The following is a 108,345-nucleotide window of genomic DNA, read 5'->3' as shown; positions in this document are numbered from 1 at the left end:
ACGTCTCAAATCGATAAATTATAATAAATACTCTCCGTCACAATTAGTATTTAGTCATAAGCCAAATGTAGTCCGTCTATGAATTTTTGGTTGTGCGGTATACCTGCCTGTAGCACCACCACAATGTATAAAGATGGACCCTCAACGAAGGTTGGGCATATATGTTGGGTTTGATTCACCCTCTATAATTTACTACCTTGAATCGTTGATAGGAGACTTATTTACTGCTCGAGTTGCATATTATCGGTTTGATGAAACAATTTTCCTGCAATTAGGAGGAGAGAAAAAGGAACCCAAAAGAGAAAGAAAAATTGTGTTAAAAGTTTCATTACTATCTCATTTTGATCCATGTACCTTCACATGTGAGTAGGAGGTCCAGAAGATCATCAACTTAGAGAAAATAGCAAATCAAATTCCAGATGCATTTATTGATTTGAAACGGATAACTAAGTCACATATTACTGCAGTGAATGTGTCTATCTGGATTGATGTCCCCAAAGGACCATCTAATAGTATCATAGCTTCTTAATCCCAAACACGTTTGAAGCATGGCAGACCATTGGGTTCAAAGGATAAAAATCTTAGAAAGAGAAGCACGAGAAATAATAAAGATGACACTATAAAATAACCTCCTGAAGAAGGTCAAGATTTAAGTAATCTGATATTCTTGGAGAAATCAGTGAACCCAAGACTCAAGTGAATGAAGAACTTTCAATAAGTTCTATCGGTGATGAGATAAAGTTAGATTGATCAAAAATTACGATTGATAATATTTTTACATATAATGTTGCACTTAACCTCATGCAAGATAGTGAAAGTCTTGAGCCTAAATTTGTCGAAGAATATCGACGTAGTTGTAATTGGCCAGAATGGCAAAAGGCAATTTAATCAGAATTAGGCTCACTTGCTAAATGTGAAATTTTTGGACCTGTAATCCAAACCCCCAAAGGTGTAAAACCAGTTGGATATAAATAAATTTTTTTGCGAAAACGAAATAAGAGAAATGAAATTGTAAGATATAAGGCACGCATTATTATTGCACAGGGATTTTCTCAAACACCCTGGGTCAACTATGAAGAAACATATTCACCTGTTATGGATGGAATAGCTTTTCGATATCTCATTAGTTTAGCTGTACATAAAAATCTTGAAATACATCTAATGGATATAGTTACAACTTACCTTTATGGTTCACTTGATAATGAAATTTACATGAAAATCCTAGAAGGATTAAAATTGCCTGAAGCATGTACTAAGTCTCGGGAGATGTACTCAATTAAATTGCAAAGATTATTATATGGTCTGAAAAAATCAGAGCATTTGTGGTATAATCGCCTTAGTGAGTACTTGATAAGTGAAGTTTATATAAATGATGTTATTTGTTCTTATGTTTTTATTAAGAAAATAGAATCAGAGTTTTGTTATAATCGCCGTTTATGTTGATGACATATATCTTATTGGGACCCCTAAAGAGGTCTAAAAGGTGATTGAATATCTAAAGAAAGAATTTGAGATGAAAAATCTTGGAAAGACAACTTTTTCTAGGTCTGCAAATTAAACATTTAGCAGACGTGGTCTTTGTCCACCAATCTGTCTACACTAAAAAAAAAATTAAAACGATTTTACATAGACAAAGCATATCCATTAAGTACTTCAATGATTGTTCGATCACTTGAAGTGGATAAAGATCCACTTCGACCTTCAGAAGAGAATGAAGAACTTCTTCGTCCTGAAGTACCATATCTCAATGTTATTGGTGCACTTATGTATCTTGCTAATGCAAACAGGCTTGATATAACATTTTCTGTTAATTTGTTTGCAAGGTATAGTTCATCCCCAATGCGAAGACATTGGAACGGTATCAAGCATATTTTGCGATACCTAAAGGATACCATTGATATGAGTTTGTTTTATACTAACAAAGGCTGTGTAGACCTTATTGGTTATGCAGATGCAGGTTATTTATCAGACTCACATAAAGCTCGATCTCAAATAGGCTATCTATTTACATATGGAAGAACTGTTATATCATGTCGATCTACAAAGTAGTCTATTGTTGCTACTTCTTCAAATCATGCTGAAATAATAGCAATTCATGAAGCAAGTAGAGAATGTATGTGGTTGAGATCAATGATACAGTTCATCAAAGAAAGATGCGAACAGAAAAATGATGTCAAAGTACCCACAGTTATACTCGAAGGCAATGCTGCGTGCATAGCTCAATTGAAAGGTGGCTTCATAAAAGAAGATAGAACGAAACATATTTCACCAAAATTATTCTTCACACATGATCTCCAGAAGAATGGTGATATTGATGTACAATAAGTTCGTTCGAATGATAATCTTGCAGATTTATTCACAAAGGCATTACCAACATCAACTTTTGAGAAACTAAGATATAAGATTGGAATGCGTCATCTCCAAAATATCAAATGAAGTTTTTATTAGGGGAAATAAAATAGGCGTTGTACTCTTTTTTTCTTAACCAAGGTTTTGTCCCACTGGATTTTTTTAGTAAGGTTTTTAATGAGGCAGCACCCAAGGCGTATTACCAAATGTGTGTACTCTTTTTCCGCTTTTTTCCACTGAGTTTTTCCTAGTAAGGTTTTAACGAGACACAACATCTATAGGTATTCAGGATAACTATGTATATTGTTTCTTGTAAAGTTTTTAATAAGGCACATTACACGTGGACATCCAATGGGGAGTGTTATGAAATAAATAATGGTGGATGCCCACCACTTGTAATTGTTCATTACCAAATTCTACCACTATTAATTGCCTCCTCTTATCATCCCTCAATTTGCCTATAAATAAGGCAATACAGAGAATGAAAGAGTGTGCAGAAAATATCAATGCAAATACAGTTCTAAATTCGTCTTCTTCCTCTCTTTTTATTATTAATTTGCTTTTTGCCTTTTGCTTGCTCTTTAAATTTAAATTACTTTATAACAATAGTTTTGTTTCATTTTAAATTGAATATAATTAAAGAGAGAGGGAAAAAATGTGTTCATCAATGTGTTCCTAAATTTTATCCCACTTAATAGATATCTTTAATAGTATTCTTATCACCCTTCCTTGAATTAAGCCTAAATATGGTGAAAAAAAATCACACTAATACGATAAGGAATATAAATTGAAGAGAGCGAAAAATATTGTACTAGTATTAATTATTAATCATCTCAAAAAAATAAAAATAAAAATACAACCCCTATTTTTTCTCATAAATAGGATAATTACCATGATAAGTAAATAAAATTAAATATAATATAATTCAAATTGAATAAATGACATATTAAAAATAGCAATTCATTAAATTTGAAAATAAAAAATAAATAAAAATTAAATTAAATTAATTAATTCGAATCTGTTATCACTCGTAATTAAGTTGTTAAACTAATAATTACTAATTAGTATCTTCATGTGATGTAATATAAAATCTTAAATACATATGTGAGGTAATTTTTCCATTACTAATCCGTAGCATAAGTGGTTTTCAAATAATCAAGAAGAATTAATTATTCCCCCCGCCCCCCCCCAAATTCCCTTATTTTAATACATGGAGTTTTACCTCCATTAAAAAGTTATTTTTCTTCAGCCATTTAATTAAGAATAAAATAGTAAAACACTTTCTTATTTTTAAAAGTGAGTAGTTTTTTCAAGGGATATGTCCAAACAAAAAAAAACATCACTTATTTTATAACCACCTATGAATGTGGGCGCTCCAACTAGCAAGTTATTTGCTACTCTCGGCCATTTTAGTTATCATATATATTAGAAGGGGAGCCTTGGAGTAACTGGTAAAGTTACTGCCATGTGATCAGGAGGTCACAGGTTTAAGTCTTGGAAACAGCCTCTGGCAGAAATGCAAGGCAAGGCTGCGTACAATAGACCCTTGTGGTCAGGCCCTTCCCCGGACCTCGCGCATAGCGGGAGCTTTAGTGCACCGGGCTGCCCTTTATATATTAAAAAATAGTTGTTCAAAAATAATTGTCAATTTAAGTAATTAAGAAAATTAATTTTTTTTTTATAATTTTGTTCTTGACATTAATTATTCTAAAATTAAGAAGCATATATATAAATAAAAATTAAATAATTAATAAAAAAATATATTAATTAACGAAGCCTTTGATTAATTTTTTCTTAAAAATTGTGTTAATTCTTATCACGACAACTAAAAAGAGACAGAGGAAGTATATGATCGGTTGGAGCAAAAAGACCTTCGAGTCTTGAATGAAGAGGAGGACATATTGATCAAATCGACAATTAAATAGCAATTAACTGATTTGATATTATATTATAATGATTAAAAACTTCAAATAAATATTAAAGTTGCTAAAATTTTAAATGACCTACTGTCCACTTTATAATACTTTAAATTTTCTTGTTTCTTCTTTTTCTTCTTCTTATTTGTTTTTTTTCCAAAATGAATTTAGTTGAGAACTATCATCAACGTACCATCCAAATCCCCCTCTCTATAAGCTCGTTTGTCACTTGTTTCAGGAAAAGCTAATCTCGTTTTATCCCTACATTTCGTCTTGATTATGAATCAAGAAAGACGAGATCCAAAGGCAAGCAATTCTTGATCTTTTTAAAATTCTGAAGGACTTCGATTTTTCGCTTTGTGCTAGAATATCTCTCTTTTCTTAGACTTCATAAGGAAAGAATAGTCCATTTTGATAGAAAAAGAAGTCTGATTTTATTTTATCTGGGCCAAAAACTGTCCACTTTGCTCTTCCTGAAAAAGTCACTTCCTTTTTTTCTGAGAACTTTTCCACAATTTCTTATCACTATTTCGCTATATATATCAATTTAGTTTAATTTTTTCATTTATCAAATTAATAAGAGTCGATTTTTTCGGGTAAAATTTCGGGTATGTACGTAATACTGGCAATAACCCGTAATCTGAAACATAACCTATTTAGGAAACACTGCGAATATAATACAAAAAGATAAACGCTCTTTATTACATATACATACCAGTAATCATACAAAACAAGTATAATAATCCCTGCGAAACAAGAGGAAAAAAAAGAAGAAAAAAATCTCACTCAAACATCAAAATACAAATGCATTTATCTACAATGTAAATCTACATAAATACCGGCGGTAACGCAGATCTACGAATAATCATCAAATCAACGAGGAATAAGGAGAGATGGATCTAGTTCCTGAGAAGAGCGGCAACGGACAAGATCAGCGATGAGCATACAATCGCGCCGGAAACCGGTAGGGAAAACGCGCCGCCTTGGTCCGGCGACGGTGCCGGAGCCAATGTCCCTTCCTGAGCGGAAGCAACCGCCGATAAAATCGCTACAATTGCAAAAAACACCGCCATAGCCTTCAATTCCATATCTCAGAAAATCAGAAAATGCAGTGAATCGGAGAGAGAATTCAACTGATTGATCGGGATCGGGATGAAGAGAGAAGAAGGTAGGGTAAAGGTTTATATAGGGAGATGAGAAACCGTGTGGGGCCCATGAGATAGCTGGAAGAAGATGCCACGTTTAGAAGACAGATAGAAAGTTGATTTGAAGAAGTAAACGAAGAGTCGCCGGAAAAGTTGAGAGATCGTCGCCGTCACGCTGTTAATGCATATGGGGCCACATGTCATTAAAACAGGTAAGTAATTTTCATTAGTACGATAATGTCAATGATTGATTAGTGTAATTAATTGTAAATGCTGTCATTATTATTGATATTTTTGTAGGATTGTGATTGGGTTTGTTATTTTCTCTCTCTTAAGGTGGAATTAAGAAAGAAAAAAAAAAGGTTAGGTGGGTAGGTAGTTAGGAATATAGGTTGGACTTGAAGAAATGACAAACGACGCTTTAAAATGAATTGTTTCTGAAAAATGAATGGTTGAAACTAATTGCTTCACTCAGGGTTAATCTTTTGAATTAGTAGAAGCTTAATATTATTTTGACCTCAACGGGTCGTTTAGTATTTGATTTGAGTTATGCAGATTTTAACAATGTAAGAATTGGTTATTCTTTTTGTTTTTATTTACTTGTCAAATTTTAACTTGATATATCTATTAAGATAATAATGATTAGTATAGTGAGTTAATTATTTTATTCTTATTAATTGATAGAGTTTTAAACATATTTACTCACTATATTTTTTAAAGATATTAACTCAATGTTAATAAATTGAGGGTATAATAAGAAAAAAAATTATCCTTTCTTGATTTGTTAAATTTGACAAGTAAAAAGAAAAATCAAATTAGAAAATATTTAACAAGTACTACTTCCGTCCCATATTAGATGGGCACTTCCAACTTTGCACAGTGATTAAGAAATCATTAATACATTGGAAGACTTTACCATTTTGTTTTTTGTTTATATCAATGCAATATATATTGAGTATAGAAATAGCTAGTATTGAGAATTATTTACATTCAAAAGGTCATATTAATTGTAGGGGTAAAATAGGAAAATTTTAATTAATTCTATCTTGATTTAGTAAGTAATCAAGTAATATGAGACAAACATTTTTAGTAAAATGCTTATTTAATATAGGACGGAGGTAGTAAATAGGAACGGAGGGAGTATTAAGTGAATTTATGTAATATTTTATGCAATTTTTAATTACTCCCTCTTCCCATTTTATATGACTCACTTTTCTTTTTAGTCAGTCTAAAAAAGAATGACATATTTCTATATTAAGTAACAATTTAGTTTTATAATGCTTATTTTATCGTTAATGAAATGATTTATAGTCACACAAATATCTATCACTACTTATTTTGGACCACACATTTCAAAAATCTTTCTTTCTCCCTTAAATTTCATGCTAAGTCAAACTAATTCATACAAAATGAAATGAAGGAAGTAAGTAGGAATTGATTATACATGTGTTAGTTATTCTACCAATCATCTTTTTTCTGATGAAAGACAAATTATCATAGGAGGACGTGATGCTTTTAACTACCAGTTTTATCCCAAAATTGCTTCAATCAATAATGTATTTAGTCTACTCTTCAACAAACTATGTTCCTTCAGAGGAAAATAAGTTATACCCGTTTGTTTTTCTTAATGTGGATGGAAATTTATTCATTTTCACCAATGATCAAGTTATTTTGCTCGATTACACGACATGTATAATAGTAAAAATGTATCCACAAATATTCATTGATGACTTGAGAAATTATCTAAGTACGGATTCTGTAATTCTTCCTCCCTTGAAGAACTTGTGGCTATTACAGCAACTGCTAGGTCTAGATTTTGGTCAAATATTTTGATGCTTTAATATATTATATGATAAAGAATATTATATGAAGATTCTTTTTAATACAAAATGTAATTAAGCTTAGGAATTGGTATTAAAATTCCTACCTCTAATTGTTATTGTAGCTAAAAATCCCCGTAGCCAATGAATTAAAAAAATATTCATTAAATATTGAATGATCATTTTACCCTTCACAAAATAGGCCTCGTATTAAATAAATAAATTCAGCAAGATTAATCTATTAATGAAGAAATTCTTTCATCTACCGATATTTGTTTTTAGGTTGTTAGAACCTGTTTGATTTTGCTTTTAACTTATGGTTATAAAATGATTTTTGACTTACAAAAAATACTTATAAACATTTTTTTAATTTTATTCAAACACTACATTAATCTGTTACAATGCAAAGCTTTTAAACTATTGTTTATAATGTTAGTCTTTAATTTCTCACCTTTTTGTTTTTTGAGCTTAAATCGGTAGTATAGCCTTTTCATATTCTTTTTTTAATTATTTTTTATAAAGCTACACAACAAAATGACACAAAACAATATCATTGTATTCTTTTCTTATTATTTTCTGTAAGAATTTTCATATTATATAAAAATCCATCGCTTGTCTTCTTGTTTGACATGTTTTGCTAAGGTAAATTTGTTCTTTTTCCTCCGGTAAGACAAGTTTAATTTTGCTTCTTGCTGGCTATTTAGGGGCTCATATTTATGGGATAAAGTACAAAAATATAGGAATTGTTTGATTCAAAATAAGATTATCTCAACATTATAATCTTAAAACTATAACCATGATAGATAATTCTATAATTTCGATATAAATTTTATCAATTTTAACTCATACCCAAAATCGAATATTGAACAAATTTAATTTTGAATTTTATACTGTGATAACTCCCCTCTCAAATTTATCATAAATTTTAGTCATTTGTTCAATATTGTTAATAATTTGTTTTCCTTTAATTGGACACTACATATTTTGATCTTTTAATTTACAGGCCCTCATAAATTTTCAATTACAAATCCTTTGTTATAAGTTCTTAAATAACACTAAAATTTATAAAATAATATGTTGAGTTTCTTGGGTCTCTGATCTTTTGCCTACAGCAAGAGAATGAAAGATTAGGGTACTTTGGTTTGTATACAAGTTATGATGGGATAAATTATGCTGATGTAATTTTTTATTAATTGTTTGGTTTGTTATATTCAAATAATATGCATGGTATATGATTTACAAAAATATCCTTCATTTCATTTAGTTTTTTACACTTTCTTTGCAAGCTTTAGTTATTCACTCTTAAAAATAAAATTTTCATCTTATTTTAACTTAATTAATTTTCTGTGTGCATTCTCATAATTATGCCGTGTGTTTTTTAAATATAAAACATCCATCTTATTTAGATTAAAAATAAATCTTTTATTTTAAGTTTGTTAAAGTAAACGAGATTTTATCGTTGATGTCACTTCATTTAAGCACATATCACTCATATATTGTAAAATATTATAATTATCTTCATTTTAATTGATATATAAGATACAAATTTTCAGGTAATTACAAGACTATTTAATTAAAAATATGTAATTTAATAGTGGAGTGAACATTTTAAGAGGAATCAAAATATAAATAAACATAAGGATCAGTTAAATAAATTATACGTATAATATATTAAAAAATATATTTATATAGTGTATTTTTTTAAGAAAAAAAATATAATCATAAAATAACGAGTAGTGAAGATTGTGAATGTTGTTATAAATGGTATTAAAAATTATTTTAATATAAATGTATGTAAAAGTGATGTATAAAAGAGGGTTTAAGGGGGTACTTTTGTTATTTTATATTTTTATCCCGAGATAAATTATCCCGAAATTAGCATTCCACCCACAAATAGGAATAACTTATTCCAGTTATAATTATAAATCTTGAGATAAGTTATCTTACACTTTATAATCAAACAAGTTATTGAGGCATGCTAAAAATTTATCCTTATTATCAACCAAGTAAAATGGTTGTCCACTTAAAATGGTGGATAGTCCATTTACTTTTTAAGTGGGTAAGTTAAAAAGTTATCTTACACTTTATAATCAAACAAGTTATTGAGGCATGCTAAAAATTTATCCTTATTATCAACCAAGTAAAATGGTTGTCCACTTAAAATGGTGGATAGTCCATTTACTTTTTAAGTGGGTAAATTGCCCACTAATATTTTCCTCCACTTGTAAATATGGCTATAAATATAGCCTTAAACTTCAATGTAAAAACACATACAAAATACATAAAAGAAGAGAATTACTATTACTCTCTCTATATTACTACTCTCTCTATTAATACTTTCTATATACATATTCTCTTGTTCTTCTTCCTTTATAAAATTGTCAAGTTAGTTAATTTATAACACGTTATCAGCACGAAACTCTAATTTTTCAGAAAATTAACTTCTATATCAGGTATATCTACTAAAGAAATTTAATTTTTAAGTTATCTTTGTTACTTTCAAATTAATTTTCATCATGTCAAACTTGTCAAAATTGGAATTTGTGGCACTTGATATTTCTGGTAAAAATTATTTGTCATGGGTACTTGATGCTGAAATTCACCTTACCGCTAAGGGTCTTGGTGATGCTATAATTGAAGGAAATACAGCATCAAGTCAGGATAAAGCAAAGGCTATGATTTTCCTTCGTCATCATCTAGATGAAAGCCTAAAAATGGAATACTTGACAGTGAAAGATCCACTTGAATTGTGGAAAGACTTAAAAGGGAGGTATGACCACCTCAGGGCAACGGTATTGCCAAGGGCTCGTTATGAGTGGATGCACTTATGGTTTCAAGATTTTAAAACCGTAATTGAGTATAATTCTGTTGTATTTAGAATAACTTCCCAATTAAAATTATGTGGGGAGAATATAAATGATGAGGACATGTTAGAAAAGACACTAACTACTTTTCATGCCTCTAATGTAATATTACAACAGCAATACCGTGAAAAGGGTTTTAAAAAATACTCTGAATTGATATCATGCCTTCTGGTGGCTGAACAACATAATACCCTTTTAATGAAAAATCATGAAGCCCGTCCCACTGGAACTGCTCCGTTATCGGAGGTAAATATGGTAAAGGCACATGGCCAGTCTGAAAGAAGACAAAATAAAAATTATGGCCACAATAATGTGCCTGGACGTGGCAATGACAGAAGACGATTTAATAATCGTCGAGGTGGTGGTCAACATAAAAGGGAGAACAATATCAGTTCTCAAAATGGCCCTTCAAAAAGTAACTGTCATCGTTGTGGCATGAAAGGCCACTGGAAAAATGAATGTCGGATGCCTGAGCATTTTGTAAGACTTTATCAAAATTCTTTTAAAAGAAAGGCAAATAGAGGTGGTGCCTCTTCTTCTAATGCTCGGATAGAGTCACACTTGGCCTTCGAAAATAATGTTGAGGCAAGGCCTTTGAATAATAATAATATTGAAGCAAATCTGGCTTTAAGGGATGATGATTTTAATGACCTCAATGATATTACTCATTTGGAGTTTGAAGATTTTTTTAAGGATCTTAATTGATGTTTAATTTCATGTTTTTCAATATGTTGTCATGTACTTCAAATTATTGTGTTTTTACGTTTATGTATTTGAAAAAAAATAATCAAGGCCACATTTTTATGATAATTGTATATTGTTTATTACATTATACTATTTTACAATGTTGTAATTAATTACTATTAGTGTGCTATTATTTAATCTTAATATCATATTGTTACTAAAAATAATGTTCACCTTATTTAATGTCATTATACTAATTGTTTATTCTTGTTGATGTTTTAGACATTAATAATATATAATGATTGTATTATTTTTGTCAATAAACAAATTATCTATACATGATGAATAATATTATATTAATGTTTTATAATATTTTATATTTGTTTTTAATACTTGTGTATAATATTTATTTAAAGTTAATAAGTATATAATTCCATAAACTAAATTATTGTAACATTCATCATAATTGAATCATATAATTTTTTAAATTCTAAATTACCATAATTTAACTTTAAAAAAAAAGGACTTATGTTTTTCTAGCAAAATTGTTACTTATTTTATTTCTTACAATGCATTTTTATTTTATGAAGATAAATAAATTTATCAGTCTTCAATTGGATTCAAGATGAATAATGGAGATATGTGCATTTTGGATAGTGCCACAACTCATACGATATTAAAAGAAAAGAAATATTTTTGTTATTTGATTATGAAAAAGGCCTATGTCAATACAATATCTGGTAGTACAAAATTAATTGAAGGCTCTGGAAAAGCAGCCTTATTACTACCTGGAGGAACGATATTGGTAATTGATAATGCATTATATTGTAGTAAATCTCAAAGAAACTTGTTAAGTTTCAAGGTTATTCGCCAAAATGGCTATCATATTGAGACTGCAAATGAAGGAAAGGTTGAATACATTTATATTACTACAATAAATATGGAGAAGAAAATTGTGCACGAAAAATTACCTGCACTTTCTTCTGGGTTGTACCATACAAATATTGGTACTGTTGAATCACATGCCATTGTAAACAAAAGGTTTACTGATTCTAATGATTTTATCATTTGACATGATCGGTTGGGCCATCCCGGTTATAATATGATGGGCAGAATTATTGAGAATTCACATGGACACACTTTGAAGAATCAGAAAATTCTTCAATCTAAGGAATTCTCTTGTGTTGCTTGTTCCCAAGGAAAACCGATTATCAAACCATCAGCAACTAAGGTTGGGATTGAATCTCCTGTGTTTCTTGAACGTATACGGGTGATATATGTGGGCCAATTCACCCTTCATGTGGACCATTTAAATATTATATGGTCTTGATAGATGCATCTACAAGATGGTCACATGTGTGCTTATTATCAACTCCCAACATGGCTTTTGCGAGATTGTTAGCTCAAATTATAAGGTTAAGAGCACAATTTCCAGATTATGCAATAAAGACAATTCGTCTTGATAATGCTGGTGAATTCACATCTCAATCATTTAATGATTATTGTATGTCGGTTGGAATAAAAGTTGAGCATCCGGTCGCTCATGTACATACTCAAAATGGTCTAGCAGAATCATTGATTAAACGCCTCCAATTGATAGCTAGACCATTGCTAATGAGGACAAAACTTCCTATTTCAGTATGGGGGCATGCTATTTTGCATGCAGCAGCACTTGTGCGCATAAGGCCAACAAATTATCATGAATTTTCCCCATTACAGTTGACGTTTGGAAGGGAGCCAAATATATCCCATCTTAGAATATTTGGGTGTGCGGTATATGTCCCAATTGCTCCACCGCACCGCACAAAGATGGGTCCCCAAAGAAGGTTGGGAATATATGTTGGGTATGAATCTCCTTCTATTATAAAATATCTGGAACCTATGACTGGAGATTTATTTACGGCAAGATTCGCTGATTGTCATTTTGATGAATCAGTATACCCAACATTAGGGGGAGAACATAAGCAGTTGAAAAATGAGATAGATTGGAATTCATTGTCACTATCTCATTTAGATCCTCGAACAAATCAATGTGAGCAAGAAGTTCAAAAGATGATTTATTTGCAGAATATTGCAAATCAACTGCCAGATGCATTTACTAACCTTCCACGGGTTACTAAATCGCATATCCCAGCTGCTAATGCTCAAGTTCGAGTTGATGTCCCGGTAGGACAACTTGTTCAGGCAAATGAGTCTAGACCACGCTTAAAACGTGGAAGACCATTTGGTTCCAAAGATAAAAATCCTCAAAAAAGGAAAGGAATAAATGATCAAGATTATCATAATTTGGAGGCGAGTGCTCAAGAAGAGCCCAGAGACACAACAAATGGTGATACCACCGAGGAGGTCCAAGTACCTGAAAATAATGAGAATGAAGAAATCTCAATAAGTTATGTCTCGACAGGAAAACGGTGGAACCGAAATGATATTGTGGTCGATAATATTTTTGCTTATAATGTTGCCATTGAAATAATGCAACAAGATAAGGATCTTGAACCAAAATCTGTCGATGAATGTAGACAGAGAAATGATTGGCCAAGATGGAAGGATGCAATTCAAGCAGAGTTAACTTCACTTGAAAAACGTGAAGTTTTCGGATCAATAGTTCGAACACCTGAAGGTGTCAAGCCAGTAGGGCACAAATGGGTTTTTGTGCGTAAACGAAATGAAAAGGGTGAAGTCGTAAGATATAAAGCACGACTTATAGCCCAAGGTTTTTCACAAAGACCTGGCATTGACTATATGAAAATATATTCCCCTGTGGTGGATGCAATTACTTTCAGGTATCTAATGAATTTGGCAGTTCATGAAAAGCTTGAAATGCACTTAATGGACGTGGTCACTGCCTATTTATATGGCTCATTGGACCACGATATTTTTATGAAAATTCCCGAAGGGTTCAAAGTGCCTGAAGCATACAAGGATTCTCGAGAAAATTGCTCAATAAAACTTCAAAAATCCTTGTACGGGTTGAAACAATCAGGGCGAATGTGGTACAATCGTCTTAGCGAATATTTGCTAAAAGAAGGATATAAAAATGATCCAATTTGCCCTTGTGTCTTTATGAGAAGGTCTGGATCTGAATTTGTCATAATAGCAGTATATGTTGATGATTTGAATATTATTGGAACTCCAGAAGAACTTTCAAAGGCAGTAAAATGTCTGAAAAAGGAGTTTGAAATGAAAGACCTTGGAAAGACAAAATTTTGTCTTGGTCTACAAATTGAACATTTTACAAATGGGATATTTGTCCATCAGTCAACATATACTGAAAATATTTTAAAGAGATTTTATATGGATAAAGCACACCCATTGAGTACTCCAATGGTTGTGAGATCTCTTGATATTAATACAGATCCGTTTCGGCCTTATGAAAATGATGAAGAACTTATTGGTGCTGAAATACCATACCTTAGTGCAATTGGTGCATTAATGTATCTTGCCAATAATTCTAGACCAGATATAGCTTTCTCAGTAAACTTGTTAGCAAGATTTAGTTCTTCACCAACACGCAGACACTGGAATGGAATTAAGCATATATTCAGATACCTTCGAGGTACCATTGATATGGGATTGTTTTACTCAAATGATTCCACGTCACAATTGATCGGTTATGCAGATGCGGGATATTTATCTGATCCCCATAAAGGTCGATCGCAAACATGCTATTTATTTACATGTGGTGGTACAGCTATATCATGGCGTTCAACAAAGCAAACTATGGTTGCCACTTCCTCAAATCATGCAGAGATAATAGCCATTCATGAAGCAAGTCGAGAATGTGTTTGGTTAAGATCAATAACTGAACACATTCAAGAAACATGTGGTCTTTCTTTGACAAAAGACGCTCCAACAATATTGTATGAAGACAATGCTGCATGTATAGCTCAACTGAAGGGAGGATACATCAAAGGAGACAGAACAAAACATATTTCACCAAAATTCTTTTTCACTCATGATCTTCAAAAGAAGGGTGAAATAGATGTCCAACAAATTCGTTCAAGTGACAATTTGGCGGATATGTTCACCAAAGCATTGCCAACTTCAACCTTTGAGAAAATGAGATACAAAATTGGAATGCGTCGTCTTCGAGATATTAAGTGATATTTTCATCAGGGGGAGCAAAATACGCGCTGTACTCTTTTTTCCTTAGTCAAGGTTTTGTCCCACTGGGTTTTCCTGATAAGGTTTTTAATGAGGCAGCACTCAAGGCGTATTATCAGATATGTGTACTCTTTTTCCTTCATTAGGCTTTTTCCCACTGGGTTTTTCCTAATAAGGTTTTAATGAGGCACATTTCTCGTGGACATCCAAGGGGGAGTATTATCAACCAAGTAAAATGGTTGTCCACTTAAAATGGTGGATAGTCCATTTACTTTTTAAGTGGGTAAATTGCCCACTAATATTTTCCTCCACTTGTAAATATGGCTATAAATATAGCCTTAAACTTCAATGTAAAAACACATACAAAATACATAAAAGAAGAGAATTACTATTACTCTCTCTATATTACTACTCTCTCTATTAATACTTTCTATATACATATTCTCTTGTTCTTCTTCCTTTATAAAATTGTCAAGTTAGTTAATTTATAACATGAATGATTTTTCCTTATCCACCACACCAAACAACCCCTAAAAGTGTCAAGTCACACAAACATAAATTTACTCAGTGAGATTGGAGCAGGAAATTACATCTAGAGTGGGTTTGTTATGAAAGGAAAATATTTTTGAGAAAGTGTTATTCAATTTTCTCATGTTTGGTTGTCTTAAATGTCTTGGAAAATGTTTTTTCAAATCAACTTATTTTCTTCAAATTTAAGAAAAATAATTTTCTTTCAAAAACTAAGAAAAATATTTTTCAAAACTCTCTTTCAACCTCAAATTACAATATTTTTTCTTACCCCACCCCTATCACGATCATCCTACTCCCAAAAAATTTAAAAAATTATTTTTTTGAAAAATATTTCAAAATTTTAAATTTTTCCCAGCCCCTCCCCCCTGCACCACAAAAAAATTAAAAATTTATTTTAAAAAAATATTTTAAATTTTAAAAGTTTATTTTTTTTACCCCACCCCTACTCTAACCCCCCAACCCCCCCCCCCCCTCCCCACAAAAAAATATTAATAATTTATTTTTCAAAATATTTTTAAATATTTCAAATTTTGAAAGTTTCATTTTTTTTATCCCGAATCCCTACCAACCCACCCTACTCCACTAGTCCCCTCACCCCACACACAAAAATAATTAAAAATTTATTTTTAAAAATATTTCAAATTTCAAATTTTTTTTAACCCCACCCTATCCCGACTCCCCCACCCCCAGCCCATCAGCCCCCTCCCCCCAAGACACACAAAAAAAAATGAAAAATTTATTTTTGAAATTTTCATTTTTTCACTTAACACCTAAGACCCCCTGCTAGCCCCTCCCAAATCCCCCCACCCCTGTCCTCGCCCGGGCCACTCTCAAAAAAAATTAAAAAATTACTTTTAAAAAAATCAAATTATTCAGTAACCAAACAATAGAAAATACTTTTCAGAAAATATTTGTCACTCACCAACCAAACATGAGAAAATAAGTTAAAAACAATTTGTTTTTCAAGAAATCATTTTCTAGGAAAACATTTTCCTTCATACCAAACACACACCTAGTCGGCACACTTTTTCTCTGGCGCATTATTTATTGGGTTGTGCAAAAATCGAATCGATCAATAAATTAAATCAAATTTTTTTATTAGTTTATTGCTAATAGGTTATTGGGTTAATGATTTCTTAATGGTTTTATAATAAAAATAGGGTTATCCGTTTGGTTTTGATTTTTAATATTGGGTAAACTAATAACCCATTAAGACGGTAGTAATTTACTATTTTACCTTTATCTGTTATTATCTTTGCCCTTTAGCCTTTAATTCACATTATAAATTTTTTCATGTTAGTTATTATTGTTTCTATTTTATGAGTATTATGTAAAATTATATTATTGTTCTGTCGCGCCAAATTATTAGAGAAATTATATATTTGTTTTGTGAGTATTTTTTTATTGATTAAACCGAAAATCGAACCTTTAAGGACGAATAACCAATAAACCGAAAACCGATAATAAATATATTATTGATTTGGTTATTGATTTAGTATATTTAAAAACCAAGAATCAATAAATTGAATTGATAATACATAGAACCGATCAAATCGACCGATGGACACCCCTACCTATTTATCTCATCTGACAAAATAACCCAGATTCCTAAAACAGCAAACCCACAATCCACCCTTCTTAAGCGACAATAGCATCATCAACAATTCAACATTCTTCACCCTCTTGTACTTAGATTCTTTTGTCTGCTGGACCTTCTATTCATCACTTTGTCAACTAAACCCAAACAACAATTAATTTACTCCGAAGCATGAAAGGAGAAGGTTGTGATTGCGAACCTAACATTGTAGTTTATAACACCTTAATTGACTGCTTATGCAATGATCGAATGGTAGAGGACTCCCACAAGCTTTTCTATGGAATGATTGAGAAAGGTATTGGATGGAGAAAAACTATCTTTCCCTTCTTTTCAATTGAACAATTGAAACATTATAAAATGAAAGCTTGTGCTGTTTTATGATTTATTATTACATAGTATTAGACATTTTTTCCTTTTTGAATGTTTACTACACTGGTTTCATCACAAGATGAGGAAATAATTGAAAATATTCTTTCGCTATTAACAATTAAAAGATGAGGATGTAGTTGAGATTGTCTGAAGATAAGCATCAGCCATCATGTGTCCTAGGAGGACTTGGGAAGCAGTAAGGTGTAAATTGTCTTTTTGCAACTGTAAGCCCTTGGCATCAACAGTTACTACATTAGCAAGGTCAGGATTTAACTGTGCTTCTCTTACTGTCTCTGTATAATGCTTTCCTCCTGAAGCTAGAGCCACCTACACAAGTTTGAACAAAAAAATCAAACAAATTGAAACGGTGGGAGTACCAAATGGAAGTTTACCTGGATAATCAAAAGCTTTGGTATCCCAACATCAGTTCTCAAGTCGGTGAAAAATTGCTGCATTTTTCCTTTATAAGCATTTGCATCACTCAGACTCATTGTATCAGTCTCCCCTTGATACCAAAGCATAGCTTTATTACCCCATATTCTTGCACTGTAGAAGCCTTGGCTCTCATCACCAGATGATTGTAAAGGAAAGTCCCCTTTTGCCATTCACTTATTTTGTTCCCTGCCATCGCGCATGGTACCAACCCTACTATCCCAAGACATGATGTTTTATTCAACAAATAATTTGCGAAGGGCATAACTGCACAGATCAATCTAGAATTTATAGTTAGTGTGTTCAAAGCGAATTTATTTATACACATACAAAACTTTCAAAATAAAATAGGGAGATTGAGAATTATGTAAATTTGGAGGAATTTGAGCTAAAAAATTTATGTCCAAGAAGATCATTTTTTGTACGGTACTCACGATATTTGCATAATAACACCATGTAATATTATCTTGAAGACATTTATGTTAACATTTTAAAATTAGAATTTAAATTAAAATATATATTTTCAGAAATATAGTGGGCTGACCGTAACCCACGTAGTGATAGGTTGAACTTGATGTTTTCTTGCGCAACAAAATAATGGGTCAGCCAAGCCTAATCGGTCAAATTCCACAACTCGTGTGGGCTAGGAAGAATGGATTGTGCCGGCACAACTCTACCTCTAGTACATATGATTTGACAAAAGCTTTGAGTTCAGTTGAATGTATCCGCCTCTACATACCAAGACCAATCCCACAAGTAACATTCACGTCGTCGATATCTGCATGTAAAGGTTCAGTTGCCTCCACCCATTGAAGATTGGCATCAAGTTTAAGGATGGCCTGATTAGGGCTACACTCCGGTAGAACGATACCATCCCATATGTTCTTCACGACACCTCCTAGGCCGTACATGTTGCTCTGTCCGGCTAGCAAGAAGATGTTCTTCACCTGTGAATTTGCTATAGCTGTTAAATAGGATAAAGCCATAATCATAACTCATAAGCAATGCCATGAACTTTGCCATTTCTTATATACAGAATGTTTTTCTACTCTATGAATTCCATTCAACTTCTTCAGATATATATATATATATATATATATATTGGCTGAAATTGGTTAGCTTTTGTTTATTTAGAATTAGGGTATAGGACTTTTGAAGTGCAAAGCAAGCTGGACCCTTTTTTATTTATTACGTAATATATTTTTTATTTTCCATGTGATTCGTGATACATAAAGAAGCATCATGTTCGCTCGAATATTCCTTAACGGGCACTTAATTGAATATCGATCAAAGTTAGTTGAAATTTGTTAGCTTTAGGCTATTCTATAGTATTATGCATGTAAAATACAGTCTGGAAATAATTATAAAAATGAATATTTTATCTGAGCAATTATTTAGGTGGATATATATTTTAAGGCATGTTACATTTCATTTAAATATATTATGTACCATGAATACTGCAATTTTGTATTGTCTTTAATTAACTTCACGAACCAGCTTTCATAAGGCTATTATTTAAGCCCTTTTTTTTTTACATTTGGTTTGCAGTACCCGCAACACTTGTTTTTTGGGATAAATTTATTTTGCTAAATGACACTTACTTCCAAAGCAAATATATTTACAACTTACTAGTGAATAATTTTGAATATGGTTTTGTATTAAGATATGGAAAACTGACTTGAATGTAGACATACTATGGTGGAAAAGAGTATAGACATATTGTCTTCTTTTTTTTTGGTAGTGAGTATAGACATATTGTCATCACATATTTGGTAATTTCTACTTGAAACTGATTTTCTTCATTTAATTTAAAGGAAAATGGAGGAGGGAAGGGACTGGTGAAAAAGAGCGGATATATAATATTACTAATAGTGACAAATAGATGAATTGGGATCGAATTCGGATGGATTTAAAATAAATTGAGCTAAAATCTATTAATGGATAGCAACGATCACCCATATGTGGATAAAAAATGGATTGGGTAAAATGGTTCTAGTTCACATTAATCAATCTAGGACTCGACTCCTAACCCAACCTCGACCCAGGACTTGGCCTCTACTCCGATTTAGGAGTCGATTCCGACCCAAGTCCTCATCTTGACCCCGACCCCAACTCCGATCTCAACCCAGGACTTAACCCCAATCTAATCAACCCCGACATAGGATTAATCTGACCCCAGCCAATCTCGACTTGGACCCTAACTCCGATCCAGACCTAGATCTCGACTTGGGACCCCCACCTGATACCCGATCCCGACTCCTTATTTGACCTTAACCTAGGATCTAACCCTGATTCCAATCCTGACTCAGGAACAGACCCCGGGTTATGGGGGTAGGTGGAGATAGTCAGATAGGGTGTGAGTTGATAGTGCGAGGGGTTGGGTTGGGCATAGGTGTGTTTATTGATCTGGTAAATGTATTCCCTCAAATTTTTTTTAAAAAAAAAACATATTCTCCTATTTACAAAAATGAATTTGTATTTGTATACTCATATTTTATTCATATCTTACTACATTTTTATGGGTTAAAAATAAACTGAAACTCATATTTTACGCAACTGAAATATAAGGAATACAACTCACTAAAATATGAATCAAGTAGGCTAATTTTATGCATATGGGCTGAAATTTTTAGTTCTAAATATCACAGACAACTAAAAAGAACTGTTAAAAAACCTAAAATCTTAAAAGAACAAGAAATAATAAGAATCCAACAGACTTTTCTAACATAAGCGTAAAAACTAGTCAAAATATTTTCATATTTGCAATTTCTTCTGACGTGAAAAAAAAAACACTATAAATAAACCAGGACCAAGAAGAAAATGATTAGTTTTAAAAGAAGATAAAGAAAAAAGAAAAAAAGAAAATTGAGAACCCTTAAAATCTAACAGATGATTCTCTAACAAACCCTAAAATCACTCTAGCCATAAACATTCAAATGTGGTTCAAATTATACCTAGACACACCTATATATATATATCCCTCTTATCAACCACATCCACATCACAAAAACAACAAAAATAATCAAACATAAATTTCAAAAACAAAAAAAATAAAATTATTTATATAGTTATTTATTTTAAAAAAATATGGAGATGAAGATTGTTTGTGTCACCCTCATTGCTGCAGCCTCAATTAGTTCAGCTATGGCTGAAATATTGCCCCCAAGCTCTGCCCCAGCCCCTGCCCCATCTAGTGACGCTGTCGCGTCATTGCCCCATGTGGCAACTTTGGCTGGAGCTACTTTATTGTCATTCTTCGCGTATTACTTGCGCTAAATTATATGGTCGGAATTCTCTATAATTACTATTTTCGATATCAATAATGATCAATTTTTGAACAAAAATTGAATGTTATGTTAATATCACCAACAAAATAAAATTATTATTTTGTGGTTTATTATTGTTGTTTCCTTTGAAATTTCTGGTTAATTAATTGTATTTTATCATTTTTGCATTTATTTGAGATTGGTCGCGAAATATCGACCAATCTCAATATTTGAATGAGATCAAGGTGAATTGTCGTGTCTGAAACAAAACAAAAGCCTTTTTGGAAAGAAATATGATCAGAAAAAAGTTTTTTCAAGAGATGTTTGGACTGAAATCGTCTTGTTGTAAAACTAACAAACACAAGTATATTACATTGTTTTTTATTTATTAAAGTAGTAAATCTTAAGTCTAATGTAATCTTTAAAAATAATTCATGAAGGAAACATTATTTAAGAACACACACAAAAAAAGATTTGACATTGATTGCACACTGGTGAATGAATATTTAGAACATGGACAGTATAACATAAAAATTCAATATAAAAAAAAAATTGAGATGAATTCTATTATCTGATATCATATTAGAAAAAGTAAACACTAAACACAATTCAATTTCGAAAATTACTTCCAAATTTTTTTTTAATTGTTCACTATTTTAAAAATAGATTTTTATTTTTATTTGTTATTTTTTTTCCATAGCATTATTTATTTATTCTCGAATCATTTTTTAAGATCTAATACTACATATCAATTAATAAAAATATTATAATCAAATAATCATATTAATTATCTTTTTAATGTGCATGTCGAATCCAAATATATAAAGAATAAAAATGAACAGGGAGAGTAATCTAAAAAAAAAGTATAGCCTAGTTAAATTCATGGAGTATCGAAAATTGAAAACGGAAAAAGAACAATTAAAAGCAAAAAAGGAAGCATAAATTCAATTTTGATCATTCAACAAAACGTGTCAAACTTTACCCTATAATAAAAGGACACCAATTTCTCCCAACAAGAATTCCCCTAGCCAAATGGCATACATGCAATAAATAGAATATGTACCTCTTTGATGTCACACAACAATAAGCTTCAAATTTTACAAACTTTGCTTCACTATAAATATCATGCCTTTCTCCAATCTTTCTGCTCAAAAGAAAAAATAAGAAAAACATTAAAGTCTATCTAAATATTTATCATTAAAAGATTTTTTGTAATATAACAATGGTTTGCCTTAGGTTTTTCTATATTTTTGTTCTACTAGTTTTGATAGTTTGTTTGAAGATGATGAATACGGTGGCTCAAGACTTGGAATCGGACAATATTGCACCTTCACCGGCAATGGCTACCGGCGATGGTTTTGCTCCGGCCACCTATGTTGGATTGTTATTTACTTTTTATGTTATCAATCTCCTTATTAATATGCATTGAGGTTTTGATGATGGTGCTTATACATTAGTACCAAACATGATCTATTTGTAATTTTATTTTTATGTTACCACTTGTTCTTATGGTTATGGAGTATTATGCATTGTCTTCTTAATATAAATGTTTATACTATTTTGCGTATAGTATTTTAATACTTGAATTTAATTTATATAATCGAGTAGTGGAGCAGCATTTGTTTGTACAGAAGATGAAATTCTGAATGTACTAACAAGAGATTGAACATTCTCAATGTTATGTTGTTCTATCCCCAAAACTTATTAAAGAAATGGGAGAATAAATTTATTGAGACGAAATGGTGTTTGGTAAAGTTTTTTTAAAAGAATAAAAATAAAAAACAGACTACAATCTTTGTAAAATTATGTTTTTGTGTGATTAATTAATTTGAAAAGTATTTTTGTTTATAATCACCTAAGATTATGGCTATAAGAAGATCATTACACATTTGGAAAAAAGCAAATTGCTGAGACAGAGATGAGAGGAGAAACTAGAAGCTGAGCAATAAATCCACTGAAAGTGATCAGGCAATCTATTTTCTGGAAACAATTACTAATACGATTTGAACTTAATGGTTAACTAACATGAAAAAAAAAACAGCAAAATACAATTCTACACACTAAATGAAAGCATTCTTGCAAGTTAAAACACTATAACCACCACAACATTTTCCAGGGTAGAGGAATAAATACAAGATTACTTCAAATAAACGAGTGATGTACACCTCCTCTATGGAAAAATTAAAGTTGTACAACAATATCGATTTACAGGATTAGGAATTAGGTCAAAAATTTCAAACCAACTAGTGCAGCATAAAAATACAAACAACTCTTAAGATGCTTGTTGTTTCCTTCGTTTTATTCTTTCTAGCGCGCCAAGAGGGCCATCATTATCTTTATTCTTGGCAGTAGAGTCGCCCTCTGCTTCATCACTTTCTTCCCTCTTACGGATTAGACCTCCAAACACTGCATCAGGGACTTCTTTCAGTGCAATTTCAATTTTCTCATCCTCTTCAGAATCACTTTCCTCTGGTAGCTCAATATCCTCATTGTTTGCTGTGACTTTCTGTCCATTTGATTCAACTACTCCTGCACTTACAAATCCAACTACCCGACTCTGTTCTTTGCTCTTTGTATCATTTTCAGGGGGCGCTAACTGCCTCTCAAGAACTGCCATCTCATCATCAGCAACACCAGCTTTTTTCAACACATCCTTTGCTTCCTCAAGGGTCTGCATCTGATCCTTTTGCATGAGATACTCCGGTAGGATAAAATGTGTCTGCAGGTATAAGAAGCATGTCAGTAAGCTCGATCAACAAAATTCAAAATGTAGAAATGTGAAAATATAATTACATCAAAAGAAATATAATACCATATCCATGCGTGTTGATATACAACACTATTTAAAAGGATATGTACGAAGGAAAGGTCAAAAAGGTGAGACCAACGGAAGGAGATAGAGTGGAGTTCCCTAAGGCCTAAACCATGGTTTTACACCACAGATCCGCCTTAAACCCATACTTATTTCCTTACTTTTGGATGAATTAACCGATAGCAGATCATTTGAGAACTCCATGGTGCATGCTATTTGCATATGATTTTGTGTCGTTGAAAAAACTAGCAATGATGTTAACCAAAAACTAGAACTATAGAGAAGCTAGCAATCTAGAGAGTGAGGGTCAGTTGAAGTAAGACAGAATAGAGGAACTTCAAGTTTAGCTTACAAAAGAACGAATATCAAATGAGATTGGATAAGTTTGTGGCAACACTACAAACAACTCAAATATTCTTTTTCATAGGTCCAATAATTCAAATATCTCAAATCTTCCAAATAAAATGCAATGATAGATGAAAGTTGAGCATAAAGAATTAAAAAGGATAATTCAAATGGAGCACCATAGAAGTTCTATAGAAAAGTTCTGCGACCAACAATGTTACAAAATGCGACAATGTTGCAACAAATGGTTGGCTCTCAACAGCCTAATATATTCTTATTGGTGTTTCACAAATACGAATGTTAAAACGAATGTGATCTTACCAGAAAATAACTTTAAATGATCAAATTAAACTAGGGCATAAGCAGGGATATAAGAGGATAAAATATAAGGTGGTCACCTAAGATGGTTCGGCATATTTTACGTAGATCTCCAAATTCACTGATCTGGTAGTGTGATATGTGACATTTTAAGGTGCTAAAAGAAAAGGACGTAGATCTAAAATCACAAAGAAGTTGTCTCAAGAGACCTAAAAATCTCTGATAAATGTACATTTAGGTCAAGAAAAAAAACACAATGAAAGCAAATGACCAGTATAGGTGATACCAACTTGTTGGGGTAAGGCTTGGTAATTGTTAGAAAACTAGAATTAGATATAATATTTGCCAGAAGTCTCTTAGTTTGGGTTGAAGACTTTTATATAACTGAAGGGATATTGTGAAATTTAGAGAACCCTAAATTCGCCTTAAACGACAAGTAATTTTTTTTTCAATATTGGACTGCATGGACCAGAATATAACGGAATGTATATAGAGAATTCTTATAACCTACTAGTTTGAGATTAAGTATAGCTGACTGATTTTATTGATATAATTTATCAAGTCCATGATAGATAGTTCATACACCAAGAAGTTAAAAACTGTAGTTACTTAAGCTAAGAACTACATTATGAGCCCTTCCTATTTTCAAGAAATTTCCTGGCATAAAACATAGAGCAAAAGGTTTCCCAGTGACCCAGTCTAAGCAGAAGCTAGGTTGTCATCTTCCAAAGTTAATTATATGCCATGTTGGATGATACGCAAAGTAATTATTTTACTCTGGTTAAGTTGGTACTAGCATTCTGATCAGATTAATCCTCTTCTTATACAAGGCTCCTTCCTAGTAGAAGCCATCGAGTACCAATACAAATTCCCACTTCCACCTTCTTTTATGCCACAGGTACTCTTTTTCTTTTTTGGATAAGTTATGCCACAGGTACTCTTCGGTCTTAATTCTTTGTGAGAAGACTATTGAGTGCCCTAATTTACTGAAGACATTACAGGTGGCTAACTTAATGATTAATTGAGCTTTTTTTTTACCTGGCTGTAGCTTGCAGATACACTCCTCTTCACACGGAGCATCTCGCGGAAGGTATCCTCATTACCATGCTGCACCTCAAACTCATGCCACTTGTTCCAGAAATCAGGGTCAGATCTAGGGTCTGCGAATTGTGATGAGTGCTTGTATAGTTCACGGGCACGATCAATCTCTCCTAGGCTCTTCTCAAGTTCAGCATACTTTAAGCACATAACTTTTACGTCCTTGTCTGGAAGCCCAGACTCAATTGCTTGTTCATAAATCTCCCGTGTTCGTGGAACACCAAATATCTCAGCTGCACGAGCTATGTAGATCTCGTACATGCTCAATTTCTCATTTGCTGGAACAGCTTTTGTAGCTTGATCATAAACCCTCATAGCCCGCTTTGCAAGACCATAGTCTTCCTCTAATTTAGCATATTGAAGATACAATGGCTTCACAGCGTCAGCAGGGGCCTGGCGGGAATGGAAACAGTACAAGGTGAGTATCCAAACATACTTTGGCAAACAGAATTTATGGAACGTGCATTAAGATGCAACTATGCAGACAAGAGGTAGTTAGACATTAAATAAGAGCCTCTGCTAACAGCATTAAACAAAATTTCTCCCATAATTTGGTAAGTACTACTATCACCCAAGAGATGGCAAATATAGGATTCTAGACTAAAACAACAGGTTTATATGATATCAGTAAATTACAGGCAACATAGGTGAAGCTGCATGCATATTTATTGTGCATCCAAAACAAATATTAGATGCACATAGGTAGACATGACAAGACCTCAAACTAAACTAAAGGAGAAAAAATCAGGATTCACAGAACAATGCATAAAATGATTCAATGAGCTGTCTTCCACTTTTGATGCCCTTATCCAGGTAGAATACTATCACACAAAAAGTAGAGGATGGTGGAAGACCAAAAGCATAATTTGGAAAGTAACTAAAGAATAAGATATACGGTGGCTGAATGAAGATGGATTTCCAGACCCCTTTCAAACAGAAACAGGTGCCTCCCACAACATCTAGGTAGCCAATGGTTTCTCCCATCAGTATAAACCTGCTGCTATCATAGATCCACCAATTCTCTTTTTTTACTTACAATATTAAGTTACACCAGAGGAAGTGTTGGGGTTAGTTGATTGATTGACACTAAATTGCACCCAAAAAAGGGGATGTTCCTGCTGAACAATGAGTACACAAGTCCAAGGAATTCTAAAGAATATCAGATCTGTACAGACGGTCAAAAAAGTGGCTGGTTGCCCTTACATACGTTCTACATGCATAAGGATGTGATATTGCTAATGAGAAGCAAATGTCCCAATATCAGAGTGATGGCAACATCTCCAAATATTCATCAAGGAAGTTGGAGAAAAACAAGGAAAAACTCATGAGATTTTGAAACATAGGTTGAGAACCTAACATGCCAATTAAAACAACAAATCATTGAATTCCAAAAATGACCATCGATGAACTTACCATATTGGAGCAAAGAAGAATTGAATTTGCAGTTGAGAATAATTTCATAGAAAACCAATATTATATTTGTTAACTGAACAAATAAAACGTACTGACATATGCATACCTCTTCTACAGCATGCTCAAATAACTCTCTAGCTCGTTCCAACTTTGACTTCCCATATCTCTTCACAAATTTGGAAAGATAGGTAACCCATATATCCTTTACATGTGGGTACTTGAAGATCTTCACACCCCTCTCGTAAACCTTGAATGCATCCTCAAAGTACTTGTGATCCTGGACAAAATGAATACCAGATATTACAGGTTAAATCCAATTGCACCAGAGAATCCAAAATTCTTTTCTAGAGTTCTTTGCTTTTTGACCTCGAATGCATGCATCGTTTTTTATAATCTTCACTTTATCCTCGTGGTTTTTTTAATCATTTACATCTTGATCTTTCAATTTCTTTGTGAAATCATAAAAGAGTCATTTTCTGATGGATAAAAATAGTAATTACATGATGAGCAAAACAGGCAGAGTGAGGGGAGAGACTATTCACAGATGGAAAATCAATGGAGAGGCTACACCCAGTAGCAATAGTGAAGCCATCCAGTAGATAGTCACTAACTATACAAAGGCTCCTTCTAAATGCTAACTCAACAACAGTAAAGATTTCCAAGCCGTAAAAGTAAGAGTGGAAGGATTTCATGTTGAAAGCAGACATTACGATAGCATCACACAGCATAAGGACATTGCCCCACCAATTAGATTTGTGCAAAAGATACTATTTGATAATTATTTACAACTTTCATTTGGAAGGAAATTAAAAAGAAATTTTGCCTAGTAAGAAACAAACCAAGCAGTTAGCAGTTCTTTAATAAACTCATATACTTTGTTATTTAGCAGCCTAAGTGAAGAGAAGTGATGAATGGGATACTCCACATTCTAATGGGGGAGAAGATCTACAATAGCTGTTTGATTGCAGAAGCTCCTTGTAACCTACACAATGAATGTTCTCAGCCAGTTATTCACAGATGTTCTATCAAGAATCCTTCTTAGTGACAAATTTGTATCCCAAGAATATTCTCAAACCAACAAATATGCTGATTGGAGATCTTTTTCAATCTGGAGATAACTATGCTTACTCATGTTGCCTTCCATCTTTCTCCCAATATTGGCCCCTTTCCCTTTTCTTGTCAAATTTTTCTTTCCAATCCCACTTTCGTTTTGGGAATTTATTTTTCTCCTCAGAATTAAATCTTCCAATGTTTTGCAAAATAACTTAGGTTAAATCGTGGAAAATAAGGGGGGAAGATGCAACCAGGAAATGGTTCATACATTAGATATGCAAAATGCAAAGAACTCCCCCATTCTTTTAAGAGCACGTAAAACAGTAGGACAATACATAAGTAATAATTAGAATGAAATTCATACCTCCAGAAGTACTGCATAGTTTATTATAATCTGTGGTGTAGCAATTCTCAGATCCAAAATTCGCTCATAGACCACACGAGTTGACTCTAAGCTTCCTAGACTCTCCTCCAAATCCACAAACAGTAACCAAAGCCTTAGAGATTTGTGTAGCTTAATTTGCACTGGTTCATTTCCATCAGCAGCAACTGCATGTTAAAATATGAAGAGAGCACCCAAGAGTTAGCCCAAATATCCATACAGCATCAATTGAGTGCAAATGAAATTAGATATCTAGATTCCTCGGTCAAGATATACTAAATGTTCTCTTAAAAGTTTTCAGCTGCATTTTTAAAGACTTAGATTGGTCATGGAGTACAAAGAAAATAATTAAAAGCATATTATTAGTTTTATAGACAAAAGGGTACAAAAATAGAGTCAAATTTTACTTTGCTAAGTTTCAGTTTCAAGAGTTTTTTTTTTATGACCATGTTTCAAGAGAAATTGCTCACTAAAAGTTTCATGCTTTACTTGGTTGCTAATCAGAAAGGCATGCCTTACACATGAGGCATTACAGAAAAGAGGTATGCAGATTTGCTTGAGGTGCTTCATTTGTGAGCAGGAAATTGAGGTAAACAACCATCTATTCATAAACTGTCAAACAGCTACAAATCTGTGGAAAATGTCCTTATGTATACTAAGGGTTAGCTGGGTGATTCCAAAGACTACTCTAGAACTCTTGAACAGTTGGCCAGGAATTGGAAACAGGGGCAGGAAGGAAGAATGGTGGAAGACTATCCCAACATTTATTTGGTGAACCATTTGGAAAGAAAGAAATGCTAAGTGTTTTGAAGGGCAAAACATCAACTTTCAGAAGATAAAAATGAGTTGTATTAGCCTTTTATTTTTTGGTGTAAACAAGATTTGAAGGGGAGGTGGTAGATTTAGTTGATTTCCTAGGAAACTTGTAATCTGACAACACTTACGGGTGTGTGCCCATCACTCTGTAGGATGTAAGTTTCCCATTCACCATTTCTTAGATGATGAATTTTTTGTGAATACAAAATTACCCTTATCTCAAAAAAAAAAAGGAATCCTCTATGAGCTGTCTGGATTTTTTCCAAATGCAAGCTTTTTCTCACTACTTGCTACTTCTGTAGAGTATTTTTTTGAATGAAGAATTACTTCTGTAGATTGCTTTACTTCAAAAGAAACATGAAATCCACACTCAAAATTATAGTTCCTGATGAATGGTAATACCAATATAGTACTTCTTTGTATTCCATGACTCAATTAGATCTAATGCTGAACTATTATTTAAGCTTGACGGGCTAAATACTTAACACTTAACAAGTGACATGAACAAAGAAACAGTCATGAAAAAAAGAGCACAGATACAAAAGGAAAGTCAGAATTACCTCTCCGTTTGACCTCAACAGTTGGTTCAGCAGTGGCACGTCTCATCAGTTCTAGAGCACCCTTGAAATTCCTGTGCCGTAGTTCCATCTCGGCCCATTCACACCAAACACTAGCCAGATGATCAACAGTTTTATAGTTCACCTGCACTGCCTTATCAAAGATGACTCTTGCATTTGCAATATCCTTATGGTTTTCATAAAGTTTTGCAAATGCAACCCACAAAGTATGTGGCTTCCCCACAGCCTTCATTGGGTCAATAGTTCGAACTGCCTCAGTGAACGTTAATATTTGCTTCGTCGGATTCCCTTCGAATAGTTTTACCCTTCTATGCCATTGTTCTACATTATGCGGATTTTGCCTTAAAAGGACACTATTCGCGAGCTCTGGCCTCCTATCCATAAGATGTTCTAGCCTTGCTAATCTCAAGTCAACATCCTTATCATCATTTAACCAAAACTCTCCAAGTTTCTTCTCTAATTTTGCCACATTCAACCTATCATCCTCCTCATCCACATCTTCCTCCGCCCCAACCTCACCATTATTCCCTTCATCCTCCACCTCACTATCACTCATCTCCTCCATTTTCAAGGCAAGCATACTCTCCTCAAACTGGGAGTATGCATCAAAGATAACACTAAAATCCCTAACAGTCACCACAGTTGTCATCCCTTCTTCGAAAATATCTCTTGCCTTCTCAACCAACTTCCTCCTAATGTAATAATCCGCCAAAGAAGTCCAAAGCCTCCCAACCTCATCGGTGAACTTCTTAATCCCTCCTCTAATTATCGCATCCACATTCAAGCCTGATATTTCAGTAGCATGCTGTGTTAACAAGTCACACAACTCCAACCAAAGTCTATGTTTAGTCTTCCCTTTAATAGAATAAAAACGATCATCATTTAATACACCAGCTAACCTCTCCGCCGCCTCCTGCCACAGCTCGGAATTCAACAAAAACTCAAGCAAATCCTCAATATGGGAAGGATCATACTTCAAGTACCTCCTATAAACCCTAAGTGACGTTTCAATAGGAATTCCTCTTTGACTAACAAACACTAAATAAGGTTCCCAAATCCTATCATGCTGAGTAACAGGTAATGCACACAATGCTCTATCGAAAGTGCGTCGTGTTCGTGTAACGAGCTTCTGCTGAGTTAAACTCACCAAGTACATGATCCAAATCCGTGGCATTTTGTGCATTGTAACAAGGGCTCTCTCGAAAGTGTTGTTTAGAGCTTGGTACAGGGAGTGATTGATTGGAAGATTCCGAACTAACTCCAGACGTTCGCGGAGATACGCGTGCCATATTTTGTAGCTTCCGGGAAGTGCTTGTAGAGCTCGTTCGTAAAGCACTCTTCGTTTTGTGAATGGCGAATCTGCTCGTGCCACTAGATAGCGCCACCACTGCTTGAGGCTGAACGGATTTCTAAGGATTTCTTCCTCGTAAGGGAGGTCTTCTTCGCTGGGGTAGAGCTCCCTCGGGATTGACATACAGAAGGCTGTGATTTGAATTGGGCTTTCGCTTAGAAATGCGATTGGTAATATAGAGAGAGAGTTCAGAAACAGAAGCCGCCGGCGCAAATCGCTGGGAAGTTGTGGGGAATCTGGGTTTTGGCAGGAAAAGAAAACCCTACTGAAACCAGAATGAGGAAGATGGAGAACAACCGGCTCCGATCTCCTTTTAATTTTTATTTTTTTCTCACTTAAAAATAAAATGAGATAAAATATCAAAATCGCATCTAAATTATTTAATTTTTTGAATTTCATACTTAAATTATTTTGAGTGTGAGTTATATACATAAACTATTACTTATTAGTTTGAAAAACACACTTTTTTTTTATTTCAGTTTCATTATGTTGTGTATATTACACTCTCTCTTTCATTTAAAAAAAATTATCACATCACACTCCACATAAATAAAAAATTCACTTTGATAAAAATTAAATAAATTATTAGAAGTCAAAATTAAAGATAAAAATATTATCATTCCCCTCCCAAAATAAATAAAATAGTTATAAAATAAAATATAAAATATATTTTTTATCCCACTCCACCATTTTTTCTCACCATACCCCTCTTTCGGTCCCCCCCCCCCCCCACACACACACACACAATTTTTTTAGTTTTATTTTTAATTTTTAATTTTCTTTTATAAAAGTTTTTTAAAAAAATTCTTACTCCATTCCCCTTCCTCAAATAATAATTTCAATATTATTTTAAATTTTTAAAAAGAAACTCTACCCCACTCCACCTAACCCTCCGCTTTCAATTTTTTTCTTATTTTGTGTTAAATATATGCATATGATATCAGAAAAGTATTTTTTATTTGTCGCAAGACTTTTCTTAAAATATAATATATATTTTTGTTATATTTGGTACACAAGTAGAAAAAAATAATTTTCTAAAAATATATGTACATATCTAACTCAAAATGAGAAAAATAGATAAAGAAAACAAAAATTAAGAGCAAAGGGGTAGATTGGGTGGATATAATTTTATTTTAAAAATTAAGAGCAAAGGAATACTAAAGTAATAAAGTGGAGGTGCAGGAAAAGAAAAGGGAAAGATATTCTCATGGAAAGCCGAAATAATTTTTCTGGTAGCTAGACTTAGTACCTTGTACCCCTTTGTTTGAGAAGGATAACCTATGAAGACTATGAAGACATGGGGATTAGTTTTAGGGTCAAACTTGATTCTTTGCACTTTAGGGATGGTAGGATAACATAGGCATTCAAAACTTTTCATATGGGAGTAGAATGGTGTTTGTTTGTGTAATATCTCAATAGGACACTTGTTGTTTAAGATGTGTGAGGGTAATCTGTTGATAATATAAGTGCCTATGAAAATGCACTCTCCCTAGTATTTTATTAGAAGTTTGGACTGAAAAAGAAATGCTCTAACTGTTTCAAGTAGATCTTTGTGCTTTCTTTCCACCACACCATTTTTTTGTGGTGTGCGTGGATAGATTTTCTGATGTATAATCCCTTTGGTTAGAAAGAAAAAGTTGGCTTGAGTGTTAGAAAATTCTAAGCCACTGTTTGATCTGATGGTCTTTATAGTGGTATGGAATTGGTTTTCAACCATGGATGTGAAGGTTTGGAGCACATGGAGAGCATTACTCTTGCTACTCAGCAGATGTATCCATGTGGCTCTACTGTGGTCATCAACTAATGTCACGATCCAAATTCGGGTGTGTTAACACTCATCTAATTCACCGAGATAAGTCAGTGTAAAACCCAATAAAAAATAAATGCGGAAGTAATTGAGATAAAACAAGGTTTAAATTAGTCAAAAATAAATAAATAATCTCAAAATCTCCTAAGACTGGTGGTCACGTGTACAAGCCACTAATACATTACCGAAGTACGAAAAAAAATATAGTCACAGTGTCTTTGTCTCTAGAATAGGACTAAAGCATAATAAAAGAGTAAGAGGTGTCTGCTAGATATATGTAACAACAGGTGTCTGCTAGATAGATGTAACTGCTACCTCAACACTCGAAATGATAGCCTCGGATATGGGAGAAAACAGTAGGAGATCAAGCAGGTCAGGGCTCACAACCTACACAAGTGTAGAAGCAACGGATGAGTACCAAACAACATCATACTCAACAAGTGGAGAACTAAAATTAAGCAAAGCTAAATAGATAGAAGTACTAATGTCCTCCCAACCGAACCTCCTTAACTACAACTTGCATAAAAACCAGCCTAACTTTATATTTTTGTACAGTAATAATACGCAGTTCACGAATACTCAGCAATAATATCAGTGATTGAATCATATCAAGTCAAATTCAGTAAACACGGATCAATGAGAGGTGAACACAATTCACAAATATCATAAAGGCGCGATGCAATGCAATGAAATGATGCATGTTTGTTCTATCAGTACACATCTGCTGATATCACAATTCGGAACCCATGGGGGACATTTCTGTCCATGTAATCTTTCACAGAGTGTGTGGCCCATCCCTTCAATATACATATCATTCCACGGAGCGTGTGGCCCAACCCCTTTATTTTATAATACCTGCCACGGAGCGTGTTGTTCGACCACTTTATTTCATATCATTTTCAGTCTCAGTATAATATATCAGAACTAATGCAATCAATTCATATAATTTATAATAATAACATGATATCAACAATAATTTTCACATTTTATATCAATATAGTCATTTCACATGTCCAAAATAAGTCAATAAACTCATCACATCGATCACACCAATACACGTTATTAGATTTCCATTTTTTTATGCCCTTCATCTCTATTCTTAAGGTCAATCATACAGTCAATAACCCAATCCAATTCTCATTACTCCCCAATGCACATAACAAGGAAATACTAGCATCTACCAACTTAAACTAAGGTTTAGAAGTTCACTTGCCTCAAATAATCAAGCAATCACTCCGGGACTTGAGCCTTCCCTTTTCGTTGGACTTTCAAATTAATGTAATCTAATCAAATAAATAATTATAATAAGATTTCAAAACTAACAACAACCACATTATTATATATCTAGCCTAGACCCAAAGATTCGCCCAAATTTATAATTGAATTTCCTAATGTTGATGCCAAATAATATGTCAACTCTCATATTTTCTAAATTTCAAACCTAGGGTTAAGTTTTAATTTAATAAAAATAATTCCTCAACTCCTAATTCCCTCAAAACGAGGTCTGCCCAAATCTCAATTTCATAAACATCATCAGGTTACACTTATGTTATCAAAGTTTTCAATAACAATCCAATCATTATACCATCTTTACATCCTCATTACCTCATTTTACTTAGCCACCAATTTCTTACATTACATTGTCCACTAAACTTGAAAAAGGAAAATAATAAAATAAATACGTAGCACTTTCTTAAGAAAGAATAACAAAGGTGGACAGAGGCATCTTTAATTTTTTTTCCTTAGTAGTAATATTTAATAACAATTACACATAATTTTATCAAAATTATCAATGATTGAATCATTATTATTTTATTGCTATTGCTGACATTATTAATGTATTTATCTCCCATTAATTCTAATAGCAGGAAATATGCCCCAATCCTCCCCTAATTATGACCAAAGAATTATGACTACTTCCTCTATATATAAATCTAATATAGGAACACAAAGTGTACCCATTCAATTGAATACCTGCACTATTGAAACAATTCCTTTTGAAGCTTCAATCTGGTCACATTCTGTGCCCAGCAGCCGCGGGTAACTTCTGTCTCTTCTTTTGTTTCTTTTCTACTTAATTAAGTATTAAAAATAAAAAATTTTACTAACCTATTTTAATATATAGGCTAAGTCATAATGATATTTAAATAAATTACAGTTTAGCCCATTAATTAAATTATTTATCTAAAATTGCTTGTCAACTAAACAACCGCAGTTACCAAATGATCCTAAATTTTTAATTTAAAATTTACGAAAATGATCTTTTATAAAAGAGAAATGATTCGTTCTCAAAATGGCCTACCGGGTCATTACAACTAAGATGAGAAATTATGTGAAATTATCATATGTTTAGATGTGATATGGACCCAATAAATCCACATGTAACAGGTCAAAACATGCATTAGAGGTAGTGATTTTAATTGGAAAGGGCAGTCTAGATTGTCTGGTCATTGGACAAATTAGGCAAAAAAAAGGTTGTTTAGCTGAGAACTTCACTGAAATAGAGGTTAATTCTCTCATTTTCGCAAAAAGGAATGACCAAGTCTATAATGCCATAACAGATCAGCAGTATTAACATGAGATATAGAGGAATTATGGAATAAAACACTATCTTTATTTGCAATAACTGAATCTTGTACATCAGAACTAGGGGAGCAGGAATGGAATGACATTGACAGTGTACTTTATCTACATTAAAAATATGAGAAGAAAGACAAGGAAACATGCTGCTTTTCTGAGGTATGCATTTGCCTTTCTGCATACATTTTGAGCAGAGGAAATATAGGCTATCATGTACTCTACCAATCTCCAGATGCCTCTTTAGTGAAGGAGCCTGCAGTAGACATAAAGAGTCAGTAAATGAAGCAATGCACTTAAGGTGTTTTGCTAAGGAACTGATGGAAATCAGATTGTACTTGAAAGTAGGAATAAAGACAACATTAGACAGTGTAATCTCAAGAGTCAGTGTTACCTCTCTAATTTGTGTGACCTTAACTTTATAACCATTAGGTAATCTAACAAGTATGGAGTAAGGTATTGTGATGAGTTTAGTTAGGTGAGTCTTTTCAAATGTTATGTGGTGTGTATCTTCTAAGTCTAGGATCCTAAATCAGCTTTAGCTTTGAAATATCCACACAAAAGTTTGACAAAATCAATAGAAGAATTACAAGCTATTATAACTGAAAAATTAACAAATTCAGTGGTAGGCAGTGGTTCAGTAGATAAATCTCCCACATTTCCAATTTAAAGTTGTTGCAGGATGTTAACTAGATGGTTGTACTGTTTCTTAGACAAGGTATTCATAGGACTATTTTGTGTGTTAATCTCACCCCTTTCATTTGGACAAGAGGATTCAATCTTCATGAATATTTGCTGCAATTCCCTTTTCTTTATGACCTCTATAGTTGGTGTTATTAAATTGATTCTTCTAAAGTTGATTGTTATAAGCTTGGTTGTTGATTTTATTTGGATAACCATAAAATTTGTAGCATTTGTCTTCAGTATGCCCTACCGCTTGCACTGATCATAGAATGGCCTTGTTCTTGTACCATTGTGCTGCGTGTAGTTAGTTTGAAATCCTCTTGTTCCTGAAGGACCTCCAGGGCCTCTTGAGTATCCACCTGAAGAGCTGACATTGAGGGAAGAAGGATCTATAAAATGTTGATGGCTAAGCTTGAATTCTCTTTGTTTTTCTTCCTGAATAAGGAAAGTAAAAGCTTATCATATAGAAGATAATAGATTCATCATGAGTATACTTCTTGTGATGATGGGGTAGACTTCACCCCTGAGGATTTGTGCAAACTAACTGATCTATTGTTAAGCTCCATGGATAACTTGCACCAAAATTTATTTATTTGCGGGATTTTTATTAGAATTGTAGGGTTTAGGTGCAATTTTATCCTTCGACGGCGTACCTTTTGCATGATGGGTCAGCGAGGAAATGGGAACAGCGGCTTAAGCCATTAGGTGTAGGCGCTTTCAGAGGTGGAATCTTCTAGTTCTTCCTATTTGACCCGATGATCGATCAACGGAGCGAAAGTCATAAAGGAAATCCAACTCCCAGTCTCATTTACTGCAGCAAATAGAAAAGAAGGGCAACCGGAAAGCGAACCCACATCTCGAATAAATTCAAGAACATATTCGAAGAAATTCTGACCCCCGGTCGGAATGGTTTGTGGGTTCCGAACAGCTAGAGTGGCTGAACCTAATAAGATAGCAATTACAATCCAAGAAGTAAGCATTTTTTCATGATGGGTTATATAGTTAAATTTGTGTCGTTGAAGGAATTTGCGTCTCTACGTCTCCTTGGTAGATTTTCAACCAATCTTTCTAGAAAATCCTCAATAAAAAGTTCCTCCTCTTCAATCTTCAATTGCGATTACGATCCAACCACCCGAAATTCTTCTTTAAAAAAAAATAAAATTATTCGAATAGTAGCACATATTTTCTAGCCCGAAAACTAGCTACGAGAACTTTCCCAATTACAACATATTTTCGAAAAAGTTAGATACTATTCATCATCAAAATCAGAATCAGGAGACGATAGTTGATAATCATGAGTCATGACAATGAATTTTTCAAATACTACTTATCATACAATGACAAAAAGGAATTTGTTCATCAATTCCCAAAGAATTTCATCGATATCACCCTCGAGGATTTCCGCAAGCAAACTGAAATACTATTAGAATCCATGAATGACATGCGCACAATGCCAAATGTTGTTGGATTTTTTAGTATACTTGTAGGGATTTCGTCCCATTATATTCCTCAGACTATGATACACTTTTTGATGATGGGTTGTATAGCTCGATACGACACATCTAAGCTCTGTAAGTCGATGGAGAAGCTCAAATTATATATTAATACACAACAACAACAAGGAAAGAACTTGTTAAGTTTTCAATTCTTGGTATATGCATGTTAAATATCTGTGATTTTCTGTATCTATTGGATTGTTGAATTTATCTTATTTTTTGTTTTGAAGCTTAATTATAGTGACTACTGATCAAAATAAAGAATTCATGTGTGTGAAGTTATAATTATATTATCACACATATGATGCGTTATATATGTTTTGATGGATAGGTTGAGCCAATTATTATGTATTTCCATTATTTGTTGAGTCTAGTTTTTTTCTTTTTTAATGATATTGGAAAAAATTGCAACATGAGGTGAGTGGTTTTACTTTTAGTACTAGTAGTAAAGTCTGCGTGAACTCTATCTTCCTAAATCCCACTTGTGGAATTCTACTGAGTATGTTGTTGTTCCGGATAATGTCCTAGTTCAACATGTGTGAAATTCAATATAGAAGGATTCAAAAAATAAAATGATGGAACGAAAACTTGACAATTTTCAGAATTTGGCCGTGTTAGCCATGTAGCAATACCAAAATGAACTTAAGTTGAAGCAGTTGAATGAAACAATAGGCTGCAATTTGTTACTCTTGCTTCAGCTCTAAAATTTGCCTTCTTTATCTTTTAATCTGAGTTTTAGTTGACAATTTAGAATTTAAGTATTGTATATTTATCTTCTTCCCTTTAACTCATATCACGCCTATTAATTAATATTCCTAATTAATTTTATTCCTCCGTCAACTTGTGAAGTAACACTTTTGCTTGCTCTGCTTAAGAATTTAGAGATTAATGTTTTTGCTTGCTGTTTGTTTGAACCATTTTGTAAATTGTTCCATTAATTAGGACTTAGAAGGTACACATCAAAAAGTGCCTAAAAGAACTTATCTCTATTTCCTTTGAGCTTACAGTATTCCTTATAGTTATTTTTTCTGTCGTGCATTAATCACGTTTGACTGCGAATATTCTCTTATACTCTCTCCGTCATTTTTACTCGTCACATTTCGTTTTTAAGAGTCAAATTGTATGAACTCTGAAAAAAATAATTTGGAAGTTGAAGTTTTGTTTTTTCTTTCCTTACGCCTTGAAATTCACTAGCTTATCCAAAAAGCTACTGAGTTGGAATACACGTGCGAAGGCGTGGAGGCGGGGATGTCTTCACCACCCGATATAGCATTAACAACTTCTATTGCATCAATGATGGAAATAAAGATTTACCAACCCTTTTCATCTTTTTTCTTAATTATGGAATTGAAGTTATATAAAAATGAACTGACAAAGCGTTTGTTCACGAAGATTGTTGCAGTTTTCATAGTTGCAAGAATTTTTCACGATTGAGTTGGCCCTCTCATGGTTGAACGTGAAAAGGAATTTATGCATTCTTTTCTCTACAATATGTTAGAGTGTGGTAGATTTGTAACCAATCCAATCAAGAATCTTAATTCGAGAGGTCAAACTAGTAAGGAGAATATCGTAAAGTTAGAGGGGAAAAGATACATCCCAATTAAAATATTGTTGAAATTTTATGAGAAAAAAAATTCATTTGAAAGCTGATTAAAACTAATATTTCAAATTAGAAAAACTCAATTAATTTCAAGTTGGAATGAAAAATTGGCTACCCTACCGAAGAATTTAATTTTTTTAAAAAAGAGTAAAATCTTCTTATGTCCAAATAGGGATGGCAATGGGGCGGGGCGGGGTGGGTACGAGACAGGTTTAGAGCTATGCAGGGCGGGGCACGTTGCGAATTTAAGGTACTAAACATTAAACTAAAGAAAATTAAATCTTTGTAATTACTAAAAATTAAAGATATAAACTTTTTATATTAAACTTTGATTTTAGTTTTAACTTTTTTACAAAAAATATTACACTAGATGTGTCCAGTGAATTGTTAGTTGTTGAAATGTTAATTTGAAATAGTTAATTAACGATTAAGAAATAATTAACTAGAAAAAATCAATTAGTTGTTGATGTTGGTTAGCGAAAAATGAAAAAAATATATGAATTTTATTTTTCATATTAAATTCAATTAAAAAGGAAAAAAACTTGAAAATTTATGCGGAGCGGGTTGAAAATGAAATAAATTGTAATGCGGGGCCGGACAGTTTAAAAATTTTACGGGTTGAGCTCTACCCCTCCCGCACCCGCCCCACCCCATTGCATCTCTATGTCCAAACGAGTCCTTAAAAACCATCAAAGAATGTGATGCACTGGATGGCGCTGCTCCTGTCTTAACCAAAGGGCTCGTGTTCGAGCCTGGATATAAAAAAATTCTTGGTAAAAAACGCTTCTCCAGAATGGGACTCTACACGACGTGAATGCGGATATGATCGGACTCCAATACAGATACCGAACATTGGATGGAAATAAAAAAAAATAAAAAAGAGTCCTTAGAAAGATAGCTAGAGAAGAAATGGGGAGGAAGAATTCTAACTAATGGATTTCACTTATTTATTTGACATCTAAAGTTTCAACTATTGTTTTGGTAACTACAATTACAAAATTACTTTTTATTTAAGGTTTGAGATGAAGGCCAAGATAAGCATAGGCCTAGAAAATTTTACAGCCTAGCTATAGCTTGGTTCACTTCTGTATTCTCATCAATAGTTATTTTTGAGCAAATATGAAATTAAGATTCAAATTTTATGTATTAGATTTTAACGGTTCTTAGTCTTGATCTATCATATTTTTAAAATTGTATTTCAACTTAACGTCTAATGAAATATTAGTGCATTTTAACATTATATCACTACATCATGTTAAAAATACGCTAGATTGACATGATCACACTAGCCAATATTACGTCTACCAATGATCTTGAGTCAACTCCAAACCTTAATGAATGTGTAAAAAAAAGCATAGAATCGAAATAACAATCAAAAAAACTTAACAAAAACTACATACAACACACTAGTTATGCACTAAATTAGTGTGCTATATAAGTTTCAATAACAGGTCAATTTTAACGAACGATATGGCCAAGAGACTTATATAGCGCACTAATTTAATGACTTCTATTTTCTCAAATTTTTCTCTGAAATGCTTGATGAACAAACAATTTTTTTATGAACAACAACATATCCAGTGAAATGCCACAAGTAGGGTTTGGGGAGGATAAAATGTACGTAGATCTTACCACTATCTCATGGAGATAGAGAGATTGTTTTTTAAAAACCCTCGTCTCAAAAGTCATGGTCCCAAATAAGTTTTTTACCATCTATGATAAACCAAAAATTAATATAAAAAAGTTTGTAGCACATCATAGTATTCTCTCTATTTTCCTTCTCTCTACTTGTACTCAAATTGTTTGTAGATTATATGTTTGTGAATCATAGCTCAAGTTTCTCATTTTTTTTTGTCATGTTAGTAAATTGTAAGCAGCTCAAGTGACACTTATTTTCTTAAGTAGAGCAAGCAAAAGTTTTACTTCAAATTGGCAGAGGAAAAAAATTAATTATGAATATCAATTAATGGCATGAAATGAATTAAAGCGACACTTATTTTGAGATGAATGAAATATTAGCTAACTGAAATAGTAACTTTTTGTTTTTTAATTAATAAGTTGTACACTACTAGCTCTATTTCAATTTGCGATGTAGTTTGACTTGATACGAAATTTAAGAAAGAAAGAAAATTTTTAGAAATTTGTAGTCGAAAATAAGTCATAAATGTTTGTGTGGCTATAAACCATTTAATTAAGGATACAATGGAGATTTTAAAGTTAAATAATAAATTGTTACTAAATATGGAAATAAGAGGGAGTAATTAATTTACATACTTACTAGTAAAAATAAATGTAATTTTTATTTTAATTGTTATATACTATATACGTTTAAAATTGCAACTTTTATTATATATTTAAGATGGACTAAAATTTGCATTCCATGGAAGAAAAGAAAAAAATCAAAAGGGTAGTAAAAATTCATCTTATTAAGTGAAAATATATGTGATAAGAGGCACAAGGAAAAAGGTTAATTATCTCGCAAGGTACCGTAGTCCTAAAACATATAGGAAAAGGAAAAAACTAATTTTCTAAATTTGTGGGCAGTCCTAATTATAAACAATATAGGAGAAGGGGAAAAAGTTTCTAAAAATTCTACAATTAAGGTGTATATAAGTGAGGGATGTGATCACCTTAAACTCTCAAGCGAATTGCTCTTTTCATAATTGTTTCTTCGTAAAGTAAGACGAGAATGGAGATCGAACGCATGTTCTTGAATTCTTTCTCCATAGAGAAAAAGCCTGCTGATATATGCGAGTTGATTGAAGCTGCTATATATGTTGGTGCATTAAAGCATCCTCTTGAGTTTCAGAAGCGAAAAAATAGGATAATCAAGATGCTAATGCACCCAGAAGACCACAATCTTGATGATGATGACGACGACATTAGTAATCTTGATGATGATGATGATGAAGAGGAGGTGACCAGCGTTGAAGAGCCTCAGAAAGAAGAAAAGGATGGGTTAGGAACACAACAAATTACTGCCGAAAGCAAGAAACCGTTGTTGAAGATTAAAGTGATCATCAATAAGACGGTACTACCGGAGTTGAAGAAAAGATCGGAGACTGACTTGCTTCAACAATTGGATGCTGCTGATACACCAGAGTCCCATACTACTATGGCATCAAGAAAGAGGATGTCGCTCATGAACGAATCCACCAAACTAGTACAAGTTGCTCCTCCTAGTGTAAGACTTATTTCTGATTTATCTTTCCAGAAGCAGCTTGACGGAGACAAGCAACTCCAGAAACAGAGCCACAAAGGTTTCAAGAAGATGGAGAGTGATCATGACATAGAAAAGAAGAAAGAAGGAGGAGCACAGCAGACCCCTACCCAACGCAGGAGAAAAGAGTGCACCACTGGTTTAACGAAGATGAATGTGGCCACCAAGCCTGTACAAGTTGCTCATCATCAAAGAGAACTACTTCCTGATGGTTCACCACAGAAACAGAGCAACTGCAGTTCAATTAGAAGACCAATGCAAAAAGAAACACAAAACTCTGCAGTTGCGAGACCGATGCAAAAAGAAACACAAAGCATCAGTGATATGAAGAAGAAGTTTGAATCAAGCAAGAGGAAATTTGAGGAAAGGTTAGCAGAGCAAAGGGAAGCCAAGAGAAGGATTGTAATGGTGGACTTTCATGATATGCCTAAACCTGCTAATGACTCTCGCGCTCCCAAAAGACACTGCTGGGGTAGGAAGAGGTTTTGATGTTCTCATGATTCAATCTATTGTAAATTTCACACCTGAATCCTTATATTTTATTTGGTCCTGGGATTCCTATATGTGAATTATCTTAATCATTGAAATAATACAGTTGCAATTTCCCAAATGGTGTTGTATGTCATGATTTAAACTTCTGTAATATATAACTCAGAATTTCAATATTGTCTTTTATCTTCTTAATCCAACTCTTGGTTTACTCATACTTCCCTTACACTAATGTATGCAATCAGGATGATATCTAGATCCTGAATAGGCGCCACAATGTTACTCTGTTTGCTAATCGTTTTAGGCATAACCAGCTATTCAGAAGATATCACTTGCAATTTCAGGTCAATTGAAAGCCTGTAAGATTTTTAAGTAACAAGTATGATTGTAGCACTGTTTTATCCTGATAGGCAACTAGGAAGATATGGAACTTCATACCCAAAATCACAAGGTAAAACAAGAAAGATTTACTTCAAATCAGAAATAAAGATATCCAAATTCCTCTTCCAAATAGAGTAGTTTTATGTGTGTGTACCCAAGCCTCATCACAAAATAGTGTTTCAGTGGGAAATATATCACACAAATATGTAAAGTCAAGATCTTCGATTTTGAACAAAAAACTAGTGGTTGCACTAATTAGATCTCAAATGCAAACAAACCAGCGGTTTATGCATACTTCCATTGAAATGAATCATCAGAATTACACTAGCAACGCTAACACTAATTTAAGTGTTCCTGAGCATTTCCTCCACAGATCAATTTGAATTGGCATTCTTATCAATCAGATCACAGTGCCTAACTGGCAAACTTCTGTTCACACACTAATTCAGGCCAGTAAACTTCTGATATATGCGAGTTGATCGAAGCTGCTATATACGTTGGTGCATTAAAGCATCCTGCTGAGTTTGAATATTGATCCTATAACCAAGCTTTATTTACTAGAAATTCCATCTTGTACATTCAACAAAGTTGTAAACTGTAATTGCTAAGCAGTAGGTAAAGGTATCAACACCAAAAGTAACTCAATCTCCAGCCCCATTTCACTAAAAAGGGTAAAAAAGATAATTAATAGATCCAACTACACATGCACAACTCAAGTTAGCAAAGCCTGCAACTTACCTAAAAGTTGAAGGAGATGGGATGCCTCACAGCAAACCAATCTCAGTTTAAATACAACAGCAGCTGCACCAAAACTCATTTTTGCCAGAAGCCATAGTCAAACAGAAAACTCATTAAATGGCTACCATGTCAACTATAGCCAAGTACAACCTATGATGACAAACATGGAAAAATGCATGAATCACCTCTTGCATTGGTAATAAACACACTAGAATTTTGATAACAAACCCAAATCAACTCAGTTTCAAACAAGGATAAAGGAAATTGCAATGATTGAATAATGCATACACCAAAGAGAAGATTGTTAAATCAATGCCAAACTACTAATATCAAATGACTAAGAATTCAGGAACAACTAATATTGGGGTTCCACTTGCAGCATATAGAAAATACTAAGCAGAACAGGAAGTGCCAAAAAGGTAGTAAGGACAAGATCTTTGAACAAAAAGTACATTTTTTCATTAATCAGTTCCAGAAACTAGTAAACCAACAGTTTACACATACAACTGAAATCAGCTATTAGGATTTACACCATTAACCCTTAAATTCCAACAACAGATCTAAGGAGAAACATTGAACGGTTAAACCCTAATTGATTTTAACCATATAAACCTTCTTCCTAAGCTCTTTCTCCACGAATCCTCCGAGCAAGCTGAATATCCTTAGGCATGATGGTAACCCTCTTTGCGTGGATTGCACAGAGATTGGTATCTTCGAATAGCCCAACGAGGTAAGCCTCAGCAGCCTCTTGTAGAGCAGCCACAGCACTGCTCTGGAACCTCAGATCTGTCTTGAAATCCTGAGCTATTTCCCTCACCAGCCTCTGAAATGGCAGCTTCCTGATCAACAACTCGGTAGACTTCTGGTACTTCCTGATTTCCCTCAGAGCCACAGTTCCTGGCCTGAAACGGTGAGGCTTCTTCACTCCTCCAGTCGCCGGAGCTGACTTTCTTGCAGCCTTGGTGGCTAGCTGCTTCCTTGGAGCCTTTCCACCAGTGGATTTGCGAGCTGTTTGCTTAGTACGGGCCATTTTGATTGTATACTGAAGAAAACTCGAGTTGTGCTGCAATCGTGAATTTCGAGAAATGGGTAATGGATGATTTAAAAAGAGAAATGGAGAGCGGGAAGTTTGAAATTTTTTGGCATTGTGGTGAGTGAGAGTGAATGCAGGCCGTTGATTGAAGCTTTGTGTTAACGATGGAGATTGGAGGAGATTTGATTACCCGGATAGCAATCTGAGTGACACCAAAGTAACAAATGAGTAGTCACCACGTGGATATCAGAGCTAATTAGCCCGTAATTGTTTTCTTTTTTCTTTTCATCAATTCTTTCAAAATTATTTTCGCTCCCAACTTTGTTTTTAAAATCAAACTTCACCCTCAACTTTGAACAATAATTAAAAAAATTTATTTATCCTAATTAAATTTTTAAAATGCCTATTATACCCTTTTATTATCAATTTTTTTTACTTCTTTAGAAATCATGATATTTTATTTTTTTTATTTAATGTAATAAATTTTTCATAAAAGCAAAAATATTATTTTTTGGACAAAAAGTGGAAAAAATACTAATTAAGTATATAAGTTAATGATGTTCTATAATGAAGTAAATTAGCATTATGAGAAAATTAATTTTATTAATAATAATCAAAACTTCTAGTATTTATTTATACAAGAGAAAATAGGAGAGAATAATAACTATACAAATATATTTCAATGTAGGAAATACAAATAATTAATTTAATTAAGGACAAATTTTTAAAGATTGTATTATTTAGATTTTAAAATATTTTAGATTATAATTTATGTAACACTCCATCAATGTCAATCAAAACTTGTTTATTTATATAGAAGAGAATATTCAGCGCCATTTATATTACTTGACTCTCATTCTAAAAATAGTTGTTTAAATTTACTTGCCCAATTTATGAAATTTAAGAAATTTTTAATGCCTTTATATTTCTACCTCATAGTATTACACTTTGTTTGGATTGTTGCTATATATTATTTCATAATGTATCGTATTGTGTTGTATTGTATTATTTCAATGAATACAGTGTTTGAATAGATTGTATCGTTCTTCGTCGTTACATAATGTTACACATCCATGAATCGAATGATAAACCTTACAAGAAAAGTAAGGCACGGGGTAGAGCTATTATGAAAAGTTAGGGTAAAAGATGAAATATAATTATTAAATGATAAATAAAGACAAAATGAGAAAAAAATATTAAAATAACGACGTGAACACACCAAATTGACCGTTAAATAAAATGGGTCTTTTTGTGTTAGATTTAAACGATACGATACAATAGAATTTAAGTAACAATCAAAACAAACATTGTATTTAAACTACCAATACAATACAATACAACGGGTAATAACCATCCAAACAAGGTGTTAAATAACTGCATAAAATAGTAAGTCATATTTAAGGTTTCAAAATATTATTAATAATGTTAGTTTAGTAAAATACACTTCTAATTAATTTTTAGGGTGTCATATATATCAAGAAGAGTCAAGTAATATGAATTGCATGGAGTAAAAATTAGTGGAGAAAAGAAAACAATATACGTATACATACATATACACACACTTAATGCATATTATATTGAAACAACGGTCATAAGAATAATATTAAATTTTGTGATAAATTCTTTAAAATATTATTTTACTCATAATATTAAAGAACTTAAAGAAAAAAATTATAAATATCTATGTTAAAAAGTAAATTATATATAATATAAAGAGATATTAAATAGATGTAATATAACGAGGGTAAAATGGACAATGCATGGGCTAAAGGGGGAAGTTTGATTATTGTTCAAATAATTATTGTTCAAAGTTGAAGAAGGAGTTTGATTTTAAAAGCAAAATTGGGATGAAAATGATTTTCACTCATTATTTTTGTACCACAAAAGTTTTGGTGGGTTATTTTACTTGAAAAATGGTGTTACTTTGAATAATTTCCAAAAATAGTTAAATAATGTTTTTTTTTACTGTAATGGATTTCTTAATTTTCATATATTTCACTAAAAACTTCACCATTTTAAAAATTAATTTCTTGAATCTATGACTAAAGTTTTGCATATTGAACCTTTCCTTATTTGAAATATATTAAAAGTAATAACCTTTAAAACTATCAAATCAATATTTTTGTCTTATATATATAAATCTTATTTAAATAATGGTAAATAAAATAAATAAATAAAATATCAAAAATATCAAAAAAAGAGGTTCACATTTTTTAAAATAACTTTTAAATCTTCCTATATGAAATTCTTCTTATTTATTAGATAGAGATATCATTTATTTTAATGTCAAATATTTTTTAAAAATAATTTTTATACATAATTTTATTGATTGACGTCAGACACACGTGCAAAACGAAGTAGTATTATATATAAGTAAAAGATTATTTATTGGCCTAAGCTCAGTAAATTTACGTTATTTCGTAAATGGGGAGTAGGATTGAAGGTGATTAAATTTGTGATTGATGGTATATTAACACGTTTAATATATTTTAATTTTTGGATTTTATTATGCCTAGCTAGGTTGAACTCCAAGGGATCGTTTGGGATAAACTAAGATATCTCATGAGATTATTTCATTTCATTTTTTTATATGCAGTAACTTACCCACCATTTATATTAAATTCTAATCTTAAGACTAAATAATACTCATTGTCAATTACAAGATAACATAATCTCATAAAATATCTCGAAATTATAGTGAAATTGACTTATTGGGGGGGGGGGGGGATGACATAGCCACTCTTTCGATCGCTAATTGACATTCAGCCACTACTTAAGAAATTTCAAAATTTTAACCATTTTAATAGGAAAAAATATGTGGACAATTATTTTCATTGAATTTCAAGTAAGAAAAATATAGTGAATCTATTTTAATTGTTAAAGCGTTGAACAATGCATAATTTGGACCTAACCTACATACTACCAGCAGATTTTGAACCTATTCAAATGATATGGGGTACGTTGAATGTTGGACAAAATTATTTTATCATATGTTTAATTAGGGGTATTAATTAGTTTCGTAATTATTTATTTCACCAGTCATTTGTATTAGATGGGATAAGTTATATGGCATAACTAATCCCATAGAAGATCTTAATTCATGGAATAACTTTGTTTATCTCATCCTTCATACCAAACAACGCTTAAAACGGTGGAATCAGTTATCTCGTATACAAAGTGTTATATATATTATATCCCTCGCTAACATTTATTTAATAAACGGTTCGAATGAGGAAGGTGAGTCATGAGAATTGAATTTTAACTACTTATCTACTAGCTAGCATAAAAATCATGATGTATATAGTAGGAAGAGTTAGTTAGCTCATCAATTAAATTTGGCCAAGTACCATAAGCACACTAACTCACTATATATACAATTCAAGTGTCACTCCATTTTCCACACACTTGTTCGAATATCAGGAAAAAAAATAATCCTACGTCTTATAAATTGTGTGGTATTCCAAAATTAAAAAAAGATGACTAGTCGTACTTTAGTAATGCTTGTTTTAGCAATAACTTGCGGTGTTTTGATGAAAGAAAGCAATGGTCATCCTTGTAGCAGCACTTTCTTTTCAGCATTGATTCAGCTGATACCTTGTAGGGCATCGGTGGTTCCGTTCAGTTCGGTTCCACCGAGCGAAGCGTGCTGCGCTTCGATCAAGGCTTTAGGGCAGCCGTGTCTTTGTGTTCTTGTCAATGGCCCTCCAATTTCTGGTGTCGATAGAAACATGGCCTTACAGCTTCCTGATAAGTGCACTGCCAACTTTGAACAATGTAAATTGAACTCGATCTCATTTTCCCCCTCTTTCAAACGTGTTTTGACAAAATGTTTTTCAGAAAAATGGTCTTTGGTAGTTGGTTGGCAAGTGAATTTTTCGAGAAAAAACAACTAGTAGAAAGATTTGTAAAAACAATTTAACAAATAAGATAGTGTAAATTTGATCAATGAAATTTTTGAATATTTAGTTTTGATGATTAATGAATGGCTAAAGTGTTATTTTGAAAAAGTGGTATGAAATTAAAAGGTAAAAAGTTTGTAAAAAAAAATGACTTGTGTTCGTGAGGGAAGTCATTGTCCACTTTTTGGTAAAAACATATTTTTGTGCAAAACATTTTTTTGTGACCAAATACAAGAAAAATGTAGAAATCATTTTTAATTTGCCATGACTTCTGTCGTACCATATACTGTAATATTTAACTCAAAGATAGCATGTCTTAAGGAACTATATATACTCCTTATCTTTTTTCCTGAAAACAATATCCTAATTAATAAATTTTTTGTTTTGGAAAATCTTAGTAGCTGATCAGTCAATTAATTATATAAACTTTCACCTTATTGGTAAGAGTTCAATTTTCCGTCTTATAATCTTCTCTCCCATTTTGTTCCTTCCCTACGACCATTTTATTTCTTTTAAAAGTTTCTGTTCTAAAATTTTTGTCGTCTTTCTCTTTTGCAGGTGAATTTGGAAAGTAGGAATACTAGATTGATTCTAGCAGGTGTGGTGAAGGAAGAAGTATAGAATAAAAATGTGCAGGGGAATTAAGAACAATTGAAATATGTACTAAATCAAATTAAGTGTTTATTTAGCTTGTCGTAACATCCTTATTATAGTAATAATGTTCAATATGAGTACTATGTAATGCAAAATGGTCACTTTGGATCTCAGAGCAAGAATCTGCCTTAGCCACTTTTATATATTTTGACATATATATGTTTGTTTGCTTGTGTTTAAAAGTGGCTAAACATTGAATAATTTTGAGAAGTGAATATTTATCCTTTTGGTGTCAATACATCAATTCAAATTTATTCACTTCTCATACATTACAACAAATATACAAAAATAAGTATATCATTATATCTATGATATTGGCTAATAGTGGTGTCGTGACTGGTAGCTAGCCATAATGGTAGTTGCTATTCAGTGGTTGATGGTGGTAGCTGATAGCAGTGACTGATAGTTGTGATGGATGATAGTGATAGCTAATAATGATGATAATTGATGATGGTGGTTGGCGATATATAATGGTGATTTTCTGTTATGATTGATGGTTATTGTGACAACAATAATTGAACTCAAAGTGCTTAGATATCATATGAACATGCGAAAGAAGAATGGCTAAATTTCATGATTTAGATATCATTTTTATTTATATTAATTTTGATTTTATGAGGTACAAACATGCCATAAAGTTATATATCATTATGAACTACAATGTTGTTGATGTAAGTTCTTGTTTGATAAATATAGAATGTATATACCACGTGTGTCAAATTTTATAAATATTACGTTACGTCTAAAAGTAAGAGAAAAAACATTAATTTGCTCAAAATTTTAAGAAGAGACATGGACAATATTCAAAATTTTACGAAGAGAATTTAAAGAAAAGGGGAGACTCTAATTAGTGTGTTCGTGATAAGCTTCTTAATTAATTGGTGGGAATACAAATAAAAACAATCAATAAACATAAATGAGTAAGTAATTTATTTTTGCTATAACTTTACTATTCTTGATTGGTCATTTTTATTTGTTCAATATTTTAAAAATAAATTTTAATTTTTATTTGTTACTTTTAATATATTAAGAAGAGATAAATATCTTCAAAATTTATTACTCATTCTTCGAATCATTTTCCGAGATCCAAGACGGATCCGGCTCCTCTTCATTTCCCTTCTGTTCGTTTTTCTCAAATTATTGCTTGGATTGTTCGACATATGGCATAGGTTAAATTTAATGACTATGATTTAATTGGCCAAATTAAATCATTAATCATGATTTATATAATAAATACATTATATATTTGGTGCTAAAAAATTATTTGTAATCTCATAATCTTAACAACATATTATCTTGTCCAAAAATATAGGGAAAAATCTCTTTTTCTACTTTATTGTTTCCTACGCAGGATATCTATGTTAATTTCTTTCTAAATTGAACTTTTTATTGCAGTTTTTCTTTGGAACTCTCTTTAATATTTATTGCATTTTAAATACATCATACTCCCTCGATTTCTTTTTACTTGTCAAAAATTTCTTAATTTAATTTTTTTTTAATTGTCAAATTTGACAAATCAAGAAAGTACAATTTTTTTTTACCTATTATACCCTCAATTTATTGAGAGAGTTAATATCTTTGATATCAAAATGTTTTGGAATTTGGATTATGTCTTTAGTGATTAATAAGGGTAAAATGGTAAACTCACCACATCAATAATTGATTTCTTAATAGGTGTGCTAAGTTAAAACTTGACAAGTAAAAGGGAACGGAGGGAGTATTAATTGGAATCATCTAAATGTAGTACATTTTTTTTTATAGACGGAGGGAGTGTAGGTTTGTTGTTTAGATGAGGGTAAAAATGACATTTAATTTTTAAGATAACTCAACCCTACAAATTCTATGTGACGCATACCATAAATAGGGTATACAAACTTCTAAGTTCAATTCATCTCTCAAGCTTAAATATACACCATCAATTTCAAGATCCAAATACCAAATATCTTCAACTCAAAACAATCAAAAAAGGAAATTAATTAATGATAAATATGGAATCACATTTCCAGCTTGTTCTCATCCTTCAACTTCTCTTTTTCATTGGTGAGTAAATTAGTTGTCGGATCTCTCTATAATAGTCATGTTTTATATGGAATCGATTTTCATATTAATTATGTCATACTGTTATATAGAGAGGTTTGACTGTATTAATGTTATATATACTTTATATATGATGTTATATACAGGTGGAGATGGTGCAATTTTCACATTACAAAACAAATGTAAAATGACAATATGGCCAGGAATTTTATCAGGAGGAGGCCATCCTTTGCTAATGAATGGAGGATTGGAATTGCAACCAGATGAGACTGCACAAATTAATGCACCTACTGGTTGGTCAGGTCGATTCTGGGCACGAACCCAATGCCAATTTGACATCTCAGGTAAACATGTAAGCGGTTAGTAAAAATTCGTTAAGAATTTTTGAGATTTAATAAATATATATATATATATACATACTTGTACTCTTTTCGTTCATTTTTACTTGTCTATTATATTAAAAATATATTTTACTTTTACTTACACTTTTTAGCATATCAAGAGAAAAACATATTTTTTGGCATAATACATAAACATGCTTGCCTCTCCTGGCATTTATGTCATCTAATTTTTGATGTGTACAAGTAGACATATGTGTCCTGCATAACATAATACAAATTAGTTGTCATGTAAGACAAGTGTATCTCACATGAATTGTCATGTAAGACACATGTCTATTTGTTCAATTTTATATAAGTTTTTAAGTGTCTATTTGTGCATTCCTAAAGTTGGAAGACGTAAATATCAATTGAGGTCAAGTTAAAAGACATGTTCATGTATAATATATTCCCATCTTCTTTTGGTCCTAAAAGTCGAATTGTGATGATAAGTTAACGGTTTTTGGACTAAATTCTGTGTACGCCACTGCAGGTAAAGGGACATGTGCCACCGCAGATTGCGGCGGAGTACTCTAATGCAATGGTGCTGGTGGCACCCCACCAGCCTCACTAGCAGAACTCACACTTGACAGTCCAATGGATTTCTATGATGTTAGCTTTGTTGATGGTTTCAATATCCCAATATCAGTGTACCCTTCAGGTGGATCTGGAAATTGTTCAAATGTGCAATGTTCATCAGACATAAACTTACAATGTCCTCAAGAATTACAAGTGAAGACACATGATGGTACAACTATTGCATGTAAAAGTGCATGCTTTGCTTTTAATAAACCAGAGTATTGTTGCACTGAGGAATTCAACAATATATTAGCCTACAAAGTACTCACAATAGTTCAAGAATTCTTGTACAGATGCTTATAGTTATGCTTATGATGATGCAACTAGTACTTTTACATGTAAGAGGGCTGATTATTTGATCTCATTTTGTTGAAATATACATATGTCAAGTTATGGGCTATTTTGTTTATGTATTTATTACACAAGTTTCATGACAAGTTTGTGCATTCAAGTACCCTATTGCATAGGGCAAAATGTGTGGATGAATATTGATCAATAGTATTGTTAATACATGTACATGAAAATCATGTGGGTTCACAGGTGGAATGATAAGAAAATAATACTCCATTTGTTTCAGTTTTGTTTGTACTATTTTGATTTCATACAGAGTTTAAGAAAATAAATAAAACTTTTTAATCTTGTGGTTTATAAACATGTCATGCATGTGGAATGTTGGAATTAAATAGTTGTAAAGAAAGAAGAGATATTTTTTAAACGGATTAAAAAAAAATAGGACAAACAAATTGAAAGGAGGAAGTACCAGTTATTTTGAAAGGATAATACTTGTTTCTTTCGAGCAAAGATAGAACTACACATTCAATCGAACACAATAGCTTTGATTCAAACATTATCTATGTATGTTGAAATCACCCTAAATAGATATAATTAATATGTTCTTAACCCAGAAAATCAAAAAAAATATGAATTCAAGATCTTCTAAACCCATAAAAATCAAAATTCTGATAACCCCTCTGCATTCAAGAACTGGGAAACTAAATATTGGAGAATTGGTGGTTGGCAAATGAAAAAAAAAGAAGATACTAAAATGTAAGAGATTAGCGGTGGAAGCAAATTTAGTATTCTACTTTCTTCTATCCCAATAAATCAAAGTAGGGATAGCTTCAAATGTGGCTATCAATCAAATATATGATGATACATTAACAGACAATAAATGTGAAGTGAATATCTTCTTATAACTCTTAATTCATTGTGTTACATTAGCGACCAAGAAATCATGCGAAAGGAGTTTCGAACCTGAGAGACCCTATTTGAAAGATAACTTGTTCAAATCAACATAGATAACTTGTTCAAATCAACTCGGCCGCCCTTCATGTATAGATATTTGTTTCTTATAAGAAGAAAACTTTAACAACATCAAAAACATTATCGGTGAAAAGAGACCAACAACAGTGAAGAGAAAGCAAGAAAAAGTAGCAGATGAAAGATTTGTTGCAAAATATTCATCATCAAATTTTCACTCACGAAGGATGATTAGTCAAGACTCCTTTTTGGGGATGGTCGAATACACATTTAGCATAAGACCAAGATTAAAATTTTATGGTTTTGAATTCTTTTTACACTTATGACGAAAGTGCAAATTAGAGAGAGGAAAATGGATGAATTGACCACCAATATAGAATCATGTAGTTGTAGAACTCAAATTTGCATTTGATAGACGTGTATAGAATTGAAATCTGAAACAGGTAAAACATATACAACTTTGAGAACCACTTTGACTCCTACGATGATCTGCAACAGCTGTATGAGCTCCCACTTGGTACAGGTCCTTGGCCAGGAACAACAATTTCCTTTCCCCTGAGGAGAGCTGAACTACCAGCGGCGGATTCTGCCTCGTTGGCAACAAGGGATTTCTTGCTGACAACCCTATATATCTCCGTCAAGACATTAACAAAAGCTGTATCCACATTTGTTGCTTCTAGGGCCGATGTTTCAATAAAGAACAGGTTCTCCTTCTCAGCAAACTCTTTCGCATCCTCAGTAGGTACAGCACGAAGACTACCCAAGTCAGTCTTGTTACCTACAAGCATGATGACAATGTTCTTATCAGCATGACCCCGTAATTCCTCCAACCACCTGGCGACATGATCAAAAGATTGGCGTTTGGTGATATCATAAACCAGCATTGCTCCAACAGCACCTCGGTAGTACGCACTTGTTACTGCCCTATATCTGGAGCCATACGCCATAGATAAGTTTTTAGTTCCAAAAGGCCACGGAGTATCAGGGAAGGAAGCAGACATTTTTTGAGCAAACACAAGTATAATCACATATGATCATATATGATAATGCCGCATATAGCCATATTGAACCAAAACAGCTAAGACATCCAGAATGGTTGGCACATTTAGAAGCTCATATCAACACAACAATATATCTGCATGATAATAGACGAGCATAATTATGCATGATAATGCACATTTTTTATTCTCCATCTGATTTAGACTAACGAAATTACTTAAGCCAGTATGAGTCGACCAGCTTAGGGTATTCCACACAGGATCAATAATTACTGGACTATGTCAAATTTGTCAACAATATTTTAGAGGAAAACAGTGTTTTCTTTATTTTGGAACTACCTTCCTGAGAGGGGCCATACCAGAAACGGCAAAAAACACCACAAGGCATATCGTAATCCAGATTAAATAAGTGCAGCAACCATAACTATTAAATACATTCAGTTCAGCTCTCAATTTTTCCCCAGGCCCTACTTTGTGGGATTTCACTGGGTATGTTGTTGTTGTAGTTCAGCTCTCAATTTTCATGATTGAAATTATATTGAACTTTTATATCTTCAACTGCATATTGAAATTCGATTTACTTTCTATCTTTCTTGGGAGGGTACTCATTTCCCACATGTAAATATAAACCTTCACACAAGAATAAACTTCTTAGGCATTCTGGTGTTCATCGCACGTGACTGGTCTCATGGAGATAATAACTACCACATATTTGCTCATGATAATATTTCACTGGTTTTACTAATCCAAAAAAATCATTGCTTGTTGTTAGACAGTCTACACCAGATGCTGTGTTCACAGTCCCTCCTCAAGGCACATAAAACGATGTGCAATACATTCTCCCTTCGAGATGATATAGAGTACTGATAATTATACCTGCAGCTATCCAACACTCCCAAAACCAAAAAAGGAAATAAAAGTTACAACTACCATTCTCCCCATAATCAAAGCTGGACTAAGGCTGAGTTATTCATTCAATACAGAGTTATCATTCAGCGCCAGCATGGATTCTATATAGCTACAAGTCCACCTACCTGACTTACAATGGTTTTCTTTTTTGATACGTGAACCAGGCTTGCAAATGTAAACTTGTAAATCAGGGAAAGGAGTTCCCTGGGAGTTTGTGAAAGGTTTTAGGTAGCTCAGGCACCTGCTCACTCAGTGGTTGGAAAAGAAATCCACTAATAGCTATCTTTTACTGAAATTTCTGAAGTCTATATCTAAAACCAGGGCAGTAAGCGCAGAAACAAGAATAAGCAAAGGAAATGGAAAGAACTTGACCAAAAAAATGGACCAAAAAAATGAAGTCTAAAGAAAAATAAAATAAATAGCCTATTTCTCCTTTTGGGAAGCTAAAAAATCACTTCTTTTTTCTTTTAGGAGTTTTGAGGTGCTGGCCAAAGAAGAAAAAGTGATTTTGAGCAGTAGCAGAAACAGTTTGGGAAGAAGCTATAAAGTGTAGCTTCTTCCAAGAAGCAGAAGCAGCAAACTATTTTTTCGGGACAAAGAAATCCTCATCATTATATTTTATTTACCAAACCTTCCCTTTATTGATTTCAAAAGGGAAATCAACCAGAATGTTGTCCCTTTCTCCTTCTTCACCTTGTTTTTTTTCCCATTACCTCTCCAACTCTTTCTTTCAACAAATTTCACCAAAATCTCAAACAAAAGGCAAAACATTTTAATTTAATTGAAAACTTAATAAATGTCTCTAATAATAAATAATAAAAAAACATGTTTCTTTTTAAACAATGTTACCTTATGAGGAGACTGGTGGAGCAATATAGGGAGAGGAAGAGAGACTTGCATATGGTATTCATCGATTTAGAAAAGGCCTACGATAAAGTTCCAAGAGAGATACTATGGAAATGTTTGGAGGCTAAAGATGTACCTGTGGCATACATTAGGGTGATCAAGGACATGTATGAGGGAGCCAAAACCAGGGTAAGGACAGTAGGAGGGGACTCAGAGCATTTCCCAGTTGGGATGGGGTTGCATCAAGGATCAGCTCTAAGTCCATTTTTATTTGCCTTGGTAATGGATGCATTGACGCGACAAATTCAAGGTGAGGTTCCATGGTGTATGCTTTTCGCGGATGACATAGTCCTGATTGATGAGACTCGTAGTGGAGTTAATGCTAAGATGGAGGATTGGAGACATACCTTGGAGTCTAAAGGGTTTAAGCTGAGTATGACCAAGACAGAGTACTTAGAGTGCAAGTTTAGTGAGACAACTCACGAGGTTGGCGTGGAAGTTAAGCTTGGTGCCCAAGCTATTCAAAAGAGAAGTAGTTTCAAGTATCTTGGGTCTATCATGCAAGGCAGCGGGGAAATTGACGATGATGTCACACATCGTATTGGGGCAGCGTGGATGAAATGGAGGCTCGCTTCCGGAGTGCTATGCGATAAGAAGGTGCCACCACAACTTAAGGGCAAATTCTACAAAGTGGTGGTTAGACCGGCTATGTTGTATGGGGCAGAGTGTTGGCCAGTTAAGATCTCTCACATTCAAAAGATGAAAGTTGCCGAGATGAGAATGTTGAGATGGATGTGTGGTCACACCAAGAGCGACAGGATTAGAAATGAGGCTATTCGGGACAAGGTAGGAGTGGCCTCGGTGGAAGACAAGATGCGGGAAATGCGACTGAGATGGTTTGGGCATGTGAAGAGGAGAGACACAGATGACCCAGTGAGAAGGTGTGAGAGGTTGGCTATGGATGGCTACAGAAGAGGTAGGGGTAGGCCGAAAAAGTATTGGGGAGAGGTGATTAGACAGGACATGGCTCAGTTACAGCTTACCGAGGACATGACCTTAGATAGGAGACTGTGGAGGACCCACATTAGGGTAGAAGGCTAGTACATAGTATCGTTATTCTTCCCTATTCATAGGCGCACTAGCACATTACAATTCCTTGTACTCTCATTTCTGCTATTTCTGTTACTATTTATTGCTTTCAGTACTTTTGATTACTCTATTTTATCTGTGATGCCTTCGTGATTTATTTTTCTATAGCGCTTTGAATTTTTTTAACTTTATCTGACCCCCTTTTCCACTTTTTTTTTTTTTTTTTTTTTTTTTTTTTGAGCCGAGGGTCTCTCGGAAACAGCCGTCCTACCTTGGTAGGAGTAAGGTCTGCGTACAATCTACCCTCCCCAGACCCCACGTTGTGGGATTTCACTGGGTTGTTGTTGTTGTTGTTGTTGTTGTTGTTAAATGTAAAGTAAATTTGCATATGTATATGTCCTGTTTGGTGTTTCATGTGTAAGAGGTCAGAATTCGATCCGTGCTCCACTATCGCTCGAGATTCAAAAGAAAAGAAGTTGTGGAACAATGTGCATCACTGACTACTTCACTTTCAGGTTGCGCACTGTCGTGGAGCACAATTTGGAAAGTTTTTTTACGCCACTAACGCTCGAGATTGAAAAGAAAAGAAGTTGTGGAACAATGTGCATCACTGACTACTTCACTTTCAGGTTGCGCACTGTTGTGGAGCACAATTTGGAAAGTTTTTTTAGTTTTGAATAAGTTGCCGGCAATTGTTAGAGATTCATTACTAAGTTGGGTATTCAGAAGGAAATGGAGGATGCGCAGAGCAGAGCATGGGAATGGAACCTTTGGCACTTTTTGGCATTTTGGTGTAAATTGAAAAATGTACATGAGACGAAAAATTAACTAGATTCTCTCAGTATCCTACATTTGGAAGATGTAAAGGCATTGTGTGTACTAGCTGTATATAGATACACCAGTCTAAATTAACATAGTGGTAGAAAGAGTACCATGCTGCGTCTAGACTTCAAACAGTTTGTTTAACCATGTTAATAGTTCCACATTATTGGAATCAAAATCAATATTCTCTCAGTACCCTACATTTGGAAGATGTAAAGGCATTGTGTGTACTAGCTGTATATAGAAGCATCAGTTTGGTGCAGTTTGATCAATGAAATTATTTACTTCCTAAAGAAGAAATGCTTACTTTATCAAAAGAAAAAGGAACTTGGAAGGTAATTCAGACTGGGGATCATAAAAAAAGCATGAGTAAGAAAAAGATAATAAACAATCAATAACGGTAAATATGAGGCAAAGCATTGGATTAGTTTTAAGGCGAAAACCCTTTACAATATAAAAGGATGTTGCTTGTTGAGAGACCTAACATATAACTATCCAAGTACCCCCTTCACATGTTCATAAAAAAATGAATTTTGTTTCCCTAGTCACATTTTGCTTGCAGGTTAACATTAACTAGAAAACATTGTCGGCAAAGGCTTGCCTAAGGTGCACTTCATTGCCCAATGTATAAGAGAAGCAAATGGGACAAAATGTGCAATCCCAATCCCCAAGCTTGAGGCAGGCAAAAGAAAATTCCCCATTTAGATTTCTTGTATCTCTACTTATTTAGGATACCCATACTTACCCTACTTCTTTAAATCTCCAAATTACCTGACCTTTTTGCATTTCATACAGCGACTCCTAGACTACTTGTGCTTACTCAAACTAAAGATCTTGAGGTTAAGGCTCATCTAATCAAATTCAATCAACTCTACAGTTAAGTCTTAACATTTCCAAAATTTCAGGTTTTTTTTAAAGGGCGTAAAATTACCACTTTTAAGGAACCAAGGTGATGAAACAATCGTTCACTCACATTTCAAATATGATGAATCCTAAATGGTAATCAACGCTATTGCTTACAATTAACAAATATAAGGGCAGTCTTAAAAACATGGGAAAACTATTAAATACTACTGTTAGTGGCAGCTGCAAACCTCAATCCTATAGACTATTGAGTAAGTTGTGATCAGCATTTGGTTGATCAATGTAAAATAAAGCCATAAAATGCAATTAAGACCCGTCACTTAGCAATTATCTCGTCTCACAGTGATAATAAGTGACCACCTGTAAAAATCTCTTACTAAAGCGTTTTAATCATTGTATAACAAATCAGATACCCATCTAATCAAAAACACGTATCAGCCAAAAAAAAATGCATCACCATAAGTACCAATCACATAATTCACTTATCAAACTTCACAACTCGGACTAAATCACAATCACCACGAGATATTAACAGATCTTACAGAATAAACACAGAAACACTAGATCATGATCACTATAAATAAACCTTGAAAAAAAGAAGTCTTGATAAAAGGGCTGAAGAAGAAGAAGAAGCTCAAACTACCTCTCTTGGCCAGCAGTGTCCCAAATCTGAGCCTTAACAGTCTTATGATCGATTTCTAAGGTCCTCGTCTGGAACTCAACACCGATGGTTGCCTTTGAATCAAGACTAAACTCATTCCTCGAAAACCGTGCCAATAGCTGTGATTTTCCAACTGCAGAATCTCCGATCAGCACCGCCTTGAACACATAATCTATTTTCTGATTGAAATCCCCTCCATACAATTTTGACATTTTCTTAAACAAAAAAAAACTATAACCCGATCGATCAAATTGAAGAAAGATCGGATTCTTGAACTTCGCTGTGCTTATTTCATAAACTTGGTTCGATAATCGGAGTGGAGGGGTTAGGGTTTAATGGGAAAATGGGAAAAAGAACGGAAAGGGATTATGTAAATTTTGACTGAGCAATCAATCAATTTGTTGAACAAAGAGATTCGGGTATTTGTTGGTTGTCAATGTTGGAGGGAACGAACCGCGTCCTCCACAATGATTAACGGTTTTGCCCCTCCCCTCTTAACTATTTTAAAATTCTAAATATTTCATAATGCTGCCCATGTTATAAATTAACTTACTTGACAATTTTATAAAGGAAGAAGAACAAGAGAATAATATAGAAAGTATTAATAGAAAGAGTAGTAATATAGAGAGAGTAATAGTAATTCTCTTCTTTTATATGTTTTGTGTGTTTTTACATTGAAGTTTAAGGCTATATTTATAGCCATATTTACAAGTGGAGGAAAATATTAGTGGGCATTTTACCCACTTAAAAAGTAAATGGACTATCCACCATTTTAAGTGGACAACCATTTTACTTGGTTGATAATACTCCCCCTTGGATGTCCACGAGAAATGTGCCTCGTTAAAACCTTATTAGGAAAAACCCAGTGGGAAAAAGCCTAATGAAGGAAAAAGAGTACACATATCTGATAATACGCCTTGGGTGCTGCCTCATTAAAAACCTTATCAGGAAAACCCAGTGGGACAAAACCTTGACTAAGGGAAAAAGAGTACAGCGCGTATTTTGCTCCCCCTGATGAAAATATCACTTAATATCTCGAAGACGACGCATTCCAATTTTGTATCTCATTTTCTCAAAGGTTGATGTTGGCAATGCTTTGGTGAACATATCCGCCAAATTGTCACTTGAACGAATTTGTTGGACATCTATTTCACCCTTCTTTTGAAGATCATGAGTGAAAAAGAATTTTGGTGAAATATGTTTTGTTCTGTCTCCTTTGATGTATCCTCCCTTCATTTGAGCTATACATGCAGCATTGTCTTCATACAATATTGTTGGAGCGTCTTTTGTTAAAGAAAGACCACATGTTTCTTGAATGTGTTTAGTTATTGATCTTAACCAAACACATTCTCGACTTGCTTCATGAATGGCTATTATCTCTGCATGATTTGAGGAAGTGGCAACCATAGTTTGCTTTGTTGAACGCCATGATATAGCTGTACCACCACATGTAAATAAATAGCCTGTTTGCGATCGACCTTTATGGGGATCAGATAAACATCCCGCATCTGCATAACCGATCAATTGTGACATGGAATCATTTGAGTAAAACAATCTCATATCAATGGTACCTCGAAGGTATCTGAATATATGCTTAATTCCATTCCAGTGTCTGCGTGTTGGTAAAGAACTAAATCTTGCTAACAAGTTTACTGAGAAAGCTATATCTGGTCTAGAATTGTTGGCAAGATACATTAATGCACCAATTGCACTAAGGTATGGTATTTCAACACCAATAAGTTCTTCATCATTTTCATAAGGCCGAAACGGATCTGTATTAATATCAAGAGATCTCACAACCATTGGAGTACTCAATGGGTGTGCTTTATCCATATAAAATCTCTTTAAAATATTTTCAGTATATGTTGACTGATGGACAAATATCCCATTTGTAAAATGTTCAATTTGTAGACCAAGACAAAATTTTGTCTTTCCAAATTCTTTCATTTCAAACTCCTTTTTCAGGCATTTTACTGCCTTTGAAAGTTCTTCCGGAGTTCCAATAATATTTAAATCATCAACATATACTGCTATTATGACAAATTCAGATTCAGACCTTCTCATAAAGACACAAGGGCAAATTGGATCATTTTTATATCCTTCTTTTAGCAAATATTCGCTAAGACGATTGTACCACATTCGCCCTGATTGTTTCAACCCGTACAAGGATTTTTGAAGTTTTATTGAGCAATTTTCTCGAGAATTCTTGTATGCTTCAGGCACTTTGAACCCTTCGGGAATTTTCATAAAAATGTCGTGGTCCAATGAGCCATATAAATAGGCAGTGACCACGTCCATTAAGTGCATTTCAAGCTTTTCATGAACTGCCAAATTCATTAGATACCTGAAAGTAATTGCATCCACCACAGGGGAATATGTTTCCATATAGTCAATGCCAGGTCTTTGCGAAAAACCTTGGGCTACAAGTCGTGCTTTATATCTTACGACTTCACCCTTTTCATTTCGTTTACGCACAAAAACCCATTTGTGCCCTACTGGCTTGACACCTTCAGGTGTTCGAACTATTGATCCGAAAACTTCACGTTTTTTAAGTGAAGTTAACTCTGCTTGAATTGCATCCTTCCATCTTGGCCAATCATTTCTCTGTCTGCATTCATCGACAGATTTTGGTTCAAGATCCTTATCTTGTTGTATTATTTCAATGGCAACATTATAAGCAAAAATATTATCGACCACAATATCATTTCGGTTCCACCGTTTTCCTGTCGAGACATAACTTATTGAGATTTCTTCATTCTCATTATTTTCAGGTACTTGGACCTCCTCGGTGGTATCACCATTTGTTGTGTCTCTGGGCTCTTCTTGAGCACTCGCCTCCAAATTATGATCATCTTGATCATTTATTCCTTTCTTTTTTCGAGGATTTTTATCTTTGGAACCAAATGGTCTTCCACGTTTTAAGCGTGGTCTAGACTCATTTGCCTGAACAAGTTGTCCTACCGGGACATCAACTCGAACTTGAGCATTAGCAGCTGGGATATGCGATTTAGTAACCCGTGGAAGGTTAGTAAATGCATCCGGCAGTTGATTTGCAATATTCTGCAAATAAATCATCTTTTGAACTTCTTGCTCACATTGATTTGTTCGAGGATCTAAATGAGATAGTGACAATGAATTCCAATCTATCTTATTTTTCAACTGCTTATGTTCTCCCCCTAATGTTGGGTATACTGATTCATCAAAATGACAATCAGCGAATCTTGCCGTAAATAAATCTCCAGTCATAGGTTCCAGATATTTTATAATAGAAGGAGATTCATACCCAACATATATTCCCAACCTTCTTTGGGGACCCATCTTTGTGCGGTGCGGTGGAGCAATTGGGACATATACCGCACACCCAAATATTCTAAGATGGGATATATTTGGCTCCCTTCCAAACGCCAACTGTAATGGGGAAAATTCATGATAATTTGTTGGCCTTATGCGCACAAGTGCTGCTGCATGCAAAATAGCATGCCCCCATACTGAAATAGGAAGTTTTGTCCTCATTAGCAATGGTCTAGCTATCCATTGGAGGCGTTTAATCAATGATTCTGCTAGACCATTTTGAGTATGTACATGAGCGACCGGATGCTCAACTTTTATTCCAATCGACATACAATAATCATTAAATGATTGAGATGTGAATTCACCAGCATTATCAAGACGAATTGTCTTTATTGCATAATCTGGAAATTGTGCTCTTAACCTTATAATTTGAGCTAACAATCTCGCAAAAGCCATGTTGCGAGTTGATAATAAGCACACATGTGACCATCTTGTAGATGCATCTATCAAGACCATATAATATTTAAATGGTCCACATGAAGGGTGAATTGGCCCACATATATCACCCTGTATACGTTCCAGAAACGCAGGGGATTCAATCCCAACCTTAGTTGCTGATGGTTTGATAATCAGTTTTCCTTGGGAACAAGCAACACAAGAGAATTCCTTAGATTGAAGAATTTTCTGATTCTTCAAAGTGTGTCCATTTGAATTCTCAATAATTCTGCGCATCATATTATAACCAGGATGGCCCAACCGGTCATGCCAAATAATAAAATCATTAGAATCAGTAAACCTTTTGTTTACAATGGCATGTGATTCAAAAGTACCAATATTTGTATGGTACAACCCAGAAGAAAGTGCAGGTAATTTTTCGTGCACAATTTTCTTCTCCATATTTATTGTAGTAATATAAAGGTATTCAACCTTTCCTTTATTTGAAGTCTCAATATGATAGCCATTTTGGCGAATAACCTTGAAACTTAACAAGTTTCTTTGAGACTTACTACAATATAATGCATTATCAATTACCAATATCGTTCCTCCAGGTAGTAATAAGGCTGCTTTTCCAGAGCCTTCAATTAATTTTATACTACCAGATATTGTATTGACATAGGCCTTTTTCATAATCAAATGACAAAAATATTTCTTTTCTTTTAATATCGTATGAGTTGTGGCACTATCCAAAATGCACATATCTCCATTATTCATCTTGAATCCAATTGAAGACTGATAAATTTATTTATCTTCATAAAATAAAAATGCATTGTAAGAAATAAAATAAGTAACAATTTTGCTAGAAAAACATAAGTCCCTTTCTTTTTTTTTAAAGTTAAATTATGGTAATTTAGAATTTAAAAAATTATATGATTCAATTATGATGAATGTTACAATAATTTAGTTTATAGAATTATATACTTATTAACCTTAAATAAATATTATACACAAGTATTAAAAACAAATATAAAATATTATAAAACATTAATATAATATTATTCATCATGTATAGATAATTTGTTTATTGACAAAAATAATACTATCATTATATATTATTAATGTCTAAAACATTAACAAGAATAAACAATTAGTATAATGACATTAAATAAGGCGAACATTATTTTTAGTAACAATATGATATTAAGATTAAATAATAGCACATTAATAGTAATTAATTACAACATTGTAAAATAGCATAATGTAATAAACAATATACAATTATCATAAAAATGTGACCTTGATTATTATTTTTTTTTCTTCAAATACATAAACGTAAAAACACAATAATTTCGAAGTACATGATAACATATTGAAAAACATGAAATTAAACATCAATTAAGATCCTTAAAAAAAATCTTCAACCTCCAAATGAGTAATATCATTGAGGTCATTAAAATCACCATCCCTTAAGGCCAGATTTGCTTCAATATTATCATTATTCAAAGGTCTTGCCTCAACATTATTTTCGAACGCCAAGTGTGACTCTATCCGAGCATTAGAAGAAGAGGCACCACCTCTATTTGCCTTTCTTTTAAAAAAATTTTGATAAAGTCTTACAAAATGCTCAGGCGTCCGACATTCATTTTTCCAGTGGCCTTTAATGCCACAACGATGTCAGTTACTTTTTGAAGGGCCATTTTGAGAACTGATATTGTTCTCTCTTTTATGTTGACCACCACCACGACGATTATTATATCGTCCTCTGCCATTGCCACGCCCACGCACATTATTGTGACCTTGATATTTATTATGTCTTCTTTCAGACTGGCCATGTGTTTTTACCATATTTGCCTCCGGTAACGGAGCAGTTCCAGTGGGACGGGCTTCATGATTTTTCATTAAAAGGGCATTATGTTGTTCAGCCACCAGAAGGCATGATATCAATTCAGAGTATTTTTTAAAACCATTTTCACGGTATTGCTGTTGTAATATTACATTAGAGGCATGAAAAGTAGTTAGTGTCTTTTCTAACATGTCCTCATCATTTATATTTTCCCACATAATTTTAATTGGGAAGTTATTCTAAATACAGCAGAATTATACTCAATTACGGTTTTAAAATCTTGAAACCGTAAGTGCATCCACTCATAACGAGCCCTTGGCAATACCGTTGCCCTGAGGTGGTCATACCTCCCTTTTAAATCTTTCCACAATTCAAGTGGATCTTTCACTGTCAAGTATTCCATTTTTAAGCTTTCATCTAGATGATGACGAAGAAAAATCATAGCCTTTGCTTTATCCTGACTTGATGCTGTATTTCCTTCAATTATAGCATCACCAAGACCCTTAGCGGTAAGGTGAATTTCAGCATCAAGTACCCATGACAAATAATTTTTACCAGAAATATCAAGTGCCACAAATTCCAATTTTGACAAGTTTGACATGATGAAAATTAATTTGAAAGTAACAAAGATAACTTAAAAATTAAATTTCTTTAGTAGATATACCTGATATAGAAGTTAATTTTCTGAAAAATTAGAGCTTCGTACTGATAACGTGTTATAAATTAACTTAATTGACAATTTTATAAAGGAAGAAGAACAAGAGAATAATATAGAAAGTATTAATAGAGAGAGTAGTAATATAGAGAGAGTAATAGTAATTCTCTTCTTTTATATGTTTTGTGTGTTTTTACATTGAAGTTTAAGGCTATATTTATAGCCATATTTACAAGTGGAGGAAAATATTAGTGGGCATTTTACCCACTTAAAAAGTAAATGGACTATCCACCATTTTAAGTGGACAACCATTTTACTTGGTTGATAATAGCCCAACCTTAGTCCAATATTTATATCAAACGAATAAGAGGAATACTTCAAGTGTGGAATAGTAATGTCAAAGTCATCATAAACATGATAACAACAATATATTTAGCCTAATTTTATAAGTGAAGTAAAGTATATATACAGATCTGTCTTATTTCATAAGGTAAATAGGTTTTGGAAAGATTTCTTTCGCAACCCTCATATTTTGGTCATGAGAGTTTTTAACTGACCAACATTTCGCCTCATACACATAGTCGACCTAAACATCAATCTATACAACTTACCGTTTATGTTTAAGTGATACCTTCTTATTACACAAGACCCTAAAAGAGAGACGCCATTGTGTTTATCCTATGCATATACAATGTGTGACATCATTGTCCATTACCTCATTTCTTGGATTAAAAATTCAAGATACTTGAAATTTTTATTTCTTGTAGGCAATTTGTGTACCAAATTTTACTTCAACACCAGTTTCATGTTTTAAAGCACGAAGCTTACACTACAAGTATGGTGAACCCTTTTCACTTAAGAGTTTGTCTCCAAAACTTTCATCTTAGCATTAGCTCCATTGCAAGTCTCATCAATCAATATTGTGTCATTTGCAAATAAGATACTTCATGACATTTCACTTTGGATATGACACGTCAATTCATCCATCGCGAAGACAAACAAAATGAACTTATAGTTTACCTTTGATGCAACCCCATTGTGACTATGAAGTGCTCTGAGTCTCCTCCCATTATCCTCACCCGAATCTTAGATCCATCATACATGTCTTTAATCACTCTACTGTATGATATCAATACACCTCTAGCCACCCAACTTAGAATCTCTTTTTAGACTTTCTTATATGCCTTTTTAGGTTAATAAACACCACATATAAGCCTCTGTTCTTCGTCCTACACTACTCCACTAGTCTCTTCACAAGATAGATGACTTTTACAGTAAATCATCTTGACATAAAGCTAAATTGATTCTAAAAAATAGATATTTTTTTTATCACGTTCAACACCATAAATATGAGAAATGAAATATAACCGTATAGCCTGCTCGCTTATACTAACTATCGAAATATTTAAGTTACATTCATAAATTTAAAGTTGTACATTTTAGTAAAAAAATGCTTTAAAGGAAATAATTATATAAATATATCCTCAAAGTTTGAGTAAAGGTCAAAGTTTTAACTGTAGGGTATTTTAAGATATGTCGAAAGCTGAAAATATGGACATGCAGTAACAAATTGAAGGCATTCATTGCCAAAACAATACATTAGATCTTCCAATAAATTAGATCTTAATAATTCATACCTAATATGACATAAATCTCCATTGCCGAATAGATTAAGTTTTATCTAGAAGATCTTGACAAAACTATGAAACAGTTAAGACTCAAAATAATATTTCATCAGATAGCCTAAAGCGGTTCGTATTCATAATTACGATGAAAAGTAGTGATAACTAATAATAATATTCAATGAAAAAGATAGTTGACGATGAATAGTATTAACTGATGACGGTGAATGTTGGTAGTGATTGATCATTGTAATGATAGTTGATTGTAAATTATATGATTAATAACTATGATAACTAATCGAATAATTGACGACTTCAGTGATCATAATTGAATAATGGTAGTTTAATGATGGATCGCAACAACAAGGCCGGTGAGTTATGAAAGTAGACGAAGTAAGTAGTGCTGAAATGACATTTGTTTTTTGTAGAATTTATGAATAAGTATCTTAATGACATTAAAATGTTGTTATATATTTTAATCATTTGTATCTCTTTAGATACATTAAGTAAGTGGTTGTAAAATAAAAAACAAGTACTTAAATCTTAGCGATTAAAATCTAAATAATTTTTAGAAAATCTATAATTAAAATATTCATTAAGTACAAATAGATGTAAAGATTTAATTTCAATTTTAAAAATATCATATTCATATCTGAATGTTAAATAATTAAGTTAATCTATTTTTTGTTGACACTCATATTTTGATGAAAAATATAACCCATCGACAATGGCTCCCAATGTAGAAATCCAACACCATAAATAGGTCGTTGGTGGCTTCCCTCTGTTGTCCCTGTATTCAATATAGTAAAACAAAAATACTTTTAAGATAAAAAAAAAAGTATTCGCGTCCACAGTATTTCCACCGAGCTAAAATAATATGTTGATGTCTCTAGTAAACCAAAACCATCGTTTAATAGCTATTTTGCTTCACTTTCTAATTTACTATGTGTGCTTAAAAATTTAATTTCCTCACTATATTTGAAGTTATGAATTATTTCCTCCCAAGATAAAATTGATAAACTATTAAAGAAGTAGCGCTATTTCAAACTTCAATAGTTTCAGCGAACTCAAAAGTCAGTAACAAAATTACACAAAAACTCAACTTTATTTGTAAAAAAATATATACAGAAGAAAAAGAAATTCAATAAAATTGATAAAGAAAACCCCACTATTTATAATCAGAATAAAATAAAAAAGTGCTAATTATGCCTATCAAAATTAGAAGATATCATGACCCTTTGAAAAAAAGATAACCTTTGGAAAATGTTACAATCATTGAAAAACGAAAAACCTTTCATAATGGCAGGGCTGTCTTTAACTCCTCGGCCACTAAAGCTATTGCTTGGGCCCATATTTTTGGGGGCTCCATTTAAAAAAATAAATACTTATACATATATTTTTTTTTAAAAAATCATATGTACTTTTTTTTTTTTAAAAAAAGGTATGAAGTAAAAAAACCTAACATTTAAAGTGCCTATTAATTTTTACTTTTCTAGGAAAATATAATAATTTTTCGGAACAGTTTCCTTAAGTGGAAATTGTACTTATTTATCTCCTAATAAATTGAGCCTATGTCATTATTTACTTTATATTCATATTTTTTTATTCTTTATTTTTAATAGTGAACTCTCTCTTACAAAACTTATTGAGTTATTGTTGATTACAAGTTACAAAAGAACAAAATTTACTTTTTGACATCTTTTTAAAATTTCAAGAAGTGTAACAAGCCAACCAGTAATCATTATATTGAAGAAGTGCAACACTATTTCGAAATCTTTATATATTTATCAAATTTTTGAATCAGGTGATTATTCTAACTTTATTTTATAATTTTTGTTGAAAAATTGTTATTGTTGATATTCTCAGTTCATAAGTATATATATTCTTGTTTTAGTTATTATTAAAATTTATTTAATTTAAATATATCAATTAAAAAATATGATCCAATTTTATAAAAAGAAAAAAAACTTGAAGAATTAAATAAATTCTAAAAAGAGCCCTTGATAGATTTTTAACAAATAATAAAAATTTTGAATCAAAAAATATGAAATGATAATCTTCAAATGAACAAGTCAGCAATAAAGTTGAGTTAGATATAATAACATCCAAGAAGAGTATATAGAAGAAGTTGGTGAAACATGTGACATAGTCCAAATAATCAAGAACCCCTAAATAATTTAAATAGTTACATTTCTAAAAATAAATGTGACAATTATTTTTTAAAAATAATTAAATAAATAAATAAATATTAGGGATTCGACTTTAGGCCGTGTTGAGGCTGCCCATAATGTTCAAGACATTTAGAAAACACACAACCTTTATTTAGTAAAACCCAACACACTCGCCCGTCTCCGATGAACACCCATTGATATCCGACATTGCCGGTGTAATCTTGCTATTTAGGTTTTCTCATTACAGGTAATGCATATTACTCTCTGTTCTATAATTTTTGTTTCTTCACTTTGTGTATTCGACTTTGACTACTTTTTGGTTGACCTCTTTACGTTCTTCAATTTTTTTTGGTGGGAGTGACATATTCGACTTTGAAGTTTATTGTTTTCTAGCCATCTGTATACCTTCTTCAGGATTTCCTCAACAGATTTAGAAATTTTAGCTTGCTCGCTTTGGGTAAGTTTCCTTCCTTTCAGGTCTGGTTTTGAGCTTGTTTACTATGATGGGTGTTTCATGATTTTTGGGTTTTGGGTATTTGTATGTTTTGGCTGTAGTTTTCTTTGATTTCAGTTGATATTCTTAAAGAAAAATGTCATTTTCAGCTTTTGTTGGATAATTGGTGTTTGATTAGTTCTGGGGTTTGGGCGTTTGTGTGCTGTGGCTGCGGGTTTGGGCGTTTGTGTGTTGTGTGCTGAGGCAGATGCTCCAAATCGAAAGGGGTAGGGAGAGTTGCCTTGTGTTCTTTGTCATTTTTCTTTTTACCCTTTTTGCTTTGGTTGTTAACAGCTAATCTGTATATAGGGGAAAACATCAAGCTTTGAGGAATGTTGCTTTGAGTCCACTTGTTTGTTAATGTAAATAATTTTAAGGTGGTGCATGTGGATGTTGTTTCTTTTCTGTAAATAAGGTTTTATGTCATTTAGCTTTATCCATGTTCATCTAGTTTCTTGTATGTTCATCTAGTTTCTTGTATATCCTGCCATTGGTCTTAGCCTTTAGCTTAGGAGGATAAGCCTATTCCTTCTTCTTTTGTGTTGTACTTTTTGCCTTCTTTTCCTTTGTTCTTCACTTCAAAGTCAAGCTGCATCTTGTCCATTTAGATGCTACAACCTTGGTAAATTGAATAATTTAGTACTCCCTCTATTTATTTGATTTTTTTTTAAAAGTATGTTTAAAGGATTAGGAATGAGGTTATTCGGGAGAAGGTAGGAATGACTCCTGTGGCGGACAAGACGAGGGAAACGAGACTGAGATGGTTTGGACATGTGCGAAGGAGGTGCGTTGACGCCCCAGTGAGGAGGTGCGAGAGGATGCTTGTAGGGGGGACTCAGAGAAGTAGAGGTAGAGGTAGAGGTAGGCCGAAGAAGTATTGGGGAGAAGTGATTAGACAAGATTTGACACAACTCCATATTATCGAGGACTTGACCCTAGATAGGAAAGAGTGGAGGACACGTATTAGGGTAGAAGGCTAGTAGGGGGAGGGAATTAGTGGAGAATCAGCGTATTATGTGTGTAGCGTGTCTATATTATCACTCTTTTTTGTTGTTAGTTGTTTCTTCATTGTAAACTTTCCTATTAATTGATGTGTTGTATTTATTGTTTATTATTTTGTTACTTGGGTTTGAGGCACTTGATCCAAGGGTCTTTTGGAAACAACCTCTCTACCTCCTCGAGGTAGTGGTAAGGTCTGCGTACACTCTACCCTCCCCAGACCCCACTTAGTGGGATTCCACTGGGTTGTTGTTTAAAGAAGAATGTTATTTATATGCATCAATAGAAAAGATTTATCTGTTTATGTATCCAGTTTATCACTTTCTTACTTCTACTCTTCTTGTTCTCATTCATTTATTTTCCTCTTTCTGGTGTTTAGATCAATGGAAAATAGGAAGATTGGTTACTTTGTTAAAAAGTAAGAGGAAGAGTTATTCCAGAGCCGAACTTGACTTATTGATGATGAATTTAAGACCATGTGAATTGGAAAATAAAATAGTTTTGTCATGCTTTTCGTGTCGATTCCACCCATTTATTGATAAGATTTAGATTATTTACTTCAAGCTGATACCCCATGTCTAATAGCCTGAGGGCCTGAGTTGCTGGACAATAGGTTTACCATACTGTGTTTTTGCTAGTTTTATAGTTTGCACTCCTTATTTGAGTTTAGGTTCAATAACTTGAGGAGGATGAGGAAAAATTCATAAAAGAATAGATAGTTACTAATGTTTAATAAAATATGCTATTGTATCTTCATTGTATTCTGTTTGTACTGATTCTTGTCGTAATATTAACATTTCCGTAGTTTTCTTCTTTTCAATTTAGGATGATTAAAATCAAGATAAGCTAGCATAGTTATCATTTCTTTGTCGTAATATTGTCATTTCCTTAGTTTCTGCTTTTCAGCAGATTCATTGCCTCTAATGTCTTTCAAGACAATAGTTAAAATTGGTTGCACTAATACTCTTCTTGAAGTGAATTCCCTTTTAATTATTATCCTTTTGGTTCTCTTCAGAACATAAAGAGTATTGTTCTTTGTGCTTTTTATTTGTTTGTTGTAGTTGTAGTTTTCTTAATTTCTATCTGTACTGATTTTAGACAGATGGAAACTAAATTGCTAAGCCGGGAGATGCTGATTTATGTAGCAGCAGTTAATATCATATAATTTTTTGTAGACCTTAATCATTCGGATCTATTTAGACCCAGTAAGTGATTGTAAAATAAAAAACAAACACACTGAATGATTAAGATCTAAATGATTAATATTCGTATCTAAAAACAAACACACTTAATGATTAAGATCTAAATGATTAATAGTCAGATCTAAAAAACAAACATACTAAGTGTCTGAGAATAGAATGATTAAAATTAAGATACTCATTAAGTACAAACAAATGATGAGGCTCAAGTCTCCGTTGTATTTTCTTAAGATCAAGATGCCTTCATGTGAATACTAGGATGTGCATAAATACTAAGATGTGCTGATCTAAATAAAATATTAAGATGATGTATTAAGATAGTGTTGGTTGGTGGTGCTGATTGTAAATGATGACTAGTGGTGATGAGAATTAGATGTGGTTATTGTGGTTGAGGATGGTGATTGTGGGTGGTAATAGTTGATAGTGGTGGGCTACAACGACGGGCAACAATAAAAATGGATGAAATTGTGATCAGATATTTTTACCCCAGAAAATATTGAACGAATAACATCTTACTAATATTAAGACTATCATAGATCTCAACTCTTACGGATTTATTCAGACTCATTAAGTTGTTGTAAAAGAAAAAACACCCCTAAGTCGTTTGGCCATGAATAAGATTTGAAATATTTGAATTGCATTTGGAGGTTATTTCAAATAAATATTTGTTTATCAAATTGATACATTATTTTAACTTCAAACTTGAAATGTAGAACTTGAAAAACAAGTTTTAAGAGTTCCTTTTCAAGTTCCCACTCACAAAACTTGTATTTTATTTTCATGTACAATATCTCTTCAAGTATTACTTTCTTTTTTCCCTTTCGAATCTCAAATGCCTGTTTAAAAAGGTCTATAGAGGTGGGAAAGGTGAATTAAAAATACCTTGTGGGGAAAATACTTTTTTTGAGTGAATTAGCAGCTTAAGAGTTGAGAAGTTTACCACAATTCATCCATATTCTTCTCTGAAGTCTAAACACAGCTATCAAAATTTCTAACAGTGATTCAGCTTTTGCCTGAAATTGATCTTCGACATCGGAAGAAGTTCAGATGAGTTCAGAAAAACAATCACGAAGAGCATTGTCATGCGTCCCTTACTTCGATGCACTCTGGTTCTGCTACTGTAAGTTGAATTTCTTTTGATTTATTCGTTTGTTGACCGCAATTTTGAAAAGGATTTATATGCTATAATCCATCAAATCTCCTGGTCATTAAATATGCCTAAAGTTTGATGGTTTGTTGTACGTGGAATCCTTGCATCCTCTTCCTGGCATTGAAACTGGAAAATTGTGTAGGCCAAAAAAATGAATGCTGTTAATTCCTATTTCCTATTACTTCTATAGCTACTTCAGATTGAGTTTCTTTCTTTACCGAAAATGAGTGCAGATTATCATTAACGTTCGTTAAACACTGTACAGGCTAGTTATTTCAATTGGGTTCTTTCTTTTGAAAGGATTGAATCTGACTTCTTTTTTTTTGTGTGTGTACTTAATGATAGTCTCTTATGCTATGCATCTTTATTTTTTTGAGAAAGTTAACATTTTATGGATAAAATATACTAATGGTGTATTTCAGTAGTAAGTACATCGGGAGTTTACAGTAAGCAAAACCAAATATACCTATTGTTGACACCCAATTTTGACCGACCTATAATTATTTTTTGAATCACTATCTTAATAGATAGGCATTTTTAAAAATTATGTTCTTGTATTATATATATATGTATAAAGTTAATTTTTTTAGTTTTTACCAAAAATAATAATAATAATAAAAAAAAATCATATATTTTGGCGTTCATAGCTCATAATATATTTTTTTCTATTTGTTAATATTATTAACATCTTTTTTTTACCGTTTATGAAAATAACAAGCTTTGTACATTCAAATATATTTTTTTTCGCATTATTTAGTATATATTATACGTGTGTGTGTTTTCTTTGTATAAATATTACTTAATTAGGTATATTTTACCAATTTACTTATTCATATTAATTTGTGCATATTGCATACCTATTTTAATACGACTTATATGCATATGCATATAAGGTTATTACTTAATTAAGTTCATTGTGAATTTTAGTTAATATGTATGTCATATCTATTTTTAGTATATACATAAGTATTTCTTTATAAAATATGTTATTTACTAAGTTTATTTTTTGTAATTTACTTCTTCATATTAATATATACGTATTTTAATAGGTCTTATGTACATATGTATATAAAAGGGTTATTATTTAAGTTTATTATATATTTTAATTTGTTTATGTTAACATACCTATTAAACATCTATTTTTAGTATGTAATATATATAAGTGGCATTTATGTATATATACACAAATATTTATATTGTATGTACATGCATATTTACTTTACATATATAATATTATAATTTTATAGATTTATGATTTTACTTATTCAACATGTATTTGACAACTAATCATATGACATTTTATTTGTATGACTACTTATAATTATATCCTAATTAAATTTAATGTAGTCTATTTTTATATCAAATTATAATCTCAACCATAGATTGCATTTTGATCGGACGGCTCTCATTCGTTCTTATCCTTTTTCACACCCCAAAACCCTAAAACTATCTTATTCTCTCTCTACCTCTTTCACCTAATTCTCTCTCTACCTCTTCACCTAACTCTCTCTTTCTATTCATCATCTTCTCAAAAGGAGAAGAAGACAACCACAAGAGTTGTCTTCTCCACCACATAGCCGCCACCGACGGCTCTCCCTCTCTCTCTCCATCGCCGCCTCTCCCTCTCTCTCCCCGTCACTCTCTTCTCCGCCACCAACGACGGCGAAACGCAGCAGCTCCACCAACGCCGCCAACAGCTTTTCCGCGACACCGACAACTCCGACGACAACAAGATATTGGTATATTTTCATTTAATCTTATTTATATTATATATATATATACGTATATTGTGTTTCATGAATAGATCTAAAATTTTATAGTCCTTTTATGATGGTTGTTTCGGCCCCCCATACGATACAAAATTGGTGGCAAAACATTCGTAGGGCGCATGGTATTGAGATCAGAAGGCATTTAGGTGCTTTGTTGTCGCTCATGGGAATTCGAGCCAACAAGATCTTCATTATATTGCTGATGGAGTTTTGGGACCCAAGCACTGTGACCTTTAAGTTCTTGGATTTTGAAATCACTCCAACACTAGAGGAATTTAGTATTTTTCTTGAATTACCAATAAGAGGAAGAACACCGATATGTCCATCAACCATAAGTACAGAAGGTTTCCTTGGGTTGTTAGGGCTGCGTATCTTGCCATCACTAAGGCGTGCAGAAAATGGGAAGGTAAAGTTGGACTATCTTTTCCAAAGATTTGGTCGTCTCGAGAGCTTCGATAAGCACCGAGATGAATTTGCATGCACTCGTAGACAATGGATGCATATGAGACCAAGGGTATTTGTGATGGCCTTTTTGGGGGCTATGGTCTTCCGAATGAGGTTTCATTCGATAAATATCAACATTCTGCCAATTGTAATGGAACTTTTTGCGGTACCGCATAACTATTCCTTGGTGCATATGATTCTCGCTGAAGTATTTCGATCATTGTCAGCATGCACAAGGGGGCATAACTTCTTTGGGGGCTGTAATTTATTATTACAGATCTGGGCAATAGAGCACTTCTATCGCCGAGAACCACAAAGGGACTACACGATAGACGCCCGCAATTTGATCCAAAGCCACAATGATCGTCTTAGGTATTGGGACGCACCTATGGGAGAGGAAGAGTGGCGTCCGTTTTTGACCAACCTCACAGGAGATTCCATCCACTGAAAGTATTTTTGGACGGGAGGATCGGTTTTTGTCAGGACGCAACACCTCTATTTCATTAATCTGGTCGGGCTAGGAGGTATTCAGCCATATGCTCCTCTCCGAGTGTTACGACAATTCGGAGTCGTCCAAGACATACCATTATGGGCAAATATGGCACTACACGAGGATGATCTCACTTCGGTCCCAGCAGGGCGTATAAGGAATTTGCAATTAGAATGGGATCACATGATTACGATAGAGGCAGGAAATGAAAAATGGTGCACGCCAGAATATTATGTGTGGCGTACCACTGTGAGACATTTGGCTCGGCCAAGTACGAAGGGGATTGTGGGTGTTGCGGACAACCAATGAATTAATTGGGTTAAGCAGGGAGTACTCCCTCACATTGAATTCACAACACCAATGTACAATCAAATAATTCCAGGATCAGTAAATCATTTAATACCAATGATCGAAGAAGATCCAGAGGAAGACCCTGAAGAGGATCCAAGTGAAGATCCTGAGGAGCCGGAAGAGGAAGATCCAGAAGAGGATCCAAAGGAAAAAGCTCACTCTGAGTATGGTTCGATGGGGTTCGACGAAGAGGTAGGATCGAACCAGATTGATGAATTCTCGGAGTACTATCCAGGGCCTTATTATGATTATGATGATGATGACGACGCTCCAACATGGCCTTAAATTTTTATTCTTATCATGTGCCTTGTCATCCTTTTGTTCGCCTTATGGCCTCCATGTACTTTCTTTTTTTTAGGTTTCTGCCCGTGTACTTCATTACAAAGATCCAAGGCATCTTTGATTAATAAAATTATGTTATTCCAAATCCGAAATGTGTTTAATGGATCATTTATCATCAAATTGATTGCAACATAGGTCATCCTCTAGCAAAAAGAGGCTATGTATAGGACACATTTGAATGTCGTTAACTTGGCGTGTATGTGTATTATATACTTGTTGTACTTTTAAATCTTTCCCAAACTAACATACTTTCTTTTTTCTTTCTTTTTATTTTGTTTTGTTAATCCCTAATCGAACATTGATTTGTGTCAACTTACGAACTGGCTGACTCACGATACAACCTTCGATCAAGGGGAAGGATGGCAGGTGGAGAAGAATTTAACGTTGCTGCAAACATAATGATACCAGTAGAAAATCCTGAAAGTTCTCAAAATATGGCCAACATCCAAAATGATGAGAAGATGGCTCACATGGCGCAAGAGCTTGAGATTTTGAGAGAGGAACTACGTCAAGTGCGAGACTTGGCCAAGCTTTCAGCTACTACCTTCCCAACTTTCAAGATGCCCAGCCACTTCCCTAGAGCTGACCTGCCTCCTGCAGATTCTCCAAACATGCCTAACCGTGCTCCCATTCATGGTCAAGCACCATTAGCTCATCCGTCTGCAGTCAGGACTGCTCCTGACCTTCCCACTCAAGACCCCGTCACACCTACCTACCCAGTGACACAACAGATATTTGGAGCACACACCGCCGCTCCTTACGATTCACAGATACCACCTGTATATGCTGTTGAGGCCCCTATTTTCACGACGCCGGCTAGGGTCAAGGTCCCGTATGAGGTTGACCAATATGCAGAGATGGAGAAGGATGCCCAATTGAAAGAAGATGAGTCGATAGACGCTCAACTTCGAGGTCTAAGGAAGGCGTTGAAAAAAAACCCTGCAAGTCACTAGGGGAACAGAGAGCCTAGATTACGATGATTTATGCATCCACCCAGATATTGACATGCCGGTAGGATACAAGCCCCCAAAGTTTGACATATTTGATGGAAAGAGCGATCCTCACGCACATCTGAGGGCATACTGTGACAAGTTAGTCGGTGTAGGGAGAAATGAGAAACTAAGAATGAAGTTTTCATTCGAAGTCTATCTGGAGAAGCGTTGACTTGGTATACACGCCAGGATCCTCGCAAATGGTATAACTGGCAGGAAATGGCTGAGGATTTCATGAATCGCTTCAGATTTAATACTGAAATCACTGCGGACAGGTTCTCATTAGCCAACATACAAAAGAAACCATCGGAGGGCTTCCAGGAGTATGCACGACGTTGGAGAACCGAGGCTGCAAGGGTTCAACCACCGCTCGATTAGAGTGAGCTCTCAAAATACTTTATTCGAGCCCAAGAAGGTATCTACTTTGACAAGATGATGTCAATGATGGGCCAAAAGTTTGCAGAATTGGTCAAGATGGGAGATTTTATAGAGGAAGACATCAAATCGGGTAAAATTCAGTCCATGGCTGCATTGCAAGCTGCAAGTAAGGCCATACAATCAGGATCCATTGGTGGCATCAAGAAGAAAAGGGAGGATGTTTCAGTCGTCAATTACCAACATGGAGGACAATCCCACCAATACCCCAACAATCCCCAAATTGTTGCACATACTCCATACACCTCATACCTGGTATATAATACCCGACCACACTATAATCCACCCCGAGCACCAACATACCAAAGTCCAACAAAACCACATGTCCCACTCCAAGCACCAACCCACCAAAACAGACCAGCATATGTGCTAAGACCACGTCCAAATCTCGAAGCCAGAAATACTCGCACCTACACACCCATTGTCGAACCTTATGCTCAATTGTTTGAAAGGTTGAGGATAGCAGGAGTACTACAGCCAGTTGAGGGAAAACTCCCAGACCCAATCCCTTACAATTTTGATGGAAACAAGCGATGCGCTTACCACTCGGGAATCCAAGGGCATGACACAGAAGATTGTTATGGCTCGAAAAACCAGGTTGAGACGTTGATCAGAAGAGGAATAATAAAATGCACTCTAACACCTCCGAATGTGAACATCAACCCTTTGCCAAATCATGAGAATCGAGAAGTCAACATGGTTTCTCTAGAAGAAGAGTACAACTTGGGAGAAACCATCGCGCCTGTCTGGAACGCCGAAGAAGCTGCCACTGCATCTCCAATGCAACCTATTATCACTGTTCCGCTAAGGGAACCTCTTACTGTCCAAACATATCTCCCGAGAGTTGTAGTAACCACTACAGTTGCTAGAAAGGTTGAGTTTGACACCAAAAGAGTCCCATGGGATTATAAAACAGAAGCCAAGGGCAAGATGATTGACGCCGCTGTGGCTCATGGAATGACTAGATCAGGAAGGTGCTATGCTCCAAATGATCTAAATCAAGGAGTTCTTGAGAAGGAACCGAATCCCAAGAAGAATGTTACCGATGCTGAAGTCACGGAATTTTGGAGGAAGATGCAGCCAAAAGACTATTCAGTCGAAGAGCAACTGAAGAAGACATCAGCTCATATATCCATAATGTCTTTACTAATGAGTTCTGAGGTACATAGAAATGCTTTGATGGAGGTGTTAAAATGGGGTTTGCATTCCAAAAGAGACCACAAGTGAAACCTTAGCTGCAACAATCGGACGAGTGGTGGAATCTAACAAAATCTCTTTCCATGATAATGAGCTACCAACAGAAGGGACTGGACACAACAAAATACTTCATATCGCGGTCAAATGTCGTGATAAGATTATGACGCGAGTTCTGATTGATGGCGGTTCTGGATGTAATATCTGCCCTTTCACAACTCTTAAAGTTTTAGGTTTAAACATGGGAGATATAGAGGAAAGTCGTGTAAAGGTTAGAGCTTTTGATGGAGCACAGAGAAGCGTCATTGGAGAAATCCATCTCACATTGCAAGTGGGGCCAACAAAATTCCCTGTCTTATTTCAAGTGATGGATGTGTCATCGAACTACAACCTGCTGCTGGGAAGACCATGGGTCCATATGGCAAAAGCAGTTCCTTCAAACTCTTCATCAATGTGTAAAGTTTGAGTGGGGTCACGCAGAAGTTACTGTTCATGGGAAGCTCAATCACCCCATCTATTCTGTCAATTCTGTTCCAGTAACTGAGGAATTAGATGGAGCCACTTTTCACACTTTAGAAATCATGCAAGCTGTGAGGGTTGATGAGAAGTTAGAGTCGGTTGGTGTGAAATTGTCGAGGGCAGCGAAGATGGTCGCAGCAGAGATGTTGAAATACGAGTATCAGCCTAAGACAGGACTTGGACCCAGGGCCAATGGCATAGTTGAACCCATCCAGCTGAAGCATCAGAAAGGTACCACTGGACTCGGATATGGATCTACATCGGGACGAGTCCACAACAGGGGATCCATCAAGACAATGTTTGTACCAAAGCAAGTTCCGATTCTAGATCACGCATCTGACGATGACATAGTGGAAGGAATAGGAAATTTGTTCGTGGCCATGATTGGAGAAGAGGAAGAGATAGATCTCCCCAAATTGAGCATCCGTGATTCCAAGCCTGGAGAAAGCTTGCAGAATTGGACCATCAGTCCGTCCTTGTTTCGACAATAGTCCTGGTAGTGTGGAACGTAGTTTTGTATTTTTTAATTTGAATGATCAAAGCTGAGGCTTGTATCATGCTTGATCTTTGTTTTTGGTTGCTTTTTCTAAAAAAAAAAAAGCTAGAACGTTATTAAATAAAAGTCTTTGATTTCTTTAAAACTGTCTTATTATTTTACCTACTTATTTATTTTACTTGCATTTTTATACTTTTCAGCATTCGTATTAAAAATCCTAATTCAACGGTTATGACATGTAACGAATCCATAGAGCAAAGTGAAAATAATGAACCCGATCACGAAGAATATGATGAAAGCATGATGCCTGAAAACCTACCACTGGAGGTCGAGCAGTTCGAGAGCCAGGAAAAGCCTAATATGGATGAAACAGAGGTTGTCAACTTAGGAGATGAGGAAACTGTGAAGGAAACACAAATTAGCATACATTTGGAGGCCGAAAGAAAGAATGAGTTAATAGAATTGCTTAGGCAACATATCGACATATTTGCTTGGTCTTATGACGATATGCCGGGGTTATGCACCGATATCGTCTCACACAAACTACCAATTGATCCCACCTTCCTACCTGTTAAACAAAAGACAAGAAAGTTCAAACCAGACTTGAGTCTAAGGATTAAAGAGGAGGTAACCAAGCAAATTGAGGCAAACGTTGTGAGGGTCACAAATTACCCCACTTGTCTGGCCAATATAGTACCAGTGCCAAAAAAGGATGGGAAGATCAGAATATGTGTAGACTATCGAGATCTCAACAGAGCTAGTCCTAAGGATGATTTCCCTCTCCCAAATATTCATATACTCATTGATAATTGTGCAAAACATGAATTGCAATCATTTGTCGATTGTTTTGCGGGATATCACCAGATACTGATGAATGAAGATGATGCAGAAAAGACAGCATTTATCACTCCATGGGGGGTGTATTGCTATAGAGTAATGCCATTTGGCCTAAAAAATGCTGGTGCAACCTATATGAGGGCCATGACCACCCTCTTTCATGATATGATCCACAAGGAGATTGAAGTATAAAAGCTGTCGCACCTGACGTAGTTCCTCTCTCAAAATCTCAAGCTCTTGCGCCATGTGATCCATCTTCTCATCATTTTGGATGTTGGCCATATTTTGAGAACTCTCAGGATTTTCTACTGGTATCATTATGTTTGCAGCAATGTTAAATTCTTCTTCACCTGTCATCTTTCCCCTTGATCGAAGGTTGTATCGTGAGTCAGCCAGTTCGTAAGTCGACACAAATCAACGTTCTTTTAGGGATTAACAAAACAAAATAAAAGAAAGAAAAAGGAAAGTATGTTAGTTTGGGAAAGATTTAAAAGTACAACAAGCATATAATATGCATACACGCCAAGTTAAACGACATTCAAATGTGTCCTATACATAGCCTCTTTTTGCTAGAGGACGACCTATGTTGCAATCAATTTGATGATAAATGATCCATTAAACACATTTCGGATTTGGAATAACATAATTTTATTAATCAAAGATGCCTTGCATCTTTGTAATGAAGTACACGGGCAGAAACCTAAAAAAAAAGAAAGTACATGGAGGCCATAAGGCGAACAAAAGGATGACAAGGCACATGATAAGAATGAAAATCTAAAGCCATGTCGGAGCGTCGTCATCATCATCATAATCATAATAGGGCCCTGGATAGTACTCCGAGAATTCGTCAATCTGGTTCGATCCTACCTCTTCGTCGAACCATACTCAGAGTGAGCTTCTTCCTCTGGGTCCTCTTCCGGATCTTCTTCCGGATCTTCCTCTTCCGGCTCCTCAGGATCTTCACTTGGATCCTCTTCAGGGTTTTCCTCTGGATCTTCTTCGATCATTGGTATTAAATGATTTACTGATCCTGGAATTATTTGATTGTACATTGGTGTTGTGAATTCAATGTGAGGGAGTACTCCCTGCTTAACCCAATTAATCTATTGGTTATCCGCAACACCCACAATCCCCTTCGTACTTGGCCGAGCCAAATGTCTCACAGTGGTACGCCGCACATAATATTTTGGCGTGCACCATTTTTCATTTCCTGCCTCTATCGTAATCATGTGATCCCATTCTAATTGCAAATTCCTTATATGCCCTGCTGGGACCGAAGTGAGATCATCCTCGTGTAGTGCCATATTTGCCCATAATGGTATGTCTTGGACGACTCCGAATTGTCGTAACACTCGGAGAGGAGCATATGGCTGAATACCTCCTAGCCCGACCAGATTAATGAAATAGAGGTGTTGCGTCCTGACAAAAACCGATCCTCCCGTCCAAAAATACTTTCAGTGGATGGAATCTCCTGTGAGGTTGGTCAAAAACGGACGCCACTCTTCCTCTCCCATAGGTGCGTCCCAATACCTAAGACGATCATTGTGGCTTTGGATCAAATTGCGGGCGTCTATCGTGTAGTCCCTTTGTGGTTCTCGGCGATAGAAGTGCTCTATTGCCCAGATCTGTAATAATAAATTACAGCCCCCAAAGAAGTTATGCCCCCTTGTGCATGCTGACAATGATCGAAATACTTCAGCGAGAATCATATGCACCAAGGAATAGTTATGCGGTACCGCAAAAAGTTCCATTACAATTGGCAGAATGTTGATATTTATCGAATGAAATCTCATTCGGAAGACCATAGCCCCCAAAAAGGCCATCACAAATACCCTTGGTCTCATATGCATCCATTGTCTACGAGTGCATGCAAATTCATCTCGGTGCTTATCGAAGCTCTCGAGACGACCAAATCTTTGGAAAAGATAGTCCAACTTTACCTTCCCATTTTCTGCACGCCTTAGTGATGGCAAGATACGCAGCCCTAACAACCCAAGGAAACCTTCTGTACTTATGGTTGATGGACATATCGGTGTTCTTCCTCTTATTGGTAATTCAAGAAAAATACTAAATTCCTCTAGTGTTGGAGTGATTTCAAAATCCAAGAACTTAAAGGTCACAGTGCTTGGGTCCCAAAACTCCATCAGCAATATAATGAAGATCTTGTTGGCTCGAATTCCCATGAGCGACAACAAAGCACCTAAATGCCTTCTGATCTCAATACCATGCGCCCTACGAATGTTTTGCCACCAATTTTGTATCGTATGGGGGGCCGAAACAACCATCATAAAAGGACTATAAAATTTTAGATCTATTCATGAAACACAATATACGTATATATATATATAATATAAATAAGATTAAATGAAAATATACCAATATCTTGTTGTCGTCGGAGTTGTCGGTGTCGCGGAAAAGCTGTTGGCGGCGTTGGTGGAGCTGCTGCGTTTCGCCGTCGTTGGTGGCGGAGAAGAGAGTGACGGGGAGAGAGAGGGAGAGGCGGCGATGGAGAGAGAGAGGGAGAGCCGTCGGTGGCGGCTATGTGGTGGAGAAGACAACTCTTGTGGTTGTCTTCTTCTCCTTTTGAGAAGATGATGAATAGAAAGAGAGAGTTAGGTGAAGAGGTAGAGAGAGAATTAGGTGAAAGAGGTAGAGAGAGAATAAGATAGTTTTAGGGTTTTGGGGTGTGAAAAAGGATAAGAACGAATGAGAGCCGTCCGATCAAAATGCAATCTATGGTTGAGATTATAATTTGATATAAAAATAGACTACATTAAATTTAATTAGGATATAATTATAAGTAGTCATACAAATAAAATGTCATATGATTAGTTGTCAAATACATGTTGAATAAGTAAAATCATAAATCTATAAAATTATAATATTATATATGTAAAGTAAATATGCATGTACATACAATATAAATATTTGTGTATATATACATAAATGCCACTTATATATATTACATACTAAAAATAGATGTTTAATAGGTATGTTAACATAAACAAATTAAAATATATAATAAACTTAAATAATAACCCTTTTATATACATATGTACATAAGACCTATTAAAATACGTATATATTAATATGAAGAAGTAAATTACAAAAAATAAACTTAGTAAATAACATATTTTATAAAGAAATACTTATGTATATACTAAAAATAGATATGACATACATATTAACTAAAATTCACAATGAACTTAATTAAGTAATAACCTTATATGCATATGCATATAAGTCGTATTAAAATAGGTATGCAATATGCACAAATTAATATGAATAAGTAAATTGGTAAAATATACCTAATTAAGTAATATTTATACAAAGAAAACACACACACGTATAATATATACTAAATAATGCGAAAAAAAATATATTTGAATGTACAAAGCTTGTTATTTTCATAAACGGTAAAAAAAAGATGTTAATAATATTAACAAATAGAAAAAAATATATTATGAGCTATGAACGCCAAAATATATGATTTTTTTTTATTATTATTATTATTTTTGGTAAAAACTAAAAAAATTAACTTTATACATATATATATAATACAAGAACATAATTTTTAAAAATGCCTATCTATTAAGATAGTGATTCAAAAAATAATTATAGGTCGGTCAAAATTGGGTGTCAACACCTATCACCTATACTCGTCTAAACTATCTAAAAAGTGAGAAATATCATCCATCTTTCTGGGGGAGGACATAGTTACACCTAAAATAAAAGGTTATAAGGCAATTCAATTTCAAGCTCTGGAAAGGGATGCTTTTGTTTTCAAAACATCTCTGGTTCCTTTCCTTCCATACTGTCCACCAGATGCAAGCAGGGACGATCTTCCATCTCTCCTTGTGGCCTGACATATTTCCTTCTCTATTGCAGCCTGTTAAGGCTTCTGATTTATGCCTTGGCATGGACCAATTGATACCCTTCAAGTTAAAAAACACATGCCACAGTTTCTCTGTCACTCTACAATGGATGAAGAGATGGTTTGTTGTCTCTGTTTCTCTTTCACAAAAAAACACCTGGAACATAATTACCTTGCCCTTTTCATTAGATTGTCCTGAGTTAGTACTGCCTGCCTGGCTACCAACCAAGTGAACCAAGTCACCTTGTGAGGTATTCTGACTTTCCATATCATCTTCCAAGGCCATGGTAAGAGCATTGCAGCTGGCCTATCAAGGTGTCTGTAAGCTGATTTTACTGTGAGTTTCCCATTTTTGGCCCTCAACCATTGTAGGCTGTCTTCATTTGTGTTAAGGTTATTGGCCTGCTCCAAAGAATTGTTGAAATCTGTTCTTGTCTATCTCCTAGTCATTCAACATTCTCCTGAAAGAGAGGTTCCATCCTTGGTTGTCCCTGACATCTGCTACTGCTGCCTCCTTCTGCTGGTTCAGATTATATATCACAGGGTACGACTGTTTCAAGGGGTATTGACCAACCCACACATCATTCTAGAATGATGTCCTCCTTCCGTTTCCTATTTCAATTCTTGAACTTCCTTAGTGATCCATAAGTCTTCCATTGTATATCTGGAAGCTATAGCATCTTTCCACAAACCTTGTTCCTTGGAGACAAACCTCCATAGCCACTTCAAGAGAAGACTCTGGTTCTGTACTTTGAGTTGCTTTACGCCCATTCCCCCTTTTTTCTGTTGTTGATCACACAATCCCATTTCACCAAGTGATACTTCTTTCTCCCCTCTCCATTTCCTTGCCATAAAAAATTTCTCCTGATGGAGTCTAGCTTCTTTAAGACGCTACCTGGCAAATGGAATAACGACGTCATGTAATTTGGCATAGCATCAAGCCCGCTATTGATTAAAGTCAATCTTCCACCCAAAGATAGGTATTGGCTTCTGTGTAGCCTGATTTGTATATTTTCACATGGTTTATTTGCCATTATGGTTAATCAAATCATCATTTTCTTCTCTTCATAGCTAAACTACGTTTAGGGTGCAGGGGTTTCTGCTTAAGGTATCAAATTCATGTAATCACTACTTAATAATAGATGTAGCCTGATTTGTATATTTTCACATGGTTTATTTGCCACTATGCTTAATCAAATCATCATTTCCTTCTCTTCATAGCTAAACTACATTGAGGGTGCAGGGATTTCTGCTTAAGGTATCAAATTCATGTAATCACTACTTAATAATAGATGTAGCCTGATTTGTATATTTTCACATGGTTTATTTGCCACTATGCTTAATCAAATCATCATTTTCTTCTCTTCATAGCTAAACTACGTTTAGGGTGCAGGGGTTTCTGCTTAAGGTATCAAATTCATGTAATCACTACTTAATAATAGCAACCAAATGGCAAAGTTTGGAGGATGTAATCGTTAGGCATCAGTTTTATGCTTTTGGTATTTATTGTATGTAAAGATTCAATTTGTCATGAACGTTGTTTCGAGATACCAATATCACTAATCCTTGTTTAGAAATACAATTGTCAGCTGACATATTTCTAATTTGTCACTACAAGAAACCAATTACTCTGTGAATGAAATATAGACATATAAGTTGTTGTGTGGATGATAGGCAGATCTTGCCAGTCCACCTGGTCATATGAAGCTGGTTGCATTATGGCTCTCAAGAATCTTTCACAGAGTACCAATAATTTCTCCTACTTGCTCAAAAACCCACAGGAAAAGGGTTATGCTCCTATCCATAACATGAATAATTAAAGCAAGTGAACAATTTGAAATCCGAGATAGATATTGTGCAAGAGGTCTTTGCTAGTTGTTGATTTCGAAATAAAAGAAGATCTTCAGGTTCTTCAGAACACAGAAGGTTGAAAGAGACTCTTTCTGAAGTATGAGTTTGAAGGTGGATCTCCCTTTTTATTGGTGGAATGGAACTGTTGCTCTATCCTCAATAACGGAATTTATTTCCTATTCTGCTAAGTTGAAGTCTATGGCACAGGATAGGACTTGCACTAGCCTTTCAGATATAGTAATATGGGTCTTGAGGTGTGTCTGTGTACATGCCAAAATTATTAAAGCAATAGGCTACATGTTGCAATGAGCCAAAGGCTGTTGAGTCTAGTGCTGCAACTGACATTAGCCATTCTTTGTTTTTTGTTTTTCTTGACGAGGATAAAGAAAAGAAAGGCGAAGCTCAGATCATTTCAATTAGGAAGTACTTTCTGGTTGGTAGATTCAATGCAGATTCTAGATATAGCATCACAATCATTTCTTTTGCAGATTAAACGGGGTTTCACTTTAGAATAGAACCTATGAATTTAGTTTGCAACAAGTAGGTTTTCAACTTTGGAACCTTTAGAGTGCAACAGTCCACCTGATCTTGTGCCATATCAGAATAAGAACTATGCAACTTCTTTATCCAATGAAACCCCGAATTGATTGGTCTGAATTGTGATTCAAAGTAACCCACTTACTTTTGTTAGAAAAATGGGAAAAAGAACCTGAATCAAAGGCTTTCCAACAAAAAGTTCACCTGTAATAAACTTAGGTCGATATCTAATTAACTATGTAAATCCATTTATATATTAGACGATAGAAGGAGAAAGAGAGGGTGGACAGATGACCAAACAATAGTAGAATTTCACTTGATCACCCTTTCAGTTGAAAGCATTCTTGAATCCCATTTTTTGACACCTCGTGATGAATAATTGGAAGATTACTGTTTGTGGCACATGAATGCCTTAAATAACGATTTCGTAAATGATTAAGCAAATGGTAGACCGAGGAGGCTGTTGAATTGCTTAAGAAAATATGTTAGTAGTCATGATACTAACAAAAGTGAGACTGCTCTTGGGGTTGTCAGAAGAGAGCTTTGCAAGCGTAGGTTCTTCAAGGATCTAGACTGCTGTTTAGCTAAGCCGGGGCTTCAAAAGACAAGTGTTGCACTGATCCTTGCCTTTAGTAGCCTTAGTCATTCCGCTGCAACTCAGGGGAACTATTAAAACACAACAGGGTTATAGTGTACTGGTAACTTGCTGTTTCTGAAGTGATGTGAGTGTTGCTCTTGATTTCTGATGACACTTAATATATTGTCTGCTACTATTTTCACTCCTGATAACTTCTTTTCTATTTGTTCTTTTTCCGTCCTTGTTAAGGAAGGAAATTCCTGGAAGCTGATAATTTAATTGAGAGACATGCATTTAGACCCCCAGACCCCACGTTGTGGGATTTCACTGGATTGTTGTTGTTGTTGTTGTAGACATGCATTTAGACGTTTTCAATAACAAAATGATTCATTTACATGCTGAGAAAGCAACACAATTCTATACTGAAAAAGAATGCTCATCACCATACATTCTATGTTGCTGTTGTTAATAAATAAGTTTTGGTTGCAATAGCTTATGAGTTTATGAATAAGTCCAAAAGGAACAAAACCAAAGTTGATATCAGTGGGACTTATATGAGAGCTGTTTGTCTTCTGTTCTTACGTGCACTGTCTTCATTGAGAATTAGTTTAGACTGATGTGTAATTATGTTGTGGCAGCTCCAGTCCATCAGATGCAGCAGTACTATAGACTTGGTGCCCTTGATAATTGTAGTCAGAAATGGAATGGTCTTATTGATTGTCTGACTTTAAAAACCAAAAGGTCTTCTGAAGTAGAGGTACAGTGTTCTCTTGCATCATAGTCTGGACTGTTCATGATGTTCTTTTCATCCGAGTCATTCAAATATGCAAATAGAATATATTTTACAAGTTAATAGACCTTGTGTTGCTTGTAAGATTCCTTAAAGTCATAGATTTTGAGCTAATATCGATATCTTTGTCACTTGCTCGTAAGCTCATATACTCTACCCTCTTTGTGATTTCACTGGGTATGTTGTTGTTATGTTCAGTTTTTCATGGACTTGCTCTGGGCTTAACTGAAAGTACTTACTAGCATGTTATCCCAGAACTTTTCCACTTTCTTTTAATCTTTAGTGCAATTTACAGTACAGAAAATCCATAATTTGCAAGTTGATTCTGAATTTGTTGACTGGCTTAAAAGCTTATTTATGTCAGCAAATGACTGAACAAGATATAATAACAAATTAGCATTTGCTGGAGTTTTCACCTCCACTTTCCTCCCCTCACACTTTAGTTTTAGCTCATCTTTTCTCTAAATCTTATTCCATCTGTCATTTGTGTACATCAATGATATCAGGAAATTTAACTTTCTTGACATTTGACATGGTTATAAAGATTTTTTTTTTCTGATTAGTCTTTTGAGAGCCATGCTGGAAGACAGTTACTCAAGTGCCATGCTTATATTTCGGCAAAAACCAAACTCATCTATGTTTTCAGAGTCCTCAAAGAAATATAGGTCTTCGGTATGTTAAATTATGCAAACGACAAGAAAAACATCTAACTGCAAACCACCTAGGTAGTTGGCTTGTCCTTTGATTTTGATATCCATGCCAAACATTTATCGTGCCACTGTAAAAGTACACTTAGTATGCCTCAACCCATCCAAAATTTTGAGTATTGCTGATAAATTAATCGTGATTTCATTTGTCAACCACATTCTTGAGTTGCTGACTAAGGCAGTTATGCTATGGTATTTGCTTCTAATGTGGTTGCTGAGCTACAAGCAATTTCTCTTTTTGGATGGACGCTTTTCTGAAGATGTGATTATAGATGCAGAGGCCTTTTCTCTTAATCAATGGATATAGAATTTATCATGTGATAATTTTGTTAAGAGTTTTAAGTTTTATACTGTCAGTATATGCATGTTTTACACCATTAGGTTATCTAAAGGATATTTATAGGTAAGCCTCCTTAAAGTGTGGGATTTGAAATTTTAATAATGAGATATATTACCTGCTACAAGAAGTAAAGATGTCTGATAGTGTAAAAAATACTTACACTAATGGTGTATATTACTTAAAACTCATTTGTTATACCTCTGCTTGCTCTTTCCTATGTATCCTCATAAAGTCACTTCTGCTTCCTGTACTATTTTGTTGATTTTGTTTTTCATACTCACCATTAAATCATGTGAAGCAGAAAATTTTGGAAGCACGCGAGAAAGCGAAGCCTCACCTTTGGTCAACACGAACCCCAGAAGAAGCCGCGGCTCATTGGAGAGAACTCTTTGGCCATCTAGATGAAGAGTAAAATTCTAAGACCTTTTCATCAGACATTTCAACAATGAGGATTTTTACTATACTATGTCCTTGTTTAGACTCGAAACGATACAACAATGGAAGATCCTAAGAAGAGTCCGGAATTTGAATGACGGGCGGAAAAAAAAATAGACCAAAATAAAGGCCAAAAAAAGGTAGCCAAATCACCTATAGCGCATGAAATTCATGCGCTATGTATGAATTGACCGGCGTCTAAAGTTAAAGTCCGTCAGCCAGCTGATTTTTTTTTAATATTATAAGTAGATAATTCAGAAAATTCATGTGTTATGCATCAATCTCATTTGCATAGCCTATTTTATTTTTGCTAGCTATAAACCCTTTAACTAGCATGGTTTCACTCTTTACGAGGAGCGTATATATTTAGTGTAATCACACAAAATGAGATTTGAGGAGGATGACGTATATACAACCCTACTCCTACCTTTAATAGATTGTTTGCGATAAATCTCAGCATTATATTATTATAGAGTAAAATCATACTGTCGAATGATTCTTTCGTCCCTGTGCCAATCTGAAAAATGATCTTTAAATTTGAAGTCAAGTCTAAAGTGAGTAAATGTGAAAGGCTTTACCTGACATAATTAAAGGGCCTAACAATTTTGAAAATCCTTATTTCTCTATCCGTTCACTTTTATGTGTCACTTATTTCTAATAGATTTTTATTTTTTATTTATCATTTTTGATATATAAAGAAAAGATAATTTTTTTTATATATTTTATCCTTTGCATTAAATATTATTTTTTAAAATCTAATATTAAATATCAATTAATAAAAATAGTGCAGTAAAATATCAATATCAATAATTATATTTTTAATGTATATGCCAAGTCAAACTAAACTGAGGGAGTAATATTAAAGTGAGTAGCAAAGGCAATGAATAGAAAGAGAAAAAAAACCATGTCTTTTCACATTACAAAAGGAGTTGCCTAAATTTTAAAATAATTCCTGTCTTGTTTTAAACGCTTCTTTTATTACTCTGTTAAATTATTTATCGCGATTTATAAAAATAGTTATCTCAAGTCGTTTACAAGTTCAAACATAAGTAATTTGAAACATCTATTGTGATGCAATGTCTACTTGGTGGTAAGCAAGTAATTTTATCACCCCTACTTATAGAAATTGTGATTCCTAATTTTAAGTTAAAGAATTTTTTTTATTAATCTCTGAATTCATGATACAAACAAATTTCGTTATAACGATTATTCAAAAGATAAAAATGAAGCAGGTGACTAGAACAATAACTTATTTTGTTCAAAATATATATATATATATATATATATATATAGTCTCAAAAATAGCATATTTCTTTATTTAATAAATATTTAATAATATTTGTGGTCAGGCCCTTCCCCGAACCCTGCGCATAGCGGAAGCCTTAGTGCACCGGACTGCCCTTTTTTCTAATAATACTAATAATGTTTTATAAATATGAAATTCCACTTATTTGTTGAAAATTCTACAAATATATACTTCGCCTTACATAATTGCTTAATAGCCGACATATTAAAAGACTTTCATGGTGAAAGTGTAACCTCACGTTTTTATTTGACCATCAAATTAATTATTCTAAGTTTTTTTTTTTGGCGTTTTATGGCTGACCTTTTCGAATGATTGATGCTATTTCATTCGTCTCTATTTATATAATTTGGTACAATATTTTTTTAAAAAAGAATCATTAAAAAATAAATTATATTTTTGAAAATTTTATATTAAATTAAATTTCATTACATAAATTGAGACAATTTATTTATTACAAAAATAGTACCAATTCATTAAATATTTTCTATTTTAAATTTTTTTTTATGTCAAATTAAATTACATCATATAAATTGAGATTAATAAAATAATATCAATCATTTAAAAAGTTATTCCATCCGTTTTATTTTAATTGTCAGGATAAGATCTTGCACAATATATAATGTATTGACTAATATAACCTTATTATAAATATTCTTCAATCATTATGAGAATTAGTCTCTATTAATGAATTATTAAATTTATACATTTCATAGATTGATGTGTTTTGTATTAAATGATAGGCAAAGAATACCAAAAGTTTAACAAGAAGTAGTCTTGTAATTTTAATATGACTTATAGTAATAACTTTTTTCACATTTTAAAATGACTTAATTACTAATGATAGAGTTGAAAAAAAGTGACTAATTATTTTTTGATTGTTTAAATTAACAACTAATTTAAGATAACTATTTTTAATATACCTTGACAACTAAAATAAAAAAGAGTGAGTAGTCATAAAACGTCAAAAGAATCTTTTCTTCCATTTAAGGAAATTGCTAATTGAGGAAAATTGTTTTTCTCTTTTCTTATTACTTTCATTTTCTTTCTTTTGCTAATCTTATCCACCACATATGTGTATTATGTGGATAAGAATGTGAAATAAATTAGTAGGAGCTTTCCTTCAACCCTACATATTATATATCTTTTTCAATTGGACTCTCATATACTCTCAAAACACGTCTCTTTCGTCCAATTTTCTCATCAATGTGGATCGTTTTTTCTTGAAAAGATCAATAAAATACTCCCGCAGCTCAAAGTAAGTGTTGTTTTAGTTTAAAAAAAAAGTATTCTGAATAATTTTTACATTAGAAAATTAATAATGATTTTTAATTATATCATTATGTTAAAGACTTTTTTTTTTAATAATGCTCAATTTTCAGAAATATCGAATAAATAAATAATGGCAACTAGCAAAATAACAAATAATGCCTTATATTTATTAAATGGACTTGAAAAGAGCTAAATGGCACTTTCCCGTTCGTAATTTCATGTTGAAGTTGGAATTTAAATTTTTTATAGATTAAATTTTAATAAATCAATATATGTTTAGTATAATTAACAATAATAATATTCCAATGATATACATGTTCAAACTTAACCAAATTTTTAATAATTAAACACAAAAGTCAACATAAATAGGAAAGATGATATATTTTGTTGAATTTTGTAAATTACCGCCAATACATCATATCAAATTCGTCGAAAATATAAGAATTTAAAAATTACCGATAATACACTTGATAATAAATTAAGTATTATTTAAAATATATAAAAATGGATGGATATTTTTAAATTTTGTTAAACATCCAATAAGAGAATCATAAATATATTTCTTGACATATATTTTTAAGGGGTTAACCAATATTTTTCTTGACATCCAACAAGGGGACATATATTGGTTTATTTTTTTTCTTTATTAATACCAAATTAACCGTAATCAATCTATTTTATTTAGTTTGACTTTTCAATTTGGTACGATTTTTGGATTGAGTTGTATACCCCTATCTATGCTTCTGTAAATAAGCTACTCCTTTCCCTGAGAAGAATAGTCCACAAGATATTTTCAAAAGGATAAAGATATTGAGCCCGTTTGGATTGGCTTTAAATTGGTCTTGACCAATTTAAAGTCCCTTTTTAGCTTTTAAACGTATTTGCCTAATGCTGACTTTAAGCCATAAAATTCTTAAAGTCAGTCAGAAATGAAAAGTTAGGATTTCTAACTTTTTTTTCCAAAGTGCTTAAAGTCATTTTCTTTGACCATGGAAATTACTTTTATATCCTTTATATTTTAACTAAATTCTCAAACTACCTTTTTTTATTCTTTTAACCCTAAAATTCACATCATAAGCACTTTTATCCAAACACTCAACTGCTTATTTATAAAAATAACTTTTAGCACTTCAAAGTTCTAAAATCACTTTATACATAAAAGTTACTTTTTTAAGCCTATCCAAACGGGCTCATTATGTATTATAGTTCTGAAATTTTATCTACTTCTATCAAAATATCATACCAACCAAGTCATCTACTAATCATATCACTAACTTCCATTCCCACTCAAACAGTGGACGTATTTGCATTAGTGCATGACCCTAATGATTTGTTTTTATATATAGAAAGGGATGGAATTATGGGGTCCATGCACCTAATGCACAAATGTGTAAGGGGTTTGCTTTGCTTAAAAATTAAAAAAAAAACAAGCAACACTATACACTAAGCTCCAATTGGTGATTATTCGCACGATTTGAACTTTGTGATCTCCTTGTCACTCTAACAGAACAATTGCCAATTATGTACTCTTTCCAATCGATATTTATCGGTCTTTTAAAAGTTTCTGCAGTCTAATTGAAAAATATTCAGTTTTGCCAAAACAATTTACATATTAGTTGTTGTCTCAAAGCTTCTTGGATCTCTAAACTAACATAGTTAAATACTAATAAACAACAAACAACAGCATAATACAATAATCATGTGATCTACTATACATCTAGATTGTGCCCACTAGACTGTTATTAGATCTACTCAAACTCAATAATACATTGAAAACTACACTTGCTTTATTGCTAATGAAACAAGTAAACAATATTTCCAGTATATTAGGGCAGAAAGAGAGTAAAACAGTTTTACTCTCTTTTGCACTATCCACATCTAACTTCACCTATTACTATCTGTACAGAAGACAATTTCATGTTGTTCCATTTGAATATTGCAGCTGCTTACTTGTACATGTGCATTTCGCCTTTTTATCGGTCAGTGTCTGCATTAAATAAGAGCAAGTTTGGTGAGCAGATATAAATGTTACTGAGAGAATGATTCATGTGAGTCCTTCATGAAGAAAAAAGCTTTTTTTTTTACTTTTCTTGGTCATTACCTGGACTTGTTTCTGAAGGTCTTTAATGTAATCAACTGCCAAATCTAACATATCAGCTGTGTTTGTTTGCTGCCATTTCATTAAACATAGAAAAAACATGTGAGTTCCTCCTACCTTCTTTTAGACAGATATTGAATGGTATAATGAATTACTACAAACACTAGAATTTACCTTGTCCATATTTGGGAAAAGATCTTGCAGTTTTTTCATCCTTTCACTAATCCGAGTCCGTCTCATCTACATGAATTGTCAAGTCGAAAATGAGAACCTTACTTCAACTTAACACTAGCAACAAGTTTCATCATAGTGTGCACTTAAAATATAAACATGATTAGTTGGAAAACTAGGTAAACAGGACAGAATTTTACCCTCTCTGCAATACTTCGCGGGTGCGTAGCACAGCCTCTTTTGGCACGTATTTTGCAAGGCACTGTATCTTGTTGAAACTGCAAGTATTTTTCTACAGCAGCCATCTCAGAAGATGTCTTAGGCAAGCTTAGATGGTGAGTTAAACCAGAAGAAGTGTAGTTTCTTGATTCATCATTCTGACAAACAAAACGAACATCTATTAGTAACAGAAACAACAAGATTAACAGAACAATCAACAGGGCAGAGAATGGAACAGCTACCTGATTAGTCATTCCACTGAAATTATTAGAGAACATTTTTAAATCACCATCTCGATTTCTCTTCAAAGAATTGAACGAAGAATCGTTCCAAGATTCATTCTCAGCAATGCTAGGCATGAAGTTTGAGCTAGATGATTGAGCAGTTGAGTAACTTATACGATTGCTGAAACCATTAGTTGATGTACTTGCTTCCCTGTTAGTCCCTACACTTGCTCCAAAATTCCCAACTTCTCTCATAAATCCTGTAAATAAGCAACAAATTTCCACCATTCTTGATTACTACCATATCAAAGTACCAAACAAATACATCATTCAGTACAATTCTAATCTCTACAGTCTATTCCCAAATTAACCAAACACAAATTTTCCTTCACAGATCCTAAAATTAACTACAAGTCAACTCCCCCAAATATAAACGTCACATAATCAATCTACTAACCAAAAGTTTAGGCTAATCAAGCTGATAATGTTTTCATAAAATTTAACCAATCAAAATTTAAAAGAGTAAATCAGCATACCATTGAAGAATCCAGCTGGTGAACTGCTTTGTCTGATGAGATTAGAGCCACCATTTCCATTACTCAAATTCCCTCTAGTTTGCATTTGCACCCCTACACCATAAGAAACTCCAACATTCTCATATCGATTTTGTACACCATTTTCATTCCCAAATTCAATCTCCTGCTTCAAAGAAGAAGCAAACTGCAGCTGATTCTTCTGGTTCTGATCAGTCAGATCTCGAGTACCAGAAATCGTACCATTGTTGGTGGTGTCGTTGTTCAATAAGGCGGTGAACTTGGAATCCGAATCAGAACTCGAAGACCCATCATGGTTAATGAAATTTTCACCGGAATTATTCCCGTCTCCGTCAAGAATTCCGTCGAAAAACGAGCTTGGAGCTGACCTGTACCGCGTTAGCCCACCGGAATTACTCCGCTGAAACTGTGACTGTTGGTGAAAAAAATCAGAACCCATCATTTCTTTGCTCCTCAAGAACTCAGATTCAACTGCTTCAACATTTTTGAAGCTTGAAGAACCACCACCACCACCACCACCACCACCACCATCGGAAAACAAGAAGCTATTCAAGTTATCCATTTCTCTAGAAATTGGCTCTGAGCTACTAAACATGATCAAGATTTTAAGATTCTTTAGAACAAAAAGGTTTGGAATTTTGATAAAATTTAAGATTTATGCCTTCAAAAGTTTCATGAATTTTAGCGAAGAAGAAGGAGGAGGAAAATAGCTATGAGCTAGCAAGCATTTCTTTGAATGCCTATTTGACAGAGCAATTTATCGAGCTGAATTGATGGAGACATGTGCGTGGTGAATGGTATAATGACCAAAATACCCTTGGTGGAAAATTTTGGTTACCATTTTTACCCTTTTTGTCTTTTTGTGTCATAGGGAATGGCTTTTGATTAGTTTACTAATTTATTTTTAATATTTAGTTAAGTGAAGGTTATCTTAATAGTACTTTTATTGAAGCTTAGCTTAAGGATAAAGTGAGATTAGCTGTGTTTATTTGTTGTCTTGTCTTTTAGTTCCAAATAAACGTAAAATGGAGATTTGGATCGTTCTTTGAGGATGAGAAAAGGCAACATGTGATTTAAAATTTGTAGTTTATTCTACTTAATTATTCTTAACTTATTTACTTAACTTTAATTTTAATCTAAGCTTACCCAATAGTGAGACACATAATACTGTTTTTCGAGAAGTATAAGTTACCCAATACCCATTTTTATTTTATTTTTAATAAAATGACAAGAATAGAAGATTAATAGGCAATCGGGCAATGTATCACCAGGAGAGTGGTAGTCTCACTACTATTTTCATTTTAGTATTATTATTATTTAGTATGTGAGTACTGAGTAGTGTTTTATAACTTCGTTCTATTGTTATTTGTTGCTTCATTAATTATATCTATCTTATTTCTTTGCTATTAGTAAATTTTTTTAACTACTTTCGTATTGTTATTTTGTCGTCATATTATTTTTGTAACTATATTTGGATAATTGTTTTTTAAAACAATTGAGAATTTATCAAAAATAATTTTTCTTTTTCAAAAAGAGAAATAAAATCTGTGCATATTATTTTTATATGTATAATTATATGCGATCCAATCTTCACGTTAGCAAAATAAGAATTTTGAAAAGCAAATTTAAAAAAAAAAGAGATATCAAAAGTAAAAACTCTATATAATGATCCTTCTAATTTTATTTTATTATTTTTTTCCAAGCAATATTTAAATATAGCTAAAATTTGTTGTGAACAGAAAGTTTTCCTTTTTCTTGTTTTCCCATTTTATGGCTACGATACAAAAAAAAAATAGAAATAAAATAATGATAATAATAATAATAAATAAAAAAAAGAACGAGGTTGACTCCAAAACAGCTTATCAAATAAATCGGCAGGTACCTAGATTTGGCAAAACCAGTTAGGGAAACAAATATTTTTTAATTAAATCACGTGTTTTCATCAGATTATTTTAAAATAATTTCTTCGGTCAAAATAAGAAAATTTTCAAAATTTTGACTTCCCATAATTGATGACTTTTTTCTTAGGGAATTTATCTACGAACTTTTTTGGAACGGAAAAAGCTCATGATTTTTTTTATTTTTTTTTAAACTTCCCATAATTGATGACTTTTTTCTTAGGGAATTTATCTACGAACTTTTTTGGAATGGAAAAAGCTCACGATTTTATTTTTTATTTTTTAAAAAGATTATATTATGTTGATACAGAAAAGTTACTGGCCAAAAGAAAGTTCTAAAAAGAAGTGGGCAATTTATATGCTCTCTTTTTAGGAATTTTATAATGCTAAACCTTCGCGTCGAAGAATATGTTGATTGAAAATATTTTTGAAAATTAAAATATTTGTAGGTAAATCATTATTTCACTTACAATATTTTTTGAATTAATATTTCACCTAGTACAAATGGAATTAATCAATATGTAAATGTTGATGGCTAGATAGTGAAGTTCAGTATTTGAATTTCGCGCCAATAAATGATGAGAATTTAATTATTCATATTGTAATTGTCTCCTTTATTTTTTTTATTTTTGATTATTTATTTTATATTTTTTTTTTACAATTTTAAACTATACAATCACTGATGTAATATATAAGTTAAATTAACGTCTTAAATTGCACATTCAGTTAAAACTGATTGAATTAAGGATCAACATACATCCTGATCTTTTCATTGTTAATTCACTACTTGATGTTCACAAAATACCTTCTCAATTTAGCATTTACTATTTAAAATAATCATTGCTTGGACTTGAGATAAACTATTTCTCCTTTCCATGTTTAGAAAGATTATATAATCCATCAGTTTCAAATTACTTGACTCATATTGATTTGACATGATTTTTAAAAAAATATTTAATAAACTATAATCTTATTAATAATACTACTTTAGAACTCTAGATTTGACTACTACTTTCTATGTTTCATATCAAGCGAATTGTTGGAATATGGCATATCCTTAAGAAAAATATTTAAGGGCACAAATTAAATGTTACTTTTCACTATTATCCTTTTGATTATTCTCAAGCTATTCTACTAGAAAATGTAAAGTAGTTAAAAATCTCATTAAATGAAGGATAAATAAGAAGAAAAAAAAAGACCCAACAACTTTCTTGATCTTTGAATAATTCACTTATTTTGAACTATGAAAAAAGTCTCAACAATTCATTTAATTTGGACTACAAGAAGTACAATTTTATGTAATTATTAAATTCTTAGGAGTTGTTTGATAACTAGTTAGAGTTATGTAGATATTAGTAATGTAGGGATTAATTATGAGTGAATCTATGTATTATTTTATGCATGTATTAGTTATGTAGGAATTAGTTATTCATGTATTAGTTATAGATGTATTAATTATTTTATTTTTTATCCTGCATAAAATAATACATAGATTCAATCTTAACTTATACGTGTATTAGTTATGCAAGTTCCTACATTATCAACCAAAAAGTCGTATTAATTTTAAACATGAATAATTTATTTCTTATGTACCTATTAAACGTCATATAAGTTATACAAAAATTAATATATAAATAACTCATTTTTTATCCAACTACCAAATAATCCGTACTTAAGATCAATATAAAAGGAAATATATAATAAAACTCTTTTGATTTTTTAAATTGAACAAATAAATTGGAATATATATTTTTGGTACGGGACTAAGGAATATGAAATGGAGTATATTCAGAGCATGTTGATGCTTAAGTAAACGCAAGTTTATTTTATTTTAAAGTCAACCCTAGGTTATCTTCAAAATTAGAATAGGATGTTTAGTTTTACAGTTGACTTTTAGCTCCATTGACCATCTCCTTCATAATTAATAGTACTATAAAGTATAAATATTAATAAGCATTGACAAAATCATTTCAAACCAGCTATTTTTCCTCCTACAAAAGGGGAGAAAAATAAATCATCAATACGACAAAAGGTAAGAGATGAAAACTTGTCAACACTAGTATTTGGATAAAATCAATTCATACAAGATATGTGTTTTACATATGAAAATTGAGGGTAGTTTAATTTGATAGTATGTAGGATTGGTATATATAAGATTAGCTATGTAGTAATTAATAATGTGATTAGTAGGGGTGACTCAACTAAATTGGTAGCATAAAGCTAACTTTAATAAAAGACTTTAAATTTATCTAATAAGAATTTATAATTTATGGGAGGTGGGAGTAGGGGCAGAGGTATGGGTTTTGGTGAGGGCAGGGCTACGAAGAGGTGTCTTGAAGGGTGAAAAAGAATATAATTAATGTGAAATATCATTGATGAATGGAGATGATTTTAGTGTTAAAATTATTATGTACGTGAATTCATGGTCTTTTCGTTAAATTAAGTGTTTTATGTACATATTTCATAGAATTGATTCATTATTATATTTTAAAACTTGACACGTACTATAAAAAGATATAATTGCACTTGATTAAAGGCTGAGTTAATATCTAAAGGAATATGGATTAATATTTACTTAATACCCTATTTTTAATCCGCCCTTCTTTAGTTGTGCATTCATGCTCTAAAAATTCTAGATTTACCGCCTCTATTTGTAACACTTGTTTTTTTTTATTTTTACTAGAAAAGTCATTTTCTTTATTTATTTATTTTAAAGAACTTATTTTTCTAAAAAAAAAAAATCAAAATTTTGGCCAAACAAATATGAAAAAATGTAAAAATATTTTATGTTTTCCTCCCTACCTTACACAACCTAAAATGTATGTGCCTCATTGACTATATGTTTACCATACTGGTCCTTGGAAGGTGATTGGTTCAAAACTACATTATTATAAGAAGGAATTAGTGTCAAGTTGCCTCATTATTAATTGAGATTATATTTCTAAATAAAACTATATAAGTCGAGTAACGTAAGTGGCTTAACACTACGAAACCACATGTACTTAAAATTATAAATAACTAACAACATGACATAAATGGTCACTACTCACTATAATAATAAGTTAATAACCCATCTCTATATGTAGAACATGAGGTGAGGTAGTGTAATGGTGTAAATCATTAAGCATCAAAAGCCACATAAAATATTTCTATGGAAAAAGAGAGATATACCTACTAATTGGGGGCAGATTCAGATGGTTGAGTATATTGTTCGATCAAATTCAATATCTTTAGTTATTATAATATTAAATTTTTTTAGTTCGAGAAATTAAAATAAGAGGCTTGAATTTTTCCTCTTCTTATCACTCATTTTCAAATTCAAAAAATATAATTATAATTCTATAATTCAAAATATCCTTTAATTTCCTGTTTGATCTCTTTGAAGACCCATTCATGCGAAATTTTCGTCTAGTTAGTTACTTGAATGTCCATTTGGAGAGACCATTTTTACTAAAATTTTACATTTTACTTATTTTGAGGGAAAAAATTCTTTTGGAAGAATATGTTTAGAGAGTAACAACGTATTTTATGTTTCCTTAATTAATTTGAAAAACACTTTATCTATATTAAAATAGTAATTTGTGATTAATCAAGATTTCGAAAGTGCTTTTGGAAAAAAGTTACATTTGCACTAGGATTCAAGAATACTTTTATTTTCTTATAAGGCTTGATCAAAAATTTTAATTTTAAAAATAAAAATATGCTTTTTTTAATAACACTCATAATTTCTCAGAAATTTGATCAAACGAGCTAAATTATATTTATTTGTTGGGAAAAGACATAAATTTCCCTCTGAAGTTGTACCGAAAAGTCAGTTACACACTTAAACTATCATTACGATCTATTACACACCTAAACTGCTCAAAAGTGGATTTATTACCCCCGAGACGTATAACACCACTCTCAATATGTGGTGTATTACACTCGCCGCCACATCAGCGCTACGTCAGAAATTATACTTTTTTATATTTTTTTTTTTATTTTGTTTTCTTTATTAATTAACTTTTATTTTATTAATTATATTTTATACTAATTAACTCTTAATTAATTATTAAAACTCTTCTGGATCTTTTTCCTTTATTTGTTTGAACAAAATTTTGGCATGCATTATATGCATGGAGCATGAAACATTTAATCTGCTGGACCCTACTTTTGAGCCCCACGGCGGCTACCACCTGACCGCACCGACATCCCAAGCCCACCCAAAAAAGAATAGTTTTTTAAAAAAATTAAAAAAAAAAAGATTTAAAGAAATTACAAATGTTGCAAAGTTAATAAAAGTTAATTCTCCATCCAAATTTATATGGCATAGATAAAATTAAACGCCAATCAAATATTTTTCTTATCATAATTTCTTTATATGACCTATAATTTTAAGATCTTCCTCTGTCCCATTTTATGTGACATTCCTTTTTTTAGTTCGTCCTAAAAAGAATTTTATCTTATTATAATTAGAAACAATTTAACAATGATTTATAGTCACATAAATATCTAAGGATTGTTTTAGACCATAAATTTTAAAGTTTTCCTTTTTAAAAAAAATATCATGTCAAATCAAATGATATCACATAAAATAAGACGGAGTGAGTATAATTTATAATACTTTTTATATAGTTTTCAAATATATAAAAATTTATATCAAAAAAAACTAAAAAGTTTACATACCTGAAGTTATGGCAAAGTTTTAAAATTTAAATTTTAAAATTTTATTTTTGTCATATAAATTAAGAGAATAAGACTTAAGTTTATTGCAGTGTAAAGTCGATGACAAAAGACTCTCCACTTCAGAATAAAAAGGTTTGAATATTTTAAGGAAGGATTATTACATTTTATTTTATCCACCTTATCCCATATGCAATTGTTGTAGGCATAGTATGTTTTATAAAGAAAAAAAAAGCACATTTCTTTTTGCCCATTTTATTCCTATGGAATGGGATAAAAGGTTCTCCAAATTCTTATAATTGTACACCAATACATTCACTTTACGTGGCCAAATTCACACTCTAAAAAAATGGGATATTGCTACAATTTTGAGATAACTTTTTAAAAAATTGCAATTTACATACTTGCCTAACTTAAGGTGTAAAATAAATTTATTTTGTACTCCCACCGTTCATATTTATTTATTCATTATATTAAAAATAGATATTCATAAATATTTATCTAATTTATGAAATCAAGAGATAATTTTAATTTAGTTCCTAATTTATCCTTATCATTAATTAGTAGTCATTTTCCTATTACATTTTCAAGATATTATATTTATTATATTCAAAGAATGATATGGTAAAATTATCCTTCTATTTATATTTTTTTAAGAATTATGCAAAGTTAATAGTGAACAAGTATTATTAGACGGAGAGAGTACATAAATTGGACAGGCCGGATAGTCGGGATTCATATGTTTTTAATAAGATCCTGACTTTGAGTATCTGAAATGAAAAAAAAAATTGAGAGCATTGTCCTGAAAAATAGGCTTTATAATATGCGAGTCTAGATTTACTGATTTAGTGGGGCTCCAATGTCAAAGACGGATCTCATATCTTATATATAAGATAATAATATTTTTGAAAAAAAATACTTATACCCCAAAAAGGAAAAGTATTTATCCTTAAATGTCTCATTATTTTCATATCTCATTTTTATTTTAAAATGATATAAATTTATTTTAAAATTCGCACGCTGACATCATGCTGACGTCATCGCCCACCCTATATGATGCTGATAGGGTATCAATAGACCGACGGAGTATCACAAAGGATTAAGCTTAATACCGTTATGGTATCAATATACCGATGAAGTATCACAAAGAATATAATTTTTACTAATTTAGAGTTTAATAAATAAGATTGTGACTTTAATAATTTTCTCTTAATTATTTTATTTTTATTTCTTAAAAATAGAGTTCAATCCTATATGATACCAATACAGTATCAATATACCTACGGAGTATCACAGAGAATTAAGCTTAGTCCTATATGATACCGATATAGTATTAATATACCAATAGAGTATCAAAAAGGATTAATTATAGCAGTGATACTGACGTTATGAGCGAAATAAGAAATAAGAAAGTGGGGTAAGAGGATAAATAATTTGGATCATGATTTATTAAGGTAAATAGTTTGGATTAGGTCTAATTTAGGTAAATAGTTTCACAATTGAGTCTATTTTGTGTAGTTTTCCTTATAAAAAAAGATAATAATATTTTTATGACATACTCAACATGTTTAACTTTCGGTCAATTAAATGCATGTTTATGATCCATATATGTAAGAAAGATGTTATATCTGAATTATTTTTAGAAATATATTCCTCATATATATCTATATATATATATATACACACATAACACATGAATAACTAAACTATAATACATTTAATTAAAAATAAACAAAATCAAGATACCTTTCAAGAATTTGAAATTTTATTTAAAATATATTTAATTCAAATACCATAAAAGTTAAAACTAAAATGTATCAATAACTGAGAGGATAAAATTTCTTGGAAAGTCAGACTAAAAGAAATAGATGGTTTAATTATATTAAGAGTTAAAAAAAATCATCTATAATTAAATTAAATTAAACAAGACAGATACATTGCTATTTTCCACTATATATATATAGCCAAGTGAATGACGAATTCCTCAGTCATCACTAATCATGCATCAACTAATACGGGTGATGTGGAATTAGGGATGCTTCGAATAATTAAAAATTCTGAATTTAAATTTTTAAAAATGATTTTTATGTTGTTGTTGTTGGAGAGTGTTTGTGTTTAGAATTGAATCTTATAATACGTGAAATTTAAATATAATAAAATTCAATATAAATATCGAACATCAAATAAAAAATAAAAAAACAAAAAAGTTCCTTAGTCAAGCCTGTATAGGCACATACATGAATTAGTTTCATACATTGAATATTGAACGTTTTTATATTTTTTGGATTTTAATACATAACTGTGAAAAAGAAACATATAGTCGACAAACATTTAATATTACATATATATAGAGGTTTGGGGTATGGTTGAATCCTGAACATAATATCAAATCAACTATATACTGATATCATATTCTATTGAGGGAAAATATATACTTTCCTTCTTTTTAATTTATTTGATTTATTTTTAAAAATTTTAATTTAAAATTATAAAATTAAAAATTTACTTTAATATATTTGATATTTTTTAATTTAAAATCATTAAATTTAAATATTTTTTACAGCTTTCATATCTAATTAAAAATAAAATAAATAAATTGAATCGGAGTGAATAATAACTTTGTATATGTATTTTGTTATGATGTCATGAAGTCACAGGCTATATAATATTAAATCAAATGCTCCAATTGAGTTGAATTTCGATGCCCAAATAAAACGACGGATAGTTTTTGTCCGTTATCACTTATCACTAAATAATAAAATTTATAGCTAAGTTTATTTAGCAATAAATTATATAGCTAATTTTAAAAAAATATTACAGTGATAGTGTATAAAATATTATAATATTAGACTATTTAAAAGATAATATAATGATTACATAATATAAATAAAAATAAGACAAACAATCTATTATAATAATATAAATTATACTGATAATATAATAATTATCTATATTTTTAATTAAAGCATGTTTAATCAACATGAATTGTGGTGCAGTGATGGACCTGATTCACTCTTAACCTCTTTCGGGTTCGAATTCTGAGTATGAAAAAAAATTAAATGAAAGCGTCATCCTCAAATGAATCCTGCAGTGCGTGATTCAAATTTAATCAAAACTTTAATATGGACTTTGAACACCGAATAAAATAAATTTTAAAAAAAGCATGTTTATGGAAGTGAAAACGATAGAAGAGAACATGAATTTATTTTTGTTGTTGAGGAAGTGGCGACTTTGCAACTATTTATATGACTGCTGGAAAAGCTGCCCAACTAAAACTTCAAAACTATTTTTTCTTTTTTAATACGTTTTAAAACGTATATAATTTTTTATTTAACATATTTAAAATTATAAAAATAAAGTATATTTTGATACATTTTACCTCTTTTTAATTTAAGACGATAAAATTTAAAAAACTTTAGTACTTTTTAAATTTTTGTGTTAAATCAAAACAGACAAACAAATTAAAACATAATGGATATATATTCTCTCTGAGTTCAATTTTAATTTTTACTTAGGAAATTTCTTTAACTTCGATTTTATTTTTATTTAAAAAAACTAAATAAATGAAGCACTAAGGAGAACCTAAATTTTTTACCTTTTGCTTTTCTGGATTCGTGATGGAATTGGAATTAGATTTGGGGGCATCTTGTACCAATGAATTCTTATATTCGTCGTCTATAATTATAAAAAAAACAATACTTAATTGTTGCCATAATTGGAAACTGAAAAATTAATATATCAAAAGAACATTCCCTTTACTAAGGAATTTTTTGTCTTTTGGGTAAAAAAAGAAAAAAAGAAAAAAAGCTAGTACATTGCAATAATATCCGCATAAATATTAAAATGGCAATGCTTATATTATAACTAATTAATTGTTTATGGACAAACCAATTGTTAAGAAAGAGCTGATATCAGTAGTAATTCATGTTTAGCGAAATTAGATCACCAATCGAATGACACAATTTAGATATGAATATCTGTAACTTTCATTCAAATACTTAAATTAACAAAACGAAATAAACAATCAAGATTTGACTCTAGACTCATCTCTTCACACTCAGGGTTAAAGAATGAAAAGCATAATCGATAAATAAATAATTTATTATAAAACAAGATGTTAAATTATATTAATGATAAATATAATAAATAATTTATTTTCTCTATAGCCGTCTCTTGCTTTCTATTTCTTATCACACGGTCTACGGCTCTATATGAAGCTACCCAAAAAGGACCAAGAAAAAAATTGTCTTTTTATCCTCTATGCTTTTCTTTCTAAAAAAATCTTGTGGACCTTTCTTTTTTCTTTTGCTCCCTTTTTATTATAATTAATTTTATTCGTTTACACTTTTCTTCTCATCCCATTTTGCATCTTTTTGTTCTCGACATATAATTATTATAATCCACTATCCACCCCCCCCCCCCCCAAAAAAGGTGTAAAAGATCAAGGAAGACGATGGAAATAACATTAAAAGGGTATGAAATTTGATGAAAGGTTTCTAAGATTGTTCTCTATAGAATGGTTAGAGAAATGACTTGCAGAACAGACTATATCACTAACGGATTGAAATTATATATACGTGTGTATAAATATTACTAAAATTGTATTCTTATTTCATAATTTTAAAAGTTCAAGCCTCAAGTTTGAACCACTCGAATTTAAACAAGGAAAAAGACTCAAATATGCCATCGAACTTTGAGCAAAGACTCATTTATGTCATCCGTTAAAGTTTGGTTCATCTATGTCATTACGTTTGAGAAAAGGCTCATCTATGTCATTATTTTTTAATTCTGATTTTGCAATACCACCTAAACAACTTTTAACACTTTTCTATTAGAGTTT

General features: G+C 32.8%; 6 protein-coding genes and 2 pseudogenes across 7 annotated transcripts; 3 read left to right on the top strand and 5 right to left on the bottom strand.

The window, feature by feature from the left end:
* Positions 1 to 16,788: 16,788 nt before the first annotated feature.
* On the bottom strand, positions 16,789 to 18,853 carry LOC129886952 (probable carbohydrate esterase At4g34215; annotated as a pseudogene).
* A 4,262-nt stretch (positions 18,854 to 23,115) lies between these two features.
* LOC129886951 (uncharacterized) lies at positions 23,116 to 31,572 on the bottom strand. Its single transcript, XM_055961861.1, has 5 exons — positions 29,875 to 31,572; positions 28,481 to 28,665; positions 27,170 to 27,340; positions 25,591 to 26,043; positions 23,116 to 23,796 (listed from the first exon to the last, which is right to left on the bottom strand). The coding sequence occupies exons 1-5, from the start codon at positions 31,364 to 31,366 to the stop codon at positions 23,350 to 23,352; spliced, it is 2,748 nt and encodes a 915-aa protein (XP_055817836.1). The 5' UTR covers positions 31,367 to 31,572; the 3' UTR covers positions 23,116 to 23,349.
* A 13,099-nt stretch (positions 31,573 to 44,671) lies between these two features.
* On the bottom strand, positions 44,672 to 45,329 carry LOC129886950 (histone H3.2). The gene has a single exon (XM_055961860.1). It carries the CDS (start codon positions 45,263 to 45,265, stop codon positions 44,855 to 44,857), a length of 411 nt encoding a protein of 136 aa, XP_055817835.1. The 5' UTR covers positions 45,266 to 45,329; the 3' UTR covers positions 44,672 to 44,854.
* Positions 45,330 to 48,650: 3,321 nt separating this feature from the next.
* Positions 48,651 to 49,962, top strand: LOC129886949 (protein LIM1). Its single transcript, XM_055961859.1, has 2 exons — positions 48,651 to 49,042; positions 49,726 to 49,962. Exons 1-2 carry the CDS (start codon positions 48,745 to 48,747, stop codon positions 49,740 to 49,742), a joined length of 315 nt encoding a protein of 104 aa, XP_055817834.1. The 5' UTR covers positions 48,651 to 48,744; the 3' UTR covers positions 49,743 to 49,962.
* A 1,764-nt stretch (positions 49,963 to 51,726) lies between these two features.
* On the top strand, positions 51,727 to 53,365 carry LOC129886948 (pathogenesis-related thaumatin-like protein 3.5; annotated as a pseudogene).
* Positions 53,366 to 54,259: 894 nt separating this feature from the next.
* On the bottom strand, positions 54,260 to 60,772 carry LOC129886947 (ras-related protein RGP1-like). Its single transcript, XM_055961857.1, has 2 exons — positions 60,246 to 60,772; positions 54,260 to 55,004 (listed from the first exon to the last, which is right to left on the bottom strand). Exons 1-2 carry the CDS (start codon positions 60,473 to 60,475, stop codon positions 54,554 to 54,556), a joined length of 681 nt encoding a protein of 226 aa, XP_055817832.1. The 5' UTR covers positions 60,476 to 60,772; the 3' UTR covers positions 54,260 to 54,553.
* A 9,619-nt stretch (positions 60,773 to 70,391) lies between these two features.
* On the top strand, positions 70,392 to 91,560 carry LOC129886946 (uncharacterized). 2 transcript variants are annotated; one of them, XM_055961855.1, is made up of 4 exons: positions 70,392 to 70,530; positions 73,973 to 74,094; positions 89,471 to 89,589; positions 90,971 to 91,560. In XM_055961855.1, exons 2-4 carry the CDS (start codon positions 74,022 to 74,024, stop codon positions 91,079 to 91,081), a joined length of 303 nt encoding a protein of 100 aa, XP_055817830.1. In that variant the 5' UTR covers positions 70,392 to 70,530; positions 73,973 to 74,021; the 3' UTR covers positions 91,082 to 91,560. The 2 variants fall into 2 exon arrangements, with proteins under 2 accessions (XP_055817830.1, XP_055817831.1); XM_055961856.1 differs by lacking the exon at positions 70,392 to 70,530 and adding an exon at positions 70,657 to 70,740.
* Positions 91,561 to 95,310: 3,750 nt separating this feature from the next.
* Positions 95,311 to 97,670, bottom strand: LOC129886944 (transcription factor bHLH130-like). Its single transcript, XM_055961854.1, has 6 exons — positions 96,928 to 97,670; positions 96,410 to 96,651; positions 96,149 to 96,325; positions 95,952 to 96,017; positions 95,781 to 95,849; positions 95,311 to 95,666 (listed from the first exon to the last, which is right to left on the bottom strand). The coding sequence occupies exons 1-6, from the start codon at positions 97,538 to 97,540 to the stop codon at positions 95,595 to 95,597; spliced, it is 1,239 nt and encodes a 412-aa protein (XP_055817829.1). The 5' UTR covers positions 97,541 to 97,670; the 3' UTR covers positions 95,311 to 95,594.
* Positions 97,671 to 108,345: the final 10,675 nt, after the last annotated feature.

This window comes from Solanum dulcamara, chromosome 4 (assembly GCF_947179165.1).
Source record: "Solanum dulcamara chromosome 4, daSolDulc1.2, whole genome shotgun sequence".
Lineage (NCBI taxonomy): Eukaryota > Viridiplantae > Streptophyta > Magnoliopsida > Solanales > Solanaceae > Solanum > Solanum dulcamara.
Note: the sequence above shows the minus strand (reverse complement) of the source record. Positions and strands in the feature narration are given on the sequence as shown.

Bases quoted from the DNA above. Each gene is read 5' to 3' on its own strand.
- LOC129886951 (XM_055961861.1), bottom strand. From the start codon at position 31,366: ATGTCAATCCCGAGGGAGCTCTACCCCAGCGAAGAAGACCTCCCTTAC. The intron at 28,666-29,874 runs GTAATTCTGACT...TTTAACATGCAG, and splicing joins TGTTGAGGTCAAACGGAGAG to TTGCTGCTGATGGAAATGAA. The intron at 23,797-25,590 runs GTAAAAAAAAAG...TTATACCTGCAG, and splicing joins TATCTGCAAGCTACAGCCAG to ACACATTTTATCCTACCGGA.
- LOC129886950 (XM_055961860.1), bottom strand. From the start codon at position 45,265: ATGGCCCGTACTAAGCAAACAGCTCGCAAATCCACTGGTGGAAAGGCT.
- LOC129886949 (XM_055961859.1), top strand. From the start codon at position 48,745: ATGACTAGTCGTACTTTAGTAATGCTTGTTTTAGCAATAACTTGCGGT.
- LOC129886947 (XM_055961857.1), bottom strand. From the start codon at position 60,475: ATGTCAAAATTGTATGGAGGGGATTTCAATCAGAAAATAGATTATGTG. The intron at 55,005-60,245 runs GTAGTTTGAGCT...GTATGGCTCCAG, and splicing joins GACACTGCTGGCCAAGAGAG to ATATAGGGCAGTAACAAGTG.
- LOC129886946 (XM_055961855.1), top strand. From the start codon at position 74,022: ATGAGTTCAGAAAAACAATCACGAAGAGCATTGTCATGCGTCCCTTAC. The intron at 74,095-89,470 runs GTAAGTTGAATT...ATGTTGTGGCAG, and splicing joins TGCACTCTGGTTCTGCTACT to CTCCAGTCCATCAGATGCAG. The intron at 89,590-90,970 runs GTACAGTGTTCT...CATGTGAAGCAG, and splicing joins AAAGGTCTTCTGAAGTAGAG to AAAATTTTGGAAGCACGCGA.
- LOC129886944 (XM_055961854.1), bottom strand. From the start codon at position 97,540: ATGTTTAGTAGCTCAGAGCCAATTTCTAGAGAAATGGATAACTTGAAT. The intron at 95,850-95,951 runs GTAAATTCTAGT...ATGAAATGGCAG, and splicing joins TTTTCCCAAATATGGACAAG to CAAACAAACACAGCTGATAT. The intron at 95,667-95,780 runs GTAATGACCAAG...TATTTAATGCAG, and splicing joins ACCTTCAGAAACAAGTCCAG to ACACTGACCGATAAAAAGGC.